This window comes from Alosa pseudoharengus, unplaced genomic scaffold, assembly GCF_046254945.1.
Source record: "Alosa pseudoharengus isolate Yale_2024_CS ecotype anadromous, Long Island Sound unplaced genomic scaffold, YU_APseudo_1.1 YU_APseudo_1.1_scf_6, whole genome shotgun sequence".
NCBI lineage: Eukaryota > Metazoa > Chordata > Actinopteri > Clupeiformes > Clupeidae > Alosa > Alosa pseudoharengus.
This window is the reverse complement of record NW_027468848.1, coordinates 19,801,604-19,925,866: the sequence shown is the minus strand read 5'-3', so window position 1 is coordinate 19,925,866 and position 124,263 is coordinate 19,801,604. Positions and strand designations below refer to the sequence as shown.

Genomic DNA, 124,263 nt, shown 5'->3' with positions numbered 1-124,263 from the left:
TTATAGGAGACATGACTTAATGCATCGGTCATAACATTATAGCAGACATGACTTTTTCACAGCATTGGGTATGGCACACCTTGATAAGAGCTACCTGTGATCAGGTGTGGTAGGAGACACCACAAGGTCACACCTCTCCCTGCTTCAAAGCTCTATGTCAGAGACTGAGGAGACGTGAGACTGAGGAGACGTGAGACGAGAATGAGGAGACGGCATTCAAAAAATCCTCCATATAAATGCATGGGGTTAGTTTGTAACGCCAATATGGCAGTTGTCTACACATATCCCACGCCTTCCGCGGCAAAACGTCGACATGTCAAGTCAAGTCAAGTCAGATTTATTTGTATAGCGCATTTAACATGTGAATACATTGAGCCAATCATGTGTTGTGACCTCGCTGCTGGACCAAAGTTGGTGGCGTGAAGTCTTGCGCACGCGCATTTCTGTCGAAATAGATGCCTGATAAGTGCCTAAAAAGCGTTGCAATATGGCCGCCGAGTGGAGGGACTTGCCTAAAAGGACTTTGTCTATGTCCACTAGCATGTCAAAAGCAGGGCCGTAGTCACCATAGACATTGAGGGGGACGTGTCCCCCCCAATATTCTAATATGACCAAAATGTCCCCCCCAATATACGGACATAGAAAAAAAAGCGCTATACTAGGCCTACAGGAAACCAACACGCATCTGAAATGTAATCAAACGTAAATAACGCACAAATTAGTGACCTAGTGATGGTTCCAGAGTAGCCCACACCCGAGTGGTTTGTCCTGGTGGTTTTCCGTTTTTTGTTAGTGGCGTGCGCTATCAAAAGCTTCCATTTAGGCTACTGCACCCTACTGCGGTGAGGTAGGGCTGTCAACAATATCGCAAAAGCTACCGGTACAATTTACACAAAACTTTTTGGAAAGGTGTAGCACAGGCTAAGGAAATCCCATGCATTTTTGGAGCTGATCAGACTCAAAGGGAACTTTGAAACATTTTCCATATTGTAGCCTAATCTCACAATGACGTCTTTCAACATAAATAATGCATTCATATGCTAGTAGTAATGCCAGAAATGACCATTTACAGTATAGGCCTCTTAGAAATAGTTGTTGCATCTAGCTATTATTTAGATGCGCACTTAATCGCGCATCCATGCAGGCAAAACGTAGGTCTAGGAATCAAATGTGGCGACGGCACACAAGTTGGAAAAAACTGGCGGTGATAGCCTACAGTTAATGTGGATCGTGGACAATAACCAAAGAAAGATATTTGCACCTCCATTCACCAATTAAAGGCTGTAGCAGACTGTTTCTACATGTTGGCACAAAACGTCATTTCTGTCAGAAGCCAGTCTATAATGCAGGGGGTAACATGAGGTGAGTCAGACAGAAGAGGGGCCTGTCTTAGTAGCCTATTCCTGAATCCTGTCCCTTTCAAACTACATTAAAATTGTGTGATAAGCCGCCAGCATAATAAAATCTAAATTAAAAGACAAAATCTTATTAGGCTGTAGGTCCAAACCTATGAGTCTAAGCCTTAGTTAAAAAAATCTTCAGGTGTAAGTAATGAGTCAAAGAACCACATTCTGTGTAATATAGAGGTTATCAAAAATACTCTTGTTTGTCATTTCTTTTAAAGTATACATTTTGAAGACAAATGGAGTCATACCACAGGTCCAGGGATGGACTACTGAATTGGTTTACTGGGCCCAAGAGCTCAGGGGGCCCTGAAGCCCAAGCCTCTGTGTGAAGTTGCTTTTTCTCCACCCTTCTCTTTTTACGACTTGTCTAACGACTTGTTTGTGATTTTTAATAATATGTTTTGCATGGTAGGAAATGTATTGAAATTCTGTTTGGGGGTCCCTCAGACCCCACCACAGATTTGGTCCCCCCCAATGTTGACATCACGACTACGGCCTTGGTCAAAAGCATAAAGAAATATAGCCTATTTGTTTCAAAAAAGGTATCACTGTGATGACTAAAAAATGACAACTTGAAATGACGGGCAGCCTGATGACTGCGTGTTTCCCACGTGTAGTGTTTGTTGTCCAAATATTTAATTTAACATATTGATGAATAAACCAACAGGTTCATGGTAACGAGTTTAACTTGTTTAGGAAAAGTTTATTTCAGCTCAGTTTTATGAAAAATACAAACATGAACCATTGAATAGGCCTACCATCTGTCATGACCAAAAATAAAAGAAAACTGCGACAAGGTATCCTTGGTCTGTTGAGGTAACATGATTTAACCATGCCCGCGCTTGACATTTATCGACACATTAGGTCCTTGAATTTGAGGATATTGGGCCTGGAAAGTCATTGAAAGGTCCTTGAATCTTAACCAAGGTGCGGGAACCCTGATCACACAAGTCTTGTATAGCCAAGATTTGCATGTTTTGCATCTGAAACACACCTGCTTTCTTTGGAAAGTGTGGATGATTGATATGGCAGATGGCCTTGTTTCCCCCAGGGCATCTGTTTTCATCAAACAGACCACTTTTTTATAATTACATGTCAACTGCAGTGAATAAATAGTTATACCACGCCATATAACCTAAACCTACCTAAAAACCTGACCTCTACCCGTCAGTGCAGAGGACCTGTCTCAGCCTGTCTTGCTGTACCAATCGCTCTTTACTGTCTCACTGAGCCTAACCCATTCACAGAGCACCTGCCACAACTGGCTGCATGTTGACAGAGGAGGCGAGAGAGCAGATAATAGTGAGTGAGGGTTTGGGGAAAGGTGTGAGAGCTACCACCACTTGCCCTTACACGTTTGACATTCTGTAGCCTACAGTATATTGGTGCTTCGGTATTGCCCAGTGCAACTGAGGTGAATAGACTAGCTGTCAAGGCATTAAGACTCTTCGGACATAAATGTAACAGAAATTAGATTTTATTCTCATATTCTATTAGCAGATGAGCTTTTTATCAGCACAAAGTATTAATTTAGTGTTGTGTAGTTGAGGGGTCGAAGAGTTTGATTGTGAATGACGTGAATGTTGAGTGTTTAAGCAACTTGCACAGGAGTCGTTGAATCAATATTGACTTAAAAGATCATCGTCTCCTCCCACCTACAGACGACACCTCACTGATTTCCCTATTTGAAAGATAACAGAGCAATCACAGAAATGTAAACACAGTCGCAGGTGCTGGTGGTTGAGAGGGAAATACACACGTGCATGCAACAGAAGGTCAACTGATGGTGAACAAAGACCCAAGCTGTTTCTACTGATTAGCCTACCTATTGTGTGAAAAGAAACTTGGACGAGTTGTCGAACTTTCTTCGTTGTGATGCATAATAATCCTGCTCCGTTTCGCTTTCCGCCCTACTTTTCTCTGCCGCGCTCTGAAAAGTAAGTGGACGAGAAAGCAAGCGCGAATCAATGCGTCTGATATAACAGGGGTCTAATGAGGATCAGAAATATCTTAATAAAGCAACCTAATCTCGGCCTTAATCCTCCTTTACAGTCGGCGCCTCATTCACAACTGCTATCTCCAACGTGACGGCACAGTCCTCAATAGCAGCGGTTCCCAGCATCGCTCACACTGCGCGCGGACTCTTTTGTCTTTGTTCTCCGCCCGCGTTATTTAATCTCCTCATTAGGAATTTCAAAGTCACCAGCCTCTGTGTGAAGAGAGTGCTTTTTTATGGCGTGCAATTGTACTGTACGGGGTAAGAAGATTAGAAGTGAAATATGACATATGTTTAATGGTCTGAGTCTTAGGGGACCAGGTTAAGTTTGAACGTGGTTGTATATTCACTCGAGATGGGAAGTCAAGTTACTGTGCTGTAGCCAACTGAAAAAAGAAGTTTCCACAGTTCAGTTTTTTGTGTACTGTATAAACAGAGACAAAATAGGGTAATTGTGAATTATTCTTGTTTCTACATGCCTTGATTAGGCTACCACTGGGCAAGTTGGAAAGGAAAGAGTTGGATAAATAATGTTTAACTGAATAGCGGAGGGCTCAGGTTAAAACACCTTTCCCTCAACTCCTCTTGCCAAAATTGGATTTTTTGTGTGGTTACTCACAAGTTCTGAAGCTCTACACATAGGTGTAAGATGGCATTCAGTTGACACAGGAAATGACTGGAGTATGGTGTAGGTGATGAACCCAAATCAATCATCAGTAAGTAGGAGAGAATGGAAGTGACACCACTCAATATCCCTGCATGTCATCTCCATGTGTCAGTTTTAATTAACAAAGGTCTGACATTGTTTCTCATATGGAAATACTGTAGTCTCCCTCTCTCACTCTAGCTTGCTCTGTGTGTGTGTGTAGAACATGATGAGGGGAATACAATTCATTCACACCCCAAGAAATTCATTAATATTCTGGATTTATATCCTTAAGGACAGTGTGTATTTACCTCTCCAGTTTGACAACACTAAACACTAAAGTACCCCCTAGTAAATCAAAAGAGGAGCAGAGAGTCCTGGGGCCTCAGATGCACCTGAGAAAGAGAAAGAAACACGCTCACACACATGCACACACACACACACACGCAGAGAGTGACTTTATACTTCAAACAAAAAGAATTTCTGGTAGAAAACGTCAAGAATAAAATCTGTTATCTATGGTGCATAATATAATTAAAATATTCAGAGAATCCAGAGAAGTCTTTGGCACAGGGCTTAAAAACAATATTCGATGCTTGTGATCTTTGGGGCCGCAGATGCCACTGCATTAATAACAGACCTGTTTCTGTAATGTAAATCATAGTATGGACTCCAAAACCATCAATACCATTTTCTATAAACAGAGTTTGATGCTCCATCCACAAGTACTGGTTAAAACTCTCAGGCAAAGGAGAAACCATATTAGACGTGATCCAGACATCTCATCTGGGCCCCAAACTTGTATAAGATGGGACGAGGTGAAGTGGAAAAATATGATAGGGGGGTACATTAGTGCCTCTTACATGGACAGCTTCTAAATCTGGAGAGGCACATTGATGTTGAATGATTAATACAGGTTTTGAGCGACATAGTTGCCATCCAGCCTATGTCTTTGTCAGGGAAGACCTTGAATATTTCAGGAAAACAATAATAAAACTGCATTCTGCACCTACAACAGTGCATAGTAGAAGAGTCCATGTGCTAAAATGACCTGCCTACAGTCCAGATCTATCAAATATCATGAAATGAAATACACAATTAAAACTTCAGCAACAGGTCTACTCAGGATGTTGTTAAAAGAAGAGTTGATGCAAAACAGTGGTAAACATGCCTCTGCCCCAATTTTAGACGTGTTGTTGGCATCAAATTGAAAATGAGGCTATATTTTTTCATGATTTCAACAGTACAGTTTGTGAGTTTCAACATCTGATATGTTGTCTATTCTTTTTGCAGCTAATTGTGGGTTTACATGGTTTGTATTCATCATTCATCACATTGTTTTTATTTACATTTTACACAGTGTCCCAGCTTTTTTTGGAAATGGGTCTGTAACTCCTACACACTTAATCCTCATACCACTTGATTAATTGTTATGTGACTTGTCAGTAAAACTGTTCTCTCTTAGGAACACTCTGTAAATATTTGCCTGGTGTTCAGAGAGGAGCAGGTGTGAGTGTGTTTCTTACCTTGGCTGCACGTTCACGTGAGTAACTGTGGGGCTCTATCTGTGTGTGTGTGTGTGTGTGTGTGTGTGTGTGCTCCAGCAGCCGCTTACACTTATCGCACGTGATAACGATCTCCAGGAGACACTCGGCAAACGTTGGTGCTCTGGGGGTGAAACTGCCACTGCAAGCCCCAACAGTGACAGACAGACCACTGCTGCTGCAATGCTCCTTCTGTCAGCTTGCCCACTGGCCTTTTCTCTTCAGCTGAGTGAGTAGTGTCCAGTCCAACATTATTCCTGTGTTATTTGTGGAAAATTCCAGTGTTCAGATGTTAGCATAGCCCAGGGATCCTCCCCATCCCTTCATCAGCCCCCGTAAGCCCAGGGTCACAAACATGTGACGGAGTCAATTAGGTGCTCCACACATTCCCATATGTTCCACACAGGATACTAGGGATCTTTGTTTAAAGTCAAGGTACACAGGAGAGCTACTAGCTAAGGTGGTTCTGAATCCTTACACAGTAATAGTATTGTAATATTGGCCACAGGGAATCAATATGGGAGAAAATGTTCAAAATGTAAAGTCGATTTTAAGATATTATGTCATTCATTTGAATTTGTCTAGCTTAGTTAGCTATTTAGCATTACTTTGCCTATAATTTCATTCACCAAAGGGACCCCCATTTCTGTTGCAAGTGAGGAATATACATATATTACAAGCATACAAAAATTATATGTTTCAGTCCACCCTGTTTCAGAGATTGCCTCCAACACAGCGGGGACTTTTAAATGGTATTTTTCCACCTGAGAAGCACCAGCTATGTTTACATGTTTATTTATCTCTGGGAAGCTGATAAAAGAGTTAAATTACATCACTCAAAAACTCTGCCTGTATCATATCATCCACACGGCACTCAAACTAAACAGAATAGCCTGATGCCTGAGACAATATCTGGACTATCAGGAGATGATATCATGTGTGCGGTCCTTACATCTTTCCCTTCACTAACATAATAGAGATCAGACATTTGTACACAAACCCTATGTGTACAAATCACACTTCTCTCTCTCTTTCTCTCCCTCTATCTGTCTCTCTTGCTTCCTCTCTGTGTGTGTGTGCGCTTGTGTGTGTGTGTGTGTGTGGTGTTCTCACCAGTAGAGTGCAGTATTGTAATGTTTTCATGTGAAACAAAAAATGTAATGCATACAGACACAAAGGTTCCCCAAAAAAGTAAGCATCCTAACTCAATGTCCTTAAACTACCCTTAATAAGTATAGTAAAACTGCAGAGATGTGTTCACAATGGTCTGCATATCACAGGCAAAAGATCTGACAAGTTCTCTTTTTCAATTTTTTTGTTCTCTGGGTAGGTGAGGAAAATGTGGCTCTTAGAAAGGTTTGTAAGGAAAATACAATGGCAAACTTTTGTCTCTTTAGTCTATACCCAAAGACCCACCTTTGTGTGTCGGTGGATTGTGAGAGGCGGTCCACAACAATGCTATCATGTGTCCGATGCACAGGGAGATGTTTAAAAAGGTTTCCACTATGCCTTGACTTTTGTCTCTGAGTATCGGTGTCGTCCTTTGTGAGGGCAGCATACCCCATACTTCCTCTTTGTTTTGGGTGTCACTGGGGCATTGGTGCCTGGATGTGGACTTTAGAGCTTCGCGTTTCGCCTCAAACTGCTCGGATGTCGGGCAGAGGGGGAGATGTACGTGCTTCTGTTTTTGTTGAATGAAAACACACACACACATTCACACACACACACACACACACACATACACACACACACACACACACCTAATCTGCTCAAATGAGATTTTGTTGGAAAAGAAAACATCCTTGTAACTCTTATTTTCTCTCACTGCATAGTGTAACAGTAGAACTTAGTATGCACTATGTATATTCAAACGGGCTAAGTCACAGTAGTGCATTATATGTAGCAAAACATAGTGTGCGGATCATGTCTCAAAACTCGCCTGAATTCTATTTTTAAACTTAACTAAAATAGCACCGGGTTGTGAACGGGTTGTTAGCTCTTGTAGGAATGTCTTCCGGCACCAGACACAGAGGAGATAAACAAGCTGTCAGAAACGGTGTCCATATTATCCATGAAGAGTGTTCCTGTACTATAATTTGTAGGCCTCTAAATGGGTATGAAGAATTAAGGCTTCATTGGACAGAAGTTTAGCTGTATCTAAGAATGAGTGTGTGATAAAACACCATTGTTTGCAAGTGGAAGATAAGCTTATCCTGAATAATACACTCAACTTTACCTCCAAATACATCCACCGAAAATGGGTACTCTTTTGAAATTCAACAGTGCCAAAATCTTTTGAAATTCAACAGTGCCAAAATCTTCGCCTGGACTGGTGATATTTTATTTTTGTCTCAAAATGAGCAGCCCTGCCTGCCTATTTACATGTGTTTGTTTCTGAAGCAAAAATTACTCGAGACTCTAGATCCGTGCCTAATTAGGTTCAGAACTTTGTCATTGGCAGCTTGCTTTTTTGTTGTGGACTCCAGTCTTCTTGTACTGTAGCACTGAACATTTCAGGTTGCTTGTGTGTCATTCTGGGGTGATGGGAGTTCCCAAGAAGCAGCAGACCCTGGAGTAGATAGTAACCCTACCTGACCAATGAGAGACTCACTGGACCTGCACCTGGACTGGCTATTCTCACTTAGCTTGGCCCATTCAGTAAGGTGGCCAGATTTCTGAGACAGAAATGTTTCAGTTCAGAAGCATAAATACCTCCAAAACATGTAATGTTTATATCTCTGTAAACTTAAAACACGGACACTGCCCTTACCATTCATAAAGCAGTTTATTTTATCCTAGTTCTCTTAAATTGCAAAGGAAGTGATTAACAAAGAGTTTTCTTCTCTAATCACAAAGTAGCTGAGATCAAGAACTTTCGTAACTTTGAAAATCAGCTATTAGGGGTTTGCACGGACGTCACGTTCTGGCCGGTAACCATGGTAACCCAGCATGCACGGCCATATTGGCGATACTCGGTGAATGAAGTACAATGGAGTATTATGCACTTTGGATATATTACGTGATTGTAGCCATGTCTAAACAACAAAAAAGCTCATCAAAATGCGGCTAAGATGCAAAGGCATATAGGGCAGGACTTGGACCACAAGAAAATGCGCGATGTTTGGAGAAATAACAGTTTATTGGCAGCGCAGATCCATATGAGTTGGGTAAGGGAGACGAAGTACCAAGTTCAACCACAAGTGCCCCCCTTCCTCTGATAACTTCTGGCATTATTCTCCTTTCTCCCTGGTTTTCTAATAACTTTTGGAAGTTGATACCTACACCAGATGTTTTTCTCAGTCTGACCTATTGGTACAACCTAAAACACGGCAATAATTAACCATTTTCCTTGACGATGTTAGGGATTTACTTCAGTGCCTAATGCTTTCTAATGAGACGAGTACCTCCAATATGGCAACGTCCAAATCTGATGACACGCCGTGCAAACCCCTAATAACGACCAGGTATCAGCCAGACACTTCACCCAAATTAAGGCCTCCTTACACCATACAATCTACGGTTTTCGGGAGGACTGTAGTCTTTTGAGTAAATCTTGAGTGAGGGGAATTAGTTAAAAGACTACAGTCTTTCAAGAATCTTTCCCAAATCTTGTTAAAAAATTCTCAGAAAATATGTGGTTTGGAGGGTTGAATCAGTTTTCCCCTCATAGTACACAGGGCAAAACTCATCAGTCATACACTCAAAATGTCCCATGCATGGGCAACAAAATAATTAGGAGGGTGTCTAAACACATTCTATATCACATCTTGAGGCTATATGCTTTCAGAAAATATATGGTTTAGATGATTGAATCAGTTTTCCCTTAGTTTTTTCTGAATGCTTAAACACAACTGTGATTCTTATAGCACAATTTCTAAAACTATTAATACTTATAGCAAAACGGTCCGTGTATCATTTGTTCATTTGATATTCAAATGAGAATCCAAAATGAAAAAACAAAAAAGGACTTGTTTTTTCATTATTTGTTTATGAATGTGATACAAACCAACAAATAATGCTTTGTTTTTCAGACTTTTTATTTCATGATCAGATCAAAAGTAGAACGTTTAAAAAACGGCCTCAGTGCCCAAAACTGATTTTGATATTTATTTTTTCCGATTGCTCTGACCCGGAAATTATTTATTAACTTCCAGCTGCTGCTTCTGTTTTGCAGTGTTAAATCGGACTAGGCCTAACCTAAAGATACATATTTAAATGACCACTCGGACAGAGCAACAGAATCTCTTTTTCCCCCCTCAGTCGGCAGTCTAACTAATAGGTTTTTCTACTGCTTGATTAGCGTAGCCAGAAATGTTCAAATGGGTGGGCACCGAAAGAAAAGGGTGGGCAAAGCCAATTTGATTGAACATAGCCTAAGAGAAGCCTAGATGAGATACACCATAAAAACATTAATCGGCATGTTATATTTATGACATAGTGGAATTTATTGAACACATTTGATCACAGCTGTTAAATTAGGCAGAAACATTTTAAACTGGAGCAAAACAATGCATGTAGGCCTAGCTTTGGCGCGTCACATGAAACACAATTGAGACAATAGATCCAATATTGTACAACTGCAAAGCCTTATCATAGGCATGTTACATTCATGACATGAAAAGTAGAACTTATTGAAAAAATATGGCAAATTACGCAGTCGGCTAAACATTTTAAACTTGCGGCATGAACCCAGCAAAGGTGCGTCGCATAACTTAAAACACAAACTGAAGCAACAGCTTGGACAATCCTACTGCAAAGCCTTTCCTTCCATAGGCATGCAACGTCTATGACATAAAAAGTGGAATATGAACGCATTTCACACCTGACAATTAAACGGAGCTGCCGCCTATTCACGATTTGACTGATTCTTGAGCTCTCAGAGCAGTGTTGACTTGCGCGTCTTTTTTAGATGGTGAACGTAATTGGACGGGCAAGACTGACAAGTAGACGGGCCTAGGCCCGCCTGTGGCTACGCCTATGGCTCGATTTGAATTATTTGCTCTGTTGTAGTTGTAGCCCCTCTTTCCTTTGATCAATGTGCTTATTGAACGATGTGTGTTTCCCTGTCATAGCTACTGTCTTTGGTGTAATCTCACCAGAAGGCTACTGCAGCTGGCTGCCTTCCAATGACGTTGGCGACAAATGATGATCTGAGCTGATAGATCTAACATCTAGGCCTACTTCCCTAACATGGGCTGACACTACATAGCCTAGGCCAGTCATTACTTCTATAATCATGGGGCAACGTGTTGGGCGTACGCGATGTTCATAAACGAAACAGGCATGAGAAGGGAGATGATTTTCTGTCGATTCAACAAAACCAAGTTTGCCATCGTTGCGCAAGTCGCCCAATTTCTCGCTATAGTTGTTAGACAATATTTTCTGTCGCTAGGGATGGGCAAAATTAAATCTGGCAACAAAGTCACTAATTGGCAACACTGAGCACTGACAGGTCTAGACCAAGAAAGTGACTTGAATAGACTTCCAGGTCACAGAAATCGGAACAAATAAATATCAAAATCAGTTTCGGCCCTGAAGCCATTTTTTAAACGTTATACTTTTGATCTGACCATGAAATCAAAAGCCTGGAAAACAACGTGTTATTTGTTTGTTTGTATCACATTCATAATAAAATAATGAAATAACAAGTCATTTTTTGTTTTTTTCGTTTTTGATTCTCAATTGAATATCAAATGAATGAATGAAAACCACTCACTGAGTTCGCAAAACTAAAAGCACAAACACTGCTTTGCACTCAGTTTGCAATTTTGTAACACACCCTTTGCACAACTGTAGGCATAATTCACTACACAGCACTCTTTTTGCAGAACTGTAAACACAACTCATGCTTTACACTCAATTTCCAAATGATCAACACACTCGTAGCAAATCTATACACATGCATGGCTATTATTTTCACTATTTTGCCAACTCTCTGGCACACTTTCTCATGTGAAAACTGTTTTAGATAATTAGTTCACTTTGCAATCAGCCTAAGCACTAAGCCACAGGTAATGTACAATGGGTACAATAGAGGGAGCAGGAAGAGTGAGAAAGGTAAGAATTAGAGGAGGCTGAAGAATAGGACATGGAGGTGAAGAAGTAGGAGGAAGAAGAGGAGGAAGAGGATGCGGAGGTGAAGAAGTGAGAGGGAGAGAATGACAAGGACAAGGAGGTGAAGTTAGAGGAAGAGGACAAGGAGGAGCAAGAGGAAGATGGGGAGGGGGAAGAGGAAGGGTAAGAAGAGAAAGAAATAGCCCTTTTACAGGCAAAAAAATCAAGTCTACATGTGGGGATATTGTCATGTCAGGCCTGGATACGGCATTACAGAAGATATTTTCATGACAACTTGAGGGTACCGGTATATGTAGATAATATATGGTTTAGGTGGTCAAATAATATAGCCTATAACATAGATGATAAACAATAACACTTACAAGAACACCTTTGGTTCACCTATCCAATAATATATATATATTGTACTACTCGTACTCATCAGAGCTAGCTGGCTGAATGAATGCTGAATGAATGAAAGGATGGATGAAAGAAGCCTCTACCGCGCTGCTATTCCACCAATAGTGGGGCGGCTTAGCTGGAAAATTCACAAGAATTGTGCACTTTGGTAGCCTACACTTATAGCCAAAGGCAGTTCAAAAATATCGAGCCATCATGAATTTTCAACAGTGAATTTTCAACATTGATAACAGTTTTCTGTTGAATCTTCTTATACATGTTGATTATATGCTAATATAGTTAATTCAATTTGTTTACCATGCACAGGTCTTATGAGTTAGGCTACTAAATGAATAATACAATAGTCTTTCAAATTTCAAGATGGCCGATATTTTTTCAAGATGGCAGCCATGAATGGTTTGAAATTTGAAACATCTATGTTGCATAGATTAATCTGATATTAAGGATCTTAGTGTCAAATCACAGAGCAAACACAGGGTCTAACACAGACTAATCAGCATTCCCCCTCACAGTAACAGAGGGCTGTGTAGTCTAAGGGCGTTTTCACACATACCTCATTTGGTCCGGACTTTTCAGTTTGCTCCGAACCAAAATTGTAGGTGAGAAAGGTGCCACGGACTAGAGTTCTCAACAGGCTTGAAAATTACAACCCGACCTGACCCGGCCCGTGGCTTTTAAAGCCCGGACCCGATGTAACCGGACACATCAACATGAATTATCAGCCTGAACCCGGCCCGCGGTCTGATGTAAAACTTTTTGACTGTTAAACCCTGACTTTATTTAGGTGAAGCACCCCCTGCTGGCAGGAGATAGATTTTTAAAAAATATTATTATATATTTTAAAATAATTACTAATTCGCTGTCTGACATTATTTATATTTTTGTATGTGAAATGATGAGTCAAATAGCAAAAAAGGGTTATGGATAGGTTCGAATATAGGCTACTAAAAATTACCAGTTATAGAGATCAACATGAACGTGAGTGGGGGGGGGGGGGGGGGTGAGAGAGAGAGATCGTCGGACATCCATTATTTTTGTTTTTCAGCACCCCTGGTCAAAAATAGGGTCCTGACACATTAGCGTGACAATTTACTTAAAACGGTGATTTTCTCCTCTTCTGGCATAGTGACTGAAGAACCATGCCAACTTTGGATGCGGTTATCTTAGCGATAGCCTACTTTTTGCAATACCCTCGATATACATATCGTTGGAAAGCTTAGGCTAGTTTATGGCCGTTCATGTGAGCACAATAACTTAATTTTGTAAACTGGTTTCGCCTTGCAGGGACACATATTTCATCAGCACCTTGCATTTTGAGCATTGCACATAACCTGTAGGCTAACCTAACTCTCGCCACATGAACTTCGTTCCGCCTAGCTCCACTCACATCCATCGGGGATCGGTTCCGTTGAGAGTGATTTCGGCACCAGATTGTATGGTAGAGCCAATCAGGACGCAGGGTGGGGCTGTAGGTATGGAAACTCTTTCCAGTACCAAATGCCGACCAAAGCTCATCCTCTGGCTTTAGACCCTGAGCTGCTGCCACAGCCAGAAACACAACATCAGTATTAACAATTTGGATCATAATTTTCTGATGACCATTTCTTACTTCCTCATGTGTGCATGGAGTGACTTGGAGTTCAGGCAGGGGTAACTTGCTGAGAACTTTCACATAATATGCAGCAACAAGCTGTGTATCATCCTGCACAAAACCAAACCATTTAAGCAGAGCATCTGAGAGGAAGGTGAACAAGTCTTATTGCGATCGACTGAGAAAGTTTTGCCAGTTCCTGGGAATGGCTGCAGCACCTACCTCACATCTCTGTACCCCTTTGGATTATTATTTTATATATAATGAAAATACTAGAACCCTAACCCTTCAAAAAGACAGATAGGTTAGCTGTTAATAGAGATAAGTGTAAACCAAGTTTTGAAAAGATTAAAGAAGTCTGTACTCCACAGTTGAGTACCAACCGAGAAAGCAGACATATGTCTGTGTTATCGTATCGTCGTACCAAGAACCGTCTTCTATCAACAATCCACAATTTCAAAGTCGACCGTAGCACATTAGCATGTTAACTATTTATGTAAAACAGGGAGTCAATAGCAAAAAAAGAAATGGAGTGTCCGTAATCTTTAGATATGGATTAAAGTTTTATTTATCCACTTGTAAGTCAATCTAGAGGCAAGCATATGAAAAATATGACCACGAGGCGCATTGCAATGTTAAAGTCACATTGTTCCATAGGAAGCAATTGAATTTGAGCACTAGTGGAGGAAATAGCGTAGCCTACACAGTTTTTCAGATTAGTGGATTATATTATTACATTAGTCCAATAGATAAATATCATGGGGAAAAAAGGAATTTTGAGGGCTAAAAAAATCTAAGTCAAACTACATCTAGCTAAATTAGCTAATTTAACTAGCCCTACTTAAATCTGTTTCTGAAAGTTACAGATTTTAATTCTGCATCATAAATGTATGATTCAATAGGGAGATCATCGATATCGTAGTAATATGCAATTTTATTGCACTTACAATTTTCATGCTAATCCTGACCGCCATCTTGAAATGTATTTATTATTCATGTAGAAACTCCCAAGAATTATGTGTGAAGAATATATTTAACTAACTAGATCATTAACATCATAATATGTCATGCTAAGAAGAAAATTGATCTGAATACTGTTGCAATACTAGTGGCCATTTTGAGAATGGTTGCCGCAGCCGGCTTATTGAAAATACATGATGGCTCAATATCCATTTTATTTTGGACTACCTTTGGCTATAAGTGTACGAAATGTCATGCTTTTATTACAAAGTGCACAATTTCTCAGGTTATCTGCCCCACTACAATCAAAATACCAGAAATTTGGTCATTCTAGATGGGCATTCTAGAACATATCTGAGCTGAGCGCTTGATATGGCTGGCTTGAGCCTGTGTGTGTAGGGTGCGCAACTATACGTTTGGTCAGTGTTTTTTTTTTTCTTTCTGTTTTTTAATTCCAATTTCGGATCTGTTAGTCACAGTGAAAACCAACCGGGGAGATTTCAGGGGACAGCTCCAGGTAACGTACTTTGGGCAGTTATCCGGCAGCTATTTTCCGATTCAAGTGAATGGGGATGCATACAGGAAGGGCGGGACATGTGTAGACTACTGCCATATTGGTGTTACTAACTAACCCCATGCATTTCTAAGGAGGATTCTATGAGTGCTGTGTCTGCTCATTAGAAAGTCTCTGGTGAAAGTAGCTCTGGTGTTGATACCAGCCTCTGACCCCAGACATAGCCTCCCTGATACACTGCCCTCTAAACATGCTCCTTTAGGGAATACTTTGTTGGGGGGATTGCATGCACATTATGCCTCTTCACAAATAACTTCCTTCTTGCTTGGTCTATTTCTGTGGATGTGCTGGTTCGGTCATACAGAAAATAAACCATATCTATCGTGGGCATTACTTGAGGCGGAAGACAGTTATACAGGGCATTTGTAAGCTCTGGAAAGACAGCCAATGCAGTCTTTTTCCTATGTCCAGCCAGCTTGATACAGTGTCACAGCCCGTCAATGCATGAAACACTGGAAAAACACATGCCCTCTCAGGCCCAAGCCCATCTGAAATGTCATTGGCTGCTAGGTATCGAAAACTCTTTCCAGTACCAAATGCCGACTAAAGCTCATCCTCTGGCTTTAGACCCTGCAGCTGCTGCCACAGCCAGAAACACAACATCAGTATCAACAATTTGGATCATAATTTTCTGATGACCATTTCTTACTTCATGGGCCACATGCGGCTATCTGCTTCCTCATGTGTGCATGGAGTGACTTGGAGTTCAGGCAGGGGTAACTTGCTGAGAACTTTTACATAATATGCAGCAACAAGCTGTGTATCATCCTGCACAAAACCAAACCATTTAAGCAGAGCATCTGAGAGGAAGGTGAACAAGTCTTATTGCGATCGACTCTGAGAAAGTTTTGCCAGTTCCTGGGAATGGCTGCAGCATCTACCTCACATCTCTGTACCCCTTTGGATTATTATTTTATATATAATGAAAATACTAGAACCCTAACCCTTCAAAAAGACAGATAGCTATTAATAGGGATAAGTGTAAACCAAGTTTTGAAAAGATTAAAGAAGTCTGTACTCCACAGTTGAGTACCAACTGAGAAAGCAGACATATGTCTGTGTTATCGTATCGTCGTACCAAGAACCGTCTTCTATCAACAATCCACCATTTCAAAGTCGACCGTAGCACATTAGCGTGTTAACTATTTATGTAAAACAGGTCAATAGCAAAAAAAGAAATGGGCTGTCCGTAATCTTTAGATATGGATTAAAGTTTTATTTATCCACTTGTAAGTCAATCTAGAAGCAAGCATATGAAAAACATGACCAAGAGGCGCATTGCAATGTTAAAGTCACATTGTTCCATAGGAAGCAATTGAATTTGAGCACTAGTGGAGGAAATAGCGTAGCCTACAAAGTTTTTCAGACTAGTGGATTATATCATTACATTAATCCAGTAGATAAATATCATGGGGAAAAAAGGAATTTTGAGGGCTAAAAAAAAAATCTAAGTCAAACTACATCTAGCTAAATTAGCTAATTTAACTAGCCCTACTTAAATCTGTTTCTGAAATCTTGAAGGAAAGTGTGGTCATCTTGAATTGCGAGAATGAAGGAAGCTTCTGGGCTAATCTTAAGTTAAAAGTTAATTTTAATTTTAATTCTGCATCATAAATGTATGATTCAATAGGGAGATCATCGATATCGTAGTAATATGCAACTTTTTTGCACTTACAATTTTCATGCTAATCCTGACCGCCATCTTGAAATTTATTTATTATTCATGTAGAAACTCCCAAGAATTATGTGTGGAGAATATTTTTAACTAACTAGATCATTAACATAATAATATATGTCATGCTAATAAGAAAATTGATCTGAATACTGTTGTCACTAGTGGCCATTTTGAGAATGGCTGGTCACCCTACCATTCAGCGCTGCTGCAGGCGAAGCCCTGAGCCAGCACACGCCAGGTCAAAGGTAACGTAAAGGTAAAGGTGACTCATATTCAGCAGGCGCTTTTATACAAAGTGACACAGGCTCGCAACAGTGGATCGAGCCCAGGGCCGACTAATTGTTCGGCGGCGCCACAACCCCTGCTCCACCACAATCAGCCACAGAAGTACCGAGTCAGTCGACTACCTGGCTGCGTAATGTAACGCCTCTGTTCTGACAGCAGGCCACTCAGTAATGTATACTCCCCAGTGCCAGGAGTTCATCATCCGTAAGCCGCCCCGGCCTGAGACGGGTCCTGCGCAGGCACCTGCAGAGTATCAAGCGCGCTGAGCTCCCCTGGCAGTGGTAGCGGGTTGCGCCCGGCGCGGGGACTGGCGGACTTTGATGCGTGCTGACAGGCCCTCTTCGGGCTTCAAAGGGGCTAATGGGATGTGCTGATGTGTGACTGCTTCCAGTCCTAATCTATATAACGTAGGATCCAATGCGGATCTGTTTCATCCAGTCTTCAGAGCGAGGGGGCTTGATAATGCAGCGGCATCACAGAGATAAAGGCCTCTCCTCTCCTCGGCTCTCCTCACACAGGCCCCGTGCTGACAGCTTCTTGGAAAAGCCTCTGTCTCTCACTCTCTCTCTGTCTCTCTCTCTCTCTCTCTCTCTCTCTCTCTCTCTTTTCGTCTTTCTCTCCGTCTTGCTCTCACTCTCACACACACAGATTCTCTCTATCTCTTTCTCTCTCTCTGTCACATACACACACACACATTTTCTTCCCACCTCTCTTGCTTTCTCCTCTTGTAAACTCTCTCCTTTCCTGCACATGCTTCAAAGACAACCGAATGTGTGGCCCCAATTTTATAAACTGTACCTAACATAAACACATTCAGTTTAGAAGACCAAAATGACACACTATATAAAAACACAATGAAACCTCCAGCAAGAAATGCATTACATCCATAAGATAACACCATGTGAATTGGTTTACATGTAAACAAAAACCCATACTCCTGGGGTCTTGAAATACAGTGTCTGAACAAGACACTTTTCTTTGTCTCTTTTTTGTTCACGGCCTCTGAGCACCAAGGGAAGGCAGGCAAGAAACAGCTGGGATGACAAAAATGGACACACTGATAAACGTCCTGCTCCCAAGGGATTGTAAAGACCAGCAAAGACAGTGAACTCGGCGTCAGCTCATAGTGTACAGTACTGCACAGAGTATTTTTGTTTTTAGAGTTATCCTCTTGACTTTCCTCTTGACCTTGCACACTAATGCATTGTATGTCACAACACCCTATGGCAATCACTGGGTGCACAGGTTACAATTTCACTGCATTCAATGTAGCCCTTTTAAAACTGCATTACATTGCTAGCTATGAGCTATTTGCTCAAATGTTCCAGTGAACTGAACTAAACACTGTTACAAAAAGTCGGTTTGTGACATTGCATGTAATACGAGAAGTTCTCAAATATTGAAATTAGCTTAATAACAAAATTTGGACATTTCACAAGCCCTGAGAGCAATCTGTTAAAACATGTGTCAATCAGTTTCTAGGATAAAGCTAAAAGGGGAAGTTAGACATTGCGTTTTGTAATATTTTCCAAATCCATCTTAAAAACAATATAATGCTTTCCTAATACACCAACTGAGGCCTTTGCTTGCTGCAGTGTTACAGTTGTCACTAAAAATCTATAGAATTCATCCAATTTTGTCAAAAGTGTCTATTTATATGTCTGTTATGCTCATATATTGTTTTCATATTTTGCCTGACATTCTCATATATAAACACAAGAGAGCCCAATAACATGTAGTCACAGAGTTTCCTTTCTATTACTGCACATTTTCTGGATTGTACAACATTTCCAAAAATCTAGGCCATCTGCCAACGTATAGATCTGTGCACCATTAATGTTGCACCCATACACATATGCATTTGTGTGCATGTTTCTGTGCAAGCAGGCGTGTGTGCATGTACGTGCATGTGTGCTGTATATGCATATATGAGTGTGTGTGTGGTTGTGGCGGCACACGCTAGTATCAGTGCTGGACCCCCCGTGTGTGTGTGTGTGTGTTTGTTAACCGCGGATCCCTGATCGGTTGGCCGTGATGGATTGGAGGCTCTCCTCCTCCTCCCCTGTCCCCTCCAGCTCAGACTGGGGCCTGGGAGACCCTGCCGTCACATCTGCCACCACTCTCCCCAGGGGCCTCCAGGGCATGGGAACCTTCCTCCTCCCTCCAGCCGGGGACCTCTCTCTCTCCCTGTTTCTCTTGCTCTCTTTCTCTCAGCCACCACCAACCCCCACCGCCACCTCTAAGCCACCACCACCCCTACACACCACCACCTCCAGCTGAGGACCCCTCTCTCTCTCTCTCTCTCTCTCTCTCTCTCTCTCTCTCTCTCTCTCTTTCAGCAGCCTTCACCCCTCCACACCACCACCTCTAGCCGAGAACCCCTCTCTCTCTCTCGCTCTCTATCTCTCTCACTCCATCAACCCCCACCACCAAACCACCACCGCCACCTCGGGCAGCAACTCCCCGCCACTCTGCACAACACCACCTCTCCTCTCCCGTGGGTGTTTTTAACCTGTTTTCAATTTGTCTGTGTTGAGAAAACACATTTCAGCATTCACACAAGCAGTGTACCACAGACAGAGAGAGAGGAACAGAGAGAGAGAGAGAGATCGAAAGATCTCTCCTCTCTGCTCGCCTTGCACCCGCCATCTTACCACATGTTGTTCTCACTTCCTCCATCTCTCTCCTCCATCTCTCTCTCTCTCCACCTCTCTCCAACATCCAGTTTCTCAACCTTCACCCCACCCTCTCCTCCTTACACACCCTCCACAGCCCTGCTGCTCCCTGGCTCTCTCCCCGATGGCCGCGCCGTCTCCGCTGGTGTAGCTGGGCTTGAACGTCACCGCGGCCGCCAGCTCTAGCCAGATGGGCGATTTTTTATTTAATTTGGCCCCAGAGTGTGAGAGCTGATAATTGCTTTTGTGAGCTGTTTAATCTCAAGCTCTGCTCTGTGACACCTGGTGAGACAGACTTGTTGCTCTCATGACTGTGAACTGCGGCTGCTGAAGAAAAAAAAAAAGAATGGGAGTGGAGTCGGTAATGAACTGATCCTCTTAAAGCTTTAGACCCTTTGCTCCCAAAGCACTGGAGAGAAGTGTGAGTGATAGAAAACTAATGTGTAGGACCCACTGTAGCCCTGAGTCATTACAGCAAAACACAGACCAGTCGGCCAAAGGGTCAAGATGAAATGAATGATACTTTAATGAGGGATAAATACTGAAGGACCAAGACAACAAACAGTATGTTGCTATGCTGTATCTTCTTCTACTTTTTTATAGTTTATATTTGTTTCTTGTTTCATGAAAAACAACAACAAAAAATCCTTCTTAAGCAGCTAATGCTAAATTGTTTAGTGAAAATGTCCTAAAGAATCAATAGCTATTTTCTGTATTCGTTTGAAGAGTAGAGTGATTTTGTGGTGTTCAGACATAAAGTAACAGACTGTTTTGCTGTAGTTCATTGTTGTCCTGGTCTGGTTGGCTGACTTTTGCAATAGCTTGGATTCCACGGCATTGTCCTTTCTATTTCTCCCGAACATTCAGACACACTGGATTAAATAAACCACCTTCCTTTACTCAAACATCCACAGTGAGACAATTATGATTTTTCTCATGCCTGGGGGCCCGTTCTCAGGCGGCTCAGCCACTGATGCTGCCTCTGTTATATCAACAACCTCTCTGTCTCTCTCCCACCTATATACACACAGACACAAGCGCGCCCACACACACACGCATGCGTACACACAAAAGACAAAGAAGGGAGTAGAGATAAGGAGAGAGAGAGAGAAAGACACTGTTTAACATACAGTATGTGTTATTATTGCATCAATAACAATTACATCAGGTACTGCATTGATCTCAACATTTCTTACTAACAACAATGATCGCCAAAACCTCCTACTACAAATACATACAAAGTCATAAATCAAGTGATAAACACAAAAATGACGACAAGTGAAGCACACTGTTGCAGCTGTGTCTCCCTCCTGCTTTCCGTCACTCAGTGCATCAATCACAAGAGTACGACTCCTCCTCAGCTGTTGCTTTAAGACAGGACAACAGAGTCCTGTGCTGCGGGGGAGAGGAGAGATGTGGCCGTCTCCTACTCAGACACTGATCTCCATAACTGAATTAAGTTTCTCTTTCTCTTGTAGTTCTGTGTTTATGAACACAAAAGAAAGGGTTACATTTTTTAAACATTGTGTAGACGTGAACACTTCTTCTGTCATACAGGTAAGTCTGTTGTCTGTTTTCCAGTTCCTTCCCCCTGATGTTGTGTGTATGCGAGCATGTAGACAACAACTAAAGGTAGTCTTTGGTCTGGTTAGTTGATCACCGGTTTAGCTGCATACACCATTTCTTGACAGCTTGCATTTATGGTAAAAAAGCACTATGACATGGCTTGTACAAAGAGATGTATCCTATCTATCTACCAGTCTACATGGATGACTTACTTACTGCTGTTGTGCAGTGTCAGGTTTGGACATGTTTTAATCTGCCCATCCCATCAGTGATTATTTTAGGCCCCAGTGCAGAGTGCCCTCATTTGAGGTGATAAATATTCATGAGAGATTGACTCGTTCCACGGCGTCAGGAGCGGCATCAGAGCAGCGTGGGGAGAAAGGTCGCCTCTGAAGGTCACGCCATGGGCCGCCACATGGCAGCTGATGGCACTGATAACAGTATAGCATAACGTCTCCAAATTAAATTACTGAGGGCGGGCGGAGGGTGAGGGGACCGTGATAAACACTCTCTCTGAGACTTGGGTTTCACAAACAGAACAGGCCACAGCTGAGACACTTGTGGGACATCAATGTCCCATATGCCAGTGGGGCATGTAGCCTTTGATCTGTGGAGCGAGCCGAACCAATCATTGCTCCTCTCTTAAGGAAAGAAACGAGAACCCCCCCCTTCTGCAGCGCTATCCACTACAGACCTGGTGATAGACCAAACTGACGGAGAGTGTGTGTCACGGAGGGTCAGTATCGTTTATCCAAGAAAAATACATGATAACCAATCAGCTGCAGGGCTGTGGGATACCACCCTGGGGTCTTGCATGGGAGTAAAGACAACTGCATCCTTGACTTCAGCCACAACTGCTTGACTCAGTCACCCAAACCCCTGAGGACTTCTTAATGAGCCGTGACACATGTCCACTGCTGTACAGATCCTTTCACCGTTAGCAGCGACATTCGTCTGATATTTCAGCTGGTCAGTGGATTAACTTGAGGTTTCTTACCGCTCTCTGGTCAGCCGTGTGTGGCCATGAGATGTGCGGAGTTGTGAGGACACTTGTAAGGATGCTGTGCTTCAAAACAAATTGGCAACAGTTGTGCTTCTCTCTAATAATAGTGAAAGTCATATGTGCCATGACCAAGGGTCACCAGTAATCCAAAATCCAGAACTAGCCACTTACAGAAATCTTATTTTTAGCAAAATGACCACTATCTCTCTCTTCTTTTTGTCAGACAATTTTTCCTGTTGTGATCCTGAAAGTTACCCTCGTGAACCATACTCTTGCTACATGGAAGTGTGTAGACGGCGGAAGCCAGGCTACCTGAAAGTGCCCTCTCAGTGACAAATATAATTTGCAGTTGTTGAACTATGGGAAAGCCTAAACAACAATGATAGATGAAGTTGAAATTATAGCCAAGCTGTGATTTTACATGTTTTGTTTATGAGAGTAAGCAACTCAGGGATGCATTTCCTGAAGTGTTATTGTGCAATGACTCAAGTGGAGTCACAGAGAGATTTTGTGCACTCTAGACAATTAGCATAAACCATAAACAGAGTATATCATGAACAATGTTTTCAGGAAGCACACCCCACATTCAGCTGTTTTGTTTGCCATGATTCCACAAGATTTCTTTTCAAACCTAAGAAATTCAAAGCAAATACAGTCAGTGGCTGCAGCAGACCCAACCTAATGATTATAAACTATTCCATTCATTTGTCCTCCGCACGTGGTCAGTGCCATAAACACGCCGGCAGCTGGACATGGAAATGATACGGTGTGGCGGAGCGGGGAACATTCTTGAGATTAGTTATGGAGAACTCACCCACTACTGTCTACTGGAGTCAGGGTAGCCTGAAGCTGTCGCCACTCCAATGGCACCACGCTCATGGCTTTGGCCTTCTGGCTGCAGGCTAGAGAGTATGGCCACAGGCATGTGAGTTTGTGAGTTTGTGTGTGTGTGTGTTTGTATGTATTTGTGTGTGTGTGAGTCGGTGGGTGGTCAGTTAGGCACAGTATCTCCTGTCACATAGTTCCAGTGCTGTGACTTTACGTAACCAGGGTTTACATTATTTCACATAGGCTGGTGGCCTTGTTCAACTTTATCTCCTCTTCCACAGTGATCAGTGACCAGCGCCTCTGATTGGGGCAAGGTGACAGCCAGCGTGCCTCTTCTCTCTGACCCCCACATTTCATAGCACTGCCAGCTGTTTGGCCCTTGGCCTTTGCTGTAGACATGAACATGACTAAATATGGCCCTGGGCCTTAACGGCCATTGGTCACTGAGTCTCTGTCCCCAATGCAATCCTGTCCTTTCGTCAAACACCATCTCACTCTTGGCTGCCTTGTCTGACCAATCCTCTCCGTGCTACACTAAATTATTAGGCTAGTCGGAGGAACTGGACTCATAGGTCAAATGTTTCAAGAAGCTCCCAACCCTGGTCACTGTAAACTTTCCACAGAGTTATTTATGTGGACAACACTATATGCTGTTTATATGAAAAATAAATTGTAAATAATTGTTGATATCTGAATAACATTGTCATTAAATGAGCTTGGGGTAAAGCTTATTTTTCTCTCTTGATGTCCTGGGAGCCATTCTTTAAGCCTGGAGGACATTTTCAGTGTGCCCCCTGTCACCTTGATTTATTTTTATTTCTCAAAATATTATCAAAACCCCTCCTTCTGAGGGTTTGTAAAGGCTCTGAATATGACTGATGTTAACTTGAGATCACATGAAAGACACGTCCCAGAAGCATATGAGTAGATAAATCATGTAACAGATCACCCAGAGGCAAGCTTATGGTATGTGAAATGCCTAAAGGAGGCCTGATGCATGTTTTACAACGTCTCTTACTGCAAATCTGCTTATATCTGGAAAATGGCGGCCTCTAGTATTATATATGTTCTACTCCAACATTTTGAAGTAAAAACCAGACACATCAGTCTAGTCGAAAGAGTGAACAATCATTTCATAAAGGTCATCTTGCATGAACTTCTTCAAGTGTTTGGGGAAATGGAGAACTGTAAATAGACACGTTGAAGGTTTTTTCCCACTCAGCGACTCTTTGTTCCCAGGCTCTGGAGGAATTCAGCTGACTTGCAAAACCTGTGAGACTGGGGTTGGAAGTGCGACTGGATACTAAACAAAAAAAAAGTATGTACCCCCAGCACCTACTGTTAGAGAGAGTGATAGAGAGAGAAAGCGAGAGAGAGAAAGCACACTAGGGGCGAACGGTCTGTTGTGTTGTGGAAAGTGATGATTGGCGGCAGGTGATGGCACAGGTTCCCACAGACTCTCGCTATGTGGTTAGTGGTTACATCAGGGCATAACTGATTTTATGATACGCAAGCGCCAAAGAACAGAGACCACTGGTGGGAAACACAAGAAGAGAGTAGCCCCTCCACACACACACACATACTTCACACAAATATACACACACACATACAGGCATGCATGCACGCACGCACGCACACACACACACAAGCACTCACACATACAAGTTCAAATATAGTCAAATAAATTGTAGGATCAACTGCGATAATGATGATGATAAGTCTTTATAAGATGATGAGTTACTTCATGAGGTTTTCTTTGGTCTGCCTTTTGACGGTTGCGTTGTAAGTGTTGTCGTTGCCGTCGTTGTTAGTGCAGCTGTGGGTACAGAGTTTCACTGCCCTACGAAGGTGTTCACACCCCCACACCCCCCCACCCCTCCCCCCTACCACTGTGAATTGTTGGCTGTTTCCTGCTGTTCCGGGGGCTACGGTTTCCCACCTTGTCTCACACTGACATTGTGGTGTGAACTCAATAGGGGAGACACGGTGTGCGTCTGCTGTCCTTGAAGTCAACTGCAGGAGATGGTGTCTGCTTTGAGAGATACACCTTTAACTATTTAACATGTCATGGTGCATTGTCCCTGTAGACATTGTCCTGTTCTATGGCAGAGAAGCAATTGTAGCAAAAGTCCCTTGTAGCTGCATTGTTCCAACACATAGCTTTATAACATGCAATTTCCAATGTGTTGTTACTGTAAAAATACTTGGTATTTTAGCATTGCATGTGTACAAACAAACTATTTCTTTTTTATTTTTCTTTCAATTAATTGATTATTTTTCTTTCAAAAGAGTGTCTCACTCTTATTTCAAAGTTCACTAGACGCAGAGCATCCACTCCTCATGAAAACCTAAGAAGATGGCATCTCACATTCAGTTATTCAAAATAAAAAAAATATGGACTGACGCTCTATCCACAAAGTTATTTGTTTTTACTGATGCATTTCTAGATGTTGCTATTGATGATTCTGTATGCTGATATTTCCTTCCACGAACCTCTCCTATAAATAAATACTGAATCATCTTTATTACATCTTTTTTCATTTTGACATTCTCATAACTACTTGTTTAACCTCCATATCATCTCAACACTTTTGCACATCATTAAAACAATATATGTTTTTTGAACAAAAATCAAATGCTTTGTCACGTCCTACATACAAATGATTTGGTGCAATTGTCTGCTGTTTCTTATTCTGTTGCTATATACCACCTTGATCAAAATTTCTTAATATTTCTGAGTTATCAAAATATATGATACTGTTTTTTAGTAAATATATCCTGAATTTATAAATGTGTTAAATCTAGACTTTCATCTATGAGGGGGTGAAGCATTAGATCAACCAATGACCAACCACTCGTCTAAAAAATAGAGGTGCATTTTCTGAACCTTTAACTGGTAAAACTAGAAAGAGTGCTACTGCATGTGAACTTCTGCTTCCTTTGTTTACATTTCTAATTGTGTATTTTTTCCTTTGTGCTTCGCAGTACTGTACAACAGCATTGTTTTCCTTTTCTGTGCTGCAATGATGTGGTCTGTCAACAAATAACCGCGCAAAGAGTCACAGCACAAATATCTCCAATCTCTTTCAATCAATCTCCCACATGCAGTAATGTGTAACTTTGTGTAAATTGATATATGGCAGAGAAAAAGTGTGCATTTTCAATCACTGTCAACAAAACCATAGCCTTAGTTTACATTAGAAAATATTACAGTATTCCTGGTTTTACAGGCCCTGCCATATTCAGTGACATTAACATTTAGTTTTTAAGCATCAACTATCACTAGGGATTGTTTTAAGTTACAGGCCTTTGCAGGAAATCCATTGTGTGGTACTGTTTGTACTATTGTTTTGATATTGTTTTGCATAGGTATGTTAATGATGCATTCAATGTACTGTGTACACTGCCAGCAACTGAGAAAAAAAAACTATTTGAAGTGGTAGAGTCATGTAATTGAAGTGGTATTCTCTGATGAACGATGAACGTTCATTGAAGAGGAGCTTCACAGTCTTTATTTTGTGTTGTTTAAACTAACTCTGTCAAATCACCCCTCTCCCTCAAATGCACAATCAAATTGTGTATTCCCTCAAATGCACACAATCAAAGGAAAACATACGTTGAGGAATGCTGCTGTTAGCTAATGGGAGCTACAGGCTCTCCTTGAGCTGGGGCGTCTTTTGGGCCACAGATGGCCAATATCTCCCAGCCAGAGGAGCATAATATACAGAGCACAGGAGTTACTAAGAACCAGGGCTGTAGTGGAGGCTAAATGCAAGTAAATGCAGTTTATTTGCAACTTTTAACATTCCAAATGCAACTTTTAACATTAGAAAAACACACTGTATTATCCACATTCATAATATGTAGGCCTACACTCATCTCACAATTTAATACCATTGGTATTATTATAAACATTGGAGAATAACCTCCACCAGAGCCGTATATATATATATATATATATATACGGCTCTGACTCCACCATCAAACATGTTCTGAATGCCTTTTTAAAAAATGCGATACCGCATGGTGCAGTCCACCTTACCGTGATCCCAGCATTCATAGTTTACCCACCTTATTTTACCACTGCTAAGAACCTATCCTCGATTTCCTCCCATTTTCATGAGGACATATATGTCAAAGATTAGAACCACAAGGCAAGAGCACTGAGGCCATGATAGTGGATGGTTTGAGAAAAGGACATACATACATATATATACACATTTAGTATTAAATAATTTCGCACCTTTCTTCATCAAGCACACCTAAACTCTCCCACAGGACCATGAGTGGAAATGAGATCCCCTGTTCACATGGTTCAAAAAAACAAAGCCGGTTATTTGACTGCCTCCAATGAATTGGCACCAACTGATCTTTTGTCTGCGTCGACAGTTCTCACAGGCCTGCGGGCCCTCCTTCCCTAATCACCAATATCTCTCTCTCTCTCCTGGCTCTGTAGAGTTCATAACCCACTCAGCAAGATTCAAACAGACCTGAAAAGTGTTGACACCTACGGTTAAAATGTTGTCATTGTTTACCCCGAGAGTCCTGAGGATTGAAATTTGAGGAGTCTGTGAACACTGACTTCATTTATGCCCTGTGTATTTTTTTCTCTTGAGAATATTTGTTCCAGTGATTCACAGGAGAAAACAGAGGTTGTTACCTGAACGATTAATTCAAGCAAACGAGCAGGCAGGCGGGAATCAGGTCTCTAATGCCTTGTCTTGGGTCCTGGATAAGAGCAGGACTTTAATACTACCTCATATGTGTGGCCGAGCTGCGTGATAACAGAAACAAAGAGCCAGGAAGTGAGGTCATGGAAATAAAAACAGCTACATCCGTTGTATTTCAGGCTGTTTTTGACTCCATCAACAAGTCACAGATGAGAGGGAAACAGTGCATCCATATCAACTATCACTGTCTTTGGATAGGAATGGTGCTCCATCACAGCCACGGTTCAAGTGGGAATAGAACATTGGGTGTTGAAAGAGGAAGCATAAGTCATAACAGTCTTGACCCCATGATTGAAGTATGGATATTGAACAACTCCATAGATGTTAAGCAATGTGGGCCAAGTGCCAAAGAGTTCCTTTTATGTGCTATACAATAAGAGACTGTGGTTAAATTATTCTATTTTTTTACAGAAATATTCATGAACATTGAAACAAGGTGCAAATGTTGGATTATGTACTGTATATTTTTGGAGCTAATTGGCTGAGCTGCATATAAAGCCTTACTATGAAATCATATTTGTAACCAATATTTAAATAAAATATTGTTGCTGTTTAGAATTGGAAAGGACCTTCTCCCTTTGGGAACACTGTTCTGTGGTAAAGAGAAGAGGGTGGAGAGGAAGTCTGGAGTAGTAGGTGAGGTAATCTGTAGTCTTTTTGAGTTAGTTCTTTCAGATAAAGATAAAGTCTGACTGATAGGTCTCCCCCACGATTACAACACTTCTGGAGGCTCTCCCACAATTACAGCAGTTTTCCACAGGTCAAGTCTGCATGGTCCACTGACTAAGCCTTTCATCATGTCTCTCCTTTCTTAGGTCTTAAGGCATTCCGAACTCATCATTTTGTCACTCAATCTTATGCAGCCTCCCATGAAAAAGACTTGTCATTCAATGATTGTAATACATATAATAACTTGCTTGATTTGTCAAGTTTGTGTTTTTTTATGTTTGATCAGTGAGATTGTTAAATAGGTTGGTTGTAATCTTAATGAACTTGATATGCAGCAGCACCATAATTTCCCAACTATTAACCAAGGTTTATACATTTTTCAAGGATTACGCAAAATGTCTTTATCTATTAATACACAGGGGCGGGCTAAATCCTTTATGAGCATGATCTGATTCTGATTCATTGATCTATTGGACACTGCGGTTAATACACCAGTGCAGTTAATACATTGTCATGTTTTTTTTTTATTTGCATAAGACAACGGCTAATACACTGGAAAATACTGTATTTGAATATATTTGAATTATGAGAAATTATCTGAATAAGCGTTCTTTGAGAAACTGCAAATGGATGGAAGTTTGGAAAACATTTTAGGACAAGTCTATTCTTTTGCAGTGCCTTATGTTATCTTGATCTTTGCTGGAATAGAACATAACAGTTAAATAGAATAGAACAAAGTATAGCACTTATCTATCAGTAATTTTAAGAATATGTGTATGTACCAAACAGTACACATACTGTGTACATGGCACCTGCTATTGCACACTCTCCTGAAGGACTTGGACTTGAATTTTTGCTGTGTTGGCTCCAAGGAATCAGCCTTGACTTAAGGCATGGCACGCAAAACCACACAATAGTTATTATGGCTTATCAAACAACAAAGGAAGCTATCATAGGAAGCATAACTTCCCACCTTAGTCTACAGTCACTAAGTGTTCTCTTTGTGAGCAGACTCATTGAAATTAACCCATGGCCCTGTAAACATTCCTTTTTCGTGACCTCTGAGCTGTTGGATGGCAGTATTCCATACCGGTAGTCTAGTATTGTTAATGCATTGATAGAAGTAGGTGAGGACCATCTAGGATCGTGATGATTCACTACAAATTCAGTCATTTACAGTCACACTTGTGAACCGGCATGAGGTAATGTGGTGAGACGAATGTGACTGTTGAAGAACAAATGAAAGGTGTGGATGAGTGGCCAGGTTTGGGAGTGGGCATGAAGAAAAGAACAGGGGGGCTAAAGCTGGGAGAAGTAGGGCGACAGGGGGTCTGCTCTGCGCTCTCTCACGCAACAAAGGAAGGAAGGGCTTCTGTGTGACTGGCGCAACATGACTTCCTGTTTGTGACCGGGCAGCCAAAAACAAAGGCCGCACGGCCACGGCCCCCCGGCAGCAGCCAATGTCAAGCTGTAGGCTCGGGGCCGGGCTGACCTGCTGTGCGCCGGCAGGCCGTAGAACGTCTGCGCGTCCGTTATGCCATTGCGGGCAGATTATGCCACCGCGGGGTGGCAGCGTGCAGGTGAGGATGCCGTTAAAGTCACAGTATGCGGCACTGTATGCGAATGGACATGTGTTGTGTTATTACTTCATTAGTGCAACGGCTTTCCAAGTTTCTCGCCGAAAGGGTCTAGGCACCTTTGATCTCAGGGGCTGTTGACAGAATGTACAAACAGAAACACATTAATGCAAACACACTCTCTCTCTTTCTCTCACACACACACACACACACACAAATACCCCTTTTTATGATCCCTTGCTCTAGCCAGTGGTAAGTGCAGATCTCCATTGTTGCCCCTGGTTCCCCATCGTGCAGAGGGACCTAAAGTGCAGGAGGCCCAGAGAGTACAGGAATGGCTTAATGATCCACCAAGGACATCGATACCACAATAGGGCCATTTTTAGCATTTTACAAGGACCCTTTTTTCACAGATGTCATGTCATCTGTTCAGTCTGGCTAACATCTAACAGCGGATACCACCATGCAATTCAAGGGATGAGTTTTTTTTTTCTTCTCTCAACATCTATTGTTGGCCTTCCAGACTGTACTCAGCAGGTGGCCCTGCAAAAAAGGCAGCTTGTCATTTGGCCCGCACTTACACCTTCTGACTACCCCTTCTCTCAACCACGGGAGCTGTCTTTGAAGTGTCAGGACTTTTTGCAGGTGACAACATTTGCCACAGGGGTCACAACAGCAGCAAGTCGCACGTTTTTGTTCCTCAAACAGATTAGGCGTGAGGGGATCACCTAAGGAGTGAGGCTAGACCATGGGGTTTAGCGTTTGACTGTGATCAAATATGCCATTACAACTGCATTACACACTGCTTAAGTTGTAGTGAAAGTCTTGTAAGAATATACATTCAATCACTAGAAATACGTAGCCTACTTACAAAACAATACAGAAAGATGTAGCCTACTTTAAATATATTTTTTTCTCAGTGATTTAACATTTTAAAAACAGTAAGTGCATTGCTCAAGGAAATATTAATGTTAATGCATATCAGTGCCATCATAGTGAAATGTCCTTATGACATTGGGTGCTCTCGTAAATTCAATCCGACACACTCTGGACGCTCCGAGAGTGTGAAGCTCTGAATAAACACGCGATAATTCCGAATTTACGAACGGTTAAGTGTGCTCGGAGCGCTCAGAAAGGCAATTTACGAATACACCCATTGTTTGTTTGACAGTCAGAATGCTTAATCATGTTTTTAATGAAACACTGACGCCTGGAAGTGTATAACTTATTTCCTTGGAATTTTAGATGAATACTATCCTGGACCTATTCGTGTTTATGACGTCAAATTTATGATGTTGGTGGCGACACCTACATCAAATGGTATCAATGTCACTAATTTCAACACAACAGAATTTAATTTCCTATTGGCTGTTGAAGAATATAATGTGTACAAACGGACTAGAAAGAAACTGGACTGTAGCTTACATATTTACCACCATCTGAGAAACAATGACAAAATGTTGAATGCTACAAACATTCCTTGTGAACCAAGTAATGTTATACAATCATGAAACAGGATTATTTTGCATTTTCAACAATATAACATAAGCAATTGATAATGTGAGAAACAGTTATATCAATTATTTGCAAGAAGTTGCTTATTGCTTGTTTAATGTTTTGTGTCCTTATAACATTTACTTTTACCATGATGTGTATTATGTGTATCCGACCTTTTAACACCGGTCCATGGACAACAGATGTAAAATAGCCAAATAAACCTTAAATTAAAAATTAGTTGTCAGAGCATTTGTAATTTTTGCAAAAGAATGAGAATCTACAATCCAGCACAAATCTATTACATGATATGGAGTTTGAACATGCAGCTGTGATCATTGTAATTCTGATGATCTGAATAATGCACCAAAGCGACAGAGAAAAACAAACATTCAGAGCACTCAGACCTTGTACCTTTGCAGCAAGCGCTATTGTATTATAAAAATAAAGGGGCCTACTGTATTGTTACATATATCCTGTCTTCATGTTAAAGGATGTTTACAACTTTTCTTGATGCCATTATACACAACCTTGGAGTTCCGCTGTTTGAAAAGTGCAGTTTATTTCACATCTGATTCTGAGCTGGGTTTATTGTCCACACTTTTGAGATATGTGTATTGTATCCGATACTTTTTCAGTTGTGACAGGCCGCAGGGAAACTGCTCACTGCCTTGCAGCATGATCCATGGCCCTAAACTCCCCTGCACTACAGAATCCCTCTCTAAATCCTCACGACTCCCTCTACTTCGAACACCCCCAGGAAACTCTCAGATAAAACAACTGCCATGTTACATGTTGTGGGTAAACCCCAGACCAAAACAAAGTGTCAGATGTATTTGATGTACTTGAGGTGTTATCTACCTGTGGCTGAGTGCCAGAGTGACTGGTGGTTCAACAGTCAGCCTTTCTTTCCCCTTTATCTCCACCCTCACCTGGTTTTGCTCTGCCCTCATCTCTGTTCTCATCTCTCTTGTCTCTATGTCACAGCATAACAGCACCACAAACTGATAAACCTAGAGCACATTCGTCCTCACTGTTTCTATTAGCAGATGGAGTGTTCTGCTATAGTATGTTGCCAATTGATATGCACTATACAAATTCCCTTTCCCTTCTTTTGTGCAGAATGTATCATGTCGTGTTTCTTTCTCTTTCTCTTTCTTTAGCAACACAGTGTATACTTTGTTATAAAATCTGCTTATTTCGTTTGTATCTCTAAACTTACCATGACCCCTCAAGTCTAACTTTTCGGATTTAGAATGACATTCTTGTACATTATTTTACAAAAATGAAACTTTTCATATATTTTTGTTGTGTGAAAACAACATTTTGATGGCAACAGCAAGTAGCAGAAAACCTTCCATCCTTCCATGAGTGTTCATTTGTGTTCAGCTATATTCGCCAGAGCAATGGAACACATAAGTACAGCATGCACAGGAGCAAAACAGTGAACTCTTGAAAACGGTGATGATATTGGTGTCCTGTTTACAAATAGATCATCTGAGTAGCAAAAGGTTCCCTCCATTGCATCTTTTTCTGGACATGTTTGAACATGTTCCAAGACCACACAGCTTTTCCCCTCCCATCTGCCATCTCAACTTAATTGTGGGCAACAGGGGAATTCTTCAATAAAAAAGTGTTTTCAATGACTTAGACCCTCGACATGAGGACATGGCATGCTTAAAAAAAATAATAAATAGTTGGGCAAATGAACAAAACTAAAGGTTAGAAAAACATCTTTTATATAGAGATGTCATAATAACCCAACTCATTTCTAATAACTATCACTGCATTACAATCATGCAGTGTTCATGCATTGATTCACCTACGATCTCATTGGTGACAATGCAGTGGTCAAAGGTACAAAGACATAAAAATGCCTGTGAACATAACCTATCATGAGAACGCGATATCTGACTTCAAGCTCAGCGATTGGCAAAAATGCATCAAAATGTATTTTTAAATAAAATAGCAAATATCCTAATTTTAAGTATATAAAAATAAACTACAAAATACAGTAGCCATGCTATGTATCAAAATAAAATACTAAAAATACACTTTAAAGGGAACATGAAATCACTTTGCAAACCTTCCATATCTGTCTATTTAATCTGTTCCTTCATCAGTACACTGACTCTGTTGATTAAGTGGACAGTGTTTGAGAGCAACAGCTTTTCTTTGCCTATGAGACATGCCATAAACCTACAAACAGTCAACAGATCAAGCTGACCTGCCTGTTACATCTCATATATACTGCCTATACTGTATCAGAGATGCACTCAAAAACACAACTGAACTTGTCAAGTGGTACAAAGTGGAGACAAGTCTCTGACATTGTCAATGCATGCACAGATTGCTTGATATTGCACTATGTAACGCTGTTGATCAGGAAGGATCATGACCCTTTTAGTTGGTTTTAACTAACTGGGTACCGTGTAAGTGCTATATGGTGTTATATTAACACCAATGGGCATAAATAGAACTTTTTCTTTGTGTTGCTTTATAGGTGATACATATATAAGTGAAGTTCTCAATGTCTCGTTTTAAATGTCAGGGCCCTCGGAAGTCTACCAATGAAGTGTGAAGATACATTGAGCCTCGTAAATTATGTAAAACAGTGATTTATTTGCATGGCTAGCCCGATGCCGAAGCACCACAATTGAAAAAGCTGTTGGTAGCATCGGCTAACTAGCGCCAGATTTTGGAGTGCAGGGGACAAGCCGAGATGGGCTATGAGACATACGTTCACACTCGGTATCATGTTTCAACACACTTTAGGTCAATATCACACCGGAATTCTCCTTTAACCTTTCGTACAAGTGGGCTGTCTCGAACTTACTATTGGTGAATATTTCACCACAGAATGTATATACATATACACCAGCTAAGCTCCGTGGGTTGAAAAGTTCCTGGATGTGGCTGCAATATAATTACTATCTCTGCACCACTTAGCCCTAATGCTAAGTGAATAGGGTATTATCCAGTACACTGAAGAGCCAAAGCCCAAATCAAATTCACCTTACCAAGCCTATTTACTCTCTTTAAATGAATAAACTGTTATTAGAATATATTTGTTTTTCCAGATTTTGCTCTCCTACCGGTGCCACATTTCTATCACCACATCTTTCTCTAACTTATCTGCACGGCCTCGTTTACTTATCGACAGGTACAATGTGTCATAACAAGCTGTGCACAGGCTCCCACTGACGTCTGTGGAATCTGAGAGAAATGTAGCAGTGTCGTCCCCTATCCTGTGTGTGACCAGAACATAACATCAGCGTCTTAAATGGAGTCGCAGGAAATAAATGGCCAATCCTGAGGGGGTTAGACATGTTTTGCCCTGATCTTTGAGGCCTGTGGGAAGTTCTCATGTCCTGCTAAAAATGGGTGCAGTCACAACAAGACCACTGGATGTATTGGGGGAGGGGGGGGGGGGTGGCTGTGCTGTGCTGACAGCTTGGGAATCATTCAGGGAGATGCCAGTTACTTGCTTACAATGCAATACAATATAGGCAGCAGATGCATATTCAGAGGAGAATCAAAAGCTGGCATGGGATCACTGTCTGGCCAAAACACGGGCAATGTAATGGATCTCACCCCCTGTGGTGCAGGGCCTAAATCCTCCAGCAGTATAGCAATGATTCAAAGGTACAGTGTCAAAGAAATCACTGGAATGAAAGCAGTGCTCTTCAATGATAAAGTCTACATTATAATTACACAAACTTTAATGAACCGACCAAGATGCTGTTAATCTAATTTAAACTGAACCAATTACAATAGTGTTTGTATGGCATCTGTCAGATCTCAGATTTGAGAAACTGTAATAGGATCTTACCACCATTGTTTCTGGTGATGGAGTAGAGTTGGATTTTATTATGGCCTAGTCAGCGACTATCTTATCAGTAATGGGAAAATCTGATCAGGATTGTGTGGCAACAACTACCCCCAGATTTTAGGCCTATCTGAATTAACTTTGATGACATGGCTTAGTAGGTTGGAAATGGGTTGTGATGGAAAGGCTGATGAATTTTAGATTGTCTTAGTTCAGTAGAACTACAACAATCTGATGTTTTGGAGTCATGAAGTTTTGGTTTAGTGTCTGTGTGTGTGTGTGTGTGTGTGTGTGTGTGTGTGTGTGTGTGTGTGTGTGTGATAAGTCAAATGTCATCTCTTATCTATGCAAATAGGCAAATGTAATCGCTCCAGGCACAACAAACTGAAAAACAACTTTGAGAAACTGTAAACATTAACATATTAGCCTAGGCTACACTGTACATTAGCCTATAGCCAAAATCACTTGGACTACAAAATCCTGTTACATGTCTATAAAGGAGAAAGGGTGTATACAACAACATAATTACACGTTTTAGAATATGATCAGAATACCATTAAATTAATTAGCCTACTCTTCATACCTGTCTGAATTCCTAGGCAAAATTATTACCTTGCAGATCCCACTTAAACTGGTTGAGATACGTTTTTAAGCAGTAGGCGTGTTTTTCCCACTGCCACTTCAGAAAGTTGCCTAAAGTAAATGAATAGTTTGGAGAGGTAGTGGTGCGGAAGGAGAACGCCCCTAGACGCGGACCGGAGAATGGAGATGTGAACAGGGGGTCGCAGTCACAGTTGGGGAATCAACGAGTTCACATCACTGCACGGAGTTCGTGGGGACAAAAGAAACGCTCACATTTTTGTATTATTCTTAAATCGTTTTCTGGACTTTTGTGAAGGAAAAAATAACATTGGATCTATGTTAACCCTACGTGGAATTAAAGATAATTTTTAAACCCGACGAGGAGGAATGCATCGATTCCTTGTGAAACTAACCACTCTACTCGTATTGATAGCTCTAACGAAAGGTAAGAGCACGCTAGGTTCTTTTGTGGACCATCTCTTTGCCTGATTCTTTGACATTTTTGTTGACTTGTTATAACGTAAGCATGTAGAGGCTAGTTCAACTTGGAAAGTTACCCATCACACATCTCAATCTTATGACAATTGACAAAGTGCAAAGTAACTTAACGCGAATCTGTGTGTTAGGATGGTTGTATGAGGACACTTGTTGCACGAGACTGGCGCATGTGAAGCATCCAATTAGAATGTTTCTCAGAATGTGATTTATCTTTCTAGATGTAGCACAGCACAGCAATTGTTTGTTCGTTTATTCGGTTTTGTAAAGCGTTTTTATCAGACATTTACAAATGCCTTTGAAACTACTTTAGTCAGAACTGTAGGCTATTATATTTGGTCCTCTAAAATAACAGTTTATTGGAATGACAAGGTTTCCATCTCAGTGCGCAATTTACTTGCCCTTAACGATTTTACATAGATATGTGGAGACTATGCTGATTGAAAACAATAACCCTACCTAAACAACTATTGTTTTCTTTATGCGTGAGAGTGTACTTTCGAATAAGGGATAGGCTCGGCACAGTAGTGTTCACTTCCTTTTGAGTGACTAAATGTACCGAGGATTTATTTGTAAAACTTCAGCAGACTTGTGCAGGCGTGTTTGAATCAAGTTTCAAGGAAATAGTCTCCATGGATCTACCAAATATAGTACATTCTTAGGAACAGCTGCAGATGGAAGAATGCATGTACCAGGATGGTGTCAAGTCCCACTGCCCACAAACATCACTTTAAGGTGCCAGTAATCACACCAAAGTCTCACTCCTGCTGGATTGAGAGCTTAATGTCACCTGGAAAACCGTGCAAATCGTTTTGTGATTGAATAACAATGCTTATGCGTTTTACTTTCACATTAACATTTTTATTGTTTTCTTCGATACGTTTGGTTTGGCCTTTGTGTGTGTGTGTGTGTGTGTGTGTGTGTGTGTGTGTGCATGAATATGTTGTGAAGTTGCCGAACATATTTTGAGATTGGTTTGGTGTGAGGAATTGTAAATGTTATTTATTTTTGTTGAATGCGTTTGCTAACCGTTTTTATGTTTGCAGGGCAAGGATGCACTGGGCCTGACGTGTGCCTGAATGGAGGCATCTGTGAGCCCACCCCCAATGGCAGAGAATGCAAGTAAGTGAAAGACTCAGAACAGAAATCCTCTTCAATGAAAGAACACTTTCTCTGATTTTTTTTATCTGAGAATCCAGTCTACTTGGAGTCATTAAAAAATCAGAATTTTAGGATTTTGCAAGTGCATGTTAAAGTTTACCCCAACATGGCAACCAGTGGTATTGTGTTTTGAATTCTGCTTTCTTCTTTCATATGCACATTCTTCGAAAGAAAGCTTTGCCATAGCCAATGAATGAACGGCAGGACCGTTGATTGTGCATGGGGGGGGGGGGGGGGGTATAGAGGTGGAGGGGGGATGTGTGTATGTGTGCGTGCTCGTGCGTGCGTGTGTGTGTATGGGCGTTTTTGGTCAGAGGTCACACTCTTTCCCCATCCTCTGGACCTGCTGTTGGTGAATACAAGCCACTTCTCCAGCAGAAGTCTCAGATACGTTCAAAGCCCTAAATCTTGTTTCTCTTTTCTTTCACGGAGTGACAGCTGGGCTTTGCCAGAAGCTCGACGCCCATTGTTCCCGAGTCTAGATTAATTCTGTGTGACTAATCTGTGTGAGGCTTCGCAGAATACTCAGACCCCCACCCCTTACCCCTAACCCTGGCTTGGGGTTTTGTCCTGTTTTCAATGGGTATTCACTCTTGCAATTTACATGAGAAGGACAGATGGTAGTGGAGTGTAATTAAACTGGATGTTTTCATAATTGCAAGAAATATGCAATGGGAGAGGCAAACAAATTGTACCGTGGCACATTTGTTCAGACTCTTCACAAATTTGAACAACAAGTGTCTTTGATTAAAAATATTTATAGTCACCTGCTGTCCCTCTTATAGTCACCGAAAATCCCTCAGTCTTCTAACAAAGACCTGTTGCGGATCGAGTTTCTGCACTCTTTCCATTCAAGACCAGAAGTGCCTATTTACTGTTTTTCTCTCTTTGTCTCTTTTTTTTAATCGACATGAGTTTAGAAACTGGAGATGTGAGCGGACAGATAAAAGCTGAAATGGGTTAGGCCTTGTTCTTTTTGGCCTCTCCTGAGGCAGGCAGGCAGGCGGGCTAATGCAGGGAGCCACTCTGGCCGGGGGCCACATCTTAATTCTCCACTGGCAGCCAGCGTGCCACAGTCGGGGCACAAAGGGCCGCATTGTGCCGGCATGTCCTCAGACTCTTCCAATTAAACATGGAGATACGATGAGCAGAGAGTCCGGGCCCGGGACACTCGATGACACTCTCTGTCCACTCTTTCATGTATTGTTTCCTCGGTAACAAAGAGGACTGACCAAAACTCCAGCTGCTTGTCTGGAAATGTTTTGGCAAGGATCTTAATATCATATTTTGTTTGTGTCTTTGTTTATGGATCATCTCTATCAATAAGCGTGTGTCTTCTCTTTTTCCAAAGCCAAAGTCATTAGGATTAAGTCTTACATTGGTCTAACTACATCGGCATTTTTAGTTGAAGCAGATGTTATCACCCCACTTTTCCATTGATATATATATATCTATATATATATTAGTCCTCACAGGTCTATTTCTGGTCACTTGAAGTTAGCATTTGCCTCTTAAATGTTTCTCACTCACTTGGATTTAAGTCACACCAAGCATGGTGTCCTGTTTCATTGGACTTCCTCCGCCATTAAGCTCTCAGTTATGTAGCCACCGGTTGTTTCCTTGGGCAGTGCTGTGACCTCTCATTACTACTCAACTTGTACCTCTGTGGTTAGTTGGGCCGACATCCCTGTGGTAAAACAAATGGTGGCATGAAGTACACATGAAGTTTGTACCGCAGTGTTGACTTGATTTATTTTCAATAACTTTAACTTCGACATAGGTTTATGTTGTCTAACCCATAAATGTGACCACTGACATGTCATCTATATGGCCTTTGCACATTTTTTGCTAGTATTAGTGGTGTTCATCCCAAGGCTGTGAAATCATGTGGTTGCAATGCTCTAAAAGCATAAAATACCATGTCTGCTGTCCAAAATAAGACAGACCTGTCTATGTCCAAGTCACAAGTGGCCGCTGTAACTAGCTTGACCTCAATCGTGCTCTGATCAGACAGAAAACAGAGTAGGCATATTCAGAGTAGGCATTTCACCTTGTCTCCATGACAACAAGAGCTCTTTGAAGTTTTAGGGAGTGACATTCGGTTTGGCCATATGTTCTCTTGGTGCAACACGCTGTGCTCTCCTAGCCTGGAGTCTTCCTCCTGCTACTTCACTAATCTTAGTGGTTGAGCCATGGTCCATGAGTGTTTAGGTGACTTCGCCCATGAAGTGATGGAAAGTCAGTTCTATTCATGATGGCAGATTTCATATTGAAGATCACACTTTCAGACTGTTTTGGTGGCGTGGTAGGCCTTGTGCGTGGTTGTCATCATAGGCCCAGTGCCTAGAGAAGAACTCAGTGCTGTCAAATGTTCAGAAGACTCTATTAGTGGAATTTAGGATGCACACGTCTCACTCATTAGACAAGTTAACAAGTCAATTAAGCATCGTGTGCCGTCCCCCATGACGTTTCGCCGGTTGGACACACCTCTCCAGACTCTAGTGAAAAACAGCTCTGTTTACGCGAGGTGCCTTTGTGTCAGCTGTCACTCACTCGCTCACTGAAATAGCCTGGCACTGGCGGTGGTGAAGGACACCGCTGTCTCTACTTGAGATGCCATGCCAAGGATGCCATCTCGCATATCTGCAGCTGAGAATGAGGCGCAGCCAGAGCCAGGGATTGATTATCTCCAAGGCTCCCCGGGTACCAAGCCAAACAACTGAGTCTGACATGTCTACGAGCGCCTTGGGCCTGGCAACCAGCGATGGATTCCAAGGGCGCTAGATTGACACTGGCCAGTTGGACTCTAGAGGCTTAGAGCCCAAGATATAGGACGATGATAGATGTCAAGTGGCTGAAAGTTCACCTGCTTTCCTTCAGCAAATTTTATGCCTGTCAAACTCCTTGATACAGCGAGGCATGTGACCGTAATGCTGCAGCAGGCTAAGTCAAGGAGACTTGACTTTTAGAGGCTGATGGGAGGATCTTCTCGGTCACAGACGCAGAGTCCAGACGTCTGACTGTTGAATTTTTGACAACGAAATCAAGAGATGTTTCGCTGTGACTGAGCAGGTGGTGTGAGAAAGCTCTGAAGTTGTGTAATAATTTAACATTTTTTTTACAACAATTTTTTTTTGTTTTGTTTAGAGGCTCTGAAGTCATAATATCAAAGTTAGATGCATTTATCCTCCAAACTCCCAGCAGAGGCACTCGATGGCAAAAGACCTCTAATCTGGGTGAGATTTTGTGAAGACTGGAACTACTGTAAAAAGCTCTATAGTGGGAAGGCCAGTCCATGTGCAGCAGAGAGAGGATGGCCTCCTCAATGCCCCCATTGTTTGTTGTGGAGGGGAGGTGAGGTATGCTCTGCTTCCCTCTTCTTTGAGAGACAGGAAATGAGCTCTCTGAAGTCAGAGGAAGAGAAGGTGCTGTCTCCGATCATATGAGGACAGAAAGCCCATGGTTGAGAAAAAGGATGCTGGGCTACTCTCTCACTTGGCAAGCACACTGGGGCCTGGATGAAAAGGATTGTCAATGAATGAATTGATTGTGGGTGGATAGTAGTGTGTAAATATCAGGCTAGTGCACATTTAAACTCATTGAAACATTGAGAAATCCCTCCACCTTTATTTATTAAAAATAAGGGCTGTGTAATGTATACCACTCGGTCATCCTTGACTAGTAATGAGCCTGAAACATTAGCCCACTTTGTTTGTGTGTGTGTGTGTGTGTGTGTGTGTGTGTGTGTGTCTTGGACCACTGAGCTGTAAAGAGAGGGAACATGTGTTAAAGTGGCAGGTGTTACTTCAAGACCTGGCTGCAGAACATGTGCCACATTTGATTTGGACTTTTACTAGACTGAGTACCTTTAGTCCCACCATGTATTTCTTTGAGCTGACTGGTCTCTCTTTCTGTTGCATTCGTTTGATAAAACAGAGGTTTTGGGAGAGGCTGGATGCTTTTAGTTATACAAAAACCTACAAAAACCGACAGTAGCTGTGTGTATCCAATAAACTAGGGTTTCCATTATGTCGACTTTTCTAAGCAGCTAGTTTCTAAGTTTATCTCAGCCAGCTTGAAATCCATCCCTTTAGGATCTTGGGTGCAGCACCTGAAATTGATCAGTTAAACTATGTGACCTCATGAGTCAAAGAGATGGGGGGGGGGGGGGGGACTGCTTGTTATCCCCTCACATCCATAATACCAGACAGAAAGTACTGCGATTTCCAAACACCTGAAAACACTTACCTGGTTCCCAGGCCCGTAAAGCCACCAGGAGCTGTTCTCATCAGACCAGACAGGATGTAGGCCTCGGGACACGGGGGACCTGGTGGAACATGGCCTCCCCATTTGGGATTAGGGCTGAGGGGACACATGCAAACAAACAGATGTGGGCCTCTGGTAGGGATTCCGTAAAGAGAGAGAGAGAGGAGGGATAGTGGGAATTCTTCCTTTAAGATCAGGTCAGTCCTCCTGGGGGATTCTAAGTTTTTCTATAGGATCTCACTGTACTGTACAAGTACTGAGGAGAGAAAGGGAGAGAGGAGGGGACATAAGTATGGTGGAAAAACTGAAAGGCCAGACGACTTTACTGTCAAACGGGCTGAAAATGTTACAAGGATTATTCTTTGGGGGGGGGATGGTGTTGTTCGCACATGTAAAAACTGCAACAGATAGCACCTCATACATTTGACTCTAGTGGCTTTTTAGCTTGTGGATGGTGCTTCCCTTTGTCCTTTGAAACCCCTGTCTCACCTCACCTCCAGATAACAGCAGAAAGCCAGAGAGAGAGAGGGAGAGAGAGATTCATTTCTCTGAAAGAGGCCCTTTATTGGGTGACTTGTTGGTGGCAGATGGCAGACTGAGTGACTTGGGCGGGGTGGGGGTGGTGGCTGTGACTCATCTGGCCAAGGGTCAGGTGTCAAGAAAACATCTGCTGTGTCCAGGCACACATTACTACACTGGCCCAAGCCTGTTGCCACGGGCTACTGGTGGCTTTTGTAGGGAGGAATCCCAACAGTGGGCAAAATGGGGTGGACAAAAGGAAGCAACAGTGGAAAACAGAGTTGACCTGATGATGATGATGATGATGATATCATGACTGTGACAATAGGCCTTATGTTTTAGGGTTAAACTGTAGTGTTTATCATCTGTTGGGCTTGTGCTTGTGAGAGATTTACATTGTTTTGTTGTCTCATGGTATCTCATGAATGGATTAAATTATGTCATAAGCACTTGGCTAAATTCACAGGGGTATTATATGTGCTGATTTTGAAAAAACAAATTGACCATTCTTTAGTGTTTTTGTTTTTTTCCCTATAAATATTTTGGCAGTCACAGTTGACCCCTAGTGTGCGTCTGCTCGTCTCAGTCTAAATCAACCCTAATGGATTATTTGACGGTTGTGTGCCAAGTGAGGGGGCAAACTGGCGGCATTCTCTGGGCAGCAGGCTGGCGTTGACTCTCTGCGTAACCTTATTGCTTGCTTGCCGAAAGCACCACGAGGAGGCTGGCTGGCTGGCTGGGCTGCCTGCCTCCTGTGTTTACATTTGATGCCCGCATGAGAAGTGTTACTATTTGCCTGGCTGGGCTAGACACGAGCCCATTCTCAAAGCTGGTGTGATTTCTCGCACAGTCATGTTAAATGTGCTTGCAGGCTGTCTGCATAGAGACGTGCAGCTCAAGATAGGGTGACTTTTTTTTTTTTTTTACCAAATTGCAGCATTCTGCCGTGGCAGGAGCTGACTCCCAGAGACCTCTCAGGCCTAGAGACATAAAACTCAGGCTAATTTCCTTTATTTCAGGCTTCCCTCGCTTGTCTGTTGGCCCTTGTGAAGGGTTATTAAAGGGGGCTGCTGTGAAAGCTCTCCCTCCAGGAATGTTATTAAGGTTGCTTTCATCTTTTGAGGAAACAGAGGGACAGTAAACATCAGATGCTTTGTTCCCAGGCTAGCAGTTGTAAATGGCTTTGGAAATTTAAATGACTAGACTCCAAAACACCAGGGTTCAAAAGGTAAATGAGATTAAAATCACTGGTCAAAGAATACAAATGTATCAAAATAAAACAGCTGACAAAAAACTGAGTAAGCTTTTTGAACACAAAATTCACCCACATAACAGGAACCCCTCTCTTCAATAATTTTGTTTAGCACCACAGACGTGTCAAAGCTACTAAAACTACTGAAATTCTCTGTGCTACATACTGTATTTCACAATAGACAATGTAATCAAAGCATTAGAGAGTATACACACACACTCATCTTTATCTACAGGTGTTACATAGCAACAGGAAGTAAGGAATTCCCAATTTGTTTTTATCAAGATTTACTACAGGAATAAGGTAACTTAACTAAACGAACTATTTCTAATGAGCCTGGACTTTGGACTCTCTATTAGGGGAGAAGAGTTTAATCAAGGTGAAAAATGGAGTGTGAGTGGGGCTGTAGCGGTCTTTAGAGGTATGTCATCCAAAAAAGTGAAAGTGAAAAAACGTTCAGATGGAGGAAGGTGCTAGAAGTGTGAGCTGAAAAGCAAAAGGCATGGAGTGAGTGAGAGAGGTTGAGTCAGAGAGAGAGAGAGAGAAGAGAGAAGAGGAGGTTTAACAGCTGAATGCACAACTATCAGCTTGGAGGCGCTCGACCCGCGGTCAGCCATGAATGGCGCGTGGAACAATGGGTCTACTCATGCTGCCTCCCCACGCTGCACCGCGGTAGGGGACGCCTTTCAGCTGCCACCCCCCCCCCCCCCCCCCCCCAACACACACACATACACACACATACATACACACACACACTCTATCTTCTGAGTGTGTGTGTGTGAGGGAGACAGAGAGTGTGTGTGTGTGTGTGTCTATTTGAGGAGGGAGGGCAGGGTGTGCTGAAGGGGGCAAGAAGGGAGGAGGAGGGTGGGGAGAGGGAGCGTGCTATGGATAGCAGCTGCCAGTCGCTCATTAACATGCGCACCTGCTCCCTGTGGCCCTTTTTTAGAGTAAGGTCCAGGCATGCCTCCCAGCCACACCATCCCATTTGGCCCCTGTGTCTCCCCTCCAGCCAACACCACCACCACCAAGCCCCAACCCCACCCTCTTACCCCCACCCCACCCCACCCCATCCCGTCCCAGTTTTTAAATGATATTCTCATTAGACTGCCAAAGACTAACACTGAATGGATAACATGATTATCGTGTGAATGCTAACTTTAGCTCCTTGACCGACAGCAGAGCCTGTGGAAGGCTGCAGAGAGAGGCCTATACACGATAGTTCCAGGATGTAGTGACATTCTGGTGAGTCAGTGGATGAGACCTTGTAGCTTGGGCTCACAACTAAAGGTGATATTGGTTTGGTGGTTGGTTTGGTCCATTTCCAACTAAGTGTAGGAATGGCAGGACAATGAGGGGAAATATAGTATTGTGTGAGGTAAAGGGGTGCCATTTCTACACCCCCTCCCCCTTCACAGGCCTTTGTCGTGACCCACCCCCACCCCTCAACCTCCCCAAAGTCCCTCCCACAGCAACCCCCAGTTGTGTTTTCTTTTCCTGCTCAGAATGATTTAGCATCTTAATCCCTGGAGAGACAGCGTAAAAAGCACCCTTCACCCCGGCTCGGCTATTGCCCTGCCCCATCAGACCCTACTGAGGCCTAAAAGGAAAGTGTTTTTGGTAACGATCGGGAGTCAACCACTGTAATGGCACAATCTATGGTGAAGGTGCTAAGTGCTTTTGCCCCTCCTATGCCAAAGCCCACTGTTCTTCATCCAGGAAGTGAGATCTTTTCTGTAACACAATGCTAATTGACAGACAGATCTGAAGTCTGGAGCTACAGATGTCTCTGGCAGAAATGCATCATTAATCATGATGCTATATCTTAGACCCCTAAAATGCTGCATTGATCACCAAACCATCCGTGTAAGAGTGTGAATGGCCAAATGCTTAGCACTTGGTTGGATGATTAGGCTGTTTAGCTTGTGTGGGTTGTATTGTTAGTACTTTGCCCATTTGTGAAACAAAAGCCATTTGTCGCAGCACATGGTGGCCTGTGTGGTCTCTTTGGTCAGCACCACATGACATTTGACCAAGTCAGTAATGGGGAAGCATTACAGAGTGGATTGGAATATATCATCCAAATACTTAAAGAGTTAAGAGTTAAAAACCATGTATGCTTTCTATCTTATTCCACGAGAGGTTCCCTGAAGTGGTGAACCTACATGGACATGGACACATGCTTTTTGTTGCCTCTTCATCTTTGTTCAGTTCACTGTTATTTACAATGAACATCCATGTTGATGATTTTGAAAGACAGACTGATACGAAGGAGTTACTGTTTGGGGAATTCCCGAAACATTTTGAAAATGATTCCCACAGAAACTATTTGCTTTTGTTGACTGAGCACATTATGTAATCCATCTTGACATGTGTCATGGAGTGGTCATATGGTTTTAGAGAAACAATACAAGGTGGTCTGCTGCAGTAATGCTATGTGAAAGAGGACCATGTGCACTCATGCGTTCACACCCTGGGAAACTGTCCCTTTTTAGTGGATTAAAAAAATGGCCTTCCACTGGAATTTTTCTGTATTAACTTTGTAGCAATCTTTGTAGGGTCAACAACTCTCCCATAATGCCAGAGTGGCCACTTGGGAACTTCCCTCCCACTCAAGCCAGTCTTTGCTTAGTTTGACCCATTTTGGATTAAAACAAGCAGACTGCTGGTCAATATGAAGTCTTGTGAGTAGCCAAACAGCAGTGTGTGGTGTCCGAGCACAAAGGGCACTATTCCTTTGCAGGCCCCTCACCAGCGGCCTCTGTCCACTCTACCTCATTTGTTTAAAAAGTGGGGCATACTGCTGAGTAATGAATCATTAGAGTAGAGAAAGAGAGAGAGAGAGAGAGAGAGAGAGAAAATGGGGAAGAGATGGGGAGGGCAAGACCAAGTGAGACTTTTTTAAGAGCTGACTTGAATTGGTCCTAGAGTATAATCTCTCTATCTGTCTATCTATCTGTCTATCTCTCTATCTATCTCTCTCTCTCTCTCTCTGTCTCGTCTCTTATCAGGTGTCCGGAGAAATACCTGGGATCGAGATGTGAGCACCACAACCCCTGTTACTTCAGCCCCTGTGAAAATGGAGGCACCTGTCAGGTGGCTAAACGCGGCATCCGGTACGAGGCTGTCTGCAATTGCCGGCCAGGCTTTATGGACAAGCTGTGCCTGACGCCGATGGACAACGTGTGTTTGAACTCTCCTTGCCGAAATGGAGGCACCTGCGAACTTCTCAGCACCAGGGACTACCGATGTAGATGCCGCCCTGGTTGGTCAGGTGAGACTGTCAAGAGAGCACTGCCAACATAGAGAGCGCTGTCCGGGCCTTAGAACACTCTGTTATGTGTCTATCACATAACGTACATAACATTTTGTTATCTTGTTATTTTATTTATTTATGTATTTATCCATTATTTTACCAGGTGAGTCCCATGGAGATCTTACATCTCTTTTTCAAGCATACTCTGAGCCCTGGGCACAACAATTCTTGAGACATGATGATAATTGTTTTGTTTTTTCACTCTCTAGGTAAAACATGCCAGCAGGCAGATCCCTGTGCCTCGAACCCCTGTGCCAACAGCGGTACTTGTAGAGCCTTCGAATCCCATTACTTGTGCGACTGCCCGCCAACCTTCTACGGACAGACCTGTAAGCAGGATGTCAATGAGTGCACCCAGAACCCTAACATCTGCAAGAATGGCGGCACTTGTGTCAACGAGGTGGGAACCTACCATTGCCGCTGCCCACAGGAGTACACTGGCAAACACTGCGAGACCCTCTACATGCCCTGCAATCCTTCGCCCTGCAACAATGGGGGCACTTGTGTGCAGAAAGGAGATACCACCTACCAGTGCACTTGCCTTCCAGGTATGTTTTTTGTGTGTGTGTGTACATATACATCCACAGTAGATACTTTAAAGTGAACATGTAATCAGAGATGTAAAAATCCGGCTTCGGAAAGTAAAAGTCCTGCGTGTATTGGTTCTACCTGTGCGCTTAAACAAGTGATTTCACTAATTAGTTGATCAACCTGGCTTAAGACAGAGACTTCTTAATTAAGAGACATAAATGTATGGGGTTAGTTCATAACGCAAACATGACAGTTATCTACACTTATTCCACCAGCAAAAGTTGAGATGTGAATACATCGTGCCAATCATATGGTATGTTGTGAATAAATCATGCCAAACATGTGTTGTGATCTCGCAGCTGGAGCGAGGTTGGTGTCGTGTAGCCTTTGCTTAAGAGTTGTGCTAATTAGAATGATTAAGTGAATGGTTGGAACAAAAAAGTGGCAGGACTTTTACTTTTTGAAGCCGGACTTCTACACCTCTGCATGTAATATCAAATGGTCGAGGCAGACAATCTTACAAGCCAGTACTGGAGTTGTAGTCCAGGTACAGGTGACCCAGTACTGGAGAATACCTGTCGGTGATGCGCCACTTTTTTGAAAATTGACTTTGTAAATATTTTGACTGAACAATGTCATGCAGAAGGCACAGCAGCTTGACAAACATTTCCTGACTGAAATGTGGACATACAGAGGACAATGTAGCTTGTCCTGAGCTATAGTAGAGCATCTGAATGAATGAGACATGTTTTTCATGTCTTTTAGCACTGTGCCAATGTAAACGTGAGTCTGTTCTTATGTGTGTAAGTTTGCATCTGTGACTATCTGCACGCCTGTGAGTGCAGTGTGTGATTGTGTACCAGGGGGCAGGAAAACATTTGCGCTTATCATGAGGAAATGGTCGAAGGACAACATCCTCAGTCTGGATAAGTGCTTTCCTGGCCTGTGCTTTTCAAAATGGCCGTCTGGCCACGGCCATTGTCTGTGATTTAAAAATGGCGGAGGATCCCGTCCCAGCGGCTTCTCCGACCTACTCCAAGCCTGCCAGCACTTCCTGTCTCCTCTCTGGCCTGTGCTCCTCTATCCCTCTATCCATTTCTCTCTCCCTCCTCTATCCCTCCCTCTCTCTCTCTCTCCTCTATCCCTCTCTCTCCCTCCCTCTATCCCTCTCTCTCCTCTATCCCTCTCTCTCTCTCCTCTATCCCTCTCTCTCTCTCTCCTCTATCCCTCTCTCTCTCTCATCCCTGACTGAGCCAGAGCAGCTGCTGCTGATTGTAGCAAGAGAGGAAACAGCGGTCAGTGTCAGTGAGGTTTGCTGTCCTTAATGCAGCCGAGGCCAACTTTTACGACAAAAAAGTTGAATGAAAAAATGAAAGGAAACCGGTGACGGAAAAACGTGCACCTGTGTGTATTATTTTTTTTCCAAATAAAGATATGAAAAAGGAGAGCATCAAGTCTAATATGAATATTCCAGGAAAAATAAATTATAAGAAGTTTTATTTAGGAATAATGGCAACTTTTTCCAGGTTATGTACATCGCTTCTAAATTGCCTTTGCTTGTAAGATGTGACAGAAAGTTCAGTTGTCAGGACAGTATGAGGCTAAAATGTCTTCTCCACCTTTTAATTCTTTCAGGTTTCAATGGGCAGAACTGTGAACACAACATCAATGACTGTACAGACCACCTGTGTGAGAATGAAGGTGTATGTGTAGATGGAGTGAACACTTACAACTGCCAATGCAAACCGGAGTGGACAGGTACTACACTGACATGCATCCTGTCATATTTGTGTGTATTTCAAATGAATATATTTCAAGTGTATAGTATTCAAACAGCAGGCTATGACATTCTTATTTCATCTAGAATGAATTTGTGTCTTAGTTAGAAATTAGTTTATCTACATTATTAGGAGACATAATTAGTAGGGTCCTGTGATCTACTACTGAGGATCACGTACCTCAGTGTTCAAGTTTGATTTAATGTTCATATGGCCAATAACTGTTGTGATTGCATCTGGTAAGCTCTGCTTCCTCACTGGAGTGTAGGTATGCACAGGTCAGCACCGCTAAGAGAGCTCCATTGCTTTGTGTTTCACAGGTCAGCTATGCCGGGAGGACGTCAACGAGTGTGACCTGATGCCAAACGCCTGCCAGAACGGCGGCACCTGCCTCAACTCCCTGGGCGGCTACCACTGTGTGTGCGTGAACGGCTGGTCGGGAGACGACTGCAGCGAGAACATCGACGACTGCGCCGATGCCGCCTGCTCCGCCGGCGCCACCTGCCACGACCGCGTGGCCTCCTTCTACTGCGAGTGCCCCCCTGGTAGAACAGGTCAGTTTCAAGCTCGTCCAGTTGCTACAGCCAGATACATCAAATGTTTATATTTTCAATTCAATTGCGTTGTATTTCTTTTCAAATGTTTTTTTTTTTATGTTTTTTTTATATATATACTTAATGTTGATGTTCTGTTATTGTTTGCGAAATAAGACTAAGAATAAGGTTATGGGTTGCACAGTGTAAGTGCTGACGTGGGTTCTTGCCTATGTGTTGATACAGGTCTGCTCTGCCATTTGGAGGATGCCTGCATAAGCAGTCCGTGCAAAAAAGGGTCCAACTGTGACACGAATCCCGTAAACGGCAAAGCGATCTGCACCTGTCCCGCGGGCTACGTTGGGGCATCCTGCGACGTTGACATTGACGAATGCTCGCTGGGTAAGAATCTTTTCGGTGGCACCTTTTAGTAAAGCATTTGAATAGGTGTACCTGGGCTGAGGTTATGCTCACTGGTTTGCTCATGTGGTCTGATGATGGCTGATGTTTGTTGGTGTGCTCTACAGGTTCCAACCCTTGTGAGCATGGAGGGAAGTGCCTCAACACCAAAGGCTCGTTTCAGTGCAGATGCCCTGCTGGCTACATAGGTGCCCGCTGTGAGCTCGATATCAACGAGTGCATGTCCAACCCTTGCCAAAACGATGCAACCTGCCTGGACCAAATTGGAGGTTTTAAATGCATCTGCATGCCAGGTAAGGGTCCAGCTAAGCAGTTAGGAGCTAGTCGGTACTTTACTCAAGTCGTTTAGTTAAATAGCCAGTACAGAATAGCACAGCCACACCCACATTTAACAGTGTTATGCCTCTAGTCTTGGACAATGCTTCATCATTAGCTTCCTTTGTTCAGAGAAGTAATCCTAAACTAGCATGTGTTATGCATATGATGTCAATTTACCCATCAACCCAAGCAACCTGGCTAGAGTACAAAGGTTGGGTTGATTGATTTCTGCTCTCCTTAATAATGCTGAGGATGGCTTAACACTAATTGGTCCATAACAACGCGTTTCACATACAGCGTCCTCAGGTTCGCTCAGGTATCTCATGTTATATGTATGCACTAGTAATTCACAAACAATCTGGCCGGGTAAACAAAAGCTTTTTTTGGGCGGGGGAGGATTGATCTCCCTCCATCCTTAATAATGCTGAAGATGATTCTCCATGTTAATTGGCAGGCTACGAGGGAATCTACTGCCAGATCGATACCAACGAGTGCGCCAGCATGCCCTGTCTGAACAATGGGGAGTGCATCGACAAGATCAACAGCTTTGAGTGCCAGTGCCCCACAGGTGAGTGTATGCGGGGGTCGATCCCACCCCCCCCCCCCATTCCCATCCACCCCCCCAGGACAGGGCCAGAGGGGTGCAGTAAATCCTCACCTCCAGGCGAGCTTAGGGAGCCAGAGGCTGGACGGCCAGGGGAAAATCCATAAGAGGGCTTTTTTAGAAGTGATCTCAGCCAGAGTGCACATCGAAATGCAGCTCGCGCACACTTCCACGTGTGCATGCACAACTGTTTTGGAGTTTGGAGAGGTAGATATCCATTAGAATTGTTTGGAGGCTGTTATGAAAAGCAACTAGCAACAACAATACATCTTTAGAAAGAAGGAAAATGGAGTCTGTGCACATGATGTGAACTTTATATTGACTGAATATGTATGATGTTAATCAAAGGAACCACTGATGCCAGACAATTCGCATAGCCGTTATTTAGCCTGAATCCTTTTCTTTCTTTAGATCTCATTTCTGTAAACAAGGGAGAAATAAAGACCCAGCTGCCTACATTCCTTATATTGTTGTGGTGTTTTGTAGGGTCACTACCAGTTTATTGATTTCTTTAAATGTTTTTAATCAAGCTTAAAGCTATAAAGGGATTCCACTGGTGAGAGACTATGGTGACCATGGTTCCTGGAGGTCTTTGTGTTGATGTGTTTTTTGCGTTGGGTGCCTCAGGAATGTAACAAGCAAGAGGGACTCTTTTTTATTTTTTCCCGCCAAACGTGTGTTTTTGTGAAGTTTTTTTCCCTTCCTCGTTTCTTTTCCCTCTTCTTCTTGGCGCCAGTGAAAGGGAGCGGCCGGGAGGGGGGTGGAGAGGGTGCCATGTAAAAAGGGACAGATTAAAGGTGCCCCCTCACAAAAGGACAAACGGCGTCGCATTTCATCTCAGGATGTGGAGGAATGAGCACGCCGGGAGTGAGGCTGCACTGGGCTCTGCGGCTGAAAAGCTACTATAGTTTGGCAAGCGCTGGTAGTGTTGGAGGGGTGGGGTGGAGAGTGTGCCCGGTTGGGGGCCTAAAATCCTAGAGCATTTGGAGATTTGTGGGGCCCGGCATGCTGTACTGAAAAGGTGTGTGTGTGTGTGTGTGTGTGTGTGTGTGTGTGTGTGTGTGTGTGTCTGTGTGTGTGGTGAAGCATCAGGCCCCCCAGTTCTCCTTGAGATGTAAATTAGTCCCTTTGGAAAGCATGTCAGCCCGGGGCGCCTTTCATTTATGTACACAGCAGTCTCCACAGCAACCGCGGCCGGGATTTTTGAAATGTTCGACAGCAGCACCGGTGCAGAAAGTCCCAGTGACTCAGGAGGGCCATCGCATATGGACAGAAGCACAAGAGAGCCAAGTGCACAGGGTCACAGGGAAGACCACATACCCACAGCCAAGACCCTCAGCTCTGCTCTGTCATTTCTCAATTTAAAAATGACAGTGGTGTTCGTGCTCCCTCAAATGCTAAACCCCAAGTGTAAACAGAAGTGTAGCAGCCTAAAACAAATAAGGAGGGTAGTTTGGGTATGCGCGGCGACAGAGACATGACTTTTATTGTGCAGGCCAGTGCTGGGAGCACACTGGCAGGCAGCAGACGTTGTTAGAGGAGATTAGAATAACTGGGGGAGAGCGAGGGCCTGCTGGGTCCCTCTGAATGATGATGGCGGTGAATGGAGGGGGTCGCCGGGTCAGACAGGGCCCTTTTGTGTAGGGGCCAGTCTGCGAGTAGGATGAAGGCAGGCTGGGCGAATTTCCCCCATTGTGATGGAAAATGTTTCGGAAGAACAAAAGCAAGCAGCAACCGGCACGGCTCAAGTGCTGCATTGGGGCAGACAGCGCAGCTTTTGTCTGGCCCGGGGCTATGGTCAGAGGAGGGCCCCTGAAGGACCCCCCAAACACCCCCCTACACCCCCCCCACCCCATCTAACGCCCCGCACCCCCAGCCCTCTACTCCCCCTCCCATTCTGGCCTCCCTTATAGGGTCCTGCTGAAAGGAGATTTGAAAGGCAAGGAGTAGGGTTGGGGATAGCGGAGGGGGCTGAGGTGTCAGTGAATGCAAGGTGGCAGCCCCTGCTCCCCAACCCCAAACTCCTCACCCCCACCCCAACCCCTTACCCCCCTCTTCCTCCTCCTGCTCTCCCAAATGCTCACATGGGCCCTGTAATGGCCGTGTTGGGAGGAGATGACTGAAGGAATGGCAGGCTTTGCTAGAGTGAGAAGCAGCAGGAGAGTGAAAGAAGAGGGGGGGGGGGATTTACCCCCCCCCCCCCCCCCCCCTCACACACACACACACACACAACCCCAACCCCCCTTCCCTTGTCCTTCCCTCACCACTCCCCTCCCTCCTCCTCTTCCCAGGCTTCAGTGGGAGCCAATGCCAGGTGGATGCAGATGAGTGCGCCAGCACACCATGCAAGAATGGCGCCAAATGCACAGACGGGCCCAACAAGTACACATGTGAATGCACTGAAGGTACGAGCACATCACACAGGCAGCCCTGTCGGCATACTCTGCTCTTCATACTACATTTGGCTGTACACAGTCAGCCCTGTCGGCATACTCTGCTCTTCATACTACATTTGGCTGTACACAGTCAGCCCTGTCGGCATACTCTGCTCTTCATACTACATTTGGCTGTACACAGTCAGCCCTGTCGGCATACTCTGCTCTTCATACTACATTTGGCTGTACACAGTCAGCCCTGTCGGCATACTCTGCTCTTCATACTACATTTGGCTGTACACAGTCAGCCCTGTCGGCATACTCTGCTCTTCATACTACATTTGGCTGTACACAGTCAGCCCTGTCGGCATACTCTGCTCTTCATACTACATTTGGCTGTACACAGTCAGCCCTGTCGGCATACTCTGCTCTTCATACTACATTTGGCTGCCCTATATGCCCCGGCACTGGGGTGGCTCTGCTTACCACTGAAGTTGATTGGAGGATGTTATGAAAAGCAACTAGCACACAAAATTCGCCTTATAACGGTTGACCACATGTCTGTGCATATGATGTGAAGTTTATATTAACTGAATACTTGAAGAATTCAAAGGAACCACTGATGCGAGAAAATTCAGACATGGTTTTTATAAAAAAAGTTTTTTTTTAGATCTGCATTCTAAATGGAGAAATTAAAAAAAAAAAGAGTTGGTCAGAATAACATTATTTGACGCCTTGTGCGTTTTTCCCCACTCAGGTTACACCGGACAGCACTGCGAGCTTGACGTCGACGAATGTGCGTCCAACCCTTGCCACTATGGCACATGCAAGGACGGCCTGGCCTCCTTCAGCTGCCAGTGCAAGGCGGGCTACACCGGGCGCCTGTGCGAGACCAACATCAACGAGTGCCTCAGCCAGCCATGCCAGAACGGAGGCACCTGCCAGGACAGCGTCAACGCCTACCGTTGCCTCTGCCCCAAGGGCACCTCAGGTAAAAAATGCCCTCGCTGCAGCGAGCGCGTCTTAGGCTGATGATACATGGGGCAACTTTTTGAGCAATGTTGCTGGGCAATGTTCCTCATTATTGTGGTTCTGGCATTTTCTCATTGATATTGGGCAACAGTTTCTTTTGATTATCCAATCAGAATAAATGGAACTGGTTATGTGGTTGCCCAGCAACATTGCTCAAGAAGTTGCCCCATGTATCATCACCTTTAAAGTCCTCAGGCATTGTGCCTGATTTCAGGAGTCGGATGGGTATATATTTGAAAGTAGATAGTGATGCATAATGGTTTTTAACTTCAGGCTCAGACATTTTCCTTGCTTTGAGCCCTGAGCAAGCCATACAAATAAACTTGACTTGGCTTGAGCATTGAGCTATAATGGGGAATTGATCTTATCCTTGTTGAGTCTGCAATCACACCAGTTGTTTTGTGAGAACAAATGCATGTCAGGAACTGTAGGCTCAAACCCAATGGATGACTCCACAGGTATCAACTGTGAAATCGACTTGGATGACTGCAAAAGCAACCCGTGTGACTCCGGGACGTGCATCGACAAGATCAACGGCTACGAGTGCACGTGCAAGCCAGGCTACACAGGTAAGAAAACGGAAACAGAAATGAGTCAGTAAGTGTAATAAAGCGGTCTAGGTAAGGAGTAACCTGAGTAAATGGCACATGAAATAGAAGCGCTGTGTAGCACCGTGTCGTTGTGCCGCTGAGGTTCCGTGTTGTGTCGCTGAGGTTCCGTGTTGTGGCGCTGAGGGTTCCGTGTTGTGGCGCTGAGGGTTCCATGTGTGCTGGCTGGGCGGGCCTGCGGGAACGCCTCCGCTCAGGTAAGAAAGGGTTACGCAGGTGGGAGCGGAGACAAAGGAGGGTGTGGGGAAGACAGCTGGCCAGCGAGCGCTGCACCTCCCACCCACCCCATCCCCTTAGACCGGGTGTCAGTTTACCAGAGCACACACACACACACACACACACACACACACACACACGCACACACACACACACACACACACACACACAGACTGAGGCACAATCACTTGCCGGTCCCTAGGCTAGACACACAAGCCACCTCAGTCCACATTCAGCTGAAAGGACATCGGAACATCTGGGACTCAAACGGGAGAAACGATTTTGGGAAAGATTTTGAAAGTCAATCTCTTAAAAGGGAGGGGGCAGGTGGGGTGAGGTGGAGGTGGTGGTGGAGCTGGGAGCAGGTTTGCTGAGTGTAGTTGGCCAGCACTGAAAAGACTGCATGTGAACAGTGTCTGCAGTTGAATGGTGTCTGTTGCAGCAAGTGGAAAGTCAAAAGGAATCCTACACCCTAAATAGTGTACAAGTGCAGCCATAGCAGCATGAATAGAAATGGGCCCCTTTAAGAGGCTTTGTTGTTTAGTATGAACTGAGTCTTTAACATAATAGACACCTACAAAGGTCTGCAAGAATCAAAATAAACTGCAGCACAGAGCAGAGCCAATGTTTTTGTTTGAACTTGCATTGCAGGAACCATGTGCAACATCAACATTGATGAGTGTCAGAGTAACCCGTGCCATAACGGGGGCACCTGTGTGGATGGCATCAACGGCTTCACCTGCCAGTGTCGTGAAGGCTTCCAGGACCCTACCTGTCGCTCCCAGATCAACGAGTGCCTTAGCAACCCCTGCATCCACGGCCACTGTCAAGATCAGGTCAACGGGTATGTTGTGGGTCATTTCAAATGTCCAGACTATTTAGTTCTTTGTTATACTCAGTTTGGCTAAACACCACATGCTGCCCCAGTTGATGTTGAAGATGACCTCAATTTTGTATTTTGTTTGTCTGCAGCTACAACTGTATCTGTGACAACGGCTGGAGTGGCCAAAACTGTGACATCAACAACAATGAGTGCGACTCCAACCCCTGCATGAACGGAGGCAGCTGCCGCGACATGACCAGTGGCTACTACTGCACGTGCCGGGCTGGCTTCAGCGGTCAGTGGCGCCTCCAAGGCCTCCATGCTCGTGCACAGCATTGTGACCATACCCCCCCCCCTTGACCCCTGACCCCGGCCCTAACCTGACCATTTGTGTTTTTTTGTATTTTAACCTCTGCTCTGTAGGTCCTAACTGCCAAACTAACATTAACGAGTGTGCCTCCAACCCATGCCTCAACCAAGGCAACTGTATCGATGATGTCGCGGGCTACAAATGCAACTGCATACTGCCTTACACTGGTATGAAAACGGGCTTTTCTTTTGTTGTGTATGGTTTGTTTTGTTTCGTTCATTCATGTAAATGTTGTTGAGCCCTAGTTCATCTGCTCCCATGTATGTGTTTTGAGCTTTGAAGTGTTTTTACTTGTGGTGGTTTTTGGCATGTTCTCAGTATGTCCCCTCGACTTTGGCCACGTTGAGAGAGAGGGGAAAAACTCGTCTCTAGAAAGCCCAAGTTGTTGATGAGGTTAAGCAGCAAGGCTTCCTCCTTCGCAGAGAGAGCTGGTCATCTGTTGATCTTGCACCCCCTTCCTACCGCCCACACTCTCCCTCAGAGGGGAGTGTTTCTGATAGCAGCGTAGGAAAACTCTGTCCTGAAAGCCCTCCAAAAGCCCAGCGCTCCCCCTGGGTTGTATTATTTGAGAAAACAGATAGTGATGAGCAGCCCTCTGGCCCGAGATGCCGAAAATCTGTCCTCTCCGAGCCGATCCTTCTGGAAAAATCCACACGCTCGGCCCTGTTGTAATAACAGCGTTCTCGCCTGGTACAGGGTGGGAACAGTAGCCCTGACACATTTCCTGTTTCCCCACTTCCATTCTCACAGAAAAGCAAATGACTGCACAATGGCAGGAAGTTCAGCCCTGCTTCCTGCCCTGAGCCTGGGTGTCATGGAAACAGATAGGGAAATGTCTGGGAAGAGGCAAACTGCTTGCTCTCCTTCTCAAAATATATCAGTTATCAGTCAGTCATTAATCAGTAAAGTCTAAAAAAGAAGACAGCCGGCCCTAATTAAACACAGTTTGCATCCAGCGAGTGGAACAGCCGCTTGTTGTTATTATTATTATTATTATTGTTATTATTCCGGTCTGTGTGGGATGCCTGTGTATGTGCCTGCGGATGCGTAATCACTGTCCTCATCCTCTCCTTCCCAGGGGAGAATTGTGAGACCTTGCTGGAGCCCTGCGCGCCCAAGCCCTGCAAGAACGGGGGCGAGTGCCGCGAGTCGGAGGACTACGAGAGCTTCTCCTGTGTCTGTCCCAAAGGCTGGCAAGGTGTGTGGGACTCACCAGAGCACAGCACACTTCATATTTCTGAGATGCTTTCACATGATAGAACTCTTAAAACATAAAACACAGAGTACAGTATGACTCTTTATGAATATGTGTCATTTATCTTGAATGAATGCTAACCCCCTATCACTGTTGATTTTAGGTCAGACCTGTGAGATCGACATAAATGAATGTGTGAAGAATCCCTGTAAGAACGGAGCCTCCTGCCAAAACACTATTGGAAGCTACCAGTGCAGCTGCAAATCCGGGTTTACCGCACGCAACTGTGAGACCGACATTGACGACTGCAAGCCCAGTAAGCCCCAGAACTCCATCTCCCATCAGTCTCCACTGTTCTCCCGATCCTCATATTGTTGGATTAAAGCCTCCTAACCGCTCTATGCTCTTTGTCTCTCCCCCACCAGACCCGTGCAACAACGGCGGCATCTGCAAAGACGGCGTGAACAGCTTCGTCTGCTCGTGCCAGCCGGGCTTCCGTGGCACACGCTGCGAGGAGGACATCAACGAGTGCGAGAGCAACCCGTGCAAGAACGGCGCCAACTGCACCGACTTTGTCGACAGCTACACGTGCACGTGCCCGCCGGGCTTCAGCGGAATCCACTGTGAGAACAACACGCCCGACTGCACAGAGAGGTGAGAGCACTCTACAGGCCTCAAAAGGTTAAGCAGGATGAGTCCAACCACCCCCTAACCCCACCCCACCCCACCCCACGGTGACGGCTTGGCAACAGCAGCCGCAGCCACAAGGCAGGCTGGGAAGTGCCGGGTCCAGGGGAGGGGAAGTCCACCGCCACACACTAGCTGCCGAGTGATCTGTGAAATCACAGCTGGACTGGCCCAGAACGCCTAACCAGAGCCATTTCCTGTCTGAACCTGACTTTCCACCTATTCTGGGCTCGACAACAAAAGCTATCCCATGTGCTACGGAACAGTCACAATAGGCTTGTTATTTTTTTCCTGGTCCACTGGCGCCCCCTTTGGTTCATTTCTGAACTACAACTATAGGCACAGTAAATATTAGCCATAGACTCTGGATACTTCAAGACATTCATGGTACAATCATTTAATCATAGAAGCAATTGTTTATTGTATGGCAATATGCGCCTGAAAACTAGAATAGAACACATTAGTTCATTTGTATCTATTTATGTGTTTTTTTTTATTCTAGTTCCTGTTTTAATGGGGGCACCTGCGTGGATGGCATCAACACCTTCACCTGCCTATGTCCACCCGGCTTCACTGGCAGCTACTGCCAGCACGACATCAATGAGTGTGACTCCAAGCCATGTCTGAATGGGGGCACATGCCAGGACAGCTTTGGCACCTACAAGTGTACCTGTCCTCAAGGCTATACTGGACTCAACTGTCAGGTAAAGAGACCCTTCTCCACAACCTCCAATTCCCAGACCATCAGTCTCAAGCAGTATAGGTTCTGTGGTTGTTCAGAGGCATTGACTTTGTCACAGACGTTTCACCTTTAATCCCATAGTTATTATGCACTTAAATCCACAATCAGTTGTTTGTGGATCCACAAACTTATTGTTGTTTGATGTTTTCACAACACATAAACCATCCACAAGAAGAAGTATTTATAAGACACAATTGTTTTTACCACTCTTAGAACCTGGTGCGGTGGTGCGACTCCTCTCCATGCAAGAACGGGGGCAAGTGCTGGCAGACTGGCACCACCTACAGCTGTGAGTGCCAGAGTGGCTGGACAGGGCTCTACTGTGATGTGCCCAGTGTGTCCTGTGAAGTGGCCGCCAAACAGCAAGGTAAGCTCCACCATATTTACTTAAACTACCATTTCACCAATTTTAATATTTTTAAACTATTTATTTCTTGTGCTGTATATATTGCTAGAATGATTTTTTGGACAGTATAGCTATAGTATAGAGACTGTGTGATCTGTGAGTGGTTTCATGAGACCTGATGTACGTCTTTTCCCTTCGCTTGCTGCAGGTGTGGAGGTGACCCACCTGTGCCGTAACTCTGGTCAGTGTCTGGACGCTGGCAACACGCACTTCTGCCGCTGCCAGGCAGGTTACACGGGCAGCTACTGTGAGGAGCAGGTGGACGAGTGTGTGCCCAACCCCTGCCAGAACGGAGCCACCTGCACTGACTACCTGGGAGGATACACCTGCGAGGTGAGTCTGAGTGGGATTGTTTTATGGCTGTTAGTAGATTATTTTTTACAGTACTTTTTTTTACAGTACTTTGCTACAGTAGTTTACAGACACTGTCAGAATTCAGGTGTGGGCTGTTTAAACGTTGAAACTAGATAATTATCTTTAACGACTTTGGAAAAAAAAACTTTAGGCACAGAAATGTAAGTCTGTTCATGATGGCTGTTTTTTTTTTATTTAGATAGTTCTGTGGAGATCTGTCAGTAGCAGCTAAAACAAGTAGCAAGTTGTATTAACCGATCAGGAAACTCCCTGAGAGGAATTTCTGCCTGCTGATGAGTTTCTTTAGAAGACCACAGTTGCTAAGTGGGCTGGACGCTTCAAACATGGCTACCAGCTGCTTTAAGCTGATGTATGAATGGTTGGTTGGGTGTAGGAAATGTTTGCTGACCAGTCAAAAAAGACGGGGGGGGGGGGAGCTAGGTAATCAAAAATAACACTGTCTTCATGCTAGGCATTGATTTGTCTCTCATTTATCTACACTCACCCTTTATCTACACTTCTCTCTCTCCCTCCCTCCCTCTCTCTCTCTCTCTCTCTCTCCCTATCCTCTTCCCTGTCTCAGTGTGTTCCTGGCTATCACGGGACAAACTGCTCCAACGAGATCAATGAGTGCCTCTCGCAGCCCTGCCAGAACGGAGGCACCTGCATCGACCTGATCAATACCTACAAATGCTCGTGTCCCCGGGGAACCCAAGGTCAGGATGCCACTCCACCTCCTCACACCTCCCCAAGTGTTTCATCTTCCCAACCCCCCCCCCCCCCTCCTGCCTCTCCTCTTCTGCATTAATGAGGGATTAAGTGCATCCAGCAGGCAGGAAATCTGCTCTGCATCCCTCCCCAACACACACACACACACACACACACACTGAGGGTGGAGGGGTTGCTGAACTGTCTGACGCGCATTAAGAGATCTCGCTAATTACCCTAACATCTGAAAACCAACGCTAATTGGCGCCGTTCTAAACAGAATAGTTCTCTGTTAGTCATCAGATATCAGCCCTGTTATTCTTTTTTGTGTCATTTTTATTCAGTATTATGACTTTATATGTCAGTGTTGTTACTCAGTATCAGCTCTTTGCTACACAGTGGGAAGATAAATGTTTTTTTATTAACGGTGAAATGCCAAACCTTGTCACATTCAGGTATCCACTGTGAGATCAATGTGGACGACTGCAACCCGTCCACTGACCCGGTCACTAAGGAGCCCAAGTGTTTCAACGGCGGCGAGTGTGTGGATGGCGTGGGCGGCTACCACTGCATCTGCCCCGCCGGCTACGTGGGCGAGCGCTGCGAGGGCGACGTCAACGAGTGCCTGTCCAACCCTTGCGACCCGCGCGGCACACACAACTGCGTCCAGCTCACCAACAACTACCGCTGCGAGTGCCGCACTGGATACACAGGTACCGTCCACCCTCGGGCAGCGTCCTTGGCCCCTAAGCTGGGTTAGCTGATTAGCACAGTATAGGAATTAGAAAGTAAAGCAGCTGAGTCCCTTTAGCTCGCTCGCTGGCAGAATTCAAGTAAGAACATAGCAGGGCCACTTGGGCCTTTGAAGAGATATTTGCTTTGGTTTGTCATTGGAACGCGACATTAAAGTTCCTTCATTTCCCCTGTAGGCAAGCGTTGTGAGCAGGTGTTTGATGGCTGTAAGAGTAAGCCCTGTCGTAACGGAGGTACCTGTGCAGTGGCCAGCAACACGGCCCATGGATTCATCTGCAGGTGTCCACCGGTGAGTGAGGGCGTCACTCCTCAAAATTAAATGCACAAAATTAAATGCATATACAAATAGAATGAACAGAATTTCTAAACATGCATAGATAAGCATATCTATAAGGTTTATAAGGTATTGTCATTTTGTGTATCTACTTGTGTCTACTGTACGTGGGATTTATGCTCAGAAGGAACCTCTCTGTTATCCGTACGGTTAACTGTCAGTAATGAGGTTACTCAACTCCATGTTCATGTTTAGGGATTCACTGGCTCCACCTGTGAGGGTGATGCTCACTCGTGTGGCACCCTGCACTGCCGCAACGGCGGCTCCTGCATCTCCGGCCACAAGAGTCCGCGCTGCCTGTGCCCGGCCGCCTTCACCGGGCCCGAGTGCCAGTACCCGGCCGACAGTCCGTGCCAAAGCAACCCGTGCTACAACAGCGGCACGTGCCAGTACACCAGTGAGGAGCCCTACTACCACTGCATCTGCCCGGTCCACTTCAACGGCCTGCTCTGCCACGTGCTGGACTACGGCTTCCGGGGCGGCTTACCGGGCCGCGACGTCACGCCGGCGCCCGAGGTGGAGGCCAGCTGCGAGATCGACGACTGCAACGGCCGCTCGGGCGACAGCGTTTGCGACAGCAAGTGTAACAACTACGCGTGCGACTGGGACGGCGGCGACTGCTCGCTCAACTTCGACGACCCGTGGAAGAACTGCTCGGCGGCGCTGCAGTGCTGGCGCTACTTCAACGACGGCAAGTGCGACGAGCAGTGCGACAACGCCGGCTGCCTCTATGACGGCTTCGACTGCCAGCACCTGGAGGGCCAGTGCAAGTGAGTGTCATCTTAACCCGTACCGGATTTTAGAAGTAGAAATTTAGAAGTAGAAAAAAAGGAGTAGAAATGTCTTTACCATAATTTCCCAACTGTTAGCCGCGGCTTATACATTGATTTTGCAAATTTTCTTCAGCTATGAGGTTTTGTTTCTTTTAACTTAAAAATAAAACACTGTCCTGCGGCTTATACACAATACGACTAATACACAGGAAATTACTGTATGAGTGTTTTTATATTTGATGTAACCATAATGGATCTGTAAGGATTGGTCCATAAGGATACATGCAAAATTGCCCTTGACTGGATATTATCCTCATCACAATATGACAGCCTGTAGTGTTTTCAGATATGAAAGAGTCACAGGACCCACTGAGATGCTGATTTATTTGTATTGTTGTTTTTCAGCCCGCTTTACGACCAATACTGTAAGGACCACTATGCTGATGGGCACTGCGATCAGGGGTGTAATAACGCCGAGTGCGAGTGGGACGGCCTGGACTGTGCCAACAACGTCCCGGAGAAGCTGGCGGTGGGGCGCCTGGTGCTGGTGGTGCGCATCCACCCGGATCAGCTGCGCAGCAACTTCTCGGGCTTCCTGCGCGAGCTGAGCCGCGTGCTGCACACCAACGTGGTGTTCCGCCGCGACACCAAGGGCGAGCTCATGATCTACCCATACTACGGCAACGAGCAGGAGCTCAAGAAGCACGCCGTCAAGAAGCGCTCAGTGGCTGACGGCTGGGCCGACGTGCGCGCCAGCGTCATGGCCACGCTGACGGACGGCATGCACCGCGTGGTCAACCTGCGGCGGCGGCGGGAGCTGGATCAGATGCAGATCAAAGGGTGCGCGTGTGTGTGTGTGTGTGTGTGTGTGTGTGTGTGTGTGTGTGTGTGTGTGTGTGTGTGTGTGTGTGTGTGTCATAGCTAAGCATTGATATATAATGGCCATTATTAAGCCCAATGCGGTGATAATAAACAAGGGGTAATTTAACATGTAAGTAATAAACAATAAACAAACTAACAAATAAATAATCCCACTCTCTTCTGTAGGTCGGTGGTGTACCTGGAGATTGACAACCGGCAGTGCTTCCAGCAGTCTACCGAGTGCTTCCAGAGTGCCACTGATGTGGCGGCTTTCCTAGGAGCCCTCGCCTCCAGTGGCAACCTGGACATGCCCTACGTCATCGAGGCTGTGGCCAGTAAGTAACCACACCACTTTGTGGATCACATATTTATATTTCAAACGCTCAAACCCTGCTCTACGAATCCCTGTTGGACTTTTTCCCTTTTCCCCCCCTTTTTTTTCTTAATTTTTTAAGTAAACATCCCATTGGAGCACAAGAAGTGCTAGATCCTGATTTTTGTCTCCAAAATGGTGAATTCCACCAAATAAACTCATCTGACCATATTGCCAAAACACCTCTACATTTTAACATATGAGCACAAACATAGATATGGCAATCTTCTTCTGTCAGTCTATGCCTCAGTCTCTCTCTCTCTCTCTCTCTCTCTTTCCCTCTCCCCCTCTCTCTCTCCCTCTCCCCCTCTCTCTCTCCATCTCTATGGCTATCTCTCTCTCACACATACACACTACACACACGCACATACACACTTCACATTACACACGCACACACTAACATCACACGCGCACACACACACACACACACTCACTCTCACACACACACAGACACACACTAGCACACACACAGACACACACTTCCTCGTGCAATGAAGGGCTGCTGCAACCTTCACCTCGTTGAGTGTAATACCAGGACTTAGAGCATCTCCAAGGGTTTAGGTGGGGAGAGTTTATCATTTCAAAATCGTTAGTGGAAAGAAAGGGTGGGGTGGGGGGGAATTGATCGGGAGTGTGCTAGAAGTTGGGAGTCTTTGTTATCTTGAAAATCCTAATAAATCCTTCGTCTTTACAGCTTAAAGCGTGCGCAGTAATTTGAAGTTCATTAATCCCTCATTTTTTTCCTCCCTTAAAGAAGGACTGGTAAAGTTGTCTCTTGGCACCCTGGGCTGAAAGAGAAGAGGAGGTGTTCTGTTCTCTCGTTTTTTTCCCCCCTCCTCTCTCTCTCCGCCTCTCCTGCTTCTCCTTCTCCTTCTTCTAGCTCTTTTATGATCAGGAGTGGTTAGCAATTCTGATTATTACCCAATGAAACGGCCCCGATTTTTAATGCACGCTCCCTTCTTGGTTAGCCTCTCCCCGCTCGCACTCCAACGGGATATTTTTTCGTTGCCGTCCGCCAGCGCGCCATGGCGAGGAGCCGGGACGGTCCCGCGCCCGCCCCGAACGACCGGCCAGTTCGCCCGCTCCTCTTCGCTGATTCGCCGACTCACGCTCCATCCCGTCTCTATCTGTCCGCAGGCGAGAACACCCAGCCACCGCCCAACGAGCTCTACCCCATCTACGTGGTGCTGGCCGGCCTCATCATGCTGGCCTTCGTCGGCGTGGGCATGGTGGCGTCCCGCAAGCGGCGCCGCGAGCAGGGCCAGCTCTGGTTCCCCGAGGGCTTCAAGGCCAGCGAGTCCAACAAGAAGAAGCGCCGCGAGCCGGTCGGCGAGGACTCCGTCGGACTCAAGTAAGAGTCCACACGTGTGCCATCCTTTGCGGGCGTTTTCCCTCCATTTCAGGAGTTGGTGTGTGTATATGTGTGTGTGGGGGGGTGGAGAGTGTTTTGGGTGGGGGCTGTTGGGGGGTGGGAGGTGTTGAATGGGGGTGGAGGGGGGTTTGGTTAAACTGAGGTGGAGGAAGGGGGCTTTGATCATCTGCTGCACTGATACAGCGGGTCACGATCACTGCAGAATTAATTGACTCGTTAAAGCTGTGGAGAAGAGGGTGGGGGTTCAGTCAGCAGCAGAGGTTTGGGCTGTGGTTAAGGACCGTGCCTATAAGGGAGAGAGTGGGTCAGCAGTTGCAGCAGTACCTCTACATGGCTCTCTCTAGTGTAGGGGTGTGCAAGTCATATTGCAGAGCACTCATCATGGTTGTGTCTCTCCAGGCCATTGAAGAACCTGTCGGACATCTCCTTAATGGATGACAACCAGAACGAATGGGGAGACGAGGAACCATCAGAACACAAACGCTTTAGGGTGAGGACTTTTCTAGACTTTTCTTCCACTCTTTTCACAATTAGCTGTGTTCCAGTGAGTATGTGTAGGGATGTGCTAATCGTTAGGCTCTTCAGTTTGAGGAGCAGGCGATGCTGGACCTCGATGACCATACAGACCACCGGCAGTGGACCCAACAGCACCTGGATGCTGCCGACCTCCGCATCCCCTCCATTGCCCCCACACCTCCACAAGGCGAAATCGAGAATGACTGCATGGATGTGAATGTCCGTGGACCAGGTATGGGACCCTTTTTATGGCCTTTTCATCAATGCAGATCTCTGGGTCATCTGGAGATGTGTCGACAAATCAGAAGCACTATATTTCACAATATTTCAGATTTATCATTTTTTAATTTTGCTTAAATTGCATTGCCCATGATATTATTTGATAATTGATTTAATTACATAATAATTCATTTAATGACTTGTTGTTGTTAATTATTATTATTATTATTATTATTATTATTATTATTATTATTATTATTATTATTATTGGCCATTTTGTATTATGTTTTTCAATGCTGTGTAAAGTTAAGTAATAATTTTATCAGATTGTCAAAGAACCAGAGTGTTAACATTACTGTTTAGGTTTGTAGATTCTGACAGTCTGACAGTGTTCTGCTGTTTACACATCATTTGGTCTGCTCTGATCATATGGATGAGGGGTGTGTGTGTGTGTGTGTGTGTGTGTGTGCACGTGTGCTCATGCTTGTGTGTGTGTGTGTGTTACCCTGAGCTCTGTGTTTAAGCCCCAGTTCCTGGGGGAAAGGGGATCCACTTCAAAGCAGCTGACTGAGCTGACACCTATTGGGAATCTTTCTCTCTTTTTCAGGGAAATAACCCTCGATTAAAAACAGACTCAGATTTTATGTGGGTTTTGGATACCTTTAAAAGAAAGAAATATCAAAATAAAAATCATTCAGTATCGATCTAAATGTGTCTAATAATAGTGGTATAAAATGCCTTTCAAAAAGTTTTTTTGAAGTTTTAATGCTTGGGTCTGACCAAGAGGGATATGCTACAAACTACTGTTTTGTGAAGAAGAAAAATCTGTGAAGCCTTGCAGCTGAATTGCTGCCGCAGCCAGCCCAGGAGCTTAGTTTTGTGAGCACCGTAAACTCCATGGGCCTATCTGAATCCAATACAAAAGATGTATGCTGATAAACCCTTGCATGCCGCTCAGAATTCAGTTTTGACACATTTTCTTTCAAATGGTCTTCCGTGTTTGTTGCTTTGTAGTGGATCATTACTTCAAATTGTCCTTGGGCCGGTCTCTGCTCTCCTCACACACTCATGTTATGGTTGATTTGTTGATTCATTTATCTTTCTCTCTCCCTCTCTCTCTTTCTCCCCCTCTCTCTCCGTTTCCTCGCCCCCGCAGATGGCTTCACTCCTCTGATGATCGCGTCCTGCAGCGGAGGTGGTCTGGAAACGGGCAACAGCGAGGAGGAAGAGGACACTTCGGCCAACGTCATCAACGACTTCATCTACCAGGGCGCCAACCTGCACAACCAGACGGACCGCACGGGCGAGACGGCATTGCACCTCGCTGCCCGCTACGCCCGCTCCGACGCCGCCAAGCGCCTCCTGGAGGCCAGTGCTGACGCCAACATCCAGGACAACATGGGCCGCACACCCCTCCACGCCGCCGTGGCTGCTGACGCTCAGGGAGTCTTCCAGGTGAGGAGCCTCAGCCTGCTGATGACCGTTGAACGGCTCACATGGTCCCTGTGGCCACCGACAACAACTTCAAGTTTTTTTTTCTCAGGCAAAACAAAAAGATCCACATTGTCAAAAGAGTATTTTATTATTTATTTATTTTTAGCAGAACAGATAAAGAAAACAACAAAATCACCCAGACTGTGGAATTTTTTTTTTTTTTTTTTTTATTGTATAGCGAGGTTACCGAACCTCAAAATGGTCAATGGATTTTTGGTTTTGTTTATTAAAGTTCTACAAACATGTTAGCGTGTCAGCGTCAGCCAGCACAAGCACTGATACAATATTTTATCTTATATTTAAAACAGGTTAATCTCAGGTCTAATCTCAACTGTTACCATGTCTTTGAAATCCATTAACTGAACTGAGGCATTTCATTTCGCTCCAAAGATTTTGATTCGGAATCGTGCCACGGACTTGGACGCCCGTATGCATGACGGCACGACCCCTCTGATCCTGGCTGCTCGACTGGCAGTTGAGGGGATGGTGGAGGAGCTGATCAACTGCCACGCTGATGTTAATGCTGTTGATGACTTTGGTAAGTCAGAATTGCTTGCTCTGTGCTGTCACTTCTTCATTTACTATATTAATATGGGACATTTTTGAAAATACAATGATGTGACATGTAAGCTGCTTAGAGGACTAAACATTGATATTCTTAGAAGTAATATGTCTGAATTCTATATTCCTTTGAATATTTTTTGCATTTTGTTTTTTCAATTATGGCCATTTTTTGAAGGTACACCAGTAACCACAATAAAGAATGTTGAAAGCAAATTGCACAATGGACTTTGAGTCACCTTTTTGATTTTTTTTTTTTTTCAATGTGTGTGCACTGCAGGTAAATCCGCTCTTCACTGGGCAGCAGCTGTAAACAACATGGACGCAGCCATGGTTCTGCTGAAAAATGGAGCGAACAAGGACATGCAGAACAATAAGGTTAGCCCTTTTTTCTGACAGTAAACCACTCTTTAAAGTGCGGGTAAAATAAACACCATAATGTCATCTTTAAAGAGACATTCACCTGAATTCACCTAAACTGAATTAAATAAACAAACTGTATAAAGAACCTTTTTCATTTCGTTGCATGTTGATTAAGATGAAATATAAGGAATTCTGAATATGTTATGATTATGTTGAAAAATGTATTCTTCTGCCAGATTCTGAATGAGTGTTTTTTTTCTCACATCTCAGGAGGAGACACCCTTATTCCTGGCAGCCCGCGAGGGCAGCTACGAGACGGCAAAGGTCCTGCTGGAGCACTTTGCCAACCGCGAGATCACGGACCACATGGACCGCCTGCCACGAGACATCGCCCAGGAGCGCATGCATCACGACATCGTGCGCCTGCTGGACGAGTACAACCTGGTGCGCAGCCCGCCTGTGCACAGCGCCCCACTGACCAACAGCCTGTCGCCGCCGCTCTGCTCGCCCAACGGCTACCTGAACAGCATGAAGCCGGCCGTCCAGAACAAGAAGGCCCGCAAGCCCGGAAGCGGCTCCGCCAAGGGCCTGGCCTGCAAGGACGGCGGGAAGGACATGAAGAACAAGAAGAAGAAGCCCCAGGAGGGCGGCCGCGGCGGAGGCGGTCTGCTGGACAGCTCGGCTGTGCTCTCGCCCGTCGACTCGCTGGAGTCGCCGCACGGCTACATCTCGGACGTGTCATCACCACCGCTCATGACCTCGCCCTTCCATCACTCACCTACGTCCATGGCACTGGGCCACCTGCAGGCCCTGCCGCCCGAGGCCCACCTGGCCAGCGTCAACCACCTGGGCATGGCTAACAAGCAGTTTGACCCGCTCCCCCCACGCCTCACCCACCTGCCTATGGCCAGTGCTGGGAATGGCCAGTGCGACTGGCTGTCCCGGATGCACGGCGGCATGGGCCAGCAACAGCAACAACAGTTCAACACCCTCGGCGGCAACCGCGGCCAACAAGGCGGCATGGGTCACCAGGGCAACGGCTCGGTGTCGCACGGCCTGATGCACAACGGGCTGTCATCGTCTGCGCTTTCGCAGATGATGGGCTTCCCGGCCATGCCCAACAGCCACCTGGGCAACCAGACTCACCTGATGCAGGGGCAGTCGATGCAACAAATGCAGCTCCAGCAGCTCCAACAGCAGCAGCAGAACTCGAACCCGCCCAGCAGCGTGAGCCCGGGCTTCATCTCGGCAGACATGGGCGGCCCCGACGTCATCCAGCAAGGCACGGGCGGCAACGGCTCGCTCCCCATCCACACTATCCTGCCCCAGGAGACTCAGATCATGTCCGCCCAGCTCGGGCCCGGCCTGGCCAGCACCCAGTTCCTCACTCCGCCCTCGCAGCACAGCTACTCGGCCACCATGGAGGGCAACACGCCCAACCACCAGCTCCAGGTGCCGGACCACCCCTTCCTCACCCCGTCCCCCGGCTCCCCAGACCAATGGTCCAGCTCCTCCCCACACTCAAACATGTCTGACTGGTCCGAGGGCATCTCCAGTCCCCCCACTAGCATGCAGTCGCAGATCGGGCACATTCCAAATGATCACTTTAAGTAACCTTTTTTTATTCTTTGATACTAACAGAAAGTTTTTTCCCCTCCCCCATTTTTTATTTATTAATGCCTCATTTTTATTTATACTTGTTTCTTGTTTGTCTGCTTAAAGATTTTTTTTTATTTTGTTGTCCTATCACTGGGTTACTGAGAGCGACGTGGCTTTTGTCCTGTAGATTTGGTTTGTGTCCTTCCGGTTGGTCTGCATTTCTCGGTTTCTGGTGTGCACACTGGGTATTTATTGGTCTTAATTTTTGACTTACTTTCTTTTCCATCAGTTGTTTTTCAGTCTTTGTTCTTTTAAAATATTTTCTATATAATTGTATAAACTTGTTAAATACGTTTTATCATGAGGACGTTTTATAGTTTTTTTATTTCATTTATTTCATCAGTACAGTATTTAGACAGAGTTTTTTTCTATACCTTTGTTTTAATTTCCAACAGAACAATCACAGGGATGATGTTTTTTTTCTTTCATTGTTCAGATGTCTTAAAAGTGCATGTTTGCCAATTTATTCATATTAAAAAATGTTGAAATATACATCACTACTGTTTTTTGCTGTTATTATCAGATACCTGTTATTATTTGTTGTATTGTGGGAGATGTTTTGAATAATGATAATCTTCCATTCCAGTTGCTGCGATACAACCATGTGGTTGATGTTCTCCGGATGTGTAGAGGGGTTTGAGACTGAACCCTTCTCTCTTCCCATGTATTTTGAGTTGGAGCCTCTATCTGAATAAAAAGGACTTTGCGTGTGCTTATCATGTGAGCTTGATCATGTTTCAGAAATCTAAAGTCTTCAGCGCGCCATGCAAAGTACGACAATTTCAAGTTACCCAAGTTCAAAACATGCAACAGTACACACAAATAATATATTTTTTTCTCAGTTTTACTGAGGTATAGACAAATATAAATATATTCAGAGTAATCCAGGAAGTATTTTACGGGCCACAACATTATTAACAAATATTGACTATGTGTTAAGCAATATTTATTGACCTCTGCTTAGTCTGTCTGTGTCGGACAATGTATGAAATTAATAACGATCAACTGAATAAAATGGCTTCGTGAAATATATAAAAGTTCTCTATCTGCAAAATTGTAGTTTACATTAAATGTATTTTGTCAATTCTGTAAAATTGTTCCTTTCAACAATAAATTTCACTGTTTGGTATCTGATATTTGTTTGTGTTCATGTGTATATTATACCTACTGTATATATTAGAACCGTCATATAATAGAGTTGTATATGCTGCTCATTCTGTATTAGTACCTTCATATAATAGAGTTCATCTTTTGAGAATGGTGGAATGATTTCTCAATTTGATCCCAATTATTCAAAATGTAACACATTTGGACTAACTGATTTAGGGCTAACTGCACTAATCTTCGTCTAAATTTAAAATCAACCAATCATGTCATGAGTAGGCTAGCCTATATGAGTCATAGTACTGAGCTCTTAGATAGTAACATTCTTTTGGACAGTCTGATGCCAAAAAAGACCTTTTGAGATTTCAACATCACTGAAAATCTACACTAATGGCTTATGCCAAGTGATATCCCAATTACATCAACTGCATCAAAAACCAAGCCTTGCAAAATTTCTCATACATAGATGGGGATAATAAATGAATCTGGCATTTTTACTGACCACATTGTAGAGATAATGTAATGCCTAAGCCAATTGCTACTAGGCACCTGACCCTTATTGGCAGTAGCACTAACTGTTAATTCTATGGAGTGCATTGCCAGCAGTGTGTGTGTGTTTGTTTGTGTGTGTTAGAGAGATAAAAAAAAATGTAGGAAGACGTGGACATCACTGTGGCATTGTATCAAAAGATTAGCTTGTTTTCAGCTCAGCTTAAAACGAATTGCTAATTGATTCAAACTGGTGAGACTTTTCAGTTTAGATTTCCTTCCCTCACCATAAAGCCTAGCTAGCCTTGCCTTTAGTGAGAGACAAAGCGAGAGAGTGAATGTTATATATTATATTTCATATTATTATTATTATTATTATTATTATTATTATTATTATTATTATTATTATATCATGTACAAGGTGAGAGGCACCTCATGATTGCTCTCATATCCTAGGGTGGAACGTACAGAAAAAAATAACTATTTGGACCAGAGCTCTGATTTTAAGTTATTGCTCCCTCAAGTGGTGAGACAGAGCAGCTTCAACCACGGGTTGTAAATGTTTCATTAATAGTCATTTAATTCACCTAACACATGTACATTATCGTCTATTTTCAAGCAAGGCCAGTTGTTATCTACAGCCTATGCATAACGCAGTCAATATCCCTTAAAATAGGCTACTTCTTTTGTTTTTATTTATTTTTTATTATTATTAGACTTTACAGTCTGTCACTGGGCACAGAGGGAATTCGCATATATGTTTGCGCTGCCATTTCCTCTCCATATCGTAACCCCACATAAATCAATTCAAATTTTGTAGGCGAAGACTGCAAGATAGATAACATAGGCTAGTCTACTTCAATTTATTGGTTCACGGTTCAAATTTCACTGGCCTCTTACAAAAACAAACCTCGGTGTATGAGCAGCAGTCAACATTACTTTCACGTCCAGGTTGTTTTAAAATAAAAGTCAATTGATCTCATTAATCTCTTTAAACAGGATTAAATGTTAAATCTATATTCACAACTTGCACATATATGAAGAATCATATAGAATATAGAATAGATAGAGTATAGAATATCTTTATTGTCATTGTACATGTAGGCCTAGGCTACAACGAAATTTGAAAGTGCATGTCTTCTGTGCAAAAGAGAGTTAAATAAAATAACTTAGAAGAAAATAGTAATCATCTAAAATGAATAAATAATAATACATTTTAGAGGATTACTATAAGTTCGTTTATCTAGTCTAGGCTATGTTATGTTAATTTTATTCAGGGTATACACATACTGATTTCTGAAGTTTCTACAGACAAGAACCCTACAAAAGTAGGCTACAGGCTACAAAGACATGTGGATCGACAGAATGTTCTTAGAAAAGGCTATGTTGATAGATTAAACTAACCTGTCTCAGTTGCCCTGTTTCCATGGATTGTTGTTCTATTCTTTTTACAATGCTACATTACATTTTCATGAGATGTACACATTGTGATTAGAACCACCAGTCTAAGTTCAGCAAACAATACATGCATGTAATGTTTTGTAGTAGCCTAGGCCTAGGCCTAAGCATATAGGAGCAGTTAGAGCCTACCACAGATTACATTAACCTATTTTGAAAATCAGACTTGTAGACTTTCCTACTGCTTTTTTATTCAGCTATGTTTTATCATTATTATTTATATTTGATTAAGTACACTGTATCTCACAACAGTAAACCGCTGAAAGGGAGGAAAATGTGAAGAAAGTGAGTATAGCCTGGGCTCCATGAAGTAGGCCTAATGACTGCTAAAACTGCTAAGGTGCCACTGAGACTTTTAATATGAAAGGAAGTACAATGTTTGCAAGGCGGATGTACGCTTTGTTGTCACGTAAAACTGATATTCACGGGACAGTGGTGATGATAGTGGCTAGCTACTGCAGCTGCCTCCTTGGGGGAGTGTGAAGCATACGGTTATTGATATGAAGTCACTCAACGGTGCACCGACTATGAGCAATCGGACAGTAGTCTTAGTTTAATCGACGCAAGTCCCTGTTGGGTTCCATCATTTTTTCGAGCAGATACCTAGCAATCAGACAGTGTGGGACAGTAACATTCACCGCTGTCGCTAGCAGGCTAGTCTAGCAAGCTACAAGCTGACATATCAGTCGAACCCTGATCGCTAACATTAGCTAGCTCAAACGAACGTCAGGGCAGCTATGTTTGTACAAGAGGAAAAGATCTTTGCTGGGAAAGTTTTAAAGATTCATATATGCACCATGGAGGGTGTGGAATGGCTGGAGGAAGTTACAGAAGATACCACTATTGAAAAACTTAAAGAAAGGTGCTTGAAACACGTAAGTTATGTATTTGGCTGGTGTTAATGTTGTGTCGTTGGCATCAACGTCACTGAGATATTATTGACAGGTATCTATGTAGCTAGCTAGCCTTGTAACCTATGCTTGTAACGTTAAACGTCAGTCAACATTGTATTTAGACGTAATGGTCGTAGGCCTATTTGAAATGCTCCGTGTTATTTCTAAAGTATTAATAGCAACCTGGTTGGCAGTGTTATTTATAACTTGGTGGATAGGTTAGGACGCCCCTAGAACTGGCACAATAACTTAGTTATAACTCTTGCTTCATATATCATGACGTGGAAAGCAGACGAATGTAAGTGCATTGTTGTGAAGTATTGTTAAGATTGAGGTTATAATTTAGTCTCGAAATAATATACCTCTTCCCATTGAATGCACTGGTTGAATGGGTCCAAATCTCACGCACCCAAAATCCCATTCTTAAATGTTTTTATATACCTAGCCTGGTAGTGAAATTGGGCCCAAGTGTTTTCTTTCTTTTATTCCTAGTGTGTTCATGGAAGTCTGGAAGATCCAAAGGTCCTCACACACCATAAACTCATTCACGCAGCATCAGAAAGGGTTCTTTCTGAAACCAAAACAGTAGCTGATGAGAACCTTAAAGAAAAAGGTAGGCTATAGTTAATAGGCATGATCCATATCCATATTCAGTATGCATGCATGTAACCATTGGCACATATTCGTCAGTCATCAGACCTAAGATGTTTTCTGTATGTTCTTACCAGATGTGCTTTTGTTAATTAAAAAAAGACCACCTCCACCGCCACCCAAAATGGTAGACATTGCAGCTGAAGAGAAGGTATGCTGAAAGTTTACAAGTTTTTTAGCTAAACTGTGCACTCTGTAACATTTCTTTAAACCATTTGAATGGCCTCCCTTGTTCTGGTCACATTGTATTGACTTACCATGTGCATCTGAGTGATCTGCTCTTTCATTCTCAGAAGAAGCAAGAAAGTAAGGCCCCAGACAAAGATGCCATTCTTAAAGCCACAGCTAACCTATCTACTCGACACACAGACCGCACAGTAACTCAGCACAATATTCGGGATGTGAGTATGTGGTTGCTGAGAGTTATATTGTAACAATACCGAATTTGTAGGCAACTGTGCTTGATTAATGCATTGTGTGATGGTCATGCAAACAAGTAAAGTTTATGGAGTACTGTATGTGCACATATGAGCATGGTCATACTAAATGTTCCTCTATTTGTTTGTTGTTGAATCATTGCAAAAAGTTTCAGACAGAGCTAAGGAAGATCCTTGTATCACTCATTGAAGTGGCACAGAAACTCCTTGCTTTGAACCCAGATGCAGTTGAGCTTTTCAAGAAGGCCAACGGTCAGTAGCCTTCCACCCTTAGCTGAACTTACGAAAAAAATAACAGAGTACAATTTTGTGCATGTATATAGTTTTGATTGTATTGAAATTGTTTCGAAAGGATTTCGACACCTTTGCATGATTTCCCCTCATGGTTTAATATGCATGTCCAATACATGTGATAACCTCTAATGCAAGATCCATCCATAATACATCAATCACTGCATACAGTGTAAACAGTTCCTTGATTATATGTCTTGTCATCCCTTGGCAGCCATGTTGGATGAGGACGAGGAGGACCGGGTGGATGAGACAGCCTTGCAACAGCTCACTGAAATGGGCTTCCCTGAGAGCAGAGCAGTCAAGGCCCTCCGCCTAAACCAGTGAGTGCTTCCCTGTGCCTAACTCATGACCATGATGAACAGTGTCACTGCAACAGTGCCTGCTTCTGATGGTTTTATAGCTGTGTGTGTGTGTGTGTGTGTGTGTGTGTGTGTGTTGGAAAAGACTCAAGTGTTCAAACACAATCCTGGCTCTGTAAATGGGAATCAAAGTGCTTCAGGGCTGATCCCACAGTGTAATTTGATTGGCTGTAACAAAACCTTTATTTTTCAGAATTGAGGCCTGAACAGACTTTGACAGTGTATAGTTTGACCAACCCTGTGTTTTCGTAATTTCTGAAATGTAGCAGGTGGTATGTTAACTTTGTGATGTGTTAAAATATATTTTTTTAGGGATGCATTTGACTTACTTTATTAAGTGACTGATGCACTGAACATTTTTGATTAACATTGAAATTGCATAGTGGAAAATGAAATTCAATTTAGTTTTGTTTTGTTTGTACAATTTAACTCATTTATATTTACTGTATGTTTTAAGATGTATGAATGGTGGGCTTTATTGTCATACAGTTGCTCAGTGTATTGTGAAAAGTCATTACCAAGTTATACAAAGTCTTAGAACTCAGAATGTAACATCAGCCTGTCTCTCTTTTGTCCAGCATGTCAGTAACCCAGGCCATGGAATGGCTAATTGAGCACGTGGATGACCCCACTGCTGATGCCCCTCTGGTGAACCAGGAGGCCTCGGGGGCGTCTGCTGCTGCTGCTGCTGCTTCTGCTGCTTCTGTTGCTGCTTCGGCGTCAGGCGCCACAGCCTCGGGACCTCTCTCCCGGATCTCTGAGCCTTCCAGCGCAGAGGAGGCCAAACAAGACGAGCTCACCGAGATCTTCAAGAGGATCCGACGGAAACGAGAGTTCCGACCAGACTCACGGGTGAGAGGGTGGAACCAGGTGGATGAGATTCTGTTTGGAGAGTGCAATCAGTAGTAATCTAATGAGGCTCAGATACTGAATGTGCTGTGTTGTACCATGCACACGTGATGCAGAAGGAGGATGTTGCTAATATACAACCCAGTTTGCAAACTGGTGTCAAAATGGTTGTTTAGTTTGCTGGTAAAATGCCCATCAGCACCACCCATTGTGATTTTTTTGCTTGTTTTTTTGTTTGTTTGTTTGTTTATTTATTGAGTTGTTTGTAATAAGTTAGTTCATGACAATAACATATGTTTAAGGAGTCTGTGTCACCCCTGCTCTCTCCAGGCTGTCATTGCACTGATGGAGATGGGCTTTGATGAAAAGGAAGTGGTCGATGCTCTTCGGGTCAATAATAACCAGCAGGACGCTGCGGTAGGTGGACTGTTATATGTGACTAGAAGACTGTCCCACACCCCTCGGTATTGGTACAGCTTTTTGTTAGAAAGAAATCATGCATGTCCTTTTTTAAAAGGTGTCAAAGAACTTGCCCATTACAGCTGTTGTATTAATGGCTATGGTAAATAGCCCATCACTACAAATTAGACTGAAAAATAATGACTGATTCATTTTTAGTGTTTTGATTTTGTGTTTTGTGTAAGTGTTTTGATGGTGTCTGTTTATGTTCATTATATTTGGATATTGCATTGATATTATTGTTATTATTACGTAATGCAGGCTTAACAACTTTTTAAAAACTGTTTACTATTCATTTTAACTATTGTAATGTTTATATTCTGATAGTCGCTTTAGACAAAAGCGTGCGCTAAATTCCATAACCATTCCTTGTGTTGTGCAGTGTGAGTGGTTGCTTGGGGACCGGAAGCCTTCGCCAGAGGACCTGGACAAGGGAATTGATACCAACAGCCCTCTGTTTCAAGCCATACTTGAAAACCCTGTGGTACAGCTTGGCTTAACGAATCCAAAAACTCTGTTAGGTAAGCACAATGCTTTCCAGCTTCTTTTCAAAGTGTGGTATTACCTTTGAAATTATCCTTACCATCGTCTGCAGTGCATTTACTGATTTCCATCTGGGTCATTCTGTGTCAAATCAGACAAAATCCAAGAAAATGGTTGCTGCACCTCCTGCTCTCCGCTCTATGTTTTCATACATTTTTTAACCCCTGATTTTGTATAATTGTTACACTCTCAAAGATGCCTTATCTTGGAAGCCATGTTTTGGCATTAATATCTTTATATTATTCCTAGCCTGCCCATTAGTTTTATATAAGGCTCTAGATATGGAAGAAAGTGCACAACTGGTAATATTGACGGTCTTGTAAACTCACTTTGTGTATCCACATGGCACCAATCATTATTCATCTAATCATCTGCAAATACAATACTTTATTAATGTTGAGCCAATATTTGAGGTCTCTGCAACAAATGCACATCAAGATATTAAAGCAATGGTTCGGAGTGAATTTCACCCTAGGGTCATTTGCACAATGACCGCGAGCCAAACACACCCCCAGAAGCTTTTTTCCCTTGGTCGAACATTGGTCGAGTTCGCACTATCAGTCTATGTATCAGCCCAATGGCTTAGCGTTAGCACTTTTGGAACCAGAAGTGTATCTCGTAAGTTACCCCACTAATAATGTCCGGAATATTACCAAACTTCTACAGTAGCACAAAAAGGGTCTGTACTCATAAAACGAGGCATTGGAAAGTTTGTAAGTAGCCTACACCAGGAGATTATTTAAATAACACTTGCCAGCTTCTACTCTCTGCTGCTACCGCTACGTCGATGTCACTTCCGTGAGATTTGGGAAAAGCCCAACATTATGTCCAATATTCCAATATGTGGTTTAATGTTCTGCATTATGTCCAATATTCCAATATGTGGTTTAATGTTCTGCATTTCTCATTAGTGGGTCACTTTGATACTAAAAGTATGAGTCAATGTAATGACTATGATATCTGTACTGTCCTTGTGTATATCTGTGTGTGACTGTATTTAGAGATAAGCGGGAATATTTTGACTTTGCAGTGTTTTACTGTTCTGCATGGCTGCGTCAGTAGCTATCTGCTCCGGATTGCCAGGTTGCTACTAATCAGAGTCTGATTCAGTGTAGTCCACGTGAGATGGGATGACCAATGCCATCTCCCGTCAGCCTGGAAGCCTGGATACTTAAACTCTAACTATTTCCTTGTCTAGTTAGAGCAGCTGATGGATCTTTAGGTGAAGTCATGCTGTCTCTCCCTTGATGCGCATCATTGTAAATAAACTCTGTTCCTGATTTTTCATAGTATTGGTCTGACTGGGTCTCTTCATCTATGGCATCAAAATTACCATCAATACCTATGGGTTTTCATTCTTGGCCCTGAGACAGAACAGTGATTTTGACTTTGACTTTATTTACATTGCGTTCCAAAGTATTATGCAAAGTATAAATTTTTCTCAGAATTTCCTAAATAGTCATCAACCGTATAAAGTATAATTTGAATTTTATTGAACAAACCTTCTAATGATAACAGTATTTGTTTTTAAAATAAAAAACTCAATGCACTGTTCCAAATTATTATGCACAAGAGTTTCAAGACATTTTATAGGTTGTAAAGAACTAAAAATGGTCATTTGTTGAATTTGCAGCATAATTAAATCAAAAGTTATTTCAATCAAAAACATCTTAACAGGCAAAGTTACATGTTAAAGGGACACCAGGCAAGCCTGATGCTTTTTCTCTACGAAGCTCCCCCTAGCGTCTGTATGTGTCGATACGTGTGCGAGCCCTTGCTCGGTCTGAAGCTCTTTTCCTTTTCTTAGCATCTTCCGTCAAGGGTTTTCGCTGCTTCTTCGCCGGCTCTGCCATTATACACACGTTTGCAACAATCGCTATGTTTCGTTAGCCTGCCTCTGTGCTGGGGATGCAGGATGTAAACTGATCCTGCTTCTCGCGATGTCTGAGACTTTGTGAGACTGAAGGTCGCCGGGTAGGAACTTGCAAGCGGGATATTCTTCCTACAGGCAGTAGGGGCCGGCGAGAGAGTCTTCATTCGCCCTGTAATGAGTAATTTAACCATATACCAACTTACGAAGATGATTAATTAACACGAAAACGTTGCCTGGTGTCCATAGGACCCCTTCATTGATATCACCTTCACAATTCTTGCATCCATTGCACTTGTGACTTCTTGGAGAGTTTCTGCTTTAATGTCTTTGCAGGATGTCAGAATAGCCTTCCAGCTGCTTGGATGTGAACTGCCTCCCTCCCTCGTAGATCTTTTGCTTGATGATGCTCCAAAGGTTCTCAATAGGGTTGAGGTCAGGGGAAGATGGGGGCCACACCATGAGTTTCTCTCCTTTTATGCCCATAGCAGCCAATGACCCAGAGGTATTCTTTGCAGCATGAGATGGTGCATTGCCATGCATAAAGATTATTTTGCTACGGAAGGCACGGTTCTTCTTTTTGTACCACGAAAGAAAGTGGTCAGTCAGAAACTCTACATACTTTGCTGAGGTCATTTTCACACCGTCAGGGACCCTAAAGGGGCCTACCAGCTCTCTCCCCATGATTCTGGCCCAAAACATGACTCCGCCACCTCCTTGCTGATGTCTCAGCATTGTTGGGGACATGGTAGCCATTTACCAACCATCCATTACTCCATCCATGTAGACCATCTAGGGTTGAGGGTTGCACGGCACTCATCCGTAAACAAAACTGTTTGAAGATTAGTCTTCATGTATTCCTGAGCCCACTGCAACCGTTTCTGCTTGTGAGCATTGTTTAAGGGTGGGCGAATAGTAGGTTTATGCACATTTGCAAACTTCTTGAGAATCCTACACCTTGAGGTTCGCGGGACTCCAGAGGCACCAGCGGCTTCAAATACCTGTTTGCTGCTTTGCAATGGCATTTTAGCAGCTGCTCTCTTAATCCTATAAATTTGTCTGGCAGAACCCTTCCTTATTATGCCTTTGTCTGCACGAACCCTCCTGTGCTCTGAATCAGCGACAAATTTCTTCACAGTACGATGATTAGCATAAGTTTTCGGGAAATTATTTCATACCTTGTCCAAGGTAGTGCACAATTTCACGCTTTTCAGCAGCAGAGAGATCCTTTTTCTTTCCCATATTGCTTGAAACCTGTGGCATGCTTAATAATGTGGAACATCATTCTTAAGTAGTTTTCCTTTTGATTGGGCTCACCTGGCAAACTAATTATCTAGGTGTCTGAGATTGATTTCAATGATCCAAAGAGCCCTGAGACACAATACCATCCATGAGTTTAATTGAAAAACAAATAAATAAATGTTTATAACACTTAAATCCAATTTGCATAATCATTTGGAACACGGTGTATCTATGGTACACCATTGTACAGTAAATGCCCATATACTGAGCTACTTTCCCATATTTTTGCACGTTTTCCAAATCTAGGGACTCAAACCTTTAATGGTTCAGTCATACTGAGAACACCCTACAAAGTTTGGGCTGCCTATGAATAATACTTTTCATTATATTAATGCCCAAACATTGCTTACCAGACAATGTGATTTTCAGGCTGTGAAAGGAAAGTAATTTCAAGGGCTGAATAATACAAAGACATAGCCTGACGAGCCAGACCCACATTAAAATGTAGGGTCTGGGCACTCACCGTTCGCAGTGCTCAGTCCGAGGGGCGGGATAATCAGTTGTCTTTCAAATTCCCTCTGCACGCAATAGGACAGCGGCAGCGCTATGAGTCCCATGCGTTTCCCACCAGCGGAGCTAGTTGGCTAGTTCAAACGTTTGCCAACTTAATAAAAGCTTAACTCGTGTCACACTGTTCGCCAACAGCAACATCCATCTTATTTGTTTTCAAGTAGCAGGGAATTCAAGCCAAACCGTTGCAACTCTGCCATCAATCATTATGTTAAGCCCACCTAACGACTCTATACACGATTTCATTGGCCTGATTGAGTTTCAATTTCTGGAGCTCACAAGCCAACGAAGAGTTGCTAGACTAGCCCTGGTAGCAAATGTAATTTGCTGCCGCTAAGGGCGCGTCTAGATTTCTAGGCTAACAAAGACATAGATTTTAACAGAAATATTTTACCGGCCTTGGTTTTGGGACCCATTCTGGATATAGACAAGATTTTAACAAAATCTGAGATGGTGTAGCAACAACCTTATCTGATTTGACACAGAATGAACCATTTAATAGCCTAAACCCTCACACCTCACACTTTTGCCCTGTGGATTAACAAAACAAGTGCTGGATCAATTGCTGTTGCACAGACCAAGGTGTCATGCTAGAATACTGACAAATGGATAAGCTTTTCTTATCTTTTTGTTATTATTCTGGGTTTTAGCTTGTTCTACATTATATTTGCAGCTAGAGTAGTCAGATAAGGCTAGTTATACAGCACATTTCCTACACAGAGGCAGTTCAGTGTGCTATATAAACAAATCTATCAATTGCTAACGTCACATTTACAGTTGTGAGTTTTAATGCTGAGAATCTGATTATCTTTTTATGAAATGCATATGACCATAGACGTTTGAGTATGCTTTTTTTATGTTTGTTTGTTGTCAGCTTTCGAGGACATGCTGGAGAATCCACTGAACAGCACGCAGTGGATGAATGACCCAGAGACGGGGCCGGTGATGCTTCAGATCTCCCGAATCTTTCAAACACTCAACCGCACATGAAGGCATACCTCAGCGTGGGTGTGCGGGGATGGCAGGAGGATCTGTATGCCCTAAAGAGTCACAGGAGGGGATGAATGTAACAGTAATAATGAGATAAAGTTGCATAGTCCACAGAGATTCTGCACACGTCCTTCACCTTTTGTTTTTTATATGTATATATATATATATATATATATATATATATATATATATATATATATATATATATATATATATATATATATTTAAAAGAAAAAAGATATGTTACTGTGTGTGAGTATGTTTGCACGTGTGAGAGAGTCAAAAATATTGTTGCTGTCAGATGAAAACGCCAAATTTCCCATTTCAGCTGTTTGGTTTTTCCAGAAGTGTATTCGGTCTTATTTATTTGTTTTAATTAATTTAGTAGTATAGTATGCCCCCCTGCCTTGTCAGCTATGCACTCAAAAGTCATTTAAATTTTATCAAAAGAAGCTGTATTAGAGGTTCAATTATAAGTCAAAGTAGCCTGTTAACACTGATGTCCAGGGCAGTTTCTAGTGACCAATTACTGCATGTCTTATAATGAGAGGTTACACAGTCATCACTGTAGTGCAGTTTTATTTGTGTCTGTTAATCCTTAAAGGTGTGGGTTTTTGAACATTCTAACATAAGATTCCGTTCCGCAATTTAAATTCTTTAGAACGTTCATTTTCCAACATTCCCGTCACACCGGTCTGACGGTACACCTTTAAGGTTTAAGTATACCTGCTACTATGTATTTATATTTATTTAGCAAACACTTTTATTCAAATAAACTTTCACTACATGGAAGGCACACATTTTATCAGTATGCCTGCTCCTTGAGGGAAAACCTTCTGACCGTGCTGGCGCTTCACTCTGCCAGCTTCAGGGACACGTATGCATAACACCATATACACTATACATTGTAAATGTTTTCTAAAGATCAAATTGCATACTTCAGCTCTCATCAACATATCATTCTGATCTGTAATCCATTCTTGGCTTGTCCGTTTAGACTGTAGTGAGATTGAAATGACACTGGTAGAAGTGAGCTGGAAACTTCCTGGACATCAGAATATGGGGACATTTTTACTAGGTTACAAGGGCTATATGTCAAATGAAATCATTCCACTAAGTGTATTTGTAGTATGAGCATATGAAAAGACTTTATATGCATACATATGACATGGTTTTCATATAAAGATCAATATAAAGTGATCAGCTTTGTGCTGTAGACGGTACAGCTCACTCAGTTGTGTGGTAACAGCACATTTCATGGACAATATTATTTTGCAAAGTAGAAAAGGTTTAATAACATTTATCCATGCTTTTTAAAAAACAAATATTATGGTGATTGTAACATTGTGTTACAATATTGATATGGATGTTTTCTTCTGACAGCAGTGTAGTATTTTAACCCCATTCAAGTTTACACCTTCAAAAAGCTGTTTTTGTCTGTAGCGATATTAAACACCACATTTCTAATTCATAAGTAAAGGCTGACCCTACACTGTGCTAGGTTAATCAAGAGCACTGCTTAGTTTGAACATTGTTTTGTTACTCTGGAACATTTCAGAAATGTTTTGTGAACACTTAGCCTTGAACTTTCACCCAAGCTTAACAAAAACATAGTTTTTATGGCAGAGAAACTATTGGCAGATCCCTTTTTACACTTCTAAATAAAGTTTAGTGTCAGGTGATGTGTTTACATATCAATATATTGCGGAAATACTTAAGCTTTTTAGTCAGAATATTATGAAATTAGATGGTTTCAAAGTCATGCCTCTTCTAAGGATAGTTTTAGTATGTGTGATCTTAGTGTTGGTTATTTAAAGTAAGAGAATGAAAAAGCAAGAGTATTACGATAGATTTCCTTTTTCTTCCCAGGAACCTCCGTTTGCTTGGCCATAGATGAGGCTTTGGTTCATTTGAGGTTCACACATTCATGAATCAATTAATTGAAATGTAAGGATGATTGACATTGAGTAGATGCTTTACTTTGTGAAGTGACATTAGGTGGTTGTTCGTGTCATCTCTCAAGGTGTCAGGGGGAAAATGGACAATTGCTTTAAGTAATGGAAAAGAAAAGGAACTGACTGCAGTGCTAAGGTGCTGGTTTTGAATGGACTGGCGTCAGGCTCAGGCTGTAGTCTTTGGGAACTCTGTGGACTTATCTGTATGATGAAGGAACTTCTTATTTGTTTCATGGTGTGATTCATAATGCTTTATAGTGTAACTTTTTAAACACAAACTGAAAGTGGAAGAGCTTTGTGAGGCCTTACAACTGATGATATTGATGGCTTGCCGTTATATCAGGCAACAGAGCATATGAAAAGCCTTTACTATGGTAACCACTTACCTTGCCTTTATAGAAACGTGATCCATGACTTGTCCTTGTGTGTCTAGTATTCTGTTTTATGTCAGTCATGATGTATTATGGTATTTATTTGTAACTTGTCCAGAATGTCCATCATATTGTTTCTCATGGCACTTCATCACTGACATCACCGTCTGCTGCTGATAAAGGATCATAATTCACCTATGAATAATGCTCACAAGCTGAGTAGTGTACAGGGTGTTAATATTGAGTTTTGGAGATTGGAATAGAGCATTAAAGCTTGGTTTCAATGATAATTTACTTAATATATGTGCTGTGTACCTACTAGACTTTCAGGTTCACTCAGTGTACTGTCAAATAATACTTGTTTGCATGTTGTCCAAAGCTTAGTATTTATACAAGTTAAACGAAAGGAAGTCATATTATATAATGTGTGTGTGGGTTTCTTTTTTATTTTTAAATTTAAAAGAAATTGTTCAAGTCAACAGAGGTGCTCTTATGCAGAATTAACAAAAGAGTTTGGTTGGATGTTAGAAGAATTCAATATTTATGTATATTTGCACAGTGAAGAACAATTTCGATGTGAACATTTTAAAGTCTGAAAATTATATTTGGCCATCAGTTTGGAAGTGACTTTCAGCTGGTATTGTGAGTAGAGGCAAAAGACTTACGAATTTATGCCAAGTTTGGAGTGTTTTATTCAATATTTGAATGCAGTGTTGATGTGATGGAATTTTAATAGGTCTGTTGGGAAACTTCCCTTTTATTAGTTAGATGTTTTGGGTGGAGTGAGAAGGTTTTTCTGATTAAGATCAAATAATGAAATTATTTAGTTTTTTTTTTTGTTTCATTTCTGTTGCTATTGGGAGGGAGAGGGTATTGTGTGTCTTAAGCCAAAAAATAAAAGTTTAAAAGTCACATTGCAAAGAGGATAATTTCCCCAATAGCAGGTTCTTATTGCTATTGCTATTGGAATTTATATTCGTATATGTCTGAATGTGTAGGGTCAATTAATTAATTATGCCTCAAACGTGTTTCGGAAAGTTTAGCAAAGTGGGTGGCATCACTGTGATCTGTTTTAAATATTGGGCCTTGTTCTTAAAATCTTAATCATTTAACTACAAAATAAGACTATGGCAGTGCAGCTTAAGGGTCCTGGCTGCTTATATTGCATTTCAAATAAGTCAAGAAGTAAAAGTCATTGTAATTTTGCAGAGATTAGGAAAAGCAGCTAGTAATTGAGGCCATATGCAACATATAACACATCTCAAGTAATCCGTTTTAATGGTCAAGTTGAACATTAGAGCTTGATAGCCAATTTCATCAGAAATGAATTTCCATGAAAATATGCTGTAGGCCTACTGATCTCTGAGACATTGTCTCAAATGGTCATCCTGTTAGTAGAATGTAGTCCTCTCAGGATGCATGACCACGCCAATTGTGTGTCACATGTCTGATAATCAAGTTGTGATGCAAAGACCCTACCGTAGTCACAGGTCATCTTCTGTAGTCACACCTGCTGCTTCAACATCTAGAGCCATGGAGGGCTCCCTGAAGTGACCTAGCTGGAGTAGTCACTTATTGTAATATCACATTTCCCCACACACGTCTGCCTCATGTCTCTGGTTAAAAACTTACACAATCTCCACACCTCTTAAAATGTGAAAAGCATTTTCATTTAGATCATAATGAATGAAATAATAATAATAATAATAAAAACATTTGGATTCAGCTTTGTGTTCTGTTGTTTCTCAACCCTGTCAATATCTCATGTGATATAGTTTTGTGAGGTTTAGGTTTTCTGCCTTACGCTGATACCAGTATGATCAGATGTTGAAATGTGCCGTTTCATGGGCTTAGCTTAACAGACTAGGCTACTACAGTACATTGTATGGCCTATCACAGTGAAGGCTTGGAAACATTTAGTTGCCTTTGACTATATATTCTTTTTTTTTTTTAAAACATTATTTACTGAGAGTGAATCCACAAGACCACCATGCACGCCACACCCACCCAAAACACAGTACACTACAAGTTGGATGAATCTGAAAACAACTGCAGTACAACCTGAGAACTAATTATTCAGTGGTTTTCAAATATTTTCTGAGGTGTGAGGATGCATGTTTTTCTTTCTTTTTTTCCCCACATTATTTACTGAGACCACCACAAGACTCCACAAGACCACCATGCACGCCACACCCACCCAACACATAGTACACTACAAGTTGGACGCACCGCCCCTTGTGGAGACTAACGTAAATTCAAAATTGAAAAGGAAAGCATCATTTCATTGAGACACCGACCTCAACATGGGAAGCGTGATGTTGTTCTCTTATATAAATTTCGCGAAATGGAGCGGCTAGATGACAATAGCCGTGTTGGAATTGTGAAACGACGAGATCTATTTGTGCAGTTATAATGTTGCTGCTGCTGTAGTGTAACGTTGTGCCTCGGTGCTTACACAGACTGCTCCCTTGAAGCGGTTGTCATACAGTTGCTGGAGCGCACGGGCGTTTGTTGCTGGGGAGGATATATTTGTTGCTAACACTAGCACTAGCAGACGCTAGGCATCTTGCCATCGTGTTCCCTGACTTTGGATAATAATTGAGTCCTCATGTTTTGCCGGTGTTTTTGTTCACATTTCTTGATTTTTGATTCATTTGGAATCGCCAACGTGTGGGCAGTGGACAGTACACGTCACTGAAGGTAATGTTAACCTTTTGTAACCGTTACACTGTGTGGCTTGTTATCGATAACGTTAGCTTGATTTGAGAGACGAAATTCGCTAGCAATAGCGAATAGCAACAGCTAACGTTACCTCACTCTCCAAAGGTAATTTAGCCACCATCTCCTAGTCATTCTGTGTGGAAAATATGACAGTTTTACCGTTTGCTAATTTGTATGTGCAGATAACGTCAACGTTCTCCCTCTGTTAACTAAGCATCTGAATCTCTCATAACGTTAACTGACATTAACGTTAACGTTAGTGTTATTGTAGTCGGTTTAAGAGATAGCGATGGCTAATTTACGAATTATCTATGATTCTCGATTAGGTTAGATAGGTAGCTAATCATTTCTCTGTTGAGGTTTCCTAGCTATCGATAGCCAGCTAGTTACATAGACAAATAACACAAGGCCGCCAAATTAATGTGCTGTCTGCAGTTAGCTTAGCTAACGTCATCTTATACAGAAAGCTGGAAATCTAGAACTACACTGAATTGCGGACATCTCAGTTAACGCTAAGACACCGAAGACACGTTAGACACCCAAGTTAACGTTAACTGGGTAGCAGCTAGCAGCTTCTACAATATTGGTTTAACCAGGTTTATGGCGAGCAAGTGTCAGTCTACGTTAGTAACGTTAGTTCACCAAATAATTATATATCATTTGTTTAGTACGTTAACGTTAATCTTTAATGTTAGATAAGTAAACAGCTCTAACAGTACCAACGAGCCGCTAGCCAGGTGTTCAACATAAACGCTAGAAGAATGACGGATGAATGATCCAAAGGCCAATCAGTGTTTGCAAGCTAGATTCTAACTGTTAGCTGCCACTGCCATTTACCCCCGAAACAAGCCCTGTGGTAGGCCGTCTAGCTAACCGATTAGCCAGCTTGTTAGATGGAGATGCTGCCACAGTTTAAAACGTTGTTTTCGTCTCGCTGTCGTTTGCACTCATGTCAGTTAACGTTACTTCATTAATTCATAATTTGTTTCCTGAGTATGGTGTTAACGTTACGTTATTTTCATCTCAGACAAGTTGGCCAACGTTTAGCTAACGTCAACGTTTTGGATAAACGTCAGTTGCTCTGTTTGCATAAAGGACAGCTTGTCCTACCTAACCAGTTACTTTTAATTGGCTTAAGCAGTTACTCAACTTGTCTTGCATGGGTATGCAGTTGGGAGTGAAAAGAGGTGTTTACAATGTGATTTCGCTAACATTTGCCTTAGATAAAACCGCTGAGTCTTTGCAGGATGGATATGGATTTGGGTGCTGGCGGGGACAGCGCTAGAAGAAAAATGGATTTGGCTGGGGAGGTGACGGAGGTGGTTCCTCTGGAAATGTACGACTCCGCAAGAGCAAAAATAGCTGCAAACCTTCGATGGTTATTCGCCAAAGCCTACGGCATTGGTAAGTTGCACACATTTAAAAAAAATTGTCCTTTTGGCTAACAGGCAAAGGCTACATGCTACATGCTCATCTCGGCACCCATTTGCCTTATTTTTCCAGAGGGAGACACTGGAGTATACCACTCATAAACAAGCAGTTGCTGCAGTGGTGCCTTAGTTTGAAGTGTTTAATGTTAATGCATAGTGTTTTGAGGGATCTCAAAGTGTCGTTTAACTAATTCATGTAATTTATTTAGCATGCCTTGAAGATTTCTTTATTTTAACACATGCAAACAAGCAAGCATGTCACATGTAGGGAGTGGGAATGTTGCAGGCTGCGTCCACTGATCCTGGGTTTGTACATGAGGATCAACAGCATTTGTTCCGTTTGCTTGGCTGGCAGAATCAAATGCTGGCTGTAAGCAGGAAATGTGGGCTTCCCAACTCCACAGACTGACAGTCAGCAATTATTGTGCACCACCTTAACACAGCTCTAAGTCAGAGTGCATTAATCCACTGTTATCGTAAAACAACACAACAGGAAGTGGGATGGACCGACGTCACTGCAGACTTATGGAATGCATAGATGCGTAGAGTAATGAGTGCATCATCATGAGCCATTATTTGGAGATGGTCCTCAAGACCCTGTAATTTTCTCCATGCATGTGCTTAAGAAGAACTGAAGTGAAACATTGTGCCCATTCATTGTGTGATTGACAGTTTTATCGACTAAGAGTCACTCAGTTGTACTGTTTAAGGCAGCCGTGGCCTACTGGTTAGCGCTTCGGACTTGTAACCGGAGGTTTGCCAGTTCGAACCCCGACCAGTAGGAACGGCTGAAGTGCCCTTAAGCAAGGCGCCTAACCCCTCACTGCTCCCCGAGCGCCGCTGTAGCAGGCAGCTCACTGCATTGGGATTAGTGTGTGCTTCACCTCACTGTGTGTTCACTGTGTGCCGAGTGTGTTTCACTAATTCACGGATTGGGATAAATGCGAAGACCAAATTTCCCTCATGGGATCAAAAGAGTATATACTTATGTGATGATATGAACATTACTTAGTTATACTATAACCATGAAACTCATACTGAAATGACTGAAGCAGAAATGCAGACTACTTGTTGATCTTTTCTTAATATTTCATATGACCACATTGAATGTTTAAGGTAAACGTCATGGTTCTTAGGTTCATGTACAATTTCATTCAAACCTAAATAAATACTGTGGATTGGATTGAATTGTAACCTTCAGCCAGCATATACAGTTATGTAATGGTAGTCAGCCATCTGTTTGCTCAGAAACAAAATTGGACCCACGTTGCAGGACTGATATCAGCACATTTGATTTCAAGTAAGAAATGTATGCATAGTAGTGATTGTGCTGATGAAGGAATGTAACTAACTACTGTGTGTCAAGTTTAAGTGTTCTTCAGAGTTGGGTAGTTCCAGGCTCAGGTAGTGGAAATCCTGGTCTGTTTACTGCATGTTACATACAACTTCTTATGCAGCTAATTTCAATTTCTCTGTTGGAGGATTTGCAATTAGATAGATAGATAGATAGATAGATAGATAGATACTTACTTTATTGATCCCCAAGGGGAAATTCAATTCAATTACAGGTTGTCCACGAAAACACTAGGCATCAGTGTTTAACTCTGTTGCCCTCAAATTTTTGCTAAGTGAGTCTAAACTACTACAATGTGTGGTCCAACAGCTTTTGTGTGCGACTCAGGTTTGCGTACAACATATTTTTTTTATTATAAGATTTGGCTTTGGCAGATTATTAGGTGCTGTGAATGTGATTGAAAAATCATTGTTTGGTCCGTGGTGTAATGAAACATTTAAAAGTGTTTGATCACTATGATCAAGCCTATCTTAGCAGTGAGTGGCTTAAAGGTTGTTTCTTTCTTTGTAAGATATTTCAGACAATTCATACAGCTTCCCCCTTAAAGGAAGAGTAATTGCAACACAATTACCGGTGGGTATGTGGCATCAGCAATTGTTTTGAAGAGGATCATAGTCACTTAGATTTAGCATCATTGTCCTTTATATCCTTTCATTTTTGGTGCATCTGATTGTCATTAATCAAATTCCAAGGTTCTTTTTGAGCTAAATGTGGTAAAGTTTTAACTAATCAGTGGAACCTCTAGCACACTTAGGTCTATCTGTAACTGACTTGCAGTCACTCTGGAATCCTTGGCCAGCTCCATGAACATGAAGGTTTCTTGAGAAAGGAAAAGGTCATGTGCTTGGGTTAGGTTGTATTAGGATGGTGACTGCTATGTGTAGTTAAATTGGAACGCTCCACATATCATCCAGTTGAGGCTGCACAATCAGGTGCTTCACAGCGGTAGGACGGTAAACTATTAAATCAAAGATAACAGACTGGAGAACACTGATGAAACGTGCAGTCTTTAGTAGGGCTGTCAAAATAACTGATTAATTTCGATTAATTAATTTGAGAAAAAATAACTGATTAAAAAAAAAAATAACGCAGATCAATCGATTCTGTATGACCTTTGACCCCGAGCCGTTGTAGTCAGTAACCATTAGACTGTAAAATGAAGGAGAGAGAAGAAAATGTGCTGCCTAGATCATTGATTGGAACATTTACTTTTCAAAAACGGCTTGATGGTATTGGTAAAAATAAAGTGTTGATTAAAATAAAGTCCTCTGCAATGTATGTGATAAAAAAAACCTTCTTCCCGAAGCACTTTTGAATTTATTTCCTCAGCATATTAGGTCATATCATAGATTATTATGGCCATTATTAAAATAATAATAAAAGAGTTTTTGATTTTTAATGTCACTAATGCTGATTATTCAATGATTGATTTGAATTTAAATATTTAAAATACTTTCACAGCAAAAATCATATATGCGATTAATTTAGATTAATTAATCACAGAGTATGTAATTAATTATATTAATTGTTTTAATCGATTGACAGCCCTAGTCTTTAGTAGTGCAAACAATTACTGATATTTAGTCATTTTATAAATGCTTTTGTCCATATTGAATCAGACAAGGAAACAAGGAATTTGTGCCTCTTGTAAATGTGATTAGGCCATCCGTTTTTCTTTGTAAATTTCTTTGTGCTGAATATGAGTGCTGATCGTAGGGTAGGAATATCTGACAACTACTCATTGGTAGGTGATCATTCACAGACATCTTGAAGTACACTCTTGTGCAATGTTTTTTGCCAGACTTTCAGTGTGGGAGCAATATTCAACCCTTTTGCCCTGGAAACAACAAGTTTATCCACATGGCTCTGGCCCTCAGCATTTTGATGTTCTCCAGCTGAGGTAATAATGGCAGTGTTGGACATTTATTGGGAAAGCTCTGAATTTTGGCAGGGAGGCATGAAGGTGCAGGCTGAATTCTTCCTTGGCTCCGAGTTGTGATTGCTCCTTCGCTCAGGGGGAAGCAATTGGACTCTGTAAACTTTGTTGAAATCATTTTAATCACTCTTTTTGGCTGGTCTGTTTTGTTGGGTTTTTTTTTGCAAAATCACACAGCTGTCAGTTTGTTTAAGTTTGAATGGGACTTGAACTAAGGTAAAGGTGGTACTAGTATGGAAGTACTAAGTTGAAACTTGAGAGAACTAGAGGACTTGCAGGCAGACAAAAAGCTTGAATAACATTGGTGTTGTTTGCTTCTTTGACATGGTAATAGCCCTTGATGGTGACCATGTCATGTTTATCATCACTCTGGGATGACTGGTTTTATTAGGCTATACTTTGGAAGCAGGGAAAACGGCACTAACCTCGCCCTTGCTCTTGTATGGAGCTCGATGATTGTGTAGGCAAGTTAAACGTTTTGTTTTTAACATTAGAAAACTGTTCTGGCTTATTCACAGCAGCCTTGAGGCTGTATTTTGTTCCTTGATGATCTAAATTAATCAAATGTTATGATCTAATAGCATTTTGTAATAATGAGGGTAAAAGATAATTTGGTGTATTGACAATTAAAGCCTTTGACAGAGGCCTTAGAAACTGGGAAACTAAAAAGATGGGGCCTATGCATCTACATTTCTTTTCAGGAAATGTATTTTTATATTACGCCTAGCATTGCAGAACTAAATGGTATCACAGGTATCTGTATCAAACAAACATTTTGGAGTAATGCCTTGGCCCACACGTATAGAATATTATGCTGGCAGCATCAACTTATTGAGAGGTTTTTCAACAGGAGCTTGGAGTCATGTTCATGCTGAAGAGGAATTGGTACCAGATAGGGGTGTAACGGTACACAGAAGTCACGGTTCGGTTCATACCTCGGTTCGGACATCACGGTTCGATACGAGTTCGGTACAATGGAGGGAAAAGCAAAACATAAATGCAGAAAGCAATTTTGCCTCAGGCTGGACCACCTAGTGTCATACAGTCTCTTCCCTGAGCGATCTGCAACAGCCTGAAGTGTGTAAGATGTAGGCTAAACAGTACAATAAGTACCCAGACTTCATCTGTAACTTGTAAACAAAATAAGACAATCAGCTATAAAACTGAAAATAGGCCTACAGCATCTCTTATTTCTGAAAGTGCAAATTACATAGAATAATGATTTTTTAAAATCCACTTAAGCAAGTCCTTCAACATCTGTGTTTAGTTGTATATGGAAGGGTCTAAAATTTGCTGTAAATATTTTTCAGTGTGTACAGTAATAATCTACTAACTGTGAAAATATCACACTATTTTGCCTTCTTTTTTTTAAAAAAAAACGAAATTGCTCCTTTCATTCATAAACAGTCTACAACTAGAAGTCACGTGACTTTGCCCTTCGACGTTAACTCGCATATTTTGTTTATTAGCCTGGTTAGCGTTGACACTTTCTTTGTCTATGCACTTAACTCCTCATGTGAGAAATTACAAGTTACCCTAACATAAAGGTAATTACCACGCGATTTACATAGCTTTCTGTCATTACGAAATCATTTAATTTAAGCCATAGGTTTTGGCCCTATTTGTATGTGTATCCAAAGGCTGGTGAAGCGCAGGGGAAGTTTTTTTCTCTCGTTTCAGTGATTGGTAGCCTACATCATCTGGGTGATGGCTTCGAATATGTGTAGCATGTTCGATATATTTCCACTCTCTCGCCTGTAGGCTACTACTGTAACTGAAGTTCTCAAACTTGCGATCTTAAAGAGACCAGCGGATCCTCTAACTCTTGTGGGTCGCCACCACTCGCTTAGTGCTGCTATCTCTGACTGACTGCCTCGACCGACGACCTGACAAAAAAAAATAACATAGGCGCCAATCAGACCTTCAGAGCTAAGGCGAGGCTACAGATTAGCGTTAGGTGTCGCTAAAGAACTCTCGTACTTAACAGTAATTGCGCATTACATTAATTAATCCGCACGTGAGTATTATGTATTTTTATACCGTGTATTCTCCGTGAAAATTCATGCACCGAACCGTGAGGCCCGTACCGTTTCGGTTCAATACGAATACATGAACCGTTACACCCCTAGTACCAGAGTATCAAAATAGAATCAACCACTAGGCTTGTGACTCTTAAGTATTCTCTTCGTATATCCGAGAGCTTTCTAGTGCAATTAAATCCTTATGGGTTGTCTGTATTAAGGTTTAAATCTGTTGTTAAATCTCAAATGAAGTGGGCCAAGCTTACATTTGTTTGATTTGAGTCTGAATTTCAAGGCTAGACCTATCCTTCAACAGATCACACGTTTTCTCCGGAACACAGTGCCTCCAGTGATCTTGATGTAGCCTAATTTGCACTGATAGCCCCAGCTCCACACAGTGTTGCTGTGTTGGCACTACGTCTCATCTCAAGCCCTGGCTGGCAGTGGAGGCCCCTGCATTGTTTCCTGGTATACCCCCTTGTGAGACTCACGGCTCAGGCTGTCATCACTGGCTGCAAGAACCTGTCATGTGTGAGACCAGTGACCTAATTTTAATCCACCAGTTGTGTGTCTAATGAATATTTAATTGGAAATGCTCATGTCATGGCTGTGCACTTTGTGGGCAGCACATGACAGAAATGTGTAGTTGGCCTACGTACAGTTGCTGGATAAACTTGTTGTGATGGTTAGAATAAAAAGATGCTGTTGTTTGGTGAAACGAGTGAGAATTTTCACGCAACCTGCAAACAAGCGTGCCAATATTCAGCAGTATGAACACAAATGTACTATTTCATATGTCGTGCAGCTCTGTGAGTGACTCACAAGTTATCTAAATAACCAACATAATTTGGTGAACATCGTCCAAATTAAACTTTAAAGTAGGCCTGTACCCTTGGATTTCCAAGATATCGCATGTGAAAGCTGTGCTTTCATACAGACAATAATTGGCCATTGTGGAGGGCAAATTATCCGAGGCTCTCTGCATTTCTCAAGAGTTGCCCTGCTTCCCTTGACCCCTGTCCGTCCGACTGTCTGTACCTATTGTATGTGACAGGCCAATTTGCCCTCAACAAAGGCCTTTTAACGGATTATGACCCGCATTATGGCTGCAAACGACAGAGTAGTAAATAAAGCTTAAGCTCAGGCTATGCATGAGGCTCCAAGCCCTCTAGAACACATGAGATATATGGTGGGAATTTTCACTTGCACAAAGAATTTGTATATTTCGGCCTGTTGTAAAGAAAAATTTGTTCAATGTAGCATGGTGCATGGTGAATATTTTGAACATATTTTTTTTCTATATGGTCATTGTGGATAAGGTTTTCAATGAATGACCGTAATACTGGCCTAATTTATCAACTTAGTTAGTAGGGCCCTAAAGGACTCAGTCTAGATGACCTTGCTTTCGTAGTTGCTAAGCTAAATCAGGGTATCATCTCTGGGTTATTCTTATTTGTACTAATTTAGGAGGGAAGCCTTCATTTAATCCATTTGAGAATACTAGATCAGAGGCTGCCTTGTCGGATGTCCAGCAAACTGATTTGGTTACTTATCTGATAAAGGATGGACAGCTATTCCTCTGTATTGCTTTCTTTTGGGTTTTGCATGACCATCAAATCACTCTGTATTGCTTTTTTTGTGGGTTTTGCATGACCATCAAATCAGATCCTATTGTTTTATTAAGAGCCAATTTTGTTAATGACCACCAGTTTTAAATTTGACTCAGTCTTTAACATATTCAACTGATACTTGGCCATTTGTTACTTTAGTGTTTGTGAGCGTAGTGTATGAATCTGAATCATTCATTTAAATATCAGGCCCATGTAGGAAGCAGGTGTTTGGGCATGTTGCGTTGCACTAGCACAGACAAGAACGCCTTGACTCGTAGTGTTTTTCCATGATTCAGCTGATTGACACCCGGTGGAAAGATCTCTGCAGTTTATAGTGTGTTTGTGTCTGCTAGCCCATCCCTTTGTGGAACCCAGCCCAGTCAGTCCACTCCCCCTGCGGGGAAAATGTCCCACCTTCCTGTTAGTAAGCTGGCGATCTCTCTCACACACACACACACACACACATGCACACACACACAGGAGTGTGAGTCCAGCCTCAGCCAAGCCAAGTCTTTGCACCTCACAGCACCAGTGTATGCTTCCCCCTCAGCTTCATGAGTTACCCTCCTGCAACACACCATCACCATGAGACTCTTGACACTTGGTTGTTTGTCTGCTGCACAGTGTAAGCTGATTTGTCAGAGCTGACAGGTCGTGCCCCCTGACTCACTGGGTTCAGTGCAGCTTTGGAAGGTGTGATTAACAGTCAGGAGCCCCAGGCTACTGATGCAAATGTCTGTCTGAGTAATACACTCGTAATATTTGTGTAATATTTTTCTTTTCTTTTGTGGTAGAGAGGGGTGTTATTCTGTTTTTAATCAGGAAATGCATAGCAGCAGTGGACCCACTAGTGATATGACACTGTTGCTTACTGTCATAAGATGTATGTTTAATCACACAAGAAAACTGACTTTTGGATGATCAACTGTCCTTTCCCTCTTCTCTCCAGACAATATCCCAGAGGACCTGCGGGACCCGTTCTACACGGACCAGTATGAGCAGGAGCACATCAAGCCACCCGTGATCCGGCTGCTGCTCTCCTGTGAGCTTTACTGCCGTGTCTGCGGCCTCATCCTCAAGGGCGACCAGGTGGCATCGCTGCAGTCGCACCTGTCTGTCATCCAGGCGCTCTCGCGCAAGGGCATCTATGTGATGGAGAGTGACGACACGCCGGTCACCGAGTCGGACCTCGGCTGCATGCCCATCAAAATGGTGAGCTTGAACCCACCCACAAAATACTGGGTACCATCATGTGGCAGTCTTGTTGTAGTGCTCTTGCTCTAAACTGCCAGTGAAACATTAGGTGAAAAATCTGCATTCCTGTTGTGCAAAAGTGTAAAACGGTCCATGTACACTGGAGAGCTACTTATTGAACCAGTTGGACCACATAATCGAAGATGATTACCGCACTGAAATGTCACATTCTACACGAGGGAAACACATACAATAGGCATGTTTTGTTTATGCACGATTGCCTTTATGAATTCCCAATAGCATAAGATACAGGGTTGCCACCTTGTATTCTTCCACTCATGTTTTAGAACATCCATTTAAACCTACAGTTTTTGTTGTTGTCAAATCAGCTTAAAAGATCATGTGCCTTTTGTAAGCCAGCCTTGTTGACAGTGTAGGCTACATAGTTTCTCAGCAAGCATCTTCTTGTAACCAATCAGAAGTCTAGAGAATTCCCAGTTCAATTATGGCAATCTATGAGAACAAAGCTTATTAGCTGAAAGGATTGAGTATGGGAGTGGATAGGACTCTTGAAGTTGTTGGCCGCCCTGAGTCGGATGATTGCAGCTTTACCTTTTGGTGTTTCCTGGTTGTTTCTCTGAATCTTTGTAGAAATAATAGATATTGGAAGCCAATATGTAGCCTATTTTTTTGTCTGAGTTGATATGAGTATAAAAAGAAAAGGGAAGATTGGCACTGGCAACACATTGCAAACCTGGCCTCTGAGATTCAGATATAAACATGAAAAGTATTTTCCACAGGAAGGTTCGCATGGATGGGGTTATGCCAGCGTGGGCTTCAGATATGATGCCATAAAAATGTGATAACGTGTCTGCTTAGCTCTGCAAATTTTGACATGTTAGGATTTCAAATCTCTGGGGTAGACCCATAAATATTTATCATTTCTAGATGGCTTGCCATCTGGGAGTCCATATGGACATCCCAGGCCAAAAGTGGTGGGTGGGGACAAAGTGGGATGGGTGCCACCATTGCTTCCCAGTGTGCCCTTTGCCTCTAATGTCTTGAGCGGTATGATGATGTCCACAGATACTGTGTCAAGAGATCACAGAGATTTCATGTATGCAAAGTATTTAGGCTAACCTTTGCTGTTAACCTGAAAAGAGCTCACAGAGATTTCATATGTGCAAAGTATTTAGGCTAACCTTTGCTGTTAACCTGAAAAGAGCTCACAGAGATTTCATATGTGCAAAGTATTTAGGCTAACCTTTGCTGTTAACCTGAAATTTTTTTCCAGTCCAGTATGAGTGTTGTATTGGAGAAGTGTTGACAAGGTTTGTTAAGACTATTAACTATTAGTTTGAGTTGCCTTTTCCTTTGTACCAGAAGGACACATGCTTCTATTGCTGCTTATTGGACCCTGATGCACACAGATATGGTGACCGCTTTGAACAAAACACAACTTTTACACAATTACACTTGAAGGGCAACTTTTCAATCTTGCATTTCGGTTGAATTTTGATGCACAAACACTATGTGTGAGAGACATGAGTTAGGAATCCTCAGGCACCAGGAATGAATGGAGAGGGACTAGTAGGGTTGGCAGGTGTAACAGGGTTGAACTGAAGATGTTCAGTGTGGAGAACTCTGCCAGCTTCCGTGTAATTTAACCTTTTAAGATGCAAATATCATTGAATCTGGATGAGGCAGTTTTTCAGTGACGATAAGATCTGCGGTAACGACATGAATTTCCTTTTCAGAGTACAGTGTGTTGTGTTGTTATTTAATTCATAGAAGTTTAAAAGATACAGTTTCTATAGTGATTGTGAAATATTTCTAATTGTTATTGTTAGTGCATTGTTAGGTCAGGTAGCCTAGAGAGGAATAATTCAAATTGACGTCTTAACATTACTAACTCTAGATACAGTTTGTACATCAGTGTAGTGCAAAAGTTTTCACATACATGGTAATTTTACAGTATTCACTCACCATCCTATTTTGTTTTAATGACACAGGCTAGATCAGTTTTGGCCTTCATTTTCTGCTTAATTTTTAAGTTAATTTTGCTGTTTTCAGTCAGTTTAAGATCACCGTATGGTCCCCCCCCCCCACACACACACACACACTCTGTGCAACTCTTAAGGGTTATTTAGGACATGGCCATCGATCAGTTATTGGATGTCTGCAATGCACATCCCAGTTGCAAGCTGCAGCCCCAGCATGTCCTGCTTTCACTCAGGCTTTCTGCTGGCCTGCCATGTGATGTCCAAAGGCTGCCTACTTAATCGCTGGTCTCAAGCTGATCAGGCTGCAGCTCCAGCATGTGAGACTGTGGTATCTGCTGCAGCAGCACTTTTCACAGTCACAACAAGCCCGGCATGAGTTGCTGTTATTTTGGTATTGCATGTGAGGACTGGATTAATGACCATGTTCAGTGCACCTACCTCAGAGGCAGAAATTAAGTTTAGTAGATGTTCACATTTTAAAGGCACTGACAAATACTACTAGGTGGTGAAATTCCCCATCCACTCAATAGTAAATCATTTTGTATCTGAAATCTACCAGCGACTTTTATACAGTATTTCACCAGCATGTGGCTTGTGCTAATTTCCATCTCTGACACGCCTATGTACTAATGTTTTTTTTGCAAACACAGCATATGTTTGTGAATGAAATAAGGCCAGGAGAAGTGCCAAGATACTAGCCTGCTTGCTATTGGATAGACTACTTGAAGGGAGCACGTGTTTGATTGTGCCACCTGTGCTTGATGGCATGAGAGATCTAATGGATGACATGGAGCTGAATTGGGGAATTGGGGATTATAAGTCCTATTTTTTCCCCTTCTGGAATTTAAGAAAGAGAGGCAGAGTTAATAAACCTAGAAGAATAATTTAAGTATAAGTATATATACTCTTTTGATCCCGTAAGGGAAATTTGGTCTCTGCATTTATCCCAATCCGTGAATTAGTGAAACACACTCAGCACACAGTGAGGTGAAGCACACACTAATCCCAGCGCAGTGAGCTGCCTGCTACAACGGCGCTCGGAGGCAGTGAGGGGTTAGGTGCCTTGCTCAAGGCCGTTTCTACTGGTCGGGGTTCGAACCGGCAACCCTCCGGTTACAAGTCCGAAGCCCTAACCAGTAGGCTACGGCTGCCCTCCAATTTGTCCTGTCTGTACACGATGTGTGGAGATCTTTTAGAAATATGTTGGTTCTCTTATGAAATGGCTGATACTGTTAATTGTCTGCCCCTTTTATTGTAATTTCTGATCTTTGATACATTCACAAAAATATGTACAACTTAGTGTCTTGGGAAGTTCATGTACAAGATCGTGTGTGTGTGTGCATTTGTGTACTTGTAGAGCCCTTGTGACATCAGATCAGATGACCGACTAAAGTTCTGGGAATGATGCCACAACAGAATTAAGCCTCAAAGAGTTTCAGAGCCTTTCAGAACTTGAATGAACTGGTTTGAGTTTGGGTGTAGCCTGTGTGAATTCAACAACTAATGCTTCTAAATTCAGTGTTTACACAGGTGGGGCGTTTTGTCTTTAGAAAAGTCTAGATGGTACATAATAGTCCTGTACAGCAAGAGACGACATACTTACATTAACAATATTTACATCCATATTTTTAACTTTGGACTGGATAGCTAAAATGTTGATGGAGGAGTTGAGTCTTTATTCAGACTAAAAAAATGTCTTACTGGACCTCTGTGCTTGTTATCTTTGGTAGGTGAAAGCTTCTCCCATTGTTTGCGGAATCCCATTAGTGTCCATTTGTGAAAACTCCCCTTAACTTTACTGTACCTCCTGGCTCTTCCCATACTGTTGCCAATGAGATTGAATGAACAAATGAAAAAAAAGGAATTAATGCCTACTACCTACAAAGCTATTGTCAGCATTGCAGATAATTGACACAAAATCTAAAGACACATACTCTGTACAGGGCTGCAGCTAACGGTTATTTTCATAGTTGATTAATCTTTCAATTATTTTCTCGATTAATTGCTCAGTGTTTCCCAAGATTATGTCCTGTAATGCCTTATTTGCCTTATAAACGAAAGATATTTAGTTTACCGTCATAGAAGAGATAGTAAAGTTGAAAATATTCAATCAACTCTATTCAATTCAAGAATTTTGAGGTAGCTTACTTAAAATTGGAAAATGACACACACTGATTACCAAAGTAGTTGACAATTAATTCAATAGTCAACAACTAATTGATTAATTGTTGCATCCCAAGTTGCATGTAAAATGCCTTAAGTTGTGCCGAATGTAATAGGAAGCCTACGTGTGCCTATTTGTCCAGCTCAGTCCTTGCTGATGATATAGTCTCTGGGAATGATGCCCTTCAGAAGATGAGTCGATAGAACTTTTTGAGGAACCCTCCAATCTATGACCAGAGGGGGTGGCCAAGTGTGACTGCATATTTGTTTGAAATTTACAACAATGGCAGCAGTGCAAGCACTACATCAAACAATACAAATAATAGAAACAATCCAAGCAAATATTGATGAATTAAAACTTGAGTGAGAAGAATTTCTAATATTATTCCACAAGATTGTCGTCTAAATGCCAACAGGATTTGTGAAAAGCCTTATGTGTCAGCTTGCACTGTTGGTGGGAATGTGGGAAGTATAGCAATCCCTTAGGCATAGTGGTCGATGCCACATAGTGGCAGATGCAGTGATGGGGAAACAACCCTAACGGGGTGTGGCCGGACTTCACTCAAAAAGTACATTTTAATCTAGTTGTACCAGTTGTCCTTTTAGGCAAGTCCCTCCACTTGGAGGCCATATTGCAATGCTTGTTGGGCCCTTATCGGGCATCTATTTCGGCAGAAATGGGCGTGCGCAAGGCTTTGTGACGCCAACCTTGCTCCAGCGGCGAGATTACAACACATGATTTATTTACAACACACCACATGATTGGCACAATGTATTCACTGTAGTCGACTTTTTTGCAGCGGAAAGGGCGGGATATGTGTAGATGACTGCCATATTGGCGTTACAAACTAACCTCATGCATTTCTATGGATGATTTTTTGAGTGCTGTGTTTCCTCGTTAGAATGTCTCTAGTTGTACCAGGCTAAAGCTCACTCCTTGATGTTTGAAAAGGACCTGCAGGGTTGGGTTGCATTTAATCTTTCTTCCTGACTTCCTCCTCCGTCTCCCTCACCTTGTCTGTATTGTGCACATTACACATTTATATTTCACGAGGGCTCACCTACAGTCATGGCTATTTATACCAAGCTATTTTTACTATTTGGAATACCCGAGAAGATGGCAGCAGAGATTCCCCAAGTGCAAGCATGGATTGAAAGTATGATAGTGTTTGTATTCTGTTAGTGGTGTGTGTGCCTCTTTGTCATCACACTTTCCTCCCACGTTTAAATGATTGGATTTGAGCCAATTAGTACACTAATTACTCTCGGTTTACTTGTCTGAAGTGTTTGCTTTTGAAATCTCCTCAGTAGATTAATGTGAAGCTGATCACACACGTCTCTGTTTTCGTGCCTGTTCCAGAGTTCCCATATCCCGATGATCGATGCCCTCATGATGGCCTACACTGTGGAGATGATCAGCATCGAGCGGGTGGTGGCCTGTGTCAAGCGCTTCTCCACCTTCAGTGCCTCCAAGGAGCTGCCCTTTGACCTCGAGGATGCCATGGTCTTCTGGATCAACAAGGTGAGCAGCAAGGGACCTTAGACTCCTACTGATGCCCATGGATGACTTTCTTTAGGATTTTATTTGTAGTTTGTAATAACATGGTACTTAACAGTACAAATACATCTTGGCTTAAATGGACTTTCTTAACCTGCTATGGCACCATCAAGTAGAGTGTAGATGGGATTTCAAACCCATTCTCTCCAGTGTTGAGCCACATGTTGCATAATAGTGTTCACCACCAAGACCAATCCTATTAGCACTCTACTTAATGGGAGTGTTTTTACAACACCAAGGTCAAGCTTAAGATCAGAGGTAAAGTTAGGATGGCTGGTGGCATACAAGGCAAGATGTTTTTGGATTCCTCTGTATCTTGAAGTATTACCCTTCCAGACATCATTTTCCTATATTGCAAGTGGTACAACAAAACTCCCATGCATTGTTCAGAGTTGGTGAAGTGTCATTGTGTACTTCACCGATGCAGTGCCCAGTTCGTCTTTTTAACGGAATACCCAGACACTGTATTTTTTTTTTTCTTGGAAAAACTTTCCAATGCCACCCACTGTTCTGCTGCTGGAATGCTTTACTGGAATTGGTACTGAAAACTCCTCTGCACCCGCCACATAGGGGGACAAAACAAATTAGACAGAGCAACATGGAAATGTATGGAGACAGCTGGATTATCAGGTAGTGTTGCAGAGTCTGTCTGGTTTAAAATTAGTCTGCGCTGCTCTTGCCCAGCTATAATTAGCTTATCTGGGGAATCAGGATGGCATGCAGTGGATGCCTGGTATTGAATGGCCTGTTGCATTAACACACTCCGTGTACAGTACAGCTTTCACCTGAGAGTGCAGCCCTGATATCTTCAGACACTACGTATTGATGGTGTCCTGTCCAGCGGAATCTCCTTTTGGTTGATTTTCCATCGGTGCTGGAGAACACACTGTTGGGTGCACTGTCATAGTTACCCGGTTTGAACTTAAGGGCTTGCAATATAGGGCTTGGCTTTTCTGCATAATTACATTACATTCAAGCATAATGAATATGTCTATTGTTTCTGTTACAATGTAAAGGCCTGTAGGCCTATCAGTCATACAGATTGCCACTTCCGGGATTCATGTGAACGTTTTCCTTGTTGGTGATTCAAAGGGAATTACTTTAAAGCGACAGTTGGGAATTAAGCCCACTGGGCTCTGTAGGTTATCCCCTGGATGATCAGGGTGGGATTTATTTCCCTTCACTGGTATGGAACCTTGTTTTGAATGCAGTAAAATTGAATTGTCTGTGTAACCAGATGTTTTGACTGAGGTAGAGGTGTTTTGACTAAAGTTAGCGTACTGTTTTGGTTACAGGTCAACATGAAAATGAGGGAGATCTCCGAGAAGGAGGTCAAAGTAAAACAGCATCTTTTGGAGTCGCCAAGTCACCAAAAGGTAAATCTGCCGTCTCTGCATGGACGACTGCTGCTGTATTATTGTTTTTTTCTTACTGCCAATTTCACAGATCTTGGGGGCTGAACACTGTTGCTTCACTCTTTTTATAATAAAATAAAAATAAAAACAAACCTCCCTCTCCCACATTACTCAGCTGACTATCCCTAGCAAATATACTAATATTTGACTCTTCCTCTGCCGCTGTTTGTAGGCATATTTTGCATCTTCCGAATGACGCCACTTTCTAAACTGCTCTCTTAATCTCTGAACGCAAATCAGTCCTGCCTGTTCAATTCTCTCTGACACTATCTGCTCCTCTCCTATGTCTTCTCCCTTCCAATACCTCCCTCTTCCCTTGCTACTTGGATAGTCTCCCTCAAAATGGTATTGGAAACTAGTACCTGTAAGTTGGCTGCTAGTTCCTCCTCTCCACCTTCGCACGTAGTGATGTATCTGTCCATATTTGTACAACCACCACCACAAGCACATTCTTGGCTGGCAGCGCTTTGGAATTATCCCTTATTTTGGGGGTTGCCGGGTGGGGCCTTTCACTGTATCTGTGTCCACAATGGTCTGTGCCAACTTTTTTTTTTTTTTTTTTCCCCATTTCCTTTCCTCGTTCTCAGTGTTCTTTTTTTTGTCCATGTGTTGTGTGTCATCCAGCCTGATTTCATGCTTGCTCTGGCCCACTGCATGTTGGAGCCTGTGGAACTGTCTCGCGTGGTACAGTACACCACTCATTGCCATTCACGTTAGCCCTCTCAACTAGACCTGTGTAGCTCAGGCTAGTTTGTAGTTATCTGTCGGTGTATGTTAGCTGTGGTTTTAGACAGATCTGTCAGTTCATGTGTGGTCATCCATTTGGTGTTTTAAACTAGTCTAAAAGGTCATCTGTTTTGTCTCTGGTTCTCTTGTCTTAAAGGTAAAGGAACATATAGCAGATAGTTATGTTTGTCTATTTGAGCTGTGATATCTCCTCATTCTGTCTTTGATTCTGCCTCGGTTTAAAAACACAGGATAAGTGCATGTAAAAAGAAAATAGAAAAATTCCCCTCACTGAATGAAAAACAAATCCATTACATGGTCTCATTTAATATGATTGATTCAGTTGAAATCACTCACTCACAAATTACTTGCTTTCACTTTTTAGTCACTTCGTTTGTTTGTTTATTTTTGTTTTACATTGAAGCATTTCTGAAAATACAGTGGTGAAGTACCCCCTTGTCACAACGACTAGTCCTCACATTTGTGTCTAATATGAGCTTCAATTTCTTTTGTTGTACACTTGAACTTAATTTACTCACTGCCTTTTCATGTTTTCTTCTGCCTTTGCTTTCTTGCTGAAATCCTTGTTTTTACAGTCTGACAGAAAGATTACACAAGTAATGAACTGGGCTTCCAAATTAAACATCAGACATATTTCATTTGGTCACATAATAATATTTTAGCTGACAGTTGAAAAGCCTTTTTTCCTCAAAAAGGAAGAGAATCTAAGAAATCACAACCTGTGGCATTTGAATTACACCAGAATTATTTATCCCAAAGTTCAGACTGTAAAAATGAGTTATTTGTAGGTTTATTGCTTTATAAGTCACCACACTCTTATTAAATATTTAAGAGCACATGGTATTTTTGTTTTGCTACACTTGCTATGACATTGGGTTTCTGTTTGGTTAGTTGTCTAGTATTAATTTTGAAACTGCTTTTCCAAATTATTACTAGACATCACTACTGTGCTTGAGTATCGTTTTCTTTAAAGACCTTTCTCCTTTCATGATGCTCTAACAGTTTGGAAACTGAGAGCAAGTGGTCTGTCAGATTTCCTCTTGTTCCTGTAAAGGTCGTGGAAGTTCATTACCAATCACTTTTATGCATTACTCTTTTAGCATCAATCCATAATGGACAAGCCCAGTCATAGCTACAAAGAAACCAAATGTGCTGTGTACCACGATCCCATCTAGTTTCCCACCATCTCGATCTGGCATCCCACTCTGTCAGATGAGATGGCAGCGGCTAAACGCTGTGCGGACCGGCCTCAGTAAATGTGTGCCCTCGCGTCCGTTCCGGTTTAGGTGCGGTATCGACGGGACCACGCCTCGGGCCGACAGATGCCCTACTTTCCCCTGGTGGAGGAACTGATGAGAGATGTGTGCGATGGAGCAGCTCTGCTGACCGTGGTCCACTATTACTGCCCCAACGTGATGAAGCTGGACGGTACACAAATGCAGTTCTATTTGTTTTTGTTTCTCATCAGAACCGTCCATATTTGTCCATTGCACTGGCTGCTGAATCATTCTCCCTTTGACTGCATTAGGGGTGGCAGTGAGTGCCATAGTAGGCCATGTCATCTGCAGATTTGCATCATGGCCAGCAACAGTCTAAATCTGATTTGATGGTAACTGCTAAATCATGTCTGCGTCTGGCAGGCAGTCAGAGCAAACAACCACAGCGGAAAAACGGCGCTGAGGCCTGAATGCAAGCATTGTTTCTTGCCAGGATTACCAATTAGAGGAATTCGGTCAAAAATCATGTTGGCTGGTTTACTCTTGTTATCCTCTTCCTTCGAAAAGGATAAGGTGTTTTAAAACAAGTAATCAGCTTTATAAGCATTATGTTATTGTGCTACAGTCTCAGTACTATTGATACAGGGCTCAATCATTTCCCTGTGTGGTCACGGTTGTTTATTACTCAGCATATAAACAGATTTCATTGTTACATCCATAGCATTCTTAACAAGTTCTCTTTTATCGTCAGTTTATCAATATGTGGATAGACCTGAAATGTTCTAAAATATAATATAAATTATAATATAAATTGGTTACTCCCAGACATGCTGCTGACCCAATGTTCATTGTACCGTTTTGGTTTCTCTCTGTTCTCTCTCTTTTTTTTTTTTTTTTTTTCTTTATCAGATATTTGCTTGAAGGAAGTGACCTCGATAGCTGACAGTCTGTATAATATCCAGCTCCTGAGGGAGTTTGCCACTGAGTACCTTAACAAAGGCTTTTATCTGACACTAGAGGACATGCTTTATGCACCGCTTGTCCTCAAAGTAAGTTTCTCACTCTTTGTTTTCTACATTAGCCCATTCTCTCTTGTAGACACCTCTTGTCTTAGAAGCAGCAATACTAAAGCTTCTTTATTCATTTCCTAGCATAATGTCATGGTCTTCATCGCTGAACTCTTCTGGTGGTTTGAAATCGTCAAACCTGAATTTGTACAGCCAAGGGATATCCAAGAATCCAAAGATGGTGAGGGAGTATGATGTTTTGTTACATCACATCCTGATGTCCAGAGTTGCTCTGTATAGTCGTTCATACCTGTTGGTAATGTTGACAAATACTTACATTGCCTGTATTTTTATTGATTAATTTTTATTTATTTTTTCAGGCAAAGATATGGTATTTCATGTTACATAACTGTAGAAATGAAATCCTAATACCATCTGATTTGGCTTACTTCATCAATTTATCTAATTCACACCTTTATCCTCACCTGCTGTCTGGTCTGTCTCGATGCAGCCCGCTCATTGGCTCAGCCCAAGAGCCTCCGGCCCTCCGTCCCCATATCCAACGCCACCAAACGCAGCTTCCTGGTCACACCTGGCATGGCCGACCCAGCGCTTCCTGTTCAGAACTGTGCGGACGTGTGTAACAGGTATCTCCTGCACCCCGAAGACTCTAACCCTCCGTCTAGCCCGTAAGTCTTCTGTGCTGCTCTGTGTTATGTGTGGGCCCTCCCCCCCCCTCAATCCGGATTGAGGTATGGCTTGTGGTGGAATTATTTTGGTGAAGGTTCTGAGTGGACCACTGAGTGATTGCATGAAATGACCTCTGACCTCAGCTGTTTTAACTTCAGAGCAATCCAACTGGCTTAGCTAAACTCTGACTCAAATGTCACTTGGAAGGGTTAACATAGATCTGTTTTCTAAAAGCAGAGAGAGCCTTATTTTCTGAACTTCTCACACATGCCCTCTAGTGGTATAACCAGTCCGTGTCTGTTTTGAGGAGAAAAGGGAGGATATCAGCTTTATGAAGCAGCTCCTTCAGTTTTTCTGACCCATGTTGAGAATAAAAGGAAAAGCAAAATTATTTTGTTCTAATAAGTTTTGTGTAAAATATGCTGTTGATGAAATAAAGTGTGCTAAGATGCATGTGGCCTCTCTATAAGCTACTAGGTTGAATAGCTTTGGTAGCATTTAAGAACACACTCTACCCTGAGGGTTTTCTGTGAGCCTCATTATTTCAATGGTCAGAGAAATTCAGAATTAGGAATTGGCCCACGGATGGCAGTCAAAAATGAGAACAGATGTTTAAGGACAGGTTACCATTTATGTTCAAATCTTTGGCTACTCTTCGCTTCATTGGCAGCTCTTGCATGTCTTAACCGTAAAATACTCTTAACTTTAAAGACTCCTTTCCAATGAATATCCTGAACCTTGAACCAAATACACCTACATAAAACACCTTTTCCTGTCTCTAGAGTAGTGTGTGTGTTCATGTGTCTGATGGTTGTTCCTTGTTGTTCCAGTGCTAAAGGCAGCCCCAGCTTCAGCCTCCCACACCCCCTCCTCCCCCTGAGGCAAAGGCAACAGAAGCCCCAGCAGGGTGAAGACATGATGGGTAAGAGCTCCCCAAATCCCTGCAGTTGCACACCCCCAAGACCACCTTCCATCAGACCCCATAAAAAACCCCATCACAGTTAGGTTTGGCATTAGATAGGCAAGCAGATGCATGTGACTAAACACAATGTAGTATTTTTTTTAAGGGAACAGCATATGAACGCATAATTGGGGCAAGTTTATAGGAACAATGAATGATAAGAGGCAAGATTAGATTACACCTGCAACCGTAACTATAACGATAATGGTAAAAAGTACAGTTTTAAGCCTCTTCATAGTCAATTAGGATGACGACACTTGCACCGCATATTATGACGTCTTGAAGAGCGATACCGTTTGGGATCACTTCCAGATGGATTTTGATGCAATAAAAACATTACAGCCAATCAAAATCTGTATTTTAGAGATCACATCAATGATTTCCAGAGACCTCCTTTTCTTCATCATTCAGTGTGGATGTTCATATTGTTAGTTAGTTGTCTTTATAGTTAGTTATAGTTCTTTGTGTGGACAGGTCTTAAGTCAGTAAGAGGTTCTAAATGTTAATTTTGATGCATGTTGTGTTCTCCATCCCTAGTTTACTTGCAATGTTGTGATGGGAAATGCATACATTCACACACTTTTCATTTTGTTCCATTTCGTATTTCATTTTAAAACAGCGCTTTCAAGCGAAAACCAAATAGTGTGGATGCAGCCTGAGCCAGATAGCCTCAGGGCACTGTTTTGTATTAATGGCCCTTATCCTCTTTTGCACCCCTTTCTGTGAGACTGCACTCCCCCAGGTGATTCTCCCCTGGTGGTGTTGACTGTAGAAGAGGCACCCTGAAGTGTCTGTGTTTTCAGTGCCTTGTGTTCTTGCTCTCTCCTCAGGCAGCCGAATTCGCTCCAACTCGTTCACGCAAGACAGTCACAGAGGAGCAGGCTGGGCGGAAAAGAGACAGAGGTATATCGCTGCTCATTCTTATTTTCTAGAAAGGGAAATGATGAACAGTTGTTGTTGAACAGTGCGTTTGACAGTCAAGCTGTTAGAAAGAGTGTTTGATAAACAGTAAGGTAATCAGCACGTGCACACAATCAGGATGGGCTGCTATGTGGCCCTTTAAGATATTGATTGATTTTTTTTTTCTTGGGGAGCTTGTGGACACAATGTGTACACAATTTGCAATGCCCTATTGGCTTCTTTTTTTTTGGCAAATCAACTTTTGAGTAGGTCAGTGTGGTTCAAGAGTCCACAAGACTCACTACCCACTGTTGGTTTCATTGTCATCTTGTCATAGTTGTCCCATTGGATTTCAAACAACTTGGGGCCTGGCATGGCTCTGGCACATTGTGATAATATAATTATTTAGACTACCTGATTAAATATTTGTAGTACATTGCTTAAGAAATTGTGATTGAAAGTGCTGTCCTTGTAATATTGTGTGTGTGTGTGTGTGTGTGTGTGGTATTTAGTTGAAGCACAGTCTTCAGTATATCCAGAGTCTCCCTACAGTTTGTCCTGGAAATCTAATAAACCCATGACTCACCCTGTGTTTATCTTCTCGACGGCAGACCACTGTCCCAGATGAACCGCTTCCTGCTCCATTCGGCCACCGACAGTGACGTTGACATGCACTCAGGCGATAGTGCCAGTCTAACCTGCTCCATCAGCGAGGACAGCCTGGCCGCGAGCATCACCCCAAAGCACCAGGGCATCCCCAGACGCGTCAACGGCCACGGCCTACTGGGCAACGTCAACATGGTGGAGGAGGACGACGTGCAGCACCTGACCGTCGTCACCAGCGACGGCACAGTCATGGCCAACGCTGAAGCGGAGAGCCAGAGCGCAGCCCCTGCGGTGAGAACCAATTCCTGGTTGAGACAAGACGACAAGGTTTCAGATGGGGGTTTCTATCTGGAGCCCTTAATGCCTGCTGCCTTGAAACCAGCAAAAGAGAAGTCTATTAATCTGAACAAGGAGGAGGAGTCAGGGGAGCTGTGTAAAAGCTCCACCGCCCGCAGAGTAGTTGGTGGCAGTAATGGGGGAGGAGGAGGAGGAGAGCAGTCTGCATCCTTCCCCAGACGGAGAGCCACTCACAGCCTTAACCGGACCTTCACCCCCAACTCCAGTGCTGAGTTTGTTGCCCAGGCAGCGGAGGCGAACGCCACTGCTCAGTCTGAGACTCCACCCATGGCACTGAGCCAAGCCTTCAAGCCACTGGCTGCCAGCAGTGCAGAGCTCTCCCCGACCGACCGCTCCCCCGGCTTCTTCCTGCACTCCTCAGCACCAGACGACGACAAGCAGCCCGAGCAGGCTTGGGAGATGCAGTCGGACTCGGACACGCTGGATCTAGCTGATGAGCAGGAGCTCGAGCTCAGCAAGGACGAGCTGTACTCGGACAAGCAGCAGCTGGACGAGGAGGACCAGGAGTCGGCCAAGCTGCGCGAGGACATGAGCGTCAAGGAGCACGAGGACAAGGACAAAGATGGCGGCGGCGGCCCGAGCAGCCGCTGCTCCAGCCCAGGCCTCAGCAGCGTCCACTCGGCGGCCAGCAGCGTGGCCAGCGGCAGCGTGCGCATGACCAGCTTCGCCGAGCGCAAGCTGCACCACAGCCGCTTCGGCAGCAACCAGGACCTGCGCTCGGCCAGCAGCTCGCAGCGGACCACGCCGGACGGCTCGGAGAACAGCTACTCGCTGCCCGTCGTCACGTCCTGGCGCAGCAAGCGCGACCAGAGCCCGACGACGGGCCAGCAGGGGGGGAAGGACTCGGCCAACGTGCTGGCCTCGGAGCTGGTGCAGCTGCGCATGCAGCTGGAGGAGAAGCGGCGCGCCATCGAGACGCAGAAGCGCAAGATGGAGGTGCTGTCGGCGCGGCAGCGGCTCAAGCTGGGCAAGGTGGCCTTCCTGCACATCGTCAAGAAGGGCAAGAGCGACACGCTCCCGCAGCCCATCAAGTCCAGCTACAGCTTCAAGGACGCAAAGAGGCTCAACGGGGAGAAAGAAAAAGAGGCCACGTCTAAAGACGACGCCTGCGTGGACGCGCTCCGAGCCGGGGCGAAGGAGGCGGCTAAGCAGCCGGAGGAGAAAGGGACGCTGGAGTGGGCGAGTAGCTGCAGCACGCCCGTGTCTCCCGTTATCGAATCGAAGAGCTTGGTGCTGGAGGAGGAGCTGGATCTCAACGAGTGCAACCGCTCCATCGAGATGCTGAACGATGCCATCGGCAGCATCCAGCAGCAGATGATGCAGCTGTCCCTGCAGCAGGAGCTGCTGATGAAGCAGAACGTCATGTCGCCGCCGTCGTCCGCGTCTCCACTCGGGGACCAGGGGGACGTGGCCACGGAGGGGAAGTACCCCCAGGCCATCCACTTCGAGATGGCGCCGGCCACAAGTGGGACCGTGAGGAAGCCCCCGAAGCTGAGTTCCGCTCGAGGCGGCCGCTCCAAACCCTCGGAGCTCAAACTGGCCAAGGACGCCAAGCAGGCGGGTAAGGGTAGCACCCCAACACAGAGAGTGGCCAGCCCTGGGAGCAGGACCCCTAGAGCCGAGCCTGAGGAAGTCACGACGCCGGACGCTGGGAACCTGAGGAGCAGCACCCCCTTCCAGCTCAATGAAGAGGCCAACCTCCGGAAGGCTGCCTCAAAAGTTCCGCTCGGTGTGTCCTACGACAAGGGATTCCCTGACACTTTAGCAGAGTCGGAGTACGACACTCGTGACTCGGACCTAACGGAAGAATTCATGTCTGAAGAGGAGATGAGAAGCAAGGCCAACCTGATTGAGGTAGACTTGTCTGAGCTGGCCGGGGAGACGGGAGAGGAACTAACCTCCCTCCTACTTGATGCTGCTGCTGCTGATGGTGGGGATGGTGAGAAGAAATCCGGCATGGGCTTTTTTTTCAAGGTGGGTGTTCCATTCCCTGAAAGTAATATATTTAAGCAATAAGCCCCGAGAGGCCGTAGGTTACACTGTTTCTACAACAGCTAAGGGGCGTTGTTAGGCATGACGCGCTAACGGACTGCCTAAAACCCCCCTTAGCTGTTGTAGAATCAGTGTAACCTACTGTACAGCCTCGAGTGGCTTATTGCTTTTCTAAAACTGTTACTATAAATACCTGGCAAAGTAAAGGCACAGCAACTAGAAATATAACGAGTTATTCCTAGATAATCATTCTTTCACCAAGAAATATATTTCCTCTATCTGAATGGTTGCCAAGCAACGTCGAGTTATGGTAGCGCAGTAATATAGAACGAAATGCGGTGAAGGTGTATGTTTATGCTGCATTTTACAACGGCATCGAACGTGATTCAGCCAATCACAGTCAAGGACCTGAACTATCAGTTTTAGAATCCTGTTTATTATACAGCTCTTCAGAGTGCTGCAGAGAGTTCCATTCACATGGAGGTCTGTTAAATCCATGTAATGACCACTGCAAATATATAATGACCACTGTCAATGGCAATGGTGTTGGTGCGTTTGATTGACATATTTCATATCATTCTGTAAATACTTGGTTTATCGCAATAGAACTTTTTTGAAAATGAAAGTCAGTAAGTCATAGGTTGCCATGCAACATCTAAAACTTTCAAATTCTATTGGTGTGGTGAACTATTTACTCAGTGAAAGCCACGAAACATTAACAAAATAATTTTAAAACACAGAACAAACAAACCAAATAACAAACTCTTCTCGCCTTAACAAGTAGCCATATAATAAAAGACAAAATGTATCTGCCGGTCTTTTTCGGAAGATAAGTCCCTTTGCATCAGAGTCCTGTTCACCCAGTAGGGGCTTATTTTCTGATAATGACCGGCGGACAATAAATTTTCTCTTAGGAAATTTATGCTTTTATTCAGTTTGATCCAATGTCCCAGTACAATGCATTTTTAAGTGCCCGACTGCCTTAAATTTATTTCAATATACTACAGTTCGATGCTTTATTCAAATAAAAATTCGACACTTTGGAACAAAACAGCTTAGATTTGCTCAAAGTGCGTTCTCTGCCGCTTTGCTTTGTTTTGCTTTGCTTTGCTTTGCACTTTGCTGGTTTATCCCCAGTTTTCCCATGTCCATGTAGAATACATTCTGTAGCTGTAGACGTGTTCTAAGCGGAATGGTTTCCTCCGCAGGATGACCAGAAGGCTGAGGATGAGCTGGCCAAGAAGCGAGCAGCGTTCCTTCTCAAGCAGCAGCGGAAGGCTGAGGAGACGCGCCTGCGCAAGCTGCAGCTGGAGGCCGACAGTGAGCAGAAGAGAGACGAGGCCAGGTACTGTAGAATCCTGTGGATTGACCCCCACCCCAAATTTAAAGGACACACATCCTCCAACACACATACATAAACGCATTTGTATGTGTGTGTGCTTCACCAGTTGATACATGAAAGTCAAAACATTTCAGTCGATCAAATCTATTCTCATAAATTCTGTGAAAGCCCAGGGGATTGAGGAGGACACAACCCTTCTGTATTTGGTGTTTTGACATCGTCATGACTAGGCCTGTCACGATAACAAATTTTGCTGGACGATAAATTGTCTCAGAAATTATTGCGATAAGCAATAATATTGTCGTTCTGAGAATTTTCCTCGGGAAGAGGAAGACGGCCCACTTGTTGTGTTTTTTTTCCCCAACTGGGAAAACTGCAGCGGATGATTGTGTTTTAGATGCATATGCATGTTTGTTGTGTTGCCGCTTTTAATTGCGACTGTTTTCCAACAAATGCGACACACCGACTCGCACACGTTCAGTGATTCACCATAGGCATTCGGTTTAAATCCGAAATGCTCCCACACTGCAGCTGTAGCGTTTGGCTTAGAAACCAATTCCATCTTTTTTGTCTTTATTAGGCGTAGCCTACTGGAACTCGCAACTAGCTTTCTCTCTGCCTAGCGCCTACCGGTATACTTCTCACGGGGCTCTTTAGCTGCACTCTGTGGTAGGCTACGCCAGTAGTCCCGCCTCCCCACACACCATGCGACTGACCAAGTGACTGACATGAGGGTTCACTCATCGTTACTCTAAGGACCCGAGAGAGGGAGAGAGAGAGACGAGGAAAACAAACAAGCAAATGGCATTTATCGCAGCCAGAAAAATTATCGAGCTAATTTTAATTATCATGCGATTAATTGATTTATTGAATATCACGACAGGCCTAGTCATGACAATGTAGACTATATTATGACTTGTTTTGACTTTGTGACGTCTGGTTGTTGGTCGTGTTATGGTGGTTATCTATCGCACGTTCCAGTGGTTAATAGAACTGTCTGTCATGGCTGATGTGTGGTCGGCAGGCGCAAGGCTGATGCGGATCGCATCAGGAAGGAGGAGGAGAAGGCCCGGCGGGAGCTCATCAAGCAGGAGTACCTGAGGAGGAAGCAGCAGGAGATCTTTGAGGAGCAGGGCCAGGGGCAGCCCAAGCCCAAGCCCAAACCCAAACCCAAGAAGCAGCGGCCCAAATCCGTGTTCCACGATGAGTCCGTCTCCGATGGCTATCCCAAGTGCTCCCCTGCCAGTAAGCGCTCTCTGCATTTAAAACTTATGCAGATGCATTTTGCCATATTGGGTAAGAGGTTAAGTAGCAGTTTCAGTTTCATTTCACTGCTGGTTACACCCTTTAGAAATCGGAAGTGAATGACTTGTCCCCAGACCCACTTTCAGTCTCAGTTGAGATTTGAAAAGCGCTCTGGTGTTAACCAGGCTAGTGTGCTGTGTGTATATGATTGAGGAATGTACAGTGCAGGGTAGAAATCTGACTGAATTTGCATTACATCTGTTTGCTTTAACCAATAGTATGCTGCAAGATGTTTTCAACTACATTTAATTTCCCTATTGTAGTGTAACCTGCCATTTAGAAAATGTTCACTTCATTCCTGTTAATTCCCTTCATTTCTTGATAATTCTCATAGAAAGTTTCCAACTTTGAGAATTCCTGTAATTCTGCAACCCTAGTCTCAACCAATCTTTGACTGACATGAGACTAACTTGCTCTGAGTGCTTGCCACCTTGCTCTTGACATAAAAACACAATGTTTCCATGGCAACAATGTTTAGCTAGGCCTCTACTCTGCTGCTTGCAGCTATATTTATTCATGAAGGCTGAAGGCTGCACTGCTTGTGTGTCTGCATTAGGACAAACATAACCTTGGCATTGCAAGATCTATGCTCCACTGGCTGAGCTATGTAAATGTACAGCTCATAGGCATGGAGTGCAGTTATCATGTTAAGTAAAAAAAAAATCATTCAGCTAAGCAAAATTAACTAAAATATATATTCGGTATATTAGTAATAAGTTCATTACTCAATGCGTAATTATATAATATTGACGGATGGTTAATTTGCAAATGAAAGCCAAGGCTGCTGAATCATGCTGATGTAGCTTAGATTTCTCACTATGTTAATTGCTTGACCAGCAATTGTCCAGTGAGTCAGCCCCACAGTTAAGTGTTTACGGAAATTATTCTGTAGATGGGCATAATGATTCACTCAGTGGAGGTCTGTCTGCTCATGGCCACCCAGCTATCAGGCCAAGTCTCCGGAGTACAATTGCAGCCGCATTTTAAAAAGGGATCGATTTTCAGTCAGTCCAAATTTCCACTAATTCAACCCATGCTGTACTTATATTTTGTGAACCCCTCCGTGCCCACCCGTCTGTTGTATTTTTTTGCAGATGATAATCTGATCAACGCCCAGTCTGGCTCCAGCCTCTCCCTGGCCTCAGTAGCCACTACAGGGGCCGACAGCGTCAACTCAGGCGGGGCTGGGTCTCAGCGGTGAGTTGGCCTATCGATGGAATTGTATCTTTAGGTCCAATTACCGAAGATGGACGTTGATGTAGTGTCCACATCTGTTTATGGCCAGTTCTGGAGGTTTATACATTCCTAATTCCAGGCCTTGTGTTGTGTGTTTATCTTCCGTCTCCAGGGGAGAGTCTGTGGAATCATTCCCAGGCCTTAGTCGTAATTCCAGTCGAGCTACAGAGAGGGACTGGGACAACGGGTCCACAGCATCCTCAATCACATCCACGTCCATGGCTGAGTACACCGGTAAGAAAACACACTTTCTTTTGTTTAGGCTTATCAGGAAGTGAATTGTGGCCTAATATTTCCTTTTTTTTTTTTTTCCAGGTCCAAAACTCTTTAAGGAGCCAAGTGCAAAGTCCAATAAGCCGATTATTCACAATGCCATCGCCCACTGCTGTTTAGCTGGAAAGGTCAACGAACCACATAAAAATTCCATCCTTGAGGTGAGCATGTTGTCCAAAATGGCTAATTGTTGCATGGTGTGGTGTCTGTATAGATCTTTCTTTCATGGTTGACTGCTTTGTGTAAATTTCTATTGCCTTAAAAGCCATGCGGAATTGGATTAATTAATTCGGTCAGATGAAGGAAGTCTAAAAACAGCATAGCTAATGTGCAGATGCTCTGCGGAAGGCTAAATAGGCTGACGTAATGCTTCTGGGTTGCTATCTAAAGCAGAAGCTGAACTTTTTAAATGTGTGTGGTTATTTCACCTAGCCAGACGTGTTCCACTGAAAGGTCTCCTCACCCTCCTCCTTGTCTTCTCTCCATCCCTCCAGGAGCTGGAGAAGTGCGAGTCGAACCACCTGATGATTCTGTTCCGAGACGGAGGCTGCATGTTCCGGGCGCTCTACTCCTACTTCCCAGACACGGAGGAAATCCAGAAGTTAACGGGCACCGGGCCCAAGAACATTAGCAAGAAGATGATCGACAAGCTCTACAAGTACAGCTCGGACCGCAAGCAGTTCACGGTCATCCCAGCCAAGACTGTGTCGGTTAGTGTGGACGCCCTGACCATCCACAACCACCTATGGCAAGTCAAGAGACCCGGACCCAAGCGGAGCGGGAAATGAACAGAACAAACGCACCGGACAATGTGACTTGTGGAGACTGACTCCTGTACTTGTCCCTCATACTGTTGACGGATGAGAGGCGACGAGATCGATGTTTGTTGATGCTTGTGAGAATGTCTGAACCTACTAGCTCTCGATCTGACATCTGATCTGATAAAGGGTTATTGTTTGTTTTTGTTTTTGTTTGTTTGTTTTCCGTTCTTCCACTGCAGACCGGTTAGCATGCCGTGGTGGTGGTGATCATGATTTTTGTCGATAACGGTCATGATTTCTTTGTCTCCACATCGGTAGATTCCTTGTTACTTGAAGTATTTATTGCTTTTGGCACTAAGTTTTTTGGCCTTGCCCACCCTCTCACCCCTGTGCCCTCAACACCCAGTTATCAGACACACTAAACGGGGAAGAGGGGGGCAAGAGTATTTAACTGCTCTGTTCTGTCGAAAAACTGTGGATTTGTCTCTTCACTGTACAGAGTTATGCGGACAAAAAAAAGGAACTGCTCATTATACCTGGACTCACTTTCCGCACATCTTCAACGGACGTAAGGGCTCCGGGGTTGCAAATTGCAAACCCCATAACCCTGAACTCATCAGAAGAAGAAAACGAAACAGTTTGGCGACTCGCTTCACTATCTCTCTCTCTCTCTCTCGAAACCATGCTGCTTGAAAATGTCCTGGGAAAGCCCAGGCGCCAGTACGTTCGCCCTCACCCCTGGTGACGCTGTCGTCTTATTTATCCAGTGCTTTAAGAAGCTTGTCAGCCGTAGCACAGCTGTATAAAGCTCCTTTAGGGTCCGACAATAGGCCTTGGTACAAATGTCAGATGCTGTTCGTTTTGTCAGTTTGTTTGTTTGTTTTTCTTTCTCAGTTTTGTATTTACTTTCATGGATCTGATGTTAGGTAGATGTGTTACTTCACTGGACTTTGTCCTGTAAAATGGTGCACTTCATCATGTCCTAGTGCTTTTATCATGCAATGTAAGCAGAAGTAATGTCAACGCTTTCTCTCTGCTCCCTGGATATATTTCTCTCTCGTTCTTTCCCTCTCTGGATCTCTTTCTCTATCTCTCTCTCTCTCTATCTCTCTCTCTCTCTCTCTCTCTCTCTGTCTGTCTCCCTCCTCTCTTGAAAGATGCTCTATCACAAGGAGTATGTGGCTATCAAATTGAATGACCGTACCCAATATATTCATAATTCTTTTAACTTTGCCATTGTCGTGGAGTTATTTCCTGGCACGTAGAACATTCCGCTACTATGTCACCACTGCTGAATCTATCCCCTTTTTTTGTTCTTTCATTTATTTATTTTTTATTTTTTGTTTTCTTTTTGTTTGTTTTGCTTTGTAGAAGCCACATGCCGGCCTCGATCAAACGGAAGTGTCGCACAAGCACTTTATACACGCTGACTAAGTTACATGAGGGAGTTTCACTACGCGCTCACAAATATAGGCCTGTGTCAAAATTGTCTGGTGGAACTATACATGGTTTATTCAGTGCGTGAGACATTTTGAATATGTTTGTTTAAAAATGATTTGCTTGTTTGTTTCTGCAGTCATTTGGTCCTCCCAAATAATTCTGGTACTGTCATCTGACTTTCACCTGGATGAAAACTCGACAAAACAGGATTAGAAGAGGTTGTAGGTTCTTTGTTCAACTTTAACACTTAGATAGTGTCCTAACAAACCAAACACTAAGATGTAGTACTGACCAGAGCAAGCTGAAGGTCCACCAGGAGCTCTCAAACTACTGGTTCCAAAAAAGGCTTTAGGAAACTTGATTCTAATATGTTGCTGCATTTTGTTTACTTTTAAATAGGAGTTTTGTATATTAATTGTTTTATACTCACAAAAAGATTGTATTGAAATCCATCACCATTTTTAATACTGTGCTTTTCATGCTTGGTCATTTAAAAAGTTTCTTTATCATACCACTTATTTATTTTAAAAAGAGGCACTGAAAATCAATAAATATGTCGTCAATAAAACCATTTCCACCCTTTTCATTTTTCATGCTTTGGGTTGCTATTCATGTTAAGTTGCAGCTTTCAGCTAAAAGCAATACAGAGTTTTTTTGTTGTTTACATAGTACCTCTCTAACATTTCCTAAATGCAACACTCTTAAAACATGTGTTGTCCCTATCTGGACACAGAGATGTGGTAAAATCACACAAGTTGTGTTGTTTTCAACACATTCGTTTTAAGAGTAAGACTGAAGTTATACGTTTACTTTTTAGATTTGGTGTTTAGAAATTCTATAGTTCTATCTATAGTGTTCTAACTCGAGAGAGAGAGAGAGAGTACATTTTCAAACTACACTACTGTAGAGTAGAATAAGTGTTGGCTTTGGATGCAGAAACGGTCCTGTTTATAGCACAATGCAAATACAGAGGTCATGTTTTTCCTGTGGTGATGACCTCCTCACTGGTCTCGTACATTTCCATCATCCTCTTCATCAACCAACTGGAACACCAGTCACCTACACCTCAGTGGAAGCAGCTGTATCCGTGACGATGAACCAACGACAAACGTGTCATGACAACAAGTGATCCAATCTCAGCATGTGGTGAGTCTCAGGTAGTCTTCAGAGGACCGTCCGTCTCAACAGATTCCGTTTCAGGCTGCTGTGGAATTCTGCTGGTACTCATCATGTTGGGTAAGGTTTTGTTCTTCCAAGATCATCAAACGAGGAGGAACATTTTGATGACGTTTCATTTGCATATTATGTTCTCACAGATTCTTTTGGTGTACTAGTGATGGCTGCTTGGATAAAGTTGGCATGTTGTGACTGTCCATATGTGAAAGACACCTATGTCTGTTCATATAACATACCTCAAAGTAAGGTGTTTTATTTGTTATTTTTAACCCTAACATTATCAAGCAATGTTAAAATAAAGATCACCTTGTTTGTAACTAGTTCTCTTTTCAGACTAATCTAACTTTAATTTAATTTAAGTACAGCAAAAGAATTAGCTGGTAAACTTTGGATGTTTTTGAATGAATATAGCTCAAAAAGCTCAGTCCCATTGCTTGACGAGTTTTGGTAGTGGGGGTGAAGGGCTACTAACAGCCCCTGGAATTTCATAGTGAATAATTTTATTGTAATTTTTGAAAGCACATTAAACAATATATATAAAAATATACTGAATGAAATGGAATTTACTCTAACTGATTTTCAATCTAAATCCAAATCCGTAATTTCGGTCTTGTCTTTTGAACTGTAAACATACACCATATAGGCGAAAGTATTGGGATGCCTGCCATTACACCCACCAATGTTGGACAAGAACCTGGCTTGCAATATTTGTTCTAGTTCATTCCAAATTTGATCATGTTGAGAACCCTGTTATCTATGGCCAGTCAAGTTCTTCCACACCAAACTCACACAATGATGTATTTATGGACCTTGCTTTGTGCACTGGGCTATAGGCATGCTGGTGGAGGGATAATATCATAATGTTTTTTTCAGGGGTTGGCCTGTGGATTTAGAATGGGATGTCATTTAAGTTTGTGTGGGTGCCGTGGCAGGGATCCTAATACTTTTGTCTATACAGTATGGTGTAATTTTATCACATTTTGGTTGCTGATGAAGCATTTTGTATTATTTAAGGTTTTCCAATGGGCTTGAAATCTGTAGTTTTTTGGAAAGTGAATGTGGGAGAGCTCAACTCAACTGTCTTCACCAGTGATGCTCTATCATCTGTGACTGATCTAACACTGAGTGGTACAGGAACTGTTGCTATTGCACCTGGAGCTCTGAGGAAATTTCAACAACTAGAATATCTAGATCTTGACAACAACGGTTTGGAAAAGATAACCCCTGTCTGGTTTAGCCATCCTGAAGTTATGAAGAACATCATCTTATCGCACAACATCATTGAGAACATAGAGGACACCGATTTGTCTAATTTCTTTGGCCTTGAGCGCCTTCATCTATCAGGAAACTATATCCACACAATTGCTCTGGGGAGCTTCAGAGATCTGAGAAAGTTGCAACTTCTGGATTTGTCAAATAACTCTTTGATTTATGTGAATCCAGAAACATTCCAACCACTCAGTAATACAACAAAAATAGACCTCCATGATAATCCCTGGGATTGCTCCTGTGGAAGAGCGAGCTTTGAGGACTTCACAGTCTTCTTGCAAGGTCAGCCTTTAAAGAGTTTGGTCTAAGATCAGGCATGGACAGTCCTATCTGCTTAAGGTTGTTTTCATTCTAGCATAGAAGGAGTACATCTCACACAACTGATTGGTCAATAATGGAATGTGTTGATTGCAAGGAGGGGAGTGATATAGTTTGAAGTAAACTGTAGCTGAACTGGCTCATTCTGGCCAGGCCTGCTCAGTAACCATGATATATTCTATCAAATCTACCAATCTCAACTATATCTCAGTTGACTTTCATCCCCCATTTCATTCTATCAGTCTGTTTGATGTCTCTCAGTGCTCATTCTTGTCTGCAGGTCTGCGCTCTGCATCTCGACTGGAGAATGAGATGGCAGTGATGTGCAAAACCCCTGCTGCCTTAAAAGGGAAACATGTTTGGAGTGTGTCATGTCCTTCACCGCGCCCCACCATCATCACTGTAGTGTCTGTAACCACTGGATCGTCCACTGCAACACCAGTCACAGGGAGTAGAGCCACCCCTCCCACACTATCCACCCACAAACCCAGCACTGTGGAGTCCATAGCCAAGCTGGCCATTGGGCTGCCTGCTCTTATTTGTTTAATTGGTAAGAAATTACATGTTGTTTTTTTTTAGTCTAAACTAGGTTGCAGGGCTTAAAGCAATGAAAATGTCTGTGAGGATGTCATATATACTGTAGTCTCATTGCCTATTTTCAAATCTTAAACGTCCCGACTCACGCCTGAATTCAGGCACAGTGCCTGAACACTTTAAAGGGACACCAGGCAACGTTTTCGTGTTAATTAATCATCTTCGTAAGTCGGTATATGGTTAAATGACTCATTACGGGGCGAATGAAGGCTCTCTCGCCCGCCCTTACTGCCTGTAGGAAGAATATCCCACTTGCAAGTTCGGTGTATCCTACCCGCCGACCGAAGCAGGATCAGTTTACAGCACAGAGGCAGGCTAATGAAACGCTAGAGATTGTTGCAAACGTGTATAATGGCAGAGCCGGCGAAGAAGCAGCGAAAACCCTTGACGGAAGACGCAAAGAAAAAGGAAAAGAGCTTCAGACCGAGCGAGGGGGAGTTTCGTAGAGAAAAAGCATCAGGCTTGCCTGGTGTCCCTTTAAGGCCTGACGTCATCTTTGAAGTGATATTTTGTTGTTGCACATATGTTGTTGTATTTATGTCACTTGTAGGTGGCTAATGTTAATGGATTAGACCTTTCTGATGTTTCCTTCTTCCTTTGTTTACAGTGGTCTTGTGCATCCTTGTGTGTTTAGTCTGTGTGCTGTCATTTCTGTACCATCGAAAACTAAAAAAGAAACGGATTGTGCCGCATCCAAAAGCCCAATCTCCAGGGTCAAATCTCCACCATCATTTAGGTTTTGCACAGCAGAAGGACCAAAACCCTGAGGCAATTAGCAGCAAACTAGTTGGCAGAGCCAAATCCGCTGGTCCTGTGATGTGCAGGTCTGAAGTCCTGACCAAGGCAGCAACCACGCTTCCTAAACACAAAGGAGACAGAGGTCTGGATCGGAGCTCTGAGAGGAACAGCTCAGAGGACCACGCTGCAGTGGTCACAGGAGATGGAATTGACCACACAGAAGAGCTCAACCCAACGTTTCTACGTGGTGGTGAAAGAACCGCGGACTCAACAGAGAACACGGAGGAGGAGGACTTGCCCTATCTCACTATTGGAGTTAAAGCACCCACGGAACATTATGAGGAGCACGGCTACGACAACACAGGTCAACCTTCCCACGCTGGAGAGATGCAGCGGACATTTGTCAGAGTGAAAACCTGGCCACCAACAGCCATCCTGTGGGCACGGCAACAGGCTCAACAAGAGGAGGTTGTTGATGTAAGTTTTTTCCAGAAACTTCAGGCAGAATTCAGGCTTCGTGGGCAAGAAGAGATCCCTGATGTGAATGTCCAACCAGGCAGTCCATCAGGAGGCTCTCCAATCAACGCCCCCGAATCGGTGTCAGTGGACGTGCCTTCGGGTGACACAGACCAAGCTGGAGCAGCTAAGGACAGTCCTGCTCTCTCCAGTTTAAATGATGAGACACAAAGAAGTGATATCAGCCCACCTGGCAGTGACCATCAAAATGACCACATGACTGATGCAGAGCCTGACCATCAAAATGACCACATGACTGATGCAGAGTCTGACCATCAAAATGACCACATGACTGATGCAGAGCCTGAGCAATCCATACTGGACACACTAAGACTTGAAACTACTGAAGGCATGGCTGATGGCCACAGTGATGAGAGGCTAGAAATGGGCATCACAACTGAGACTATAGATGACCCTGATCAATCCATACTAGACATGTTGAGACTCGAAACTACTGAAGATATGGCTGACAGCAACTGTGATGGGAGGCGAGAAATGGGCATCCCGACTCAGGATGTTCAGGAACCTGATCAGTCCATGCTGAATGCGTCGAGATGTGAAACTGCTGTGGTAGGCACGACTGACCGCAACAATGGCATGAAACTGGGAGTGGATGTGGCAACTCTGAAGACAGAAAATGAGATACCAGAGCCATCAGCTGCAGGGAAAAAGTCCAGAACTGGAACAAGCCAATCGAAGCGACCGACCAGGGAATCTGATAAGAGCACAACAGGAGCATCTCCTCCTCCAAAGTCCTGTTCCCCCAGCGACGAGAGTCTGCTACGGCA

General features: G+C 43.2%; 3 protein-coding genes and 1 non-coding gene across 10 annotated transcripts; all 4 read left to right on the top strand.

Moving 5' to 3' along the window:
- Positions 1-36,268: 36,268 nt before the first annotated feature.
- Positions 36,269-71,225, top strand: notch1b (notch receptor 1b). The gene is made up of 34 exons (XM_076270177.1): positions 36,269-36,549; positions 37,646-37,721; positions 46,809-47,071; positions 47,323-47,661; positions 49,280-49,402; positions 49,743-49,976; positions 50,202-50,357; positions 50,483-50,668; positions 51,148-51,261; positions 53,589-53,702; positions 54,430-54,663; positions 55,163-55,273; positions 56,180-56,372; positions 56,501-56,646; positions 56,775-56,888; positions 57,800-57,919; positions 58,080-58,232; positions 58,342-58,570; positions 59,106-59,307; positions 59,559-59,712; positions 59,900-60,084; positions 60,689-60,821; positions 61,269-61,526; positions 61,743-61,855; positions 62,096-62,670; positions 63,079-63,513; positions 63,721-63,869; positions 65,045-65,258; positions 65,679-65,769; positions 65,865-66,027; positions 67,171-67,469; positions 67,899-68,046; positions 68,350-68,447; positions 68,703-71,225. Exons 1-34 carry the CDS (start codon positions 36,492-36,494, stop codon positions 70,044-70,046), a joined length of 7,524 nt encoding a protein of 2,507 aa, XP_076126292.1. The 5' UTR covers positions 36,269-36,491; the 3' UTR covers positions 70,047-71,225.
- LOC143106959 (small nucleolar RNA SNORD42) lies at positions 54,236-54,300 on the top strand. Its single transcript, XR_012983753.1, has one exon. It is a non-coding gene; the product is annotated as a small nucleolar RNA SNORD42 (small nucleolar RNA).
- A 2,353-nt stretch (positions 71,226-73,578) lies between the features above and the next one.
- On the top strand, positions 73,579-82,455 carry ubac1 (UBA domain containing 1). 3 transcript variants are annotated; one of them, XM_076269768.1, is made up of 10 exons: positions 73,579-74,017; positions 74,528-74,648; positions 74,764-74,837; positions 74,983-75,087; positions 75,273-75,375; positions 75,629-75,737; positions 76,355-76,628; positions 76,956-77,042; positions 77,467-77,605; positions 82,184-82,455. In XM_076269768.1, the coding sequence occupies exons 1-10, from the start codon at positions 73,880-73,882 to the stop codon at positions 82,297-82,299; spliced, it is 1,266 nt and encodes a 421-aa protein (XP_076125883.1). In that variant the 5' UTR covers positions 73,579-73,879; the 3' UTR covers positions 82,300-82,455. The 3 variants fall into 3 exon arrangements, with proteins under 3 accessions (XP_076125883.1, XP_076125884.1, XP_076125882.1); XM_076269769.1 differs by having other exon boundaries at positions 74,980-75,087; positions 75,279-75,375; XM_076269767.1 differs by having other exon boundaries at positions 74,980-75,087.
- Positions 82,456-86,921: 4,466 nt separating this feature from the next.
- Positions 86,922-119,427, top strand: camsap1b (calmodulin regulated spectrin-associated protein 1b). Of its 5 annotated transcripts, none has more exons than XM_076271244.1 (18): positions 86,922-87,325; positions 88,593-88,750; positions 96,647-96,909; positions 102,418-102,579; positions 103,911-103,991; positions 106,064-106,205; positions 106,904-107,043; positions 107,146-107,242; positions 107,513-107,648; positions 108,522-108,613; positions 109,483-109,555; positions 110,164-112,489; positions 113,716-113,852; positions 114,874-115,094; positions 116,249-116,351; positions 116,503-116,624; positions 116,706-116,824; positions 117,158-119,427. In XM_076271244.1, exons 2-18 carry the CDS (start codon positions 88,594-88,596, stop codon positions 117,449-117,451), a joined length of 4,665 nt encoding a protein of 1,554 aa, XP_076127359.1. In that variant the 5' UTR covers positions 86,922-87,325; position 88,593; the 3' UTR covers positions 117,452-119,427. The 5 variants fall into 5 exon arrangements, with proteins under 5 accessions (XP_076127359.1, XP_076127358.1, XP_076127355.1 ...); XM_076271243.1 differs by having other exon boundaries at positions 107,513-107,690; XM_076271240.1 differs by having other exon boundaries at positions 107,513-107,690; positions 114,874-115,145.
- The last annotated feature ends 4,836 nt before the right edge of the window (positions 119,428-124,263 follow it).

Excerpts from the sequence above, each read along its gene's own strand:
- notch1b (XM_076270177.1), top strand. The coding sequence starts at position 36,492 with ATGCATCGATTCCTTGTGAAACTAACCACTCTACTCGTATTGATAGCT. Across the intron at positions 50,358-50,482 it reads CATTGACGAATGCTCGCTGG|GTTCCAACCCTTGTGAGCAT; the intron begins GTAAGAATCTTT and ends TGTGCTCTACAG. Across the intron at positions 61,527-61,742 it reads GTGCCGCACTGGATACACAG|GCAAGCGTTGTGAGCAGGTG; the intron begins GTACCGTCCACC and ends TTTCCCCTGTAG.
- camsap1b (XM_076271240.1), top strand. The coding sequence starts at position 88,594 with ATGGATATGGATTTGGGTGCTGGCGGGGACAGCGCTAGAAGAAAAATG. Across the intron at positions 103,992-106,063 it reads AGTCGCCAAGTCACCAAAAG|GTGCGGTATCGACGGGACCA; the intron begins GTAAATCTGCCG and ends GTTCCGGTTTAG. Across the intron at positions 116,352-116,502 it reads GGCGGGGCTGGGTCTCAGCG|GGGAGAGTCTGTGGAATCAT; the intron begins GTGAGTTGGCCT and ends TTCCGTCTCCAG.
- ubac1 (XM_076269767.1), top strand. The coding sequence starts at position 73,880 with ATGTTTGTACAAGAGGAAAAGATCTTTGCTGGGAAAGTTTTAAAGATT. Across the intron at positions 74,649-74,763 it reads TGAGAACCTTAAAGAAAAAG|ATGTGCTTTTGTTAATTAAA; the intron begins GTAGGCTATAGT and ends TGTTCTTACCAG. Across the intron at positions 75,738-76,354 it reads AAGGCCCTCCGCCTAAACCA|CATGTCAGTAACCCAGGCCA; the intron begins GTGAGTGCTTCC and ends TCTTTTGTCCAG.